The sequence below is a fragment of the Astatotilapia calliptera genome, chromosome 11 (genome assembly GCF_964374335.1).
Source record: "Astatotilapia calliptera chromosome 11, fAstCal68.1, whole genome shotgun sequence".
Taxonomy (NCBI): Eukaryota; Metazoa; Chordata; class Actinopteri; order Cichliformes; family Cichlidae; genus Astatotilapia; species Astatotilapia calliptera.
The window spans coordinates 29946379-30082789 of NC_137432.1; the positions used below are offsets into that span (position 1 = coordinate 29946379).

Sequence of the window (136411 nt, forward strand, 5' to 3'; positions counted from 1 at the left end):
GCTGATGAGGTTAAAATTATACTGAAAGAGAAATAAACTTTCGAGTGAGGACCAACAACATAAACTCAGTTACTGTGTTGTTTGTTGCGCCTAATTTTAAAGAGGAGGCTCATCTGTATGTTGAGAAATCTTCTCAGGAAAGACAAGAGGCAGTTTTTTTTTTTTGTTCTTTAAAAATTCAATAGTTTTATTAACAGAAGAATGCTCAATAAAAATGTACAGGAAGCAAACTGCACAGGAAACAGGTTTAACACAGATGCCACTACAGGATGTTGCAAATTCATATTTTCCATACTCATGTGACTACATTTTACTACCGCAGTCCCCCTGGGAATCAATTTTGGATCCCCCAAACCCAAAACATGTTTAACGGCAGGTCTGAAAAAACTTATGAGCATTTGCTTCCATTTATTCAAACAAACAAAACAAAACAAAACCTGCACAACTTCTCCTCACACTACAGTAATTCCTCAATCTCAGGCTATCACAGTAGTAGTAAAATAAATGTAACAAAGAGCACAAAAAGGTATTTTCATTGTAGCAATGACTATAAGTGACATAAATCATAAAAAAAAGGAAGTACACAACAGTTGCTAAAAACAGGAGAAACAATGTGTTGTCATGCTAACCAACCAACCAACAACAACCTTATCTTCACTTATCTTGCCTCATCACCACTTTAAACTGTGAAATAGCTGACACAGTGCATACTGTTTAAAGTATGATGGTGTGCGATTACTGATATATGAAAACCATATTAAAAAATATATGATTAAAACAATATTATTTAAAAGATGCTTTAGATACCCGCAGATTCAAACACAAAGATTGAGCATTCATCTACTTACAACTGTCATCTGTACACATGCACAGTATTCATGAACTAGTTATTGTTCTCACAAGAGTCACAGACGAATATATATATATATATATATATATACTTCCTTATTAGGCATCACTCTATTATCGGTGGATCTAATCTTCCTGTTCTCACATTTTGACACAGTAAGATACTATAACGGTCAATTTTAAGCTGTAAAAGAAACCTGAAATCTAAATATTATGACCCCCTTAGTCCAGTGTTTGTTGAGCTGGGAAGTAGCCTGAAAGGTGGAGCTGGACTTTTGCAGTTGCACTATTTACAGCAGTTCAGCAGAACACAGATAACCCTCGTCTGAGAGGCGTCAAACTAGAAAATGCCATGCGTGGTCTGAATTTGTACAAAAGCTTTACCAGGGTGTGCTTTCCTTTAGCTTTTTATGGTTTAAAACAAAGCAAAGGTGTTCTCTCCCCTCCTGCATAAACTCAATAATGTAACTGAATAAATTCTCACTCCGAGCTTGAATTTGATTTCAGTTGCATTCACCTTATTTATGACTGAATTTTATTAACATGATGAAATGTTTGACTGCTACATGAAGCTGCTAATTCTACCTGATGTATCATACAGAGATATGCAAAATGTAAAGAATATTGTTTGCATACAAAAACTTTTTCACAAAGATTTAACATTTATATTCATGTTTTAAACCACAGGTGTCAAACTCCAGTCCTCGAGGGTCGGCGTTCTGAAACTTTTCTATGTGTCCCTGCTGCTACACACCTGAATAACATTAGTAGGTCATTAGCATGCTGAGATGGGGAATTCAGCCATTTGACTCACAGCAGCTCATACGTGAATGAACACAGTGCAATAAAAGTACTTTTACACGTACATTTTCCACTTCATTTATTTAAATTTACTTGACTTGGGTTAGGGGTTGCCATCTCAGCAGACAGTCAAACTCTACAGAATTTTGTAAATGACATACTAAGGTTATCTAGGTGTGTTGCAGCAGGGACACATGGAAACGTTTCAGGACACCGGCCCTTGAGGACTGGAGTTTGACACCCCTAATTTAAACAGTTTCACCTTATGTTCTTGTGGAACAGTCTTTTGAAGGTGAAGTAAATAAGAAGATTTATTACAATATTTACATAGTATGGCTGACACCTGAATATTTCCTTGTATTAAATAAGTGGAGTCTCCACTAACGACTGCCACTTACATACCAAAGAAAGAAGTTATAACATGAGAGGATATTTCATGAAAACCTTTTTGTCACCACCTGGATCTGATTAGTCGACCCACCATTTTTCTGTTTAGACCACATTAAACACCACAGCCTGATATTTTTACCATTTTTGTAAGTCCTGTGGAAACGTGTTTATCCTTTTATATTACATACATGCTTATATTTTTCGTAATTGAAAAATCCCAGAAATTCCATCTCATCTAACAACGCACACACAATTCTCAACGCATACGTTGATTGCAGCATGCATGTATCTTCTGTTTGTAATGTTAATTTCTCCAAATGTGATAGATCTCACAGCTCTCATAATTAACCCATTAATTCCTCCACACTGGAATACAGCGCCACATCCTCACCTTCCTCATTGTCCTTTTTACTCATGAACTCATTCTCTTCATTGCCCTCCAACATTTCACTGTCCCCTTGGGCATCTTCTTGTCTCACTTCTTCTCTTTTAATTTCAGCATACTCTGTGTCTTTGGCATCCTGTGTGTTTGCTGCCTCTTCAGGGTTCTTGGGTCTTAGTGCAGAGAAGTTAATGTCGGAGTACTCCACCTCTGTTGTGCAGTTTCCATTGGATGGTAATTGTGCAACAGACTCAGCTTCTCCTTCAGCGTCCTCTGGCTCACGGATCCCATCATATGTTGCTGCTTGATCAGCATCCATCTGTCAAGCACAAGGCAGCAATTACAGGTAATTTGACAGCTTATAAAAAACAATAATGACGTAATAACATGACAGAAACCAAACTAGCTTAATATTTGACCAAAAATATAATTAAAATCAAACTAATATCATAAAATAAATATCATATTCAGATATGTTACCAAAGGCTAAGTACTTATTTAAGTTACCATTAGACCAGCTTCAGTAGTCACCATCTCCAGGTTTTCAGACAGATTTTCTGACCTCTTCCACTTTTTTCTGGGAAGAAATTAATTAATAGAAATGAAGCTTAGTGAAGGTCTCACAGCAGACCAGAAGTGTTGTGTCGTGGCAAAAAAAACCAAACCCTTATAGTTCACATAATCTGATTATTTTCTGTGCTCAATCTGTTTTTTCTCATGTTAAAAGCCGAAAAAATATCTTGGATCAAAAAACTGCACTTTATCTTTACATATAAATATGATGGCATGTGTCTCAGTTTTAATTTCCGGAAGCTGATGACGTAAGATAAGCCAAAACTGTATGAAAACTCACAAAAAGTAAATAATGATTGCAGCATGATAATGGTGACAATACAATATCTGACAATTTTGATATTTTACAATATGTGTTTCAGTTCTTTCCCATATATAATGGTATTTATATGTGGAAAGTTCTGGTATAAAAACTTAAGTCACCATTTAGGATCTCTAACAGTATATAATAAACTTTATATAAAAATGACCTAATAGAAATTTACATGTGTGCAAACAGAAATCATTCGAGTATACCAGGAAGATGGTGAGCATTAATATGAACAATTCAGAAAATATAATATTCCTTTTTATAAAATAAAATATACAAAAACACTGATGTCAAAAATAGAATAGTAATATTACCTGCGACATTTTGTTACCAAACAAGAAATGACTGTTGAAAGGATTATCCCAATCACAAACCCCGTCAACACTGCAATGTAGACTTTCTTCTCTAGAATAATCGTTAAAAACTGTGTGAATGTATCTGAAATCAAATGAGATAAACCGTGCTGATTACCTAAAGCTGAAAACAGGTATTGAAATGTTTTAAATTTGAGTATAGGGGAAATGTTTAACTCGTAAATACTTACAGTTATTTCCTGTATTGTTTGATGATGATGAATTAGCATTGAACTCATTTATTATAAGGCTGACACTTGATGAGGTATTTCCAATACTATTACTGCTGACACATTCAATAGTGGAGTTGTGATAGTGATCTTGGGACACAGTGATGGTGCTGGTGACTCTGGTGTTTGACACATTGGTTGTTACAGAGTACTCAGTGTGGCTCTCCAAGTGTGGCCATTTGATGGTGGGTGAAGGAAACCCCTCACTGATACACACACAGGTCAAAACCTTTGACTGAGCGACACAAGAGTTATTCAAGATTCTTGCTGCATCTGCAAAAACAGAATAAGAAGCTCAGCATCAAGATTACAGTAAACTCATAGGAACATAAATTGTCTTAACACATTGCTTCAATATAAGAATATCTGATACTGAAGAACACAACAATGTAATTAATATTACATTTACTTTCCAGATTTTAATGAAAACTGCTTTTTTAGGTAAAAAATGCAAAAAATAAGAGCAGACAAAATATAATGTCAGTCATGAAAGTTTTACACTTACAGTAATTACAACATTATTATAATTACTGCTACTACTACTAATACTGTAATAATGATAAAATATACTTTTGCCAAGAGTAATACTCACACTTGACATTAAGAGTTTTTGTCTCATTTGTTTTGACATTTTTGAAGGTGACCTTACAGGTGACGTTACAGGTGACCTTACAGGTGACCTGACCACCGTTGTGTTTTGTTGAAGCGTTAAAGGTCAGAGTTGACTTGAAGGCAGGCATATCCTCAGACTGGAATTCAATGTTGTTTTCTTTGATTTCATAGAGGTTTTGTCCTGATCCACTCCATATCCAGGTGATATTAGGAGTGGATCCAGAGCAGAGACCAGGAGCGCTGCAGGTCAGTGTAGTCTGCTCTCCCTCTGTTATTTCAGGAATTTCCAGTTTGGGCTTTTCACTCAGCTCTAATAGGAAAGTAAATGAAACAAGACATTATAATCAGCATAAAAACCACTACTAATTTAAAGTAGACGTATGATCACTCTGTTAAGTAACTTAAATTGTAAAAAGTACAAGATAAGGCTGAAAAGGTCCAAGACAGATGCAAGCTCTGTGAGGTATACCCAAACATCAGTTTATGTCTGACCAAAGGAATAGACTAAAGGACATTCAGCAGTTTCTGTTTTTCACTTTAGCTGACATATATGATGAATGGAGACACAGGACCTGCATTACAGGAAGTCGTTGTGCCTTTGTGTTAATCTGAGCATCATGTTTATTCACAAAAATCTTTGGAGTGGTAATGATTTAACAACTCTTAAACTCACGTTAAACAAACATGTGCTAGTGCCATAATGCAGCTGTAGTTAATACATGTCATTGTAATTTAGTCGAGCTAACTCATTTAAATCAAACATGATAACGTGGTCACTGTGCAGGGAGTATTTGTGGTAGGTTTTGATACCTGTAACTGTGACTGTGATGTTTGCAATCAGTGTGCAGTGAGTCTTTGTCTTAGCGACAGCGTGATATGATCCAGAGTCCGACTTGGTGAGGTTATTGATAATGATGCTGCAGTTCTTTTTCAGGTCAGCCTCCAACAGTGACACCCTCCCTTTAAACTCAGGTTCAGTTTTCATATTGTTACTGGAGCCAAATATTGTTTTAGTTATGTTTCCATCATGTTTATACCAAGTTATATTTTCAACATTACCATCTGTAGTAAAAGAACATGCTAGAACAACACACAGTCCAGCCTGTGCTGATACATTTTTACCACTTTGTGTGATTATGCTGTTGCTCTTTGGACACTCAGGAGTCCCAGAACCTGAACATGCAAAAACAAAAGAGACAAACCAGAAGAGAAGAAGCTGAGTTCATGAAAATCAAAAACGATGGTAACCAACACCATCAGTTTACATCATTTACAATGTTTATATTTAAAGATGCCTCTTTTACTTTACTTCTGCTGTTAACTGATATGACTTATATAAGCGATGCAGTTCACAGCTGTTGCTTCCCATTTTTAACTTAGTAAATGACATTTTCAAACACGGCTGTCTTTGAAACTGCAGTTTTCCTTCTTTTTGTAGTTTCCTTAAATTCATATATTGATGAAGATTTAAATAAAATTTCCTTCTGTACCTGTGTCAGCGAAGAGCAGAATCACCCAGATGAGAGTTAACATTCTGATTTGAATGACAGCACGGCTTCTCTCCACAGGATAGACGCTTTCTTTTCAAAGCACAAACACACAAAAGGTGCAGTAAAAATATAGAAAGTTCAGTGGCTGATAGAATCACATACAGGATATTACACTTACATATTTACTGTTTTAATATATTTTTTCATGTGACCAATAAACTTGGCTGAGATCTTGAAATATCAAAGTTTAAAGCATCATATTAAAGCATTTCTTGATATCTGTGCCATCGAGAAGCTAAAAATTATGAATGGAAATCTCACAGCCTCAGACTTCTTCAGTTAGGTATTCACCAATCATTTACAATCATTTTTTATGAAATTACTGAAGCAAGAATACTACAGAGAAAAATGGATGAAAGTGTTTTACCCTCACTCTGTGTGAGCCTCCAGCTTTTGTTTCCACACACTGATCTCTGCAGACTGTCTGCTTTCAACAGACTCTTCTTCCTCCTCCTCCTCCTTTGTTACTTCTCTTTGCACTTCAGCAAGTTTACAGGAAGTTTAGCTTTACTCTGCTGGCCATTATTTCCTCTTAGACTGCCACCACACTTACAGCTAAAACCTCCTATCACATTATGATGTTAATGTGAAACTTTAACAGCAGTGAAATCAGAGATAATCTTGAACATGAGGTGCTAAGCTTTCAAATATTTGGATGTTCAAAACGGTTCAATTGTTTTAAAAACAATCGTCTGACAATTATGCAAGAGGATTTGCAAGAGGAAGATTTGCTGCTTTGTAAAATGTTTGTACTAAAGAAGTCATTTAGATGAGTGATGAAATGTTTCTCCTACTGAAAACTGAAGGAGAAGCTGAACAGAATAAACTCTCTGGGATTTACACATTCTTATTAACATTATTAATAATGTTAATAATGATCACTTTGTTCTCTCTAAGTTCCTGTTTAGACTTTACTGCTTTAAGGTTACAATAATTTCTGTCTAAATACAATTTGTCCTTGTCAGTTACTGACTGCACAAACTAATGAAACCTTTAGACAGCACCACAGTGTGACAGAGGTAAGAAAGATGTTGTAACTAACATGCTTTCTGTTTCAAAGAGTGACATATTGCTCACTGCGATACTGTATGTCAAGAGTATTCATGCAGCACATTTCTAAAAGGGGAAGTAACCTCTGACATATAGAACAACATTAACAGAATCATAAAGGCAAACTCAACCTAAAACATTTATTATGCAAAAGAAATATCACTAAATACTATAAACTATTATATCTGAAGTGTTTTTTTTCATCATTACATTTGCATATCACCTCATCTTTCCACTGTAATAAAGAAAAAAAAAATAGGAAGATGGAAAGCCTAACTTTGAAAAATATAGTCCCTCAGCTTCTCCAGCTCATGTATTAGCTTTGGCAGGTTGTACAAGCCTGCACCTAAGAAATAACCCGACAGATAATTCGTGCAAGCAGCTACCTTTGACCTATGCAGTGGTGAAGTTTTGCAACCTCTAGTAAATGTGTGAATAGCTTAATGTACTATATGAGCTGGTGTCATCACGTTTAATTGGGTAGAATTTGTCAGCCTCTGATATTGAAAATTAAGCGAACATTTTGACAACGATAAATTGTCTATTTTAACACACAAGTATATTTTTCTCACTCATTGCCAATGTGGGTTCATTTATGCATAGTATTAACTCTTGTAATTGTATTACACGAGGTTGTATAATAGTATACAACCTGTCTGTGCAGACGCTCCAGGCTTGGACCACACCATATGACTACTGTGCTGTAGAGGGTTTACTCTGTCCCCTACAGGTGAGTGGAAGAATGTACATACGAAACAAAATAGCAGCTACCGGTAATAAGTAATACAGGGAGTGCAGAATTATTAGGCAAGTTGTATTTTTGAGGAATAATTTTATTATTGAACAACAACCATGTTCTCAATGAACCCAAAAAACTCATTAATATCAAAGCTGAATGTTTTTGGAAGTAGTTTTTAGTTTTAGCTATTTTAGGGGGATATCTGTGTGTGCAGGTGACTATTACTGTGCATAATTATTAGGCAACTTAACAAAAAACAAATATATACCCATTTCAATCATTTATTTTTACCAGTGAGACCAATATAACATCTCCCCATTCACAAATATACATTTCTGACATTCAAAAACAAAACAAAAACAAATCAGCGACCAATATAGCCACCTTTCTTTGCAAGGACACTCAAAAGCCTGCCATCCATGGATTCTGTCAGTGTTTTGATCTGTTCACCATCAACATTGCGTGCAGCAGCAACCACAGCCTCCCAGACACTGTTCAGAGAGGTGTACTGTTTTCCCTCCTTGTAAATCTCACATTTGATGATGGACCACAGGTTCTCAATGGGGTTCAGATCAGGTGAACAAGGAGGCCATGTCATTAGTTTTTCTTCTTTTATACCCTTTCTTGCCAGCCACGCTGTGGAGTACTTGGACGCGTGTGATGGAGCATTGTCCTGCATGAAAATCATGTTTTTCTTGAAGGATGCAGACTTCTTCCTGTACCACTGCTTGAAGAAGGTGTCTTCCAGAAACTGGCAGTAGGACTGGGAGTTGAGCTTGACTCCATCCTCAACCCGAAAAGGCCCCACAAGCTCATCTTTGATGATACCAGCCCAAACCAGTACTCCACCTCCACCTTGCTGGCGTCTGAGTCGGACTGGAGCTCTCTGCCCTTTACCAATCCAGCCACGGGCCCATCCATCTGGCCCATCAAGACTCACTCTCATGTCATAAGTCCATAAAACCTTAGAAAAACCAGTCCTGAGATATTTCTTGGCCCAGTCTTGACGTTTCAGCTTGTGTGTCTTGTTCAGTGATGGTCGTCTTTCAGCCTTTCTTACCTTGGCCATGTCTCTGAGTATTGCACACCTTGTGCTTTTGGGCACTCCAGTGATGTTGCAGCTCTGAAATATGGCCAAACTGGTGGCAAGTGGCATCTTGGCAGCTGCACGCTTGACTTTTCTCAGTTCATGGGCAGGTATTTTGCGCCTTGGTTTTTCCACACGCTTCTTGCGACGCTGTTGACTATTTTGAATGAAACGCTTGATTGTTCGATGATCACGCTTCAGAAGCTTTGCAATTTTGAGACTGCTGCATCCCTCTGCAAGATATCTCACTATTTTTGACTTTTCTGAGCCTGTCAAGTCCTTCTTTTGACCCATTTTGCCAAAGGAAAGGACGTTGCCTAATAATTATGCACACCTGATATAGGGTGTTGATGTCATTAGACCACACCCCTTCTCATTACAGAGATGCACATCACCTTATATGCTTAAGTGGTAGTAGGCTTTCGAGCCTATACAGCTTGGAGTAAGACAACATGCATGAAGAGGATGATGTGGACAAAATACTCATTTGCCTAATAATTCTGCACTCCCTGTATAAACAAAGAGTAATATACAGGAAAATAAAGAAGATACCATTTTAAAAACATATGTGCCATACCTGTGCGAATGTATTGAACAAAAAGCTTTTGCTGCTTTTTCACTTTGTAATTAACTAATATGGCTTCTGACCACTCTTAAATGCTATTTGACAAAAAAGTCAAATATTGTGCACAATTAATGAGTATATTGTAAGTAAATTGTGGAAAACATAAAGCTGTTTATAACAGGAACGGAAAGGAAACACATTTCACAGCAATAACGGAATAGAGCAATCATCAACCACCTCTTCTACATGGATGACATCAACCAATCGGATATGGTAGTGGTGGACAAGCAGAGGAAGATGGCATGGAAGAGCTCCAACAACTTGCTGGGCACATTAAAGCAGCTGGGCTTCGTTAGAAAGTAGAATCTGCTCATCCCCTTATACACAGCATCATTTTTGTTCCTCCAGTCCATCGTTCAGGTGAATGTCCAAGTATAGTGGTGTGAAAAAGTGTTTGCCACTTTCCTGGTTTCCAATTTTATCTGTATTTTTGTCACACTTAAATGATTCAGATCATCAAACAAATTTAATAAGAGTTGTATTGTTCAATGCATGCTCCCACCGTCTCCGTGGAACGCAAAGACTGCTGTTCGCAGCCCAGAAAAATCTAATACTGTTTATTGTGAACCCGTGCTGGACTATCAGAAGAAGGTTCATTATCAGCCTGCTTCCATAACAATTGTTCCGTACTCTGAGGTTCTCATCAAGGACTTTTATGTTCCTGAAAATGATTTCTTTTTCTCGCTTGTGATCATCCGAGAACCTGTCTCTCTTCCCGCACCTGCTCCTGCTCCCAGGGCGGTTCAGACCCAGCATTCCTCTGCATTTGTTCCAGTTTTGAAGGTGGCTAGGGCCCCCTGTGAATCCTGCTCTGTCTAAGCCCCAGCATCCAGAGCCTGCTGCAAGGTTTCGGCACTGCTCTGCTGTTTTTCTGTATGTCAGGGATTACTTCCTCTTTCAGAAATGTACTATATGCAGAGATGGGCAGTAACGCGTTACTGTAATCTGATTACTTTTTTCAAGTAACGAGTAAAGTAAGGGATTACTATTGCAAAATCGGTAATTAGATTACCGTTACTTTCCCGTAGGAACGCTGCGTTACTGCGTTACTAAAACCGTGATTTTTTTTGCGAGAATGTCTCATGACAGTGACGTAAGCAAGTGCGACGTTGGTGACAGCAGCTGTGTGCAGATCAACAATGGATAATATATCGAGTGCGGGAGAGAGTATGAGCGTGCAGCGTTTAAAGTGTGGAAGTACTGACCTTACTTTGAGTTTGATTCCATAAAAAGTGACAAAAACATTAGCGTCCATCGTGCGTGGGAAGAAAACTTCTTTTTACAGCGAAAAAAACCCCTAAACTTCCGAGCAAGCACCGAGTAGCTACGACGTGATGGGAAACTCACAGAGACACTCGCGCGGATTCTTCAACTGACCGCAGCACACCTACACCAGGGTAACCCTCCGCCTACCCTGCTCCTGCTTTACAGGTGAAAATAGAGCAAAAGGACCGCTGAGTCTTTGACTTTATTTATTTTCTGCTGTGTTTTACTTGCATCTGTTTGAAAGAGTGAGTGAAAACACAAAAAATATTTTATTTTATGTGCTGGAATGTGTAGAAAATAGGTTTAAATGTTAAACTAATTTATTCAAGTCAGAGAATGTTGCATATAATTAAATGTTTTGCTTGATGCATAAAGTTAAAAGATTAAAACTGATAAAACAAGTTAAAAAAAGAGACTTTTCCATTTGATTACATTTTGTATGATGGATTATGTAGAAAAAGTAGAATTGGGCTGAAAGATCTATCACTTTATCACCTCTTCAGGTTGTAAATCGTGTTTTTAAAAAGTAACTAAGTAACTAAGTAACTAAGTAATTAATTACTTTTGAAAATAAGTAATCAGTAAAGTAACGGGATTACTTTTTGGGGGGAGTAATCAGTAATTAGTTACTGATTACTTTTTTCAAGTAACTTGACCAACACTGACTATATGAATATTCTTGACTTACAGTGTTAGAATAAGCAATGTGTCACTCTTTGAAACAGAAAGCATGTTTGAGGGACATGTCAGTTACAACATCGTTCTTCTCTCTGTCACACTGTGGTGCTGTCTAAAGGTTACATTAGTTAGTGCTGTCAATGACTGATTAGGACAAATTGTATTTACACAGAAATAATTGTAATATTAAAATACTACAGTGTAAACAGGAACTTAGAGAGAACAAAGTGATCATTATTAACATTCTTAATAATGTTAATAAGAATGCGTAAATCCCAGAGAGTTTATTCTGTTCAGCTTCTCCTTCAGTTTTCAGTAGGAGAAACATTTCATCACTCATCTAAATGACTTCTTTAGTACAAACATTTTACAAAGCAGCAAATCTTCCTCTTGCAAATACAGAAGTTATTTCAAAGATCAAAGTGACACCATAAAGCAGAGCATTAACATGCATCTATATATAACAATGCATTACAATGCATAATTGTCAGACGATTGTTTTTAAAACAATTGAACCGTTTTGAACATCCAAATATTTGAAAGCTTAGCACCTCATGTTCAAGATTATCTCTGATTTCACTGCTGTTAAAGTTTCACATTAACATCATAATGTGATAGGAGGTTTTAGCTGTAAGTGTGGTGGCAGTCTAAGAGGAAATAATGGCCAGCAGAGTAAAGCTAAACTTAGCGAAACTTTCTGAAGTGCAAAGAGAAGTAACAAAGGAGGAGGAGGAGGAGGAAGAAGAGTCAGTTGAAAGCAGACAGTCTGCAGAGATCAGTGTGTGGAAACAAAAGCTGGAGGTTCACACAGAGTGAGGGTAAAACACTTTCATCCATTTTTCTCTGTAGTATTCTTCAAGAAATGCTTTAATATGATGCTTTAAACTTTGATATTTCAAGATCTCAGCCAAGTTTATTGGTCACATGAAAAAATATATTAAAACAGTAAATATGTAAGTGTAATATCCTGTATGTGATTCTATCAGCCACTGAACTTTCTATATTTTTACTGCACCTTTTGTGTGTTTGTGCTTTGAAAAGAAAGCGTCTATCCTGTGGAGAGAAGCCGTGCTGTCATTCAAATCAGAATGTTAACTCTCATCTGGGTGATTCTGCTCTTCGCTGACACAGGTACAGAAGGAAATTTTATTTAAATCTTCATCAATATATGAATTTAAGGAAACTACAAAAAGAAGGAAAACTGCAGTTTCAAAGACAGCCGTGTTTGAAAATGTCATTTACTAAGTTAAAAATGGGAAGCAACAGCTGTGAACTGCATCGCTTATATAAGTCATATCAGTTAACAGCAGAAGTAAAGTAAAAGAGGCATCTTTAAATATAAACATTGTAAATGATGTAAACTGATGGTGTTGGTTACCATTGTTTTTGATTTTCATGAACTCAGCTTCTTCTCTTCTGGTTTGTGCTCTTTTGTTTTTGCATGTTCAGGTTCTGGGACTCCTGAGTGTCCAAAGAGCAACAGCATAATCACACAAAGTGGTAAAAATGTATCAGCACAGGCTGGACTGTGTGTTGTTCTAGCATGTTCTTTTACGAAAGAGGATGGTGATGTTGAAAATATAACTTGGTATAAACATGATGGAAACATAACTAAAACAATATTTGGCTCCAGTAACAATACGAAAACTGAACCTGAGTTTGAAGGGAGGGTGTCACTGTTGGAGGCTGACCTGAAAAAGAACTGCAGCATCATTATCAATAACCTCACCAAGTCGGACTCTGGATCATATCACGCTGTCGCTAAGACAAAGACTCACTGCACACTGATTGCAAACATCACAGTCACAGTTACAGGTATCAAAACCTACCACAAATACTCCCTGCACAGTGACCACGTTATCATGTTTGATTTAAATGAGTTAGCTCGACTAAATTACAATGAGTTGTATTAACTACAGCTGCATTATGGCACTAGCACATGTTTGTTTAACGTGAGTTTAAGAGTTGTTAAATCATTACCACTCCAAAGATTTTTGTGAATAAACATGATGCTCAGATTAACACAAAGGCACAACGACTTCCTGTAATGCAGGTCCTGTGTCTCCATTCATCATATATGTCAGCTAAAGTGAAAAACAGAAACTGCTGAATGTCCTTTAGTCTATTCCTTTGGTCAGACATAAACTGATGTTTGGGTATACCTCACAGAGCTTGCATCTGTCTTGGAACTTTTCAGCCTTATCTTGTACTTTTTACAATTTAAGTTACTTAACAGAGTGATCATACGTCTACTTTAAATTAGTAGTGGTTTTTATGCTGATTATAATGTCTTGTTTCATTTACTTTCCTATTAGAGCTGAGTGAAAAGCCCACACTGGAGATTCCTGAAATAACAGAGGGAGAGCAGACTACACTGACCTGCAGCGCTCCTGGTCTCTGCTCTGGATCCACTCCTAATATCACCTGGATATGGAGTGGATCAGGACAAAACCTCTATGAAATCAAAGAAAACAACATTGAATTCCAGTCTGAGGATATGCCTGCCTTCAAGTCAACTCTGACCTTTAACGCTTCAACAAAACACAACGGTGGTCAGGTCACCTGTAAGGTCACCTGTAACGTCACCTGTAAGGTCACCTTCAAAAATGTCAAAACAAATGAGACAAAAACTCTTAATGTCAAGTGTGAGTATTACTCTTGGCAAAAGTATATTTTTTATCATTATTACAGTATTAGTAGTAGTAGCAGTAATTATAATAATGTTGTAATTACTGTAAGTGTAAAACTTTCATGACTGACATTATATTTTGTCTGCTCTTATTTTTTGCATTTTTTACCTAAAAAAGCAGTTTTCATTCAAATCTGGAAAGTAAATGTAATATTAATTACATTGTTGTGTTCTTCAGTATCAGATATTCTTATATTGAAGCAATGTGTTAAGACAATTTATGTTCCTATGAGTTTACTGTAATCTTGATGCTGAGCTTCTTATTCTGTTTTTGCAGATGCAGCAAGAATCTTGAATAACTCTTGTGTCGCTCAGTCAAAGGTTTTGACCTGTGTGTGTATCAGTGAGGGGTTTCCTTCACCCACCATCAAATGGCCACACTTGGGAGAGCCACACTGAGTACTCTGTAACAACCAATGTGTCAAACACCAGAGTCACCAGCACCATCACTGTGTCCCAAGATCACTATCACAACTCCACTATTGAATGTGTCAGCAGTAATAGTATTGGAAATACCTCAAGTGTCAGCCTTATAATAAACGAGTTCAATGCTAATTCATCATCATCTGAAGAAAGAAATAACTGTAAGTATCTATGAGTGAAATATCTCCCCTATACTCAAATTTAAGACAACTCCACTATTGAATGTGTCAGCAGTAATAGTATTGGACAACTAAATCACAGCATTACAGTAAAGACGTTAAATAGAGTTAGCAAGTATTTACAAGTAAAATATATCTCCTATACTAGAGCTATCAAAAAATGTAAGACATTCACTTCCTGTTTTTACATGTTTTATATAACATAAGCAAAAAACATTTTTCAACGTTGTGATTTCAGATCTTTACAAACAAGACCCGAAAGTTATTGCTGCAACATTGAGGGCCTTTCTGATTTGTCTTATTGGGATAATTCTTTCAGCAGTCGTTGCTTTTTTGGTAACAAAATCCAACAGGTACAGTTACATTTCAGAGTTTAATTTTGGAATGTGAAGATTATTTTTTTATTTAGATTATTTTAATCTAAGAATTTAATCTACTTCTAATATCAATCCTATTATATTACAAAAAAAACTGTTCCTATATATTTGATGCAAATGACCTCTTTCATTGTATCACAATGCAGCTTTTTTAGCGATAAACATCCACACATTGGTTTATTTTAATACAATATAATAACAAAACTGATGATACAAAACATTTTGACAGTTGCTGCTTTTTATTGCTTTATATGCTGTTCTTTGCTTGCAGCTACAAGAAACAGGTTTTAAAATATCACACAATGTTCCACCAGCTATGGATGACATCTGTCAGTCACACATTTCCTAATATATGCCGATTTTTGATTTCACCATTGTTAGCATAATGTTTATATGCTTCATTTGGTCATAATGTTTGGGCTAATCATGTATAGTTAGTTTGACAATCTGTCATTTCCAATACCCTGTAATTCCTAGCTAATGGGACCAGTATACATAAGTAATGCACATATCATATGTACATATAAGGATAAATTGGAATTTATGATTCAAGATATAATTTGTTCCCTCGAAAAATGAAAAACAAAACAAAACAAAAAAACAGAGTGACCATAGAAAAAATTCAGTTTATGTAAATGCCCTGCTGTTGTTGCGAGCTGCTGTGGGACCTTCTGCAAGAAGGATTCATATTAATTGATTTGTTCTCAGAAAAAAATGGAGGAGGTCTGAAAACCTGGAGACTGTGACTGAAGAAGTTCCAATGGTAATGTATATCATTAGCTAGCCTTCTGTCATGTAGCTTAATTATACAGATGTTTAACTTTTATTAGCTGACAAATTATCCTGCAATGTGTCTGATAGCTGGATGCTGATCAAGCAACAGTATATGATGGGATCCATGAGCGAGAGGCAGCTGAAGGAGAAACTTAGTCATGTGAGAACGCATCGCTGGTGACAATGATGACATTGCACCAAAGACGTGGACAACATTGACAATGACGTCAAAACCAGGAAGGAGAGGAGAAACAGAATATGTTGAAATAAAGACAGAAAAAAGGGACAATGATGATCATGTGTTGTTGCAGCACTTACAAAAAAGAAAAATCATTCAGATATTAGGCTATGGTGTTTAATGCAGTCTAAATAAAACAATAACAGGGTTTCTAATATAGATGTACATCCTGGCAAAGAGGTTTTCATAAAACACACTCTCATGTGATGGCTTCTTGTAAGTGGCAGTCCTTAGTGGGGATTAGCTAAAGATATCAAGACATGCAATCTTAATCTAATGCTATGCTACTCCACTTCATTTAATACAAGGAAACTTTGAGGTGCCAACTATACTGTGTAAATAATGTAATAAATCTACTTATAAACTCCAACTTCAACAAAAGCATAACCAAAGTGAAACTGTGTGAATCTTTGTGGAGACGTTCTTGTATGCAAAAAAGCATCTGTACATTTCACATATGTCTGTATCAGGTAAAATCAGTAGCTTCGTGTAAGTTTTTGTTTTATCACTTCAATAAAATTCAAATCTAAGTTCAAAGTAAATGTGATCATTATTATGCGTGTAATAGCTGTTGTTCAGTTTTCTTCTATGGCTTAAAATCTTGTGAATTCACAGATAACTGTTATAGTCTAATACTGTGGTAAACTGTGAGAACAGGACATTTAGAAAATCTACTGGAGCTCACATTAGAAATTATTGTGAGTTGGGAGTATTTTACCCACACTGAGCTGCTAAAACAGATTGTGTGTTCCCCCACTTGCCAAATTTCACTTTAACCACTGACTGTTTTTTTCTGTTTTTTGGTGTGGAGGCAAAGCCACCCAACATCATGCAGGCAACAGAAAATGTATATTTTAAATAACAGATTAAGTCTGAGTACATTCATTAGAATTGTAATTAAAATTTAGATTAATTTGTTTTCTCATTTACTAATATTATATTCTGTAATATTACTAATTACAGAATTTCTGTACTCTTGCCTCCTCTGCCTTTGCCCCCATGAGCGAGAACACCTTCACTGTTTTTGTTTTCAAGTTTCAGAAGCTGTCAAGGTCAAGGCTCAGGACTTGCTCCATATGTTGAGTGTTGTTCACCTCTTAAAACTGTTTCCTTTCTCCGTGTTCTGTCCACACTAGTAAACATGCTGTGTGCTTTGAGGCCACAGAAAATTTCAGCTATTTCTAGATTTGGTGCCTCTCAGTCGAGGGATGCCTGTGTTGTGCTGGACACCTGGAAATCCTGCTATTGCAAAAGTCCAGCTCAGGCTATTTCTCATCTCCACAAAAACAGAACCCTGGAGAGGTGCTTGCAGTAGTTTTAGTTTCTTTCAGTTTTCTTTTGCAACCTACAGAAAAATTGTGTGAATTTACAGATGACTGTTATAGTGTCTTACTGTGGTAAACTCTGAGAACATGTTTAGCCAGACTGAAATTATACCGATGTCTATTTAGGAAGTACATAAATATATACTTTAGTTCTCGCGAGAACAGTAACTGCAGATTATACTAATTCACACCACAATATACAGATCAAACATGAAACTGCATTTATGTAGAAGCTTTGTCTTTAAATCTACCGATATTTAAACAGTTTGAAACAATACCTCAACTGCTCACTGCTCTGGACATTCTCCAAATCATGTGGACGTGAAGAGAGCGAGTCAGAATGACACAGACATAAGAGAAAACATTTAGTGTCTCATTGCTAAATATGAGGTCAGTCTCTTGATCATTAATATGCAAATTGCCATGACCACCAGTCTGCAGTCAGCTGAGACTAAAGAAGTCACTTGGATGGGTGATGAAACGTTTCTCAGAATCAAATTTGTGGGAGTATTGCTGTAGGTTTTTGACACCTGTAACTGTGACGTTTGCATCAGAAATCAACATATAGACATTCTTCATCTTACTAACAATAACAACTCGATATGGTCTAGAGTCTGACTGGTCGAGGTCATTGAAGCTTTTTTTCAGATCTGACTTCAGCACTGACAACCTCCCTTGAAACTTAAATGCTGCTTTCTTAGAGCTTCCATGATGTTTGTGTCAAATGACATCAGAACCATCTTCTCTAATAACAGAACGTGACAAAACAACACAGTCCAGCCTTTGCTGTTATTTATTTAATTTACTTCTCTTTGCATCTTTAACATGTTTCCAGGAAGTTCTTCTATACTCTGTCCGCCACTATTTCCTCTTAGACTGCAGCCACACTTAGAGCTAAAACCACCATTAATGTGACATTTTAACAGCAATGAAATCAGGGATTATTTTTAGTATCAAGTGTGAAGCTTTGAAATATTTGGGAGATTCAGGGAGTTCTGCATCTATGTTAATGATGTTTTTGGTGCAACTAAATAAAATAATAGCCACATATTTAATTGTGATTTTTATTAATATGAAAAGAGAAACTCCCACAGATATTTGAAAGAACTTCTGTCTTTGCTAGAGATGGATTTCAAGTTTGCTGGGTTGCAAAATGTCATTTAGGTGAGTGATGAAATTTTTCTCCCACTGAAAACATCCAGCTAAAAAGAATCAGCTTTTTGGGATTTACACTGTGTTCTAAAAGGTTTCTGGACAATTATTATGATTAGTATGTTGCCCCATATAGTATAATTTTATTCACTCTAAGTTCCTGTTGACACTTTACTATTTTAAGGTCACAGTTGTTTCAATCTAAATACAGTTTGTCCTCATCAGTAGTAAAGACTTCATACCAATGTGCATGTATAGAATAAGGCTGCTTTTGCTCCTTTATAGCTTTATGAAGTTACCTGATATGACTTCTGCCCACTCTCCGATGCTATCTAAAAACTTGTCTGATAAAGAAAGTTTTGTTTATGAGTATATTGTGAGTGTATTTTTGAAAATGCAAAACAGAACATAGTGAAACATAAGAGGTGGTGTCAATCTGGTGGAACCAGCACCCAATACAGGAAGCCTGAATTGTCTCTCTGCTAAAAGAGTCCTACCCTCTGACATATGAGTGTTACCCAACAGTCTGTACAGAGCTTAGATAGAACAAATGTGGATGAGGCGATTCGCCCAGCTCTAACTGCCTCAAAACGATCAGAATTTCTACCCCGGTTGTCTCAGATAAAAACCAGGGACAGGATTGGCCTTGTAGGCCCGACCTCCATCAGCCATATCCATTAATGGCAGCTCCCTTCTAGACTGGTGTACTTAACTGGTAATTAACTGGTTTAAATTTAGGGGCCTGGACAGAAGGCCTCAGAGTCTGTTATTTCTAAAGGGCTAAAGTAACCTGTAAGAGCTATTCACACTAGAATGAATTGATACTTAGCATTTTACCTTTATTGTTTCACAAAGGGTTAAAAAGAGAATGTCCACAATTTAAACAGAATATTTTATTAAAGCAATTTAGCAGCAGCAAAGCAAAACCAAAATAAAATAATAAGAATAATCTGTGATACAAAGGATCCACATGTACAGGCTGTTCAAGGTTGGTTAAGGTTCATTTGCAAGGTTTTTTTTTAAATTGCTCTGTGCAGCTGTTCAGCTGACTTGTTCCTAGCGCAGCCTTCCTTTTTCTGGTCCTCGCTGGCAACTGAAATAGCAGGACTGATCACACCAATCAGTCCCAGCTCTTCTGCCAGCCTTCTGGCACTGTCCACCTGTTATGGCCCATCTAAGGGTTGCCAAACCACAACATTAGGGTGATCCATCTTCATCAGACCCCACTTACATCACACAATTGGTACAGTTTGATAATGATTTATTTATAATGTGTTAGTTTGTTGGGTAATTTGACACTAAAAAGGAGCTGGTGACTAAGAAAAACAGGAGAAAACTATAATCAAACAAAAAAGGCCACCCCTAAAAAACTTGTTTGCAAAGGTCTGCTGGTTGGGATGAGCTGAGGAGGAATGAATAGCAGTCCATGGTTGCATTAACATATAAGTCATTTCCAGCTAGTTAGCCAATCAGTATGGTCCATCCTCTGTATCCACCAATCACGGAAAGGTACCTGCACACTAAGATTTGCATATTAGACAACAGTATGACAGCAGTCGACCATCATTTTCCCTTCTTTGTCTTAATTTTAGCGTATTACGTTTTTCTTGGAATTTAATGTTCCCTATAGTTTACCGAGAAGTTAATTAATGCAATACTAGTGTAATATTCAGATATTGTCCAACTATGAATTTACATTACCAATGGAACAGCTTCAATGGTCACCATATCCAGGTCTTCAGTTTTCAGAGCTCGTCTGTTTTTTTCTGGAATGAAATTAATTAATAGAAATGAAAATTACTGAAGACCCCACCAAAGCCCAGAAGTTCACATAATTTGGGTGTTTTCTGTGATAACTTTGGTTCCTCAAAGACAAAAAATTTATTAATTCTTACATGTAATTTTAAAAAATGCTTTATTTATGTATATTGTCCTGATTAGTTAGGAATCACAATTTATTAACAATTACTAACTTGCCTTTATAAGTTTTTATATAAGATGAGTTAAAACTTTATGAAAAAATTGAGCAAATAAAGATAAGCTTGTAACAATGGTGCTAATAATAGTAAAGGCAAAACTGGATACTGGGATATATTACAAGATATGTACAAAAATTCAGGTTAATTGATTAATGTTAGAACTAGCATAAATCTAGCATTGACACGTTGGTTGTTACATACTCAGTGTGGCTTTTCAAATGTGGCCACCATAAAATGGCCAACTCCTCACTGTTGCACATACAGCACAGAACCTCTGATTGAACCTCACACCCAGAGCTATTCAAAATTCTTGGACCAGCTGCAAATACTGAAAATGAATCTCAACATTAGGTCAAATCCACAGTAAACTCACATGAACAGAAATTTCCTCCATATGTGTAAGAGTAAGGAAGACAGGATTTTATTCATTATTAATAAATATGAAAAAATGTACTCACATTTTACATGAATGGTTTTCATAATGATTTTGTTCTTGTTTGTTGCTATACACTTGTACTGTCCAGAAAGTTCTGGTGTCATATTAGAAATGGTAAGAGAGGCTGACCCATTGCCTTTTGTGGTTTTACTTTCAATTTTTCTGTTCAAGTCTTTGTTGGTGTCAGATTCAATCCAGTTGATAGAAGATGCAGTGAAACTGCCAGCACTGCAAGTTAAGATTAAGGGAAGCACTCTTCTTCACAAATGTACTTCCACTGATTTTTAGTTCTTGAAGATCTAAAAAAAGTGCTAGAAAAATGAACAAACAAATGAATGATGACTTAAACAAGTCAGAATCTGATTTAGGGTTCCCTAGATGGGATTCTAGCACAGCATGTAAGAGGCCCCTGAGATTTGGAATAAAAGTGGTCGTATTAAGTAGAAGATTTTCTGTGACAAATATAAGCTCTCTCCCCACCGAGGTATACTAAGACATCAGTTCATACCTGACAAAAAGCAGATTCAACAGTTACCATTTGTGTTTTACGTTAGTACATAGTTTTTTATTAGAACTGTCCAAAAAGAGAAAACAGGGTCTTTCCTTTGTGTTTAATCTGCATCTTTTTCACAAAAAACATTTTTTGTGTGGTAATGATTTAAACTCCTAAGACCCAAACTCTTCCATGGCATGCATTTTTTAATATCTCTTTGATATGTGGGCTGATTGGGACCTGATGAATATAAAAACAAAGAATTACCAGATTTTTTTTTTTTTTTTTATCAAATTTTTGTTTCTGAGAAAAATGAGAGCCACGTATGAGGATATTCATTTGAAATTTCGATAGAACAGTTGCAGTATAATGTCCTCATAAGTGGATATCAGGCCCTTGTTGAGCAAGATTTAGTATTTTGGTCTAAATAACCCAAAATGTGATGTCCACATATGTGGACGCCAGGTCCTAGGACAGGGGTGGGCAATTCCAGGCCTCGAGGGCCGGTGTCCTGCAGGTTTTACATTTCACCTTGGGTCAACACACCTGAATCACATGATTAGTTCATTACCAGGCCTTTGGAGAACTTCGGGACATGTTAAGGAGCTAATTTAGCCATTTAAATCAGCTGTGTTGGTTCAAGGACACATTTTATTTATTTTTTTTATTTTTATTTATTTATTTTTTTGCCTGTCCCATTAGGTTCTTTAGCCATCAGAATTGTTGTCTGAAGACCAACAAGGATACCCAATGGATTTATTTTGCCAAATGGATCATCGTGGCATTGCCGTATTGGTCCATTTGATCGACCTTTGTTTTTATTATTTATTTAATTTTATTTTCAGTTGTTACAGATGGGACAGACATGAGTGAGGGATAGGAAAGGGAGAAAGAAAAAGGAAGGAAAAGAAAAACAGAAGGGGAGAGGGACAGTGAGAAAGGGGGAAAAAAATCTCCTGGATCACCTGTTGAGAGAGAAAGAAGAGAAAACAAGCAAAAAAAAAACAAAGCAACATACTAAACACAACACCATCGCATTAATCTAGCTAAGTGTAAACAGCAGTAAATACTAAATATTGAATGTTGTTGTGCAGCACGCAGGACAGACATTGCACAATATGCTTTGAAGTAGCAGCCAAGAAAGGTGTAATTTAAGTCTACGAGCAGTGAACACCTGTGTGCACACCTGTGTGGATCAGCGCGCTTGTATTCAAATGGTTTCCACATGTAATGGTCTGCAAGAGGATGTAGAGAGCCATAGCCCTGTACCCCAGGGCATGAAGCAGGCATGGAGGAGATCCAGGCCCCAGACATCCAGAGGCCCCAGAGTGCGAGAGCCCAAGGAGGACCACCGGAGGGGCATCCGTGCCACCCTCCTGGGAAGGGCTCCTCCTCTTTTGTTACCTCTCTTTGCACTTCAACACATTCCCAGGAAGGTTTTTTTTGTACTCTGTTGGAGATTATTTTTTCTTGGTTTGGTACTAGATGCAGAGCTAAAACTTCTTCTCACATCACATTATGTCATTGTGTGAAACTTTAATTCGAGATGTTGGAGTATCAATAACTTTATTAACGTCGCCCTATTTCCTCTTAATACCAAGCAACTAATTTTTCTTCTCTGTCAGAGACATGAGTCTGAGAACACTACGTCAAACACCATTTCTTTTTCTATTGAGGTCACATTTGTACCACATGGGCTTTCTTTACAAAAAGAGTCTTAATTTTCATTTATTGGGATCTCATAAATGTACAATTATTTTACCTCTTCCAAAACAAAACATTCACTCATTTACCTCACATTTTCAGCCATCGTCCATACTTCACGTTGTTGTTTAATAGGCTCTGAAACCTTTGGGCATTACAATATTTAAATTCAAATTCAAATTCAAATTTTTATTTGTCACGTACACAGTCATACACAGTACGATATGTAGTGAAATGCTTGGACAACTGCTCGTGACCTAAAGAAAACAAAAAAGGAAAAGGCTATGAATAAGATAGGAAATAAATAGACATTTAGAATTTAGAAGACATAAACAATTTTTCAGTTGAATTTACACACATACACACACACACACAATATATATATGCTAAAGTACATTAAATTCTACTTCTCCTGTCTTTATTAATTCAATTTCAACATACTGAAATCGGGTTGTTTTTTTATTGATTTGTTTAGTTGAAAAATGAAAAGAGGACACCGCTGCCCACAACCACAACCACCAACATGTAGTTGTCTGATTACACCACACAGAAAACAGGCAACCAGGTTTTAGAAAAAAAATATATCAGAGCACACAAACCAGAGGGCGGTGCCCATTTCTGAAGTGAAAGTAGCATTAATGCCAGTCTTCAAATGACCTGAAATTTTATTTATTTATTCATTCATTTTATAAAACAGGAAAACAGGAAATGCGGCCCATGGCCATCAAATAAGTGGACCTCTGATCTCAAACATAAAACAAGCAACAATGGTTCCTGGTTATAACAGGTCAATAGGTTGAGACAGATTCTTCAGCATTTGGCAGCCTGTCAAAGTAACAAATGATCTTGACGTCTGTGATAAGGGGGGAAATAATAAAGCCCTCTGGAAAGTGAGAGCTCTCCTAAATAGATTTCAACAAAGCTGCCATGAAAAGATTCCCTTCACAGGCCGGTGTCCTGTATGGGCTTTACAAACCAAATCCCAGAACTTCAGAGAACTAGCTTACACAATTCCTTTTATCCATAATGGACTTCTCAGACTCATCAAAAGCTGCTTTTTCCTTTGCCTGAACTTTCATCTTCTTGCTCTAATATCTGGTGGTCATTTGCTGACATCTCTAAGTATGACTAAACTTCCACAAATATCTTCCTGCCTCACTCAGGCCTCATATCATTCCATAATCAAACAGGACTTAATTTCCACTAAAAAATAAATAAATTAAAAATTAAAAAATGAAGCAACATGATTTACCACAGGATTAAGACATAGATATAGACACAGACAAACAGGCACACACAGACACAAACATGCATTCCCACCCTCATGAACACATATACAAATACTCAACACTCACCCAACGTGGAGACAAACAGAAATCGACACCTTACACACACTCACACTCCCCAAACATACTCTACACCCCAGGTCCAGATACCCTCAACCCCGGAGAGACAATCGGCTCCTAGACCCAGGAGATGTTACCCTTTTCCCTGGGGTGGGGTCACGCAAGTAGTCCCTACCTGGGACCAGCTCCCCTGCTGACTCCAATGACTTCCACAAGCAGAGAAAGAGAGAGTAATGCATTGTGCTGAAAAATTATTAAATGATCTCAAGAGAAACTGCCTCTGCTTTCAAGGAGAAAACTTAAACAGGCACAAATTTTCAGCTCTAACTCCCATGTGCAGGAGTATTGCTACTGTGAATGAACGGAACGGAAAAAAACCCATCCACCCAAACATGTGGTAATAATGAGTATGCGCCGTTTTGTGTGTGTGTGTGTGTGTGTGTGTGCAGTGCTTGTCTGTGCCACAGATAGCTTTTATCAAAATGTGACGATTAGCAAAAGAGTGGGTGAAGGTGTGTCACTGTGGAGACGGGTGTCAGATTATTTTTAATCCGTGATACAAGTCCTGCATAAATGCGTCAAAGTTCCGCAAAGCCTCGCTTTGCCCATCACTACCACTAACCCACAGTCAGCAGGCAATATGATTGCAATACTTTGTAGTATTAGAATTTGCAATGGTATTTGTGTCTTTACTACTTTTGCTTAGACCAGTGGATCACAGTGACAGTTGGACAGTTGGTCCTTGGTGGAGTGTTGTGCAGACACTATCAGGAATTAGTCCAGCATAATTTAACATAAGGAATCAAAAAACAAATACAAAGTGTGATTTGTGCATGCTTACTAATTATTTACTAATTCAATTAGATATTAATTATTTAAATTAAAAAAGTTGAAGACATTTACACCACACAATGACACACAGAAAAAATACAAAGGATATGAAACAGGTGAGTAAAATATGGACCAGTTTTAACAGTTTACAATGTGCTTGTTTTACACAATTTAAATAGAGAAACAGACGTGTAGAAAATCTAACTTTTTTTTTTTTTTTTTTTTACCTCACCAAGCAGGACCAGGCAAAATATACAAGCTGTCAGTGCAGAAGCACCAGGTTCACAGTCTCATGACAGACCACAAGATACAGTCTGACTTAAGGGTTTACTCTGCCCTCTGCTGGTGAGTGTAACAAATGTGCAGAGGGCATTTAACCTACAGTAGACATGTTTTATACTCAAAATTATTAATCTCATTAAGCTATGACAGAATGTCCAGAGAGAAAAGCATCTCGGGAAGAATTTGTTGAGTAACATTTTCCCAGAATGAGAACAATATTGGCCATTAAAAAGTGCTCACCTGTTGGACGTTTCAAGCAAGTATTTATCCTTAAACAATCTAGGTACGTTAGTATTGCCACACCTGATAGGATTTGGCTCAGATTTTATGCCTGATGATCTTTGAGGCATAACACTCCTATTTAATGGGGACTGGGATGTAAACTAGGAGTACACTAGCTGTGATGCCCTGAGGCTTGGTTTGTGCCTGCTGTCTTCTCTTGGTCCTGACTGGGGACCTTTTACATGTTAGGCAAATGTGTTCAGTCCAAAGAAGCACACTTACCCTTGCATAATAAAACATTTAAAATGTTACCTGAAAAAGTTATTAAACCAAAAACATGACAGCAAAATAACAGAGGGATTAGGAAATTATGTCCAAGTTCCAGTTCTTATTTTGCAGAGACGCAACTTTAAGACGCAGAGGTGTGGAGATGACAGTGTGAGAAAAATGGTTCAAAGTGGAATTATTCATACACAAAACCACCAGATCAAAGAACATTCATCCGAGGGAAACCCACAATGAAACTCAAATTTTGTCGATTACATCATTCACAGTGGAGTACACTGGCTCGTCTTCCTCTTTCTCCTTTTCTAGTTCAGACTGTTTCAGGTCCATCTCTGTCATCATCTCCTCCTCCTCGCCCTTCACCATTTTATCTTCCTGTTTGTCTTTTATTGCTTTCTTAATTTCAGCATACTCCGTCTTTGTGCTTTCTTGCTTTCTCTCTGACTTGCTGTTTCTTTTCAATAGGGAAAAATCAATGTCTGCATACTCCACTTCTTGCGGAGCACCGCTGATTTCAGGCACGTCTTTCTCTGCTGCCACACTTTCATCTTCAACTTCTTCTTGTGGGTTGGACTGATTGTCTTGTGTTTCTTGACCATCATATATGTGCTAGGTACAACGTAAATGATACAAGTCAATTACCAGCCTCCAAAAACCCAGTATTGCACATTAGATTGTGTCTATCTGGGTAATCTGCAATACTGCAATACTAATGTCAAAATCATGTCATGCAGTTCTTTCTTCTGTGGGTTGAAAATCAGGTTGATTCAAACCTAAATTACTTTTTCACAATGCTTACACATTCCTTACATTTTTCCATTAAGTTTAAGTTGTGGTGTTTGAAATAGCAGCAAGAAAGACAGAAATCATGGTGCTGACTGTACTATAAGACATACTATCTAACAGAAACTTCAATTTATGCATTTTTTTTTTGGTAAAACTCCTAATTAAAGATGAAAGTCTATTACATTGATTGTTTGATTAAAAATCTGATGTGGCTGTGTACAGAGGCAAAACTACAGAAATTCTGTCTTTATCCAACAAATTATGGACCTATATGTGGTTCAGCTTTCCTATGTTATAGTCCACAGTGTTTTCATGAAATAATCTTAATGAGAATAACTGGGATTATGTTGATTTATCTGTTTTCAGTGATTTAGGAGGATTATGCAAAACTTACCCTTTTGGCTAACATGAAACTAGGTGGAGAAATAAAGGGTGGGCTTATGAAAAGAACCAATTAATTTTTGGTACTGATCTGTCCCTGTTTTTTTAAATTGCAAAACTTTGAAGCAAATATAATCAAATATAATTTGATTATATTTGCATGTTCGAAATAAATTATATCTATCTAAAAAAAAAGATGAGTTTTCTTTTTCTCTGTCCTCTTTTATTGCATATATTTTCCTTAAGCAAATGCTGATGAATTAGACTGATAGAGGTTGGACGTAGTTCAAAGGCATCATGAATACACAGTAACCTACCTCCAGTACTTGTTTATCCTTGCAGATCTTTTAGTACGTTAAAACTATATAGAAAACCAAAAGACTAAATATGTATATTTCAGTAATGAGGATATTTGTGCACAATTAAATACTTTATAATTATGTAAAAAAAAAAAAAAAAAAAGCTAAATGAACATAAATACCTGTGGATCGTCTTGACTTGTTACCATCTCCAAAGTCTCATCCAAATTTCCAGAATTCTTTGTTTTTTTTCTGAATAAAAGGGTTTTACATTATTAAAGTCAAGTGTAAATACATCTATTTAAAAAAAAAAAACGAAAATATAATAAAAACAAGTGTCGTACCTTGAACATTTTTTAATCAAACAGCAAACAACTGCAGAAAGAACTACTCCAATCAAAAAGGCAATGATGATTTCTAAATATCCCACGTTCAAAACCGATGAGTCAGCTTTACTCAAATGGAACAACATGAAAAAGGTAATTTCAAAGATGCTTTCAATTATATACAGTCCAATTAATTGATTTTCTAATGTTTTTATAAATGCAAAGGTCTCACTTATGAAAATTAGAATACATACCCACTGTATCGGAGACACTTCGGATCATTAGATTTTTTTTTGCTTCTCCCTTTTCATTGTTGCTCACACATTCAACAGTGCTGTTGCCATAGTTTTTTACCTTTAGACTGACAGTGCTGTTGACTGTGTGATTTGACACAGTCGTTTTGATAGCGTACTCTTTGTGGTTTCCAAGGAGCGGCCATTTGATGGTAGGTAAAGGAAACCCTTCACTGATACACACACAGGTCAAAACCTCTGCTTGAAGCACACATTCAGAGACATCCTGGATCTTTGAAAACCCTGAAAACACATGACCAGAAATATAAACAAGGTGAGGTATGATTTTAAGTGTAAATATGAACTTCACATCAAACAACCGTACTATCTACTTACAAGACACAATCACACTGACAGATGATGTTACAGTTGTGTCTGGATGTGTTGCTGTGCAGGTGTACTGTCCCGAATCTTCTGCTGTCACATTCTGGATGACAAGTGTAGCTGAGCCACTGTCATTTTGCAGGTCAGTGTAAGCTCCAGTATCTTTGCTGTTTGTTTTAGAGCTAAGGTCTCTCCACATGATAAGGGCTGGAGGAAAACTTTCAACACTGCAGGTCAGATTCAGAACTTCTCCCTCCTTTATGATTGTATTCCCAGTGATTTGAGGTGTCCTTATATCTGTGGAGAACATTGCAGTAGTTTTTTTCAGAATGAAGAAAATAATTGAAATAAAATGGGAAAAAATAATAATCAGCTTAGTTGTCCCCTGTGGTAACAACCATCATAAAACTCTTCAAAAAGGTAAAGTCAAATTTGTCTCCAGATATTTTGCTGTACAGATGTATAGATATACAGTTCAGTGTATTCTTATCACATTTGGGATGACAAGCTGATCCAGTGTCATTGTGCAAATCAGTTTCATTGTAAAGGTCTGTGCTGTCAGTTAAGTGTCAGGACTGACAAAGCCATCCACCACTAGCAAATGTCAGTGTTGCTGTCTTTGACAGGAAGTTGTAAGCAAGGAACATAGACATTAACATAGATGCCAGATACTGTTGACAGCAATGCTAAGCATTACACCCAGAGCACAATGTGCCACAACTTTCAGTTAAGTTATTTTAAATAATAAGAAATGGTTTCCAATGGCTCTTTAATACATACATGTTGAGGCAGCTTGACATATTTAAAAGTGTCTGAATACAATATTTTTATTTACCTGAGTGAAAAAAGCTCTGTCTGAAGGATAAAATTGCTTACTCACACATCACTGTTATGTTGATGTTGTCCTGCAGGGTATTGTTCATATGCTTTGCTGTACAGACGTACTGTCCAGAATGTCCAGTTGTACCATTAATTATGTAGAGTGTGGCTGATCCAGTGTCATTGTGAAGGGTTATATCAGAACCAAGTTTAGACCACATAATCAGAGATGGAGGAAAACTTTCAACACTGCAGGTCAGATTCAGAACATCTCCCTCCTTTATGATTGTATTCCCAATGATTTGAGGTGTCCTTATATCTGTGGGGCACATTACAGTAGTTTTTTTAGAAGGAAGAATCTAATTGAAATAAATAGGGAAAAAGTAAGACATAGATTAGTTGTTCCCCATGGTGATCCTAACCACCATCATAAAATCATTCAAACTGGTAAAGCCAAATTTGTCTTCAAATGTTTTGCTGTACAGATGTAAAAATGTACAGTCCACAATAGTCTTATCACATTCTAGATGACAAGTGTAGCTGATGCAGTGTTGTGCAGGTCAGTGTAATTTTCATTGTGAAGGTCTGTGCTTCCCTCATTAACAGTTATATTCCCAGTTATCTCGAGTTTCCTTTTATCTGTGGCACAGTTTTGGTTTATTAAGGAGGTAAAAAAGCACAAAGAATTATTGTAGTTTTTTTTTTTTAAAAAGAAAAGAAAACCAGTAATGGGAACAACGGCGTTACAAGTAACGGCGTTACTTTTTTCAGTAACGAGTAATCTGACTAATTACTATTCCTATCATTACAACGCCATTACAGTTACTAACAAGAAAATGCGGTCCGTTACTATTTTTCAACAAACAGACAGTTGAAGCTGTGTTCAGCTTACCGCACCTTATTTCAGTTGCACGGAAGTAGCTGACTATGTAAGTAATCTGTGCACTACAGCTTTAAACAGCTGCGTGCGCTCCCGCGGATGGCATTCATGATCACTTTCTAGCACAACACCTGGAGCTAAGGGGGCAAAACAATGGCATGAGTGCTGCTGTTTGACTGAGGAAGAATTAAGTAGTCGTGGTAAGCCAATCACACGACCACTTAAAGACAAAGCAACAAGGTGATATATACCAGTTTTTAAACTGTGTTGATAGGCCACGTAAAACCAGAGTCATGATAAACAATATATACGTGTGTTTTTTTCCTCAATAGTTTCGTCACGTTTACTGTCTAAGGACAGTGCTAGCAAGCACTATCTGCTCATGAGCAAAAAACAAAACAGGGGAAGTTTTAGGAGTGATAGAGAGAGAGAGAGATAGAGAGAGAGAGAGCAGAAAAAGAGAGAGAGGGAGTTTTGAGATGTGAGAGATTTGTGACGTTTAGCGTGTTTGGAGTGTGTAGTTAATGTGTTTTCTTGTGTAGTTAGTGTGTAGTGTTGTGGATAGTTTTGTATTGTGTGTCAGAACAATGAGGCGATTGCTGTCTCCAGGTAGAAACAGGAGTGATACACCTGCTGCTGTCAGACCTGCAGGTATCAGGCTGTGATGTTCTCCTTTATAGTGGACAGAAATTATTTTTGGAGTGGCACAAATAATTTGTGTGGCATCTTATTGAATGCAGAACAGATGATTGTTCTGTAAATAGTTTGAAATGGTTATTTAAAAAATCAAGGTAAAAGGTAAATGGATGCAAATAACTTTGTTGTTTGCAAAACTTGTGCATATGATTTTAAAACTGACAATTTATATTTGCATTTAAAGTTATGAAATATGATTCATTAAACATGTTTGTGGTTGTTACAGTAAAAATATAACTTTTTCTACTCTGATTTTATGTTATTTGTCTGATTTTAGATCAATTGTGTTAATACAGTATGTAAAAAATGAAAACATGATTGTAAATTCAGACACGTGAGGTTGTGCTGAAAAGGAAGATACCAAACAAGGCAAAGTAAATCGTTTTTAAAGGTAAAATGTGGAGGGAAAATCAAAAGTAGTTAAAAATGCCCAATTATACCCTGGCCCCTGAGGGTTAAATGTTTTTTTTTAAAGTAATGCAATAGTTACTTTTCAAGTAATTAATTACTTTTAGAATATTGTAACTCAGTTACTTTTTTGAAGAAGTAACTAGTAACTATAATTAATTACTTTTTCAAAGTAACTTGCCCAACATTGAACAAAACAGCCTGGTGGTAAATAAAAAGAAAACCTGAAACCCTGACACATACAACGAGTTGATTGGGATATTTGGCTCCATGTTAACAAAACATCTGGGAAGTAGGTACACAGATGGTGAGCTAGGTGACAAATCTCTGTTTGTCGACTATAATAAATGTTGTTGTCCTTGCTAGTTGGCTTCAGAAATAATGGCCAGTTTAACCTATTATTTGTACTCTATTAATGTGCAAGGTCAGTTAAGTGTTAGGACAGACAAAGCCATCCACCATTAGCAGATGTCAGTGTTGCTGTCTGTGACAGGAAGTTATAAGCAATGAAGAAAGACATTAAGATAGATGCTGGAAGCTCATGACAGCAATGCTAAGCATTATATCCAAAGCACAATGTGCCTATTATTTTAAAATATAAGAAATGGGTTCCAATGGCTCTTTAATACATAGATGTGGGACAGCTTCATATTTAAAAGTGTCTGACTACAGTTGTTTAATTTCTCTGAACTCATATTTTCAGATGACTAAGTGAAAAAAAAAAAGCTCTGTCTAAAAGCACAAAGTTATTTACTTACATATCACTGTTATATTGATGTTTTCCTGCAGGATATTGTTCATATGTTTTGCTGTACAGACGTACTGTCCAGAATGTTCAGTTGTAGCATTAATTATGTAGAGTGTGGCTGATCCAGTGTCATTGTGCAGGGTTATATCAGAACCAAGTTTAGACCACATAATCAGAGATGGAGGAAAACTTTCAACACTGCAGATCAGGTTCAGAGTTTCACCCTCCTTCACGTTTGTGCCCCCAGTGATGTTAACTTCCTTAACATCTGTTACACAAAAATACAAATTACACAATAATGAAACTTCTCTTTTTCTCTTTCCAGCAAGACCAGTTGACCAAGAGAGCACACTGCTTTCAAAAGAATTCAGCATACAAAGTTATATAGTAAAAATACTCACGGTTTACTTTTAAAGTTGAACCCGCCTCCGTAATTTTTTCCCCAGCGAAGCGGATTTTACAGGTGACATTGGTGTTGTGGTGTTCAGCAGAGGAGTTGAAAGTCAGAGTTGAAATGTGTCTTTGTGTGAAAGCAGTTAGAGTTTTAGTCCTGAAAGAAGTGCTGCTTCCTGTAATGTAAGATTCAGTCCCTCCTGCTCCTCTCCATGTCCAGGTGATTTCAGGAACAGATCCAGAGCAGAGACCAGGAGCAACACAGGTCAGTGTGGCCTGCTGTCCCTCTGTCAGTGTGGGAAGCTTAACTCTGGGTTTCTGACTAAGACCTAGTGGAAACATAGAACGTAAGAATAATCTGGTTAACTGCCTGAAGTTCATCAACTACTTATATTTTGGCTTAAATTATAGGAAATTATGTTAAGCAGGTAGATGTGGAACATAAAGTGTTGTATTTCGTTCTAACAGCACACAGGGGTAAATAAATGTGCAAAATCACTTCATACTTGAGACAAAAATTAATAAATAAAGTAGCACAAAAACCAATATTTATTCTCAACATCCTTTTTTTGATGCAGTGTTTGTACCTTCAACTGAGACAGTTGTCCTTTGAATAGATGCAAATCCATCTTCTCTCTGATTCAGTTCACCATTAACTCTGATCCGATACAATCCAGAATCCGACTCTTTGAGATCATTAATGATGATGCTGCAGTTGTTCTGTCTTATATCAGGCTCTAAGAGTGACACACGTCCTTCAAAGCCATACTGAACACGGATATTGTTTTTGTTGCTGTGAAATATTATTTCGTGATCATAGTCACATCTTGAATATGCTTCACATTTGTACCAAACTATATGTTTGGGTGTAAATCCAAAACCAGTAGCGAAAGAACATGGGATCACAACACAGAGTCCAGCCTCTGCTGTTAGTGTCTCACTAAGTGCGATGCAGTATTGTCCACTGCATTGTTGTGATGTGACTGTTAATACAAAGGAGGTAAAAAAAGAGGAAAAGAATATTTGGTTCATCTGAATAGTTGTATAATGCACAAGTCAGGTGACAGTGATCTTACTGATTTATGTGAACTTTAAATTCTGTTACATGAATTTATACTTATAATTTGATTGCATGTAAAAAAAACACTTTTACTCTACACACACATACACACACACACACACACATAACCGCATAAAACAAAACACTAATAAAGCAGAATTAGAAGAATATAAAGAAGAAGACTCAAACCTGTTTCAGCACACACACTCAAAAGGATAGTCGCCCAGATCAGAGCAAACATCCTGACTTGATTCTCGGCACGTTCAGTCTCTCCCTCCAGAGACAAACTTTATTGCAGCAAATGAAGTAAAGAGAGATTAGAACAAAGGAAATGCAACATTTTACGTCACACATCGCAATACAGGATGTTGCATGCTTGGTTATTCCATAGTTATGTACCAGTTTTACCGACTGTGCCAACACCACTACCCTAAAGTTTTTATGGTAAACACACACAAAGATCTGTTCTCAAAAGATTCAAAAGGTAAACAAAAGCACTATTACAAAACAAACTGTTAGAACTGCATGTTCTCTGTCGTATTCCATGTAACTTTAGGTCATCTGTATCATTTCATGAATTCAAGAAGTGGCTTCCGTCTAGCAAGTTTTTTGACCAGCACAGTTCACACTTTTATATAATCCTGCGGCTCATTTAGGGTTTTAAAATATATTTTCCACAAAAAACATTAAATGTTTGTTTTTTTACCTCTTTTCTCTGGTCTTTCACCACTCCTCTCTCCACCGTGATCTCAGCTGACCTTTATCCTTGAAGTTTCTCTTCCTCACTTCTCTTTTTTCTTTCTTCCTTCTTTTTACAACAGGATTTCAGGAAGTGTGAGTACATGTTCAAATTGAATTAGGGCAGACCCACTTTTATGAAGTTATTATTTTATATCGCACTATATATGCTCTAATAAAAAAACTCATCAAGTAATGAAAAAAACAAACCTTTTTAAAAACAACAAAAAGATGCTCCATGACTGAAACTTTATAAAGATAGGTTGTTGCTGAGCACTGGGACAAGTTAAGTAGGTTTATTTCTAGGTTTGTTAGATACAATGAATACAAAAACAGGTGCAAGAGAAAAAGAGAAAGAGGCAGGATATGTGAGAGTCTCGGACATCGACAGAAGTATTTTTTGAATGTTAAATTCATGAAATACTCTCTGTTTGGTTATGTTCCTTAGATTTTGGTTTCATTGGTTTGGTTTGGTTGCTAGTGTGATTGTTTATGTCTTCAATACTTACATAACAATAACTATTTTAATGGTTTTGGGTTTATGTTTTCTTTTGATTTGCCTTCTGTTTATTTTGTCTGTGAAGGTTCTCAGTCATCCAGGGCATTCTAGTCTAAGGAGCTTGGAAAGAAAGGCGTCTCGACTTCTTTAGCTTTTTGAAGACGTTTCACTTCTCATCCGAGAAGACTTTCCAGTTCTAAGAGCAAATGGTGGAGAGTCCCAGATTTTAAACCCTATGGGAGTGTCCCCCTGTTTTATGGGCGCCCTATTGATCCTCTACCTAATCAGACACGCTGTGGTCGCAGATTTTGAAGCTATCCTGATAACCTTATCCCACCAACGATGTGGAGATTCAACTTTTTTTTTTTTTTTAGATCCAATTAAAATCAAGCACTCAAAAAGATGCTCTGGAAAAAAGTAGAATTCTTGGAACTGAGTTTAATACATTGAATCACATGAACAGCAGGAAAAATACATACAGACATTTAGCAAGAGAATTACATAGCAGAAAGCAAGCAAAGCAGTACAGCCTCAAGCACAGACAGCAGAGCAACACAGAGATGGACAGAAAGAAGCAGCAGGAAGAAAGTGCTGGGGTGTCATCTGGTCCCCTAATATATAGTGACCAGTATCCCCGCCCCCTGCTGCTGGGTAACTTTCCCACTCGTCCTGAATCGTCCAGAGGCCAGTCAGGACCCTTTGGCTTTTTCTTATCACAATAGGTCATGACACGGTCAAACATCGCACATTAATCCTAATTATTATATCTTACACAGCAAGTGGCACAATCTTATCTTATACAATAGGTTACATGCATAAAATGGTGATTCTCATATATAAAAACACTTTATTGTAGGTTTACAGTTTGTGTGTGTGTGTGTGTGTGATTATATCATATGATATTTTATCATGACGTGTTCAAGATCTCTGCTACAGTGTTACTGTTTTGTCTGTGCTGCATGAAAAATGTTGAGTGTGTAGTTACCGGAGTTGGAGAGTGAGCTATTCAGGAGAACTCTCCCCTTACATTAACTGCCCTGTTACTGTACCACCTTAATACACCATGTGCTTAAGACTCTACGTGAAAGTTAAAATATATATGTTCAGTGCAGATAGATATACAGTGTATATAGTTATTTTGTTTTTTAGTATTGTGTATTTTCTAGTTGATTCTGTTGTTCTTTATATTCAAGCAGATTTGTATCTTCAACTTGTATCAGGTCTTTCTTAGTCGATTAGCTCCTGTTGCTTTTTTTTTTTTTTTTTTAATTTTGGCTTCTGTTTGATAGTGTGTGAGTTTGTTGTTCCCCAGTATCCTCTTATACTGTGTCTTCAATGTTGGGGTTGTTACTCAAAAAGTAATTTATTGCACATTGCTTGTTACATTTATTAAAAGTAATGCAGCACATTAGTTAACTACTTGTCAGAAAAAGTAATTTGTTATATTACTTGCTACATTACTTTTGCATTACTTAGCAATGATAAATATGCAGAGAAAGAAAAAGAACATATTATAATATGCAAATGCTGTTAAAGAACGTTCTGTGTAGAGTTCATGATGTGTGTGAATGATTTATAATGGGTTACATAATTTCACGAATATATATTTAGTGTTAAAAATGTCTTTATTTGAAATGTACATGTGTAAAGTGTAAGAGCTAGTTTTTCGTGACAACACCCTTAACGAGAGCACACAAGACTTTTCTATTCCCAAATAAAACATTAAAACTACACAACTTATACATGATCACACACTTGATTTGTCCATAACTAGTTTTTAACCTGTGCCTTAAACAAGTTGAATGTTGAGCATTTTCTAATAAATTGAGGAAGACAGAACGGACGTTCTGCCCAAATGCTGTCCGTCTGTGGGGTAAGCTAAAGAAAAGCAACACAAGGATTTAAAGACGTCTTTTCAGGACAAGCAGTCAACAAGGTATTTGTCATTTGAGAAATGTTTTTATTTGTGTTTGGACTTAATACTTGTACTGTAAAGTTGCTAATTGGTTTGTACTATTCACTCTTGACCAGTTCTCACTGCGTACTGGCGATGGTGAAGCTAAGGAGGAGAGAAAGCCCAAGTAATAAATGCCCGTTTCAAAGAACCAACCTGTGTCTGTGTTGTCGTGAAGAGAACTACACAATAAATATGTGTTAATATAAATTAAACTGGGCAGATATCATTAAAAAGTATTTTAAATGTGCTATACTTGTAGGGTAGTGTGGACCAATTGAGAAGGACAAGAACTGAACTTTGAATCACAATAATCCTTCAAAATGTTCTTCTTAAAGTCATGATGACTGAATGCGACATCCTCATCTGTAATCTTACCTTCACTACTTTATGAAATGTTTATACATAAAATGAATATTGCATGGATTTGCACTACCATGAGTTGACCAACATGGCTGCTTCTTTCATGTTTCAACATTAGGGATCTGTGTATCAACTTTTTGACAACAATTCAGCTTTACTAAGAAGCCTCTAGAATAAGTTTTCTCATCATTACTATTTTTTGATCAAACAAATACTAAATGTCTACTTAATGTATACTAGTGTCTGTGTTTTAGGAAGAAACTCTCCTCCTGGCAGGGTTGTTGCATCACAGACTCAATCATATTCCCTTCAAAGAACAGAATTTTTTTTGTGCCAATTAAAATTCGTTAGCATTTTGTAAAAATCTGCATTACTAAAATTCTATTCTAATATAAAAAGAAAGAAAGAAAGATGTGTTGTTGTTTATGTAAAGGGAATACTTAAAGCGATTTTAGGTGTCCGCATTTTGCTCATTTGCTGGTTCATTATTAGATTTCGGATAACTAAAATAAGTTAAAAAGCTGTAATGTATTTAAAAAAAACATGGATTTTTAAAAATGTACATTGCTGCAGCACTTCTTCTCTAACAGCTTATAGTTTAATCATACACATGTGAGCCACAGTTCATGTATTAAGCAGTCCACAGGTTAATATACAATGACCTTAATCTTTTAAACATTACTTGTTTATTCCTCTTCTAATTCATCTGTTTTCAGTAAGTTTGTCTTTTGTGAAGATTATGCAAAAATTCTTTTACTGAATTTCAATGAACTTGCTTTCAGCTATGTGCATATTAAAGGAGCAAATGAATTTTGACATACAAATGGTAAATGGCCTGTATTTATATAGCGCTTTACTAGTCCCTAAGGACCCCAAAGCGCTTTACATATCCAGTCATCCACCCACTGGTGATGGCAAGCTACATTGTAGCCACAGCCACCCTGCGGCGCACTGACAGATGCGAGGCTGCCGGACACTGGCGCCACCGGGCCCTCTGACCACCACCAGTAGGCAAGGGGTGAAGTGTCTTGCCCAAGGACACAACGACCGAGACTGTCCAAGCCGGGGCTCGAACCGGCAACCTTCCGATTGCAAGGCAAACTCCCAACTCTTGAGCCACGATCGCCGAACGATACAAGTGGCCCTCTTTCTTTAAAATTACAGAACCTTGAAGCAGGATGAGCCCTTAAGGACAACAAAATACTGCAACTGTAATCTAGTCCCTGTTACTGTTTCCATTTCTGATTTCCCATCAGCATTATTTTTTTTATCATGACCTTGCTCTGTGACCACATAAATCTGATGATTTTGATGTATTTGAATTACACAGATTTTTTTTATTTTTTATTTTTTATTTTTTACAAAAGAATAGCCTGTACTACAAGCAATTTGTTCAGGAGCAGTGTTTGCTTTGAAAGAGAAAACACACATCCCTTTAGGGTTATGTCAGCAAGGGTATCCGGTGTAAAGATCTGCCAAATCAAACATCACATACGCCCCCTGAAGAAACCCCTTCTAAATGTGAGACTCTGTGAGTCTGTTTTTGCACATATCTTAAGGAATAACTGCCTGACACTTGTCCAAAAAAGCTGTAAAGTTCAACAGGTTTCACAACATTGTAAAGAAATGCAATTTTTCTAGCTGCCCACAGAGGTTGACAAATGTGCAAAAACCCCCATTAAGATAATAAAAACAGCTTTAACGATATACTTTTTATGTGCTCATTTTTAATCTAGCTTTTCAATTTAAAGGGTGTTAAAGAGAAATTACACATCAGTTATATGTAATAAACATACAAACTTACCAGGCAAACACAACATAAATGAAAATAAGCACAATTATGAGGACAGAAAAGTAAAGAGAAGTGCTGACAAATGATGAGCTGTAGTAAGAATAGAAGACTATAAATGTTAGGGTTAATGTGTTGTAGGTTGTCATTTAAAAAGCTAGAATGCTTTTGTTTGCTCCCTATGTAACCCACGCATATGAGTATGTGCACGACCTTCATAATGAGAAAAATCTGCCTTGAGAAGAACAGACTCAACTCAATGAAGGAAGCCACCTGGCGGGACAAGGTAACAACAACATCCTGGTAGGGCTGCACTCACATCGTATAACCACGCTTGCACAACACACTTTGTAAACATATATAGTAATTTGTCTTAGTTAACACAGCAACAAGCTTTATGAATATTCATGTGTGTAAACAATAAAAGCAACCTGCAGGGGGAAGCAAGTTGAAGTGGGTTGGAGACAACTGCTTCCCTCGCGGTGAGTGTAAACCAGAGCTCTGTGTGACCTCGTTCCTGAGTGAGTTTCTGTTTATCCAGCAGTATCAGAGGTGAAACTCTGACATTGATTTGCAGGTGTTTGCTTGGCAATACACTGAATATGTTAGTTAGCAATGGTAAGGAAGGAACAAGAGAAAACTGAGTGTCTGGTGTTTTTTGACTTGGGCACTGTGCCCATCTATGAGGGTGTAGCCCTATTTTCTCACCTGCTTCTCCCAGCAATTCAGTTCAATTCAATTTTATTTATACAGCGCCAAATCACAACAACAGTCGCCTCAAGGCACTTTATATTGTATAGTAGACCCTACAATAATACATGCAGAGACAAAACCCCAAACAATCATATGACCCCCTATGAGCAAGCACTTTGGCGACAGTGGGAAGGAAAAACTCATTTTAACAGGAAGAAACCTCCGGCAGAACCAGGCTCAGGGAGGGGCGGCCATCTGCTGCAGCCTTTCTCAGTGGTCTTCTGCAGCCAGTGATCCATCAATGGCAATCAGCAGAATGACATTTAAGACAAGCTCAGCCCTTCACTCTGTTGTCAGCTACCTCACGGTGGTACCCAGGCTTTCATGCTAGTTGTTGTTCATGTTTTTTAAATAAAACTTTTTTTTTTTTTTTTAGAAAAGCAAACAAAACACCACATTTTCAAAAGGTTTGGCAGGTGTTTTCTCGTTTGTTTGTTTGGGTTTTTTGTATTACTTAAACATTAAGTGGTAATCCAATGAGTGCCAGCAGTGGCCCACAGCTCAAGTTTGAGACCCCTGATTTAAAAAGATTGTTGCCTCTAATTTGTACCTGTGGATGATTTCTTAGGAAAAGTTCAAGGTAGAGTTGTAAACTTTTTTTGTGTCATTTTCCAGGTGATATATTCATCTCTGTAATTATTCCTCTGCCTGACTTTCTGGATGTTTGGCTGCTAGTCTTTTCTTTTCATAATTTCTACCTTGTCATGCTGTCAAACTCAGTGCTGACATCATTGGATGATCATGCCGGCCTTCTCTGAGCCAATCAGCATCCGTTTTGTGTGCTATAAATCTTAGTGGTCTTCTGTTGTTCTGCCTTTCAGACTCCTTTGTTTACAATTTTAATGGACTCTATGTATAAGTTGAAATAAAAAGTGTAGTTTATTACATGTAAAACATTCCCTACAATGCAATGTAAAAAATAACAAAACAATAACAGACTGCCATTACAACAGCACAGCTTTCTGAAACTTGTGACTGGAAATCTGACGCCTGACTTTTCAGTTTATATGTTGTGCAAGAACATCATAATCTGGTGACACATCTGCTTTTTGCAGTGACATGTAGGTTCTCTCCTCCTGATGTAGGTTCACCTTTTTTCTTGAATTCCTTTGATGAGAAGAAACAGAACCTCATTATTGTCTAAAAGTCTTGACTGCATTCAAAGAGTCAAACAAAAACATAAACATACATGTGGAGAAACATACCAGAGGAACCATATGTAGGTTATGCAGAAGGCATTCAAAGTGAGAGATACACCAGCAACAATCCAGGGAAGAACTGTACTGTAAGAACCACAGTGTTTCACACGAGCTGCTCTAAGACAGAAGAGAACACATGCAAACACACATACACACCAAACACACACAGATAGATATAATAAATAAATAATTTCCCCCAGGGATCAATAAAGTATTCTGATTCTGTCAGGGCTCTGTGTGCGGGCAGGCGGAAATGTGGATCCAAATGCAGGACTCCGAGAAGAAATGTAACTAAAACCACAGCTTTTATTGCTGGCATGAAACAAAAACAAAAACAAAAACAAAAACAAAAACAAAAACAAAAACAAAAACAAAAACACAAACACAAACACAAACACAAACCAAACCAAAAAACCAAGCAGGAACACACAGGCAGGGTCTGAGGGTATGACACGACACTGAGCACAGGAAAACACAGGGCTAATATACACAGGGTGGTAATCAGCGAATGGGCAACAGGAGGGAGACACAGCTGGGAGAGATCAGGGTTAACGAGACGGGGGAACCAAGCTGCACACACTAACATAAGACAAAGACTTTCACAATAAAACAGGAAACATGAATTACTAAACAAGCATGCAGACTTTACATTGAGAGACAGACAGACAGAGAATGACACATGGAACCTGAACTAAACTAAACGTGAGATATAACTGAGAACAAATCCTTAAGCACGGATAAACAGAAACAAGAAATAATAATCATCATCACTACGAGAATAAGAAAACAATCCATGAAGCAGAATTAAACCGAAATATAATAAACTCAAAATACTGGACCGTGACAGATTCTGATTAAAAATGTATATGATTATATATTGATATATATAAATTATGTTTCCTGGAGCCACAGCTGAGAAGCTAAACATCTCCCTGCAGGTTGCCAACCTCTGCTCTAAATTCATACTGTTGTGTAGCTACTGTAGATATCGCTGCACCGCTGACTGATGCGTAGTGTGCACAATGTTGTTGTGATATTTTGTTTATTGCAAATGTTTCCTTTGATTTGCACAGTTTGGATCTTTGAAAACTCTGAAAAGACATGATCAGAAATATAAACAACGTAATAACCAAGGTAAAATATGATTTTTAGTGAAATATTAACTTCACATTCAACATTGGTACGATGTACTGTCACATTCTGCATGACAAGTGTAGCTGAGACAGTGTTTTGCCCTCATTAACACTTATATTCCCATTGAGCTAAAGTTTCCATTTATCTGTGACACACATTCGGTTTATTAAGGAGGAAAAATATCTCAAATACTTAGTATATATATACATATATATATATATATATATATATATATATATATATATATATATATATATATATATATATATATATATATATAAAGAAAAGAAAAGAAAAGAAAAGAAAAGAAAAGAAAAAAAAGAAAACAGCCTGCTGGTAAATTAAAAGAAAACCTGAAACCCTGACACATACAACGAGTTGATCAGGATGTTTGGCTCCATGTTAACAAAACATCTGAGAGGTAGGTACACGGACGCTTGGCTAGGTGAAAAATGTCTATTTGTCAACTCTATAAATGAATGTTGCCCTTGCTAGTTGGCAAGATAAATATTACTACTTATTTGTACTTTATTAATGTGTAAGATCAGTTAAGTGTCAGGACAGAAAAAGCCATCCACCATTTTCACCTGACTGAAAAAAGCAGTTTACTTACACATCACTGTTATATCGATGTTTTCCTGCAGGATATTGTTCATATGCTTTGCTGTACAGACGTACTGTCCAGAATGTTCAGTTGTAGCATTAATTATGGAGAGTGTGGCTGATCCAGTGTCATTGTGCAGGGTTATATCAGAACCAAGTTTAGACCACATAATCAGAGATGGAGGAAAACTTTCAACACTGCAGATCAGGTTCAGAGTTTCACCCTCCTTCACATTTGTGCCCCCAGTGATGTTAACTTCCTTAACATCTGTTACACAGAAATAAAAATGACATATTAATAAAACTTCTCTTTTTCTCTTTCCTGTAAGACCATCTGACTAAGAGAGCACACTGCTTTCAAAAGAATTCAGCATACAAAGTTATATAGTGAAAATACTCACAGTTTACTTTTAAAGTTGAACCCTCCTCCGTAGTTTTTTCTCCAGTGAAGCGGATTTTACAGGTGACATTGGTGTTGTGGTGTTCAGCAGAGGAGTTGAAAGTCAGAGTTGAAATGTGTCTTTGTGTGAAAGCAGTTAGAGTTTTAGTCCTGAAAGAAGTGCTGCTTCCTGTAATGTAAGATTCAGTCCCTCCTGCTCCTCTCCATGTCCAGGTGATTTCAGGAACAGATCCAGAGCAGAGACCAGGAGCAACACAGGTCAGTGTGGCCTGCTGTCCCTCTGTCAGTGTGGGAATCTTAACTCTGGGTTTCTGACTAAGACCTAGTGGAAACATAGAACGTAAGAATAATCTGGTTAACTGCCTGAAGTTCATCAACTACTTATATTTTGGCTTAAATTATAGGAAATTATGTTAAGCAGGTAGATGTGGAACATAAAGTGTTGTATTTCGTTCTAACAGCACACAGGGGTAAATAAATGTGCAAAATCACTTCATACTTGAGACAAAAATTAATAAATAAAGTAGCACAAAAACCAATATTTATTCTCAACATCCTTTTTTTGATGCAGTGTTTGTACCTTCAACTGAGACAGTTGTCCTTTGAATAGATGCAAATCCATCTTCTCTCCGATTCAGTTCACCATTAACTCTGATCCGATACAATCCAGAATCCGACTCTTTGAGATCATTAATGATGATGCTGCAGTTGTTCTGTCTTATATCAGGCTCTAAGAGTGACACACGTCCTTCAAAGCCATACTGAACACGGATATTGTTTTTGCTGTGAAATATTATTTCATCATCATAGATACAGCTTGAATATGCTTCACATTTGTACCAAACTATATGTTTGGGTGTAAATCCAACAGCAGTAGTGAAAGAACACGGGATCACAACACAGAGTCCAGCCTCTGCTGTTAGTGTCTCACTAAGTGTGATGCAGTATTCTCCAATGCATTGTTGTGATGTGCCTGTTATTACAAAGGAGGAGGTAAAAAAAAGAGGAAAAGAATATTTGGTTCATTTGAATCGTTGGATTAATTTATGATGAATTCTACTTCAATAATGAATACTTATAATCTGAATGCATTTCAAAAAAACACTTTTAATACTCACACACACACACACACACACACACACACACACACACACACACACACACACACACACCTGCACATATAACCGTATAAAACAAAAATGATAAAGCAGAATTACAAGATTAGAAACAAGAAGAATCAAACCTGTTTCAGCATTACTGACTCTTTTACACAAAAAGAAAGATGCCCAGATCAGAACAAACATCCTGACTTGATTCTCAGCACGTGCAGTCTCTCCCTCCAGTGAGAAACTTTATTGGAGCAAATGAAGTAAAGAGATATTAAGGGAATTCAACATCTTACATCACACATTTATAATAGAGGATGTGGCATGCTTGGTTATTCCGTAGTTATGTATGCCTACATCATTACCCTAAAGTTTTTCTGGTAAACAAAGATCTGTTCTCAAAAGATAAATGACCAAAGCAAAATATTTTTTACAGCTCAACAAAAGCACTAATACAATAAAAACTGTTACTACTGTACTGAACAGTGGATTCTCAAACTAACACATTTTTTGACCAGCACAGTCAACACCTTTATACAATATTGTTTAGTGTTTTAAAGATATTTTGAAAAAAACATTAAATGAATGGTTTTTTTTTTTTTTTTTACCTCTTTTGTCTATTTCTTCTTCAGTCTTCTATCCACAGTGAAAGTCTGCTGACTTTTAATCTTCAAGCTTCTCCTTTTCCTTTCTTCCGTATTTTTACAGCAAGATTTCAGGAAGGGTGTGATACATTCAAACTGGATTACGACACATTCACTTTTATGAAGTTATCTGATGTGCACATAAGTGGTCCGCAGGTGCGCACAATAAAAGACGCGAACCAGATAAGAACGCGCGTTTGCGTAAATAGGATTTTCTGGTTGAGGACAGACATTTGTTTAGAACTCTTAAAGATGTCGAAGAAGCAAGCTCCTTTAAGCAATTACTTTGGTGTTCCTCCACCTCCAAAGAAATGTCAGAAGGAGCCCGAACCGCAAAAGAAGCGCGTATTCTAGGAAAAGTGGTTGCAGGAGGTGAACTGGCTTCAAACGAATGATGAACGCACAGAGATGTGGTGCAGAATATGCCGTGAAAATCCCAGCAGACAAAAACAGTGACTTTTATATGTACGCAAACGCACGTTGCAACTTCTTATCTGGTGCGCGTCTTTTATTTTGACAGCGAATGCGCACCACTTATGTGCACCCCTGTAACACTATATATGCTCTATATTATATAATAAAATAGTCATCATCAACTCATAATTACAAAAAAAACCCAAACTGAAAAAGTTTTTCAACTTTGAATTCATGTTTATTATTAAATATTCTCTGTTCGGTTATGTCTCTTTGGGTTTGTGGTTTTGAATTCTTAGCAAGCGGTTCAGATTTTCATTATTTCTCTGGAAATTATTTGCCTTTTTTTTAAATATAGTTTTAGGTTTCAGTCAGAGTCAGTTTGCATGTCCCTGCTTTCTGCTAAATTATTTTATCCCCCCCCCGTGATTTTTAGACCTGCATGTTGAAACAGTCTGCAGTGCAAACAAGCATAAAATCAGAAACTGATTGCAATGACATGGTCCTGGGTCTGTTTTCCAGTTTAGTTTATTTAAGTATTATAAATTCCTGGCTTGCCTAATGTTTATGTTGACTCTTGTATTTGTCCCTCTTACTCAATGCAGTTACCCTCTTAGCAGCTGCCTTGGTTTTATTCCCCTCTTTGTCTCAAGCCCGGTGCACTTAGTCTTTTCATGTGACTGTTTTCCCCCTTCAGTTATCTCACTTCCTGTTTTATTTTGGTAAGTCTGCTATTTCTGTAAGTAGAGGTTTTCAGTTCCCTTTTGTATTTTGTGTTTCACCTTTTTTGTATTTTGGTCATCAGCCTAAATAAACGGATTGTTTGTTTCACTCAGTCTATCTGTGAGATTACATTTGGGCCCTCCTCTCCACTACATACCTATGACATATGATCCTGTATTTGCTTGTGTTACACAATTCAGACTGCTACAGCATGAATAGGTGTTCTGACTTTGACTAAACCATCAGACATGGTGCAGCAGCACCAGGATCACAACTCCACAGTATCTGACTTGTCATGTACCGCTGCTGGGTTACACTGCCCCCTATTGGTGAATGGTGTGAAGGGTAGAGGAGAAAAAAAACTCACTACAAACAAAAGTGTCAAATCTCACTGTTTTTTTTTGTTTTGTTTTGTTTTTGTTTTGTTTTTTTCAGTTTTATATGTTAGGATTTTTTACCCTACAATATTAAATGCCTTGAGGCAACAGTGATTTGGCTCTGTATAAATTAAATTTATGTCATTCAATTTTAAATGCCACTGGAACAATATGGTGGATACCCATGCCAACATAACATAAGGAAATTTCTTACAAGCTGGAGGTTTTCAGAGAAAAGAAAATACATGACCTTAGATATGAAGTTTGGTAACTGGGAAAAATACATTACTGAGAACAAAATACTGAGAACAAAATATTAAGTAGCTGTATGGTAAAAAAGGGCAACTGTAAATAAATGTACACACTTTTAATTATATCTTTTCAATGTTTCTGACAAGACAATCTCAGGGTGGGCATTTGCCATCTCAACAATAAAACAGGAAAAAATCATTCCACAACACATAGACTTAAGACTAAGATTAAACTGAAGATTTTAATATAATAAAGACATATCTAAAATTTGTATCAACTGTGACATTTTTCTAAAATATCATGCTATTTCGGATAATTTGAGAGACAAGCTGACACTGGAACATTTGATTATTTATTCTTTGAAACTGAAAAACCATATTGGCCACAAGCACTTTTTCCTGACCATGATGGAGATTTAAAACAAATTCTTATCCTTATGTCCGTCTTCCTTTTCTGGAAAACAGTCTTTTATCTCCAGTACCACCACCTCCCCCTCTTTCACCTTATTCTCCACCATCATCTCCACCTTCTTCTTGTACTACTTTCTTAATTTGAGCATCATTTATCACTTTCCTCCTTAATGCTTCCCTGGCACTATTTCTTTTCAAAGGGATAAATTAGTGTCAGCATACTCCACTTCTTTTGGTCCACTGTTTAAGATCAGAGTCTGATTTTCTTCTAATAGGGAACCATCATATACCTGTTAGATAGAAAGTAAATAATATTAGTTGTTCATTTCTATCTGGTATCTTTACATTCTTTTGTTATTAAATTGTTGTGACTTTTTTTGGCCTGATAATCAACTTGATGCAACGTTGAATCTTGAATTACTGTCATGCTTTGCAGTTTTTGTATTTGTTGTTTTTGATCATGGCTGTTAAAGATGCATTTTTGCTCATTTATAGGTTCATGATTAGATTTTGGTTCACCAGAATAAGTCTGCAGGTTTCAGTGTTATAAAGCATCTCTTTTCCTGCTTAGTGTGCAAGTCCAGTCTGCTATGATTAGTGAATTTGTTTGGTTGGCACACAACCTTAATTGTACTGTATCTGTAGTCATAACTCTATGAGCATGGGTAACAAAACGTTATAGTTTGACCATACACATTTCAAACTGAATCCCAACACAATTCATAAAAATGTTTTCAGGCTTTAACACTTGCAAAATAACTGGCATTATGAGCAGTTATTTCTCTTCTAACGCATATGTTTTCAGTTGATCTGTTAGTGAAATTATGCACAAATTAACTTTCTCAATTTGAACTAAACTTGGCGGACAGACAAATGGTGGGTATGTAAAAGAAATCAGTTCATTGTGGAATGAAAATGGCCCATTTCCTTTCAAATTGTAGAAACCTTTTTTACAGTTTAAATGAAACTTCTTTCAATGCTTAAAAAGTTAAAACTTCACTATAATCCACATGCAGTACTTTGGTTTATTTTAATTGGTTTTAATGTTTTTAATTTCAAAAGCTTTGGATCTTTGCAACTTTGCAGACTTTTAGTAGTGCAAAAACAATTATGAAATATTAATCAATAAAGTGTAAATATGGCCACTTCAGCATTCTAGACATGTGAGCAAAAACTCATATAATACCAGTTATATTAAAAAAAAATGCCACATGAACATCACTACCTGTGGATCATCTTGACGTCTGTCCATCTCCAAAGTCTCATGAAGGTTTCCAGAGCTCTTCTGTTTTTTTCTGAGAATTATATTTTTTAAGAAGCAAATTCATGTTCAGCCTTATTTACAGAGAAAACCTAATAATAATTAGAAAAGTAAATGCTGTACCTGTAATACTTTTTGGCCAAAAAGCAAACAACTGCTGTAAGAAGTGTCCCAATCAAAAAGGCAACGATGACTTTTAGGTATCCCTTGCTTAAATCTAACGGTTGCTCTGCACTCAAAGGAACAACATGGAAAAAAACCACATTTTTACTTCATTATATTTTGCACAAGTTAAATGTTTTCTTATGTGTTACTAAAAAAATAATTGTTGCGGTCAAAAATTGTTTATTTGAAAACATACCATATTTTTTAGAGTTGTTGTGGATTGTGAATTTTTCTTTAGCTTCTTCATTTCCATTGTTGCTGACACATTCAAGAGTGATGTTGCCATGCTTTTCTACATTTAGGCTGACAGTGCTGTTGACTGTGTCATTTGACACAGCAGTAATGACAGAGTACTCAGTGTTGTTCTTGAGGGGCAACCACTGGATGGTAGGTAAAGGAAACCCTTCAATGATACACACACAGGTCAAGACCTGTGACTGAAGCACACATCCTGAACCATTTTGAATATTTGATAGCCCTGTAAAAAGAAATGCCAGATCATAAAAAAAAGTAAATTGTGAGTTTGGTATGAATATGAATTTCAGATTCAAGATTAGTGCTGTCTACTTACAAGTCACAGTCACTCTGACATTTACGGTCACAATTGTGTCCAGATGTTTTGCAGCACAGATGTACTGTCCAGAATCTTTTGCTGTCACATTTGGGATGAAAAGTGTTGCTGATCCAGTGTCATTGTGCAAATTAGTGTGAATTCCACTCTGAAGATTTGTGTTGTCACTAACTTTTTTCCACCCAATAAGAGCTGAAGGGATACTTTCAACACTGCAGGTCAAATTCAGAACATCTCCCTCATTAAGAGTTGTATTCCCAGTTATCAGTGGTCTCCTTTTATCTGTGGAACAGAATTCAGCAATTTATAATATGGAGGGCAAAAAAAGAATTGTTCAAGATAACCTTTAAAGAATCATGAAAGACTAAGTTTCCTTGTTCCTCATACTGCTCTCCATGATTCACATCCCAACACTAAAAGAGGGAATATCCTTGGGAATAGAAGTAATATTGGTATCTCATCCATAATTAGATTTCAATTCACTTGTATTTCTCTTTTTCGAATTCAAACATTGAAGGCAAATCACACTCTGTGCTATGGAACGTTTTCTTGAGAGTCAGGTGTTTGGGAATGGAAAGAGAGTACCCAAATGCAGGACACACATACTGACTGACTATGGGCATGGTGTTTATTATAAAGATGGGATGAACAGAACATGGAAGGTTGAACTAAACTGATTAAGTGGACTGAACTGACAACACACATAAGGAATAGGCAATGACGAGACAAGAAACTGAGGGAAACTGAGGGCTTAAATACACTGCATATTGACAATGAATGGAAACAGGTGAGAACACAGCTGACCTAAATATAGTAGAAGATTGGTACTGTCTACTTACAAGTCACAGTCACATCAACATATAAGGTCAGAGTTGTGTCCAGATGTTTTGCTGTACAGATGTAATGTCCAGAATCTTCTGCTGTCACGTTCTGGATGACAAGTGTAGCTGATCCAGTGTTATTGTGCAGATCAGTGTAAGTTCCAATATGAAGGTTTGTGTTGGAGCTAGGTTTTTTCCACACAATAAGAGCTGGAGGGATACTTTCCACACTGCAGGTCAAATTCAGAACATCTCCCTCTTTAACAGTTGTATTCCCAATGATCAGAGGTTGCCTTAAATCTGTGGAGCAGATTTTAGTAGTTTATTTAAGATAAAGAAGGATGAAATGGCTAAAACAAAAATATTGGAATATTCTAATGGATGACAAAACCTTTGACACAGAGAGTGATTTTGTACAATACTTTTTCCATGTAGGGGGCATTTTGGCTAGCATGTTTCGGCTTTATTTTTGCCTTGATGATGCAGTGAGGGACACCAATGTCCTCGTTATTTACAGTATGGAGGGAAACAAAATAATTATTCAAGATACCTAAACACAGAAAGTGGGAATATCTTTCGATAAGATGATGTCTGACCATTCTCAAGTAAAATAGGCAGCATGTTTTTGTTGGCATGGTTTAAGTTTCCTTGTTCCTCATACTGCTCAGTATTATTCACATCAAAACACTAAAAGAGGGAATATCCTTGGGAATAATAGTTAGTAATGTCATTAATAACATTAATGCAATTAAAATCAATTTTTTAATACAGTGGCAAATCAATCGATAATAAGTTTCCTTGGGGTAGTGTTTAGTACTTACATATGCTGGTAAGGTAGTCATAATTTGGTCTAAACATTTTAGGAAGTGTTTTAATTAATGTGGACTTTTGATGATATGATATTTTGTATTGATGAAGGGTCATAATAAGATCATCTATGTTATCTCTCTTTCAATTTACCAATTCACCTCTATTTCTCTTTTAACAATTCAAAAGTTGAAGGGACATCACACTCTAAATTTTGGAACACTTTATTATACCTTTAAATAAAAGTACGGCTACTTTTCCAATATATTATAGTGAAATATTAGTGCTGTCTACTTACAAGTCACAGTCACATTGATGTAAGAAATCAGAGTTGTGTCCAGATGTTTTGCTGAACAGATGTACTGTCCAGAATGTTCTGCTGTCACATTCTGAATGACAAGTGTAGCTGATCCAGTGTCATTGCACAGATCAGTGTAAGTTCCAATATGAAGGTTTGTGTTGGAGATAGGATCTTTCCACACAATAAGAGCTGGAGGGATACTGTCCACACTGCAGGTCAAATTCAGAACATCTCCCTCTTTAACAGTTGTATTCCCATTGATCAGAGGTTGCCTTGAATCTGTGAAACACATTTTAGTAATTTATTTAATAAAGAAAGGATGAAATGGCTAAAACAAAAATATTTTAATATAAATTTAACACCAAAAGAGGGAATGTCTTTCAAAAAACTGTTCCATTGCTCCAGTAGTTTTCCAGAGAAACAATGCCAAATTGTACAGTAGCTGCTCTGGCAGTGCATTGTGGCCTGATAACTACTGTTTTATTTTTGAAAATGTATTTCTATTTTCTTACCCACCTTTATCTTTATGTCATGACATTTAAAACAGGCTTACTGTAACAATACAGATCAAGGTTTTTGGCTACCTATCATGTTTATACAATTATGTGAAATTCTAAACTTTACTAGAAGGTTAGTACTGTCTACTTACAAGTCACAGTTACACTAACATAAGAAGTCACGGTGGTATTCAGATGTTTTGCTGTACAGATGTACTGTCCAGAATGCTGTGCTGTCACATTTGGAATGGTAAGTGTAGCTGATCCAGTGTCATTATACAGGTAAGTTCCACTATGAAGGTTTGTGTTACTACTAATTTTTTTCCACACAATAAGAGCTGGAGGGAAACTTTCAATACTGCAGGTCATATTCAGAACATTTTCTTCTTCTACAGTTGTATCGCCAGTGATCTGAAGTTTCCTTTTATCTGTGGGACACACAAGTAAAGTGGGATGAAACAATGAATGTAATACTAAAAAAAACCATTAAAAAATAACCTTTGATCCATACAGTGATAGGATCCAATATTTTTCACACTGAGGGAAATTTTCTGTTTTGGCTTTATTTTTCTCTAATAGTGCTCTCCACTATAGTCACTGAAACACCAAAAAGAGGTAGAATGGTCTTTCATCTATCAGAAACAATACCGAAGCTGACTACCTGTCAGGTTTATAAACGTATGTGTATTAGTGAACTGCAGATTTGAGAAGATTATTACCGTCTACTTACAAGTCACAGTTACGCTGACATTTACAGTTAGAACTGTATCCAGATGTTTTGCTGCACAGACATATTGTCCAGAATGTTCTGCTGCCACATTCTGGATAACAAGTGTAGCTGATCCAGTGTCATTGTACAGATCATTGTTAGTTCCATTGTAAGGATTTATATTGGAAGTCAACGTTTTCCAAACAATAAGAGCTGGAGGAAAACTTTCAATGCCGCAGGTTAGATTCAGAACATCTCCCTCTTTAACGACCGTTCTCCCAGCGATCTGAGGTTTCCTGTAATCTGTGCAGCACATTTACTTGGTTTATTTAAGGAAGGAGACAATAACATATAACCATTTACCACAAAAATATGAGTGAGCTTCTGCACTAAATTGTAGATGCTAATGTTAACAACAAACTAAACTGATACAGTGTCTTTAACATGTGCACAGTTATTTTCTATCAATCAGCATTTAAAGGACAATTTGATTATTGTAGAATCTCACTGGAGGTTTTCTCTTGAATATACACACAATATTTACAATGTTTCCATTTCTATAACTACATTCATTTTCCAGGAATGTTCTTTATGAAAGTAATCCTGTCTCTTTTTCAGAAGACCGTTTAAAAAAATTGTTTTTTTCTTTGAAAGCACAAAATTGTGAACTTACACATCACCCTTACAGTGACTTTCTCCTTCAGAGTATTGTTCATATATTGAGCCGTACAAACATACTGTCCAGCATGTTTTGTTGTTGCATTTAGGATTATAAATGTTGCTGATCTCGAATCACTTTTCAGGTTTGTGTCAGAACTAAGTCTGGACCACCTAATCAGAGATAGAGGGAAACTTTCAACACTGCAGGTCAGATTCAGTGATTCATGCTCCTTCACCCTTGTAACACCACGTATTTTAACTTCTTTCAAGTCTATGAGTCAAAAAGACAAAAAAAATAACTTCCTTACATTTTTCTCCCCAAAAGTTGTACAATTCAACAAGGTTCACAACATTTTATGTTTGTAGCAAAGTACTCACAGTTCACATTCAAGGTTGAAGTCTCTTCTGTAATTGTTTCACCTGTAAAACTGATCTTACAGGTGACGTTCGTGTTGTGATGTTTAGCTGATGGGTTAAAGGTCAAAGTTGAGACAGGACTCTGTGTTGCATCAGTCAGATTCTCAGTCTTGTAATCAGTGCTGTTTCCTGTAATGTAAGATTCAGTCCCTCCTGCTCCTCTCCATGTCCAGGTGATTTCAGGAACAGATCCAGAGCAGAGATCAGGAGCAGTGCAGGTCAGTGTGGCCTGCTGTCCCTCAGTCAGTGTGGGAATCATTACTGTGGGCTTCAGCTTAAAACCTAATGGAAACAATTCATTTTTGATTTTTGGTTATACATTTAGGGTGTTTAAGACTTCAAGCATGTTTTTGTTTTAGTCTACATTTTTATACCTTTTACATAAACAGTCACTCTTGGAGAGAATGAAAATCCATCAGGTTTTCCATTCAGTTCACCAATAACTCTGAGGTGATATGATCCAGAATCAGACTGTTTTAGCTTATTAATGAAGATGCTGCAGTTGTTCTGGCTCAGATCAGGCTCCAAAAAGGACACTCGGGCTTTAAACCCAGATTGAACTTTAATGCTGTTGTTGGTGTGAAATATCATGATTGGATTACCACATCTTGGTTCAGATACTTCACATTTATACCAAGCTATATGTTTAGGTGTAAAGCCATCACCAGTCCTATAAGAACACGGGATCACAACACAGAGCCCAGCCTCTACTGTTACTTCTCCCTCATTGAGAGTGACACAGTATCCACTGACACAGTGTTGTCGTCCCCAGGCTGAGGCACCTATTAATGCAAGGGAAATATAAAAAAATAGACAGTTTTTAGTTTCAAACAGTAAAAGATCGTGTCTGATCCTTGATACATTACTACTTGAGACAGTAATAATACTAAATTATCATAAATTCTGGTTGATAATAGATCATTTATAATCTGGATACATGTTATGAAACAGTTTTATATGCAAATGTTAAAAGATTATTGAATATCAGCTGAATTAGGAGGTTACTTAGAAGAAGATACAAACTTATGTCAGCACTGCTACATGTCACAGAGGAAAGCAGAGCTGCCAAGATGAGGACAGACATGCTTGATATCCGATGCTCGACACGTTGAATCTCTTCCTCCACTGGACAAATTTGTATTAATGCTAAAAATAAACATTCGGAAATTACATTAAATGAAAGACTCCAGCTACAGTCACACATCTCATGAAAGTCACATCTTATGTCACATGCTTATTTATGTTGTAATTATGATGTGTACATCCTTTACCGAGGACTACGGCTGCTCCAAAGACTTAATCTTTATATAGTTAAGCACTTAACAGGACAGTTTTATGTTATCTGTATCAATGTATTATACACAGTTAACTCATAGTTATTACAGCAGTGAGATCAATAATAGTTTAGTATAAAATAAATAAGATAAAAATTGGTTAAATAATATAACAAAATATGGTTCATCTGCAGTTTAAAGTATAAACTTGAAAACCATCTTTACCTATTTTTGTCTTGTTCTTGTTCTCTCTTCTGTCCGAACTGATCTGTGCTGACGTTTTAATTCAAAGTTTCTGTTCCTCACTTTTTTCTATTTCTTCCTTCGTTTTGCAACAGGATTCCCAGATGTTTATCAGCATAACACTGAACTTTACAGACTGGCTTTGATAAAGTTATTATTACATCACACATACGTATCATACATATCACATATGTATGATATACATATGTTTCATTTCATTGATTGAATAATTAGTGTTTAGTAGGAAAAATGTTCTTTGAGGAATTTAAATACCAGTAAAATCATATCATTGTGATTATTGTGTTTTTTTTATTTTTTTTATTTTTTTTCTGTGACTTCAACAGAGTAACCCACAAATAGAACAACTATATTGCCATTAATGGGCTTTGTCAAAAACTAAAAACTGCATGTATTAAAATGGTAGATTAAATGGAGTAAAATGCCCAAAATAAAATAAAGAATGCCACTCAGCATTTCCCCATTTCAGCTGCATACAACATCTCTGCAAATACTTCAGCATTTTTTTTTTTTGTGTAACGTATTTGTATTGTGTGACAGCTGTACTGTGTATTTTAACACCATATAAGGCACTGATGTGCTCGCTGTATCTATGGAAACCTCTTGTTAAGCTTGAGGTGTAACATTGTGTGTGTGTGTGTGTGTGTGTGTGTGTGTGTGTGTGTGTGTGTGTGTGTGTGTGTGTGTGTGTGTGTGTGTGTCATTCCAGTCTGACAGCTTGGGGGGAAGAAACTTTTCCGTAGTCCTGTAGTGAGGGCCCGGATGCTCTGGTACTTTTTCCAGAAGGCAGCTTCTAAAATCTCAGATGAAATGCATGTGAATTGTTGGACAATTTCAGATGATCTAAAGTACCCCAGTGACTGACTCAGGGTTTAAATGAACTCTCCTTCTGGAACAGAAAGGCCAGAGTTTCCTTCTTTTCTTTTTTTGAGTTGAACTTTTTTCTTGAGTTCTTGTATAAGAAAATAGAAAAGTGAGGGGAGAATGTAAGATTGCTATAGGGTCAACACGTGTGGTGCTTTTAACTTGGAGCCGAGATACCACATGCTTTAAAAAGAATGAGTGACAATTCCAAGTCAATAGCCAGGATTGCAGTATGTTGGTCTATTTTCTAATACCAATGAGAAAATGTGCTGCTGAAAAGAGCTGAAGTAATCTACAGTAGCAGAGAAAACAAAAGCATGAACAACATTTTCATGACATTTAAATCTGGAGATGGCTGTTATTGAGAGTGTGGGCTTTTCTCATTTCTCTCACATTTTATGCTTCCATTTCTTTCTTCTCCACCCTTCTGCCTGTAATTTGGAAATTTATCTCAGTGTGTTGCCTTAAAGGAATTCCTAGTTCCTAAAATACATCTGGAGGAGATGGGAATGAGGACCTCTGCAGAAGGAGCTATAAGCAAAGATTAAGCAGCAACTTCAGGGGCTGAAAACTGAAACAAACATAAAAGAACCACCCTTAGTGAGGATGCAGAGGTGGTCCGCTTATCTGTAAAGTATAAAAGAACCATGACACACCAGGAATATAACGCTAAGGGTTAAAATCATGTGTACAGAGTGTGTTAAGGGTTAATAATATGTGTGGATAAATTAAAAACATAAGCTATAAAAAATATTTAAGGTTATGATCATGTAAAAATTACAGATAATTTTGAGTTAAAAGCAGGATGAGTTTTTTAAAATTTTGTTGTGTCTTTAAGTACAGATGCTGGGTTTGGTTGTACTTGACTTATGTTACTCAAAGATGCCACTAGATGGCGCATACTGCTCAGGATGAATGCAAAACCTTGTTAGAGGCAAGTAAATGAAAATAAATAGTATATGAATATATAAAGAGTGTTGATATTTTGTAGCCATAAAATCAAAAATTGTTTATATTCTTTGCACTTTAAGCACTTGTTGGCCATGTCTTAGAACTGATATGCCTTTCCTGAAGAAAATGTTGCACGCTTCGTTTTGTAGGGAAATACGTTACCATACTGAAAAAAGGGAATTTCATCATTACTGTCATAACCTGATTTTGACTGCTGGAATGAGAAAACTGTTGTTTGAGCAAGCAACTTAAAAACAGCCCCAAATAATATGTAAACTGTAGTGTGCTTGTTGAAAGTGAGCATGCAGACTGCTTGTAATTTTAAGCTATAAAGACTTTTGTATATTGTTTTTAGGAACCCTTACACGTGCATTGTTATTGTGTACTTAAGGAGTGTTCGGGGACTTTTGACATTAGCATTAGAACCACTGAAGCTAGTATAAAACAAATGATTTGGTCAAAATAAACATTCTGACTTGATGAACGTGTCGGATAAAAACTCAAAAAGAAAATAAATGATCTCATGCAAGACAGGGAAAAAATAAATTTACTAAGCAAAAAGACGTACATTTTTCAGCAAGAATACAAAGTACAAAAAACATGGTTTAAAATGGCATTTTGTGAAAGCACTAAAAGGAAACTCCAAAGATCATTTGTCACACTTTGGCTGTACACTTTCAAATATATGTGGCCAGACAATGTCAGTGTTGGCCATCTGCCAAATGGAAACTTAAACCGTTAAAAATCTGCAAAATACATCAAGAATACAGTAAAAAAAAGTTAAGCCACTATATTTACTACTACAGCTAAATGTCATTGGGCAAGATTTTATAGTAAAGAAGTATAGACATCTAAAAATTGCTTAACCATGACATTTTTCTAATATGTGTAATCATTAAACTATTGCAGAGCATTATATTCAGAGGTAACATTTTCATCCCTGTAAGATTTGATTTGTTAATATTTGTGAAGTTTACAACATAGAGGAAATTTTAATTCAAAAATTAATTCAAACACAAAATGGAAATCCATCCATCCATCAATTACATCTGAAGAGATCAATATTTATCCTTAGCAACTATACAAAAGAATTCCTCAATTATCATCTATTATGTCATTCACAGTGGAGTACACTGCCTCATCTTCCCCTTCCTTCTTTTCTGGTTCACAGTGTTTCATCTCCCCCTCCAACATTTTACCGTCGTCTCCATCATCATCTACTTGTTCTTTTTTTATTATCCTCTTGATTTCAGCGTACTCCGTCTTTGTGCTTTCTTGCGTCCTTGCTGGCTTTGTTTTTAACAGGGAAAAATCAATGGTGGCATATTCCACTTCTTTTGTCCCACTGTTTGAGTTCAGGGTCTGGTTGTTTTGTAATGCTTGACCATCATATATCTGATAGGTACAAAGTAAATTGTTTCAGTCATTTATCAGCTACAGGCAGCCCAACATTGTGCAAACTATCCATTTATCTAGTGTGTATTCTTTCATGCTTCAAAGGGTGTGAGTTCTGCGCCATATTCTAAGTCAAGCTATCCTATTTGTTTGGTTTCTCTCTCCATCTGTCCCTTCCTGCGTTGTGCTGGTGTAAGGGGTGCACCTGTAAATTGCTAGGCAGTGTTAAACGTCGCCTAGCAGAATAAAGGCAGCGTCACTTTATTCTGAAGCCTCTGCCTACCATTACAGCTATGCCTTGTTGTCAGCCCATGTTTTCAATGATGCACCTATCTAAAGTTGTATAATATGTAGTGTTCATTAAAGGATTGGCTTTTCATTTCTGGAAAACAATCAACTTTCCTGACACTGTCTTGCTTGACACTGTCTTGTGTGTTGTTGTTTAGTGTAGTCCTGATGGACTGAGCTGACTTATTATTGTTTCACCTGATAGCGCTGTGCAGTGAGTGGTTAGTTTGGTGGGGTGGTTTGTTTTAATATAAGAGGTGGTTCAGTGTGTGTGTGTGTGTGTGTGTGTGTGTGTGTGAGAGAGAGAGAGAGAGATTCCTATCTACATACTATGCATATACATCTGCCTTTATGTAACACAGAGATGTGAAAGATTTTTATTTTTATGCCTTGAAATGATGAGTTTTATCCAGTGGAATCCAGTGTGGATTACCAGCAGCAGTAAGACTTCTTCCAAATGTATGCAAGATATTTGTGCAGAAACCCATTTTATTATTTTAAGTTATATCAAAAAAGATGAATCAACATAAATACCAGTGGGTCATCTGGACGTGTCAGCATCACAAAAGTGTCATTCAAATGTCCAGAACTCGTCATTTCTTTCCTGTAGAAAAGGGCATATTTACAGAAACAATGTCGAAATGAATCTTAATTTGCATCTACACGGAAACATTAATAATAACTACAAAAATAAATTCTGTACCTGTAGCACTTTTTTGCCAAAAAGCAAACACCTGATGAAAGAACTGCACCAATCAAAAATGCAATGATAATTTCCAGAAATTGCCACCTAAGACCCGATGACGGCTCTGCACTCGAAGGAAACAACATGAAAAACCTGTTAACTCACATATTGAATTATATACAGCACACCTAATGGCTAGTCTAATGATTGTCTTAATTACATAGGTCATAGATTACATGGGTCCAAAAATGGTAGTAAAAATGTCAAGTGGTTAAAAGTGTTACAGAAAGGGTTTTAATTTAAAACAACAACAACAACCAAACAAAACTTACCATCTTTTTTGGACAAGTTGTTATTGATCAGCAGGTTCTCTCTTACTTCTCCATTTCCATTGTTGCTGACACATTCAACAGTGCTGTTGCCATGGTTTTTTACAGTGAGACTGACAGTGCTGTTGACTGTGTGGTTTGATACACTAGTAATGACAGAGTACTCTGTGTGGTGATTCAACAGAGGCCATGTGATGTTAGGTAAAGGAAAGCCTTCACTGATGCACACACAGGTCAAACCCTCAGACTGAAGCACACATCCTGAGCCATTCTGTATCTTTGTATGCCCTGTAAACATGTAGTCAGAATCATAAAACAGGACACGCTGCAAGCTATAATGTTAATGAACTTCAGGTTAAAAATACATGCCATCTACTTACAAGTCACAGTTACATCAACATATGAAGGCACAGCTGTGTCCAGATGTTTTACTGTACAGATGTACTGCCCTGAATGTTCTGATGTTACATTATGGATGACAAGTGTAGCTGATCCAGTGTCATTGTGCAGCTTTGTGTTAGAACTAAGTTTAGACCACACAATCACGGATGGAGGAAAACTTTCAGCACTGCAGGTCAGATTCAGAACATCTCCCTCCTTAACAGTTGTATTCCCCATGATCTGATGTGTCCTGTTATCTGCAAAATACATTTCAGTGATTTCAGTGGTATATTTAAGGAGAGGGCAAGTTACACTGACATGTAATCATTCAACCAGAAAAATGGATAAGAATGATAACAACGCGAGTTTAATTAATGCAAAGTGTAAAATGCCACAAATGTCATTAAAATGCAAATTACAATTTGGTCACTGTACAACATCATAATAGTTTTCAACAGGCTCTTAATACATTTCCTCTTACTTCCCCTGTATAGTGCAGTCTACAGTGTTCCTCTTTCTAAGCAAATTTTTACTCTACATCATCGTCTTCAACTTATCAAAATTATTTTAAATGACATTTTTGAAAAGTACAAGTCGTCAGTGGTATCACTGTCTGAACATTTCAAAGCCAATATACACAGATATTGAGATGATATCACATATTTAATGAGGTGTGGCTGTAAGAGTTATTCAAAAGAATTACACTAATCTAAATGCACCATTTCAGGTACCAGATGAAACGAATATGACCACTGCTAAAAATCTTCTGCTTAAAAGCACAAAGTTTTGTACTTACATATCACTGTGATATTGATATCCTTCTTCAGGGTATTGTTCATATATGTAACTGCACAGATGTACTGTCCAGAATGTTCTGGTTTCACATTCTCAATGACAAGCCTGGCTGATCCAGAATAACTGTGCAAGTTTGTGTCAGAACCAAGTTTAGACCACACAATCAGAGATGGAGGGAAACTGTCAACACTGCAGGTCAGATTCAGAACATCTCCCTCCCTAACAGTTGTATTCCCCATGATCTGATGTGTCCTGTTATCTGCAAAATACATTTCAGTGAGTTCAGTGGTATATTTAAGGAGAGGGCAAGTTGCACTGCCATTTTCTGTTCAATCAGAAAAATGCCCGAACGCCCCTCAAAAAACATAAAAAAAAATCACATCTTGCAAAGCTGTGTAGATGTTAACTTGCAGGATAAGAATGATAACAGCGTGTGTTTAAGTAATGCAAAGTGTAAAATGCCACAAACATCAATAAAATGCAAATTACAATTTGGTCATTGTACATTATCATAATAGTTTTCAAAAGGCTCCTAATACATTTCCTCTTACTTCCCCTGTATAGTGCAGTCTACAGTATTTCTCTTTCTAAGCAAATTTTTACTCTACATCTATAAATAATAAGATGTACATTTGTACATCGTCTTCAACTTTTCAAAATTATTTTAAATGACATTTTTGACATTTATGAAAAATACAAGTCGTCAGTGGTATCACTGTCTAAACATTTCAAAGCCAATATACACAGATGTTGAGATGATATCATATATTTAACGAGGTGTGGCTGTAAGAGTTATTCAAAAGAATTACACTAATCTAAATGCACCATTTCAGGTACCAGATGAAACGAATATGACCACTGCTAAAAATCTTCTGCTTAAAAGCACAAAGTTTTGTACTTACATATCACTGTGATATTGACATCCTTCTTCAGGGTATTGTTCATATATGTAACTGCACAGATGTACTGTCCAGAATGTTCTGGTTTCACATTCTCAATGACAAGCCTGGCTGATCCAGAATAACTGTGCAAGTTTGTGTCAGAACCAAGTTTAGACCACACAATCAGAGATGGAGGGAAACTGTCAACACTGCAGGTCAGATTCAGAACATCTCCCTCTCTAATAGTTGTAACACCACTGATTGTAATTTCTTTCATATCTGTGAGATAAAAATACACATTTTACAATCATGTTATTTCCTTTTCAGAATCTGCTGATGATTCAATAGATTTTAAAAAATGCAAACAATAAATAGGAGGTTGCAAAGTACTCACGGTTTACATGTACAGTCAAAGTCTCCTCTGTAGATTTTCTACCTGTGAAGTTGATCTTGCAAGTGACACTGGTGTTATGGTGTTCAGCTGAAGGATTAAAGGTCAAAGTTGAGATGTGTCTTTGTGTGAAAGTCGTCGGATTGTCAGTGTTGAAGTCAGTCCTGTTTCCTGTAATGTAAGATTCAGTCCCTCCTGCTCCTCTCCATGTCCAGGTGATTTCAGGAACAGATCCAGAGCAGAGACCAGGAGCAGTGCAGGTCAGTGTGGCCTGCTGTCCCTCAGACAGTGTGGGAGTCATTACTGTGGGCTTCTGACTAAGACCTTATGGAAATAAATTGCATTAATGAACCCAAATTAACTACCGGAAGTTCATCTAGCACATTAATCTGGGTTCAAATAATAAGCTATTTAGTGAAAAGGGTCGTTTTGCCAGGAACTGCTGCAGTTCCTACCAGCTACCATAGAGGTCAACAATTCCCCAGAAGAGTTAATACTTCATTAAGACCATAAAAATCCTAAATATGTTATTATACATGACTTTTTTCTACATGATTGGCCTTGGAATAGCTTTTCATACCTTTAACAGAGACAGTTACTCTTGGAATGAATGTGAATCCATCTTGTTGTCCATTCATTTCACCAGTAACTCTGAGCTGATATGATCCAGAATCAGACTCTTTCAGATCGTTAATGATTATGCTGCAGTTGTTCTGACTCACATCAGGCTCCAAACGTGAGACTCGTCCTTCAAACCCAGACTGAGCTTTTTTGTCTGTGTTTTTGTTGCTGTGAAATATTATTTCATCATCACTGCAACTGTGTTGAGATGTTTCACATTTGTACCAAACTGTATGTTTGGGTGTAAACTCATCAGCAGTAGTGAAAGAACACGGGATCACAACACAGAGTCCAGCCTCTGCTGTTAGTTCTCGCTCACTCAGAGTAACACAGTATCCTTTGTCACAGTGTTGCTGGCCCCAGGCTGAAGCACCTGTTAATGCAAAGGGAAAGATAAATATAATGATATATCACAGTAACTTGTATTTTTTACACAAGGTGTTTGTTTGTGCTATATACAGCAACTATAGTTTTCACATTTCATAGTGTATTATATCCAGGTTATGAAATCTGCCTGGATATTAGTTAACAGTATCTCGAGACATGTTTCACAAAAGATTAAATTAATTGTTAAAAAGCCAACAGATGATAGTAAAGGCACAAATTTATGATGAATTGTGAGTGTTAATAAAATCTTATCATCTGGATAAATTTCAGAAAAAGAGTGTTACATACAAATATAAAAAAAATCAAATACAAATATAGTAGAATTACATGAAAGGAGAAGATACAAACCTGTGCCAACAATGCTGCCTTTTACAGAGAAAAACAGATTTGCCCAGATGAGCACAAACATGTTCGATGCTCGAGACATTCAGTCTCTCCCTCCACAGAATAACTTGTCCAGCAGAGGAGCAGCCTCTGCTGTTAGTTTTTGTTCACAAAGGATAACACAGTATTCTTGAGACTGCTGTCTTCCACCAGTTTTGCAACCTAATTACAAGAATACAGAAGAGTCAAAATGTTTTTTAGCATTGCTGCTCTCAGAGAAAAGCAGAATACCCCAGATGAGAACAAATGTTCGATATGTGACACGTTCAGTTTATCCCTCCACAGAGAAACTTGAACGCAGATGATGTAAAGATGCAGAACTAAAACAAGGGATTGTCCACATTTTACACAAATTATCTTAAAGGATGTCACATAATTTGCTAGCAGTCATATGTATAAACTCGGTCTTAATACATAGCTGTATCATTTAATTAATACAACAACAGAAATAAATGTAGAAACAGTCCACCAGTTTTTTTGTCCAGCACAAGTAACTTTTGTCAGCAGTGCCATATAGAAGAAAAGGTGGAATTGTATTTATTTTTTACCTTTTTCCTGTGTTTCTCGTTCTCTCTTCTCTCCACAGTGATCTCAGCTGACTGCCCTAGTCGTCTCTATTTTCTGTTTCTTCCTTGTTTTTGCACCAAGATATAAGGAAGTTTCTCAGCACACGTTTAAATGTTACTGAGCAAGACTGGCTTCAGTAAAAGCACCATCTTATATCACACTATGTAAATGTATTTCTCACTACTTAAGCACTGAGAAATGCAGCTGTTTTATTTGCTTAAAAAAGACCCTCTACTGCTGAATCTCTGCATAGAGAGTATTCTTTTTTTTCTTGATAACTCGAAGCTGGTAAAAATTAAGGAATTGGAACTGGTGAAGAAACCTCATGTTACTGACAGTGTGTGGTACATGCACAGTCGTGGCTGCAAGTTTTGGCTGTGGCATAAAGTTTCTTTTTTGTGTACTTTGCTGATCTTTTGCTGTCCCTTGCATTTAATGTCTCACTGTATGTATACATTCAAAACAGAAGTAGCAACAAATCCAAAGGCAACTACCCGACTGTAGGCCACAAATGATCTGAAATCACATTACTGGCACACTGGTACAGCACATGTGAGTGAAAGCTTCACAAGCAACAGTGGTGTGTAAATTCAAGAAACATAAGAAACATGTTTCCCTCCTGTTTTTCTTTCCCTCCTTTGTGTATTTAATGTGTCGTCCTTTGCTCTTTGTTGCGTTGTCCCCTCACGGTGCTGTGTTTTTCTTCCATGCTCCTGGTAATGTTCTGGTTCTCTGTTTCCTGGTTTTCTAGTTTGCGCTACATGTTTTGAGTTTCTAGTTTAGTTTTCTTGTATTTTATTTTCAAGTTTTTCTACAGCAATAAAGCTGCCGTTTTGAGTTTATTCCTTTGTGTATGTGTCTTGCTTTTGGGTTCTTCATCCTGCCTGGCACACATCACATACTTTGACATTCTTGGGGCTTTAGCAGATTTCAAAGTTTCATACACGCCTTCATATTGCAGAGTTCACATAAGTAATATTTTTACGTGCATCAAAATAAGTTGTATTTAAAAGGAAATCTCACAATGTCTATGTTACCGTTTTATTTTAATATCAATATTCAATAAGCCAAAAATAACTAAAACTAGCAACATGTACAGTAAATTTAATGGTCAAGACAAAGGGTGTTTTCACATCCTCTTTTAAGCTGAAAGAGAAAAAGTGTTGAATAGACAGTTGTGTGTGTTTAGCTGTTTCTTTGAACCACCAAGTAGTTCAGAGAAACAGCTTGCCACCGGCTTTCATGTTGGCAAAATGATTGTAAGTCACATATTTTGTCCAACTGTGCTTCAATGCTGTGGCTGTGTTTGGCAAGGCACACACAGACGTTTCCCTTCCTATAAAATTTAAGTAACATTGTTACTTAAAAAAATACTCAGGGAAGTTCAGTTAAATATTGTGCTTTGTCTTTAGGGGCCACCGTATGTAAATATATATAAATAAAACCACGGTTTATTTTTTTACATTAATAATTCCTTTTGTGCATAATTTTACATTGTTGTTAATAATAAATTAATTAAAGCAACAAAACAACCTGAAGAGCCGGTTGGGAGCCGAAAGAGCCGACTCTTTTTAGTGAGCTGAGCCGAAAGAGCCAGTTCTCTAAAAAGAGCCGGAAATCCCATCACTACTCTGTTGCAGTGTCTGCTTGTGAGTCTGTCTGTAAGTTCAGTCTGTGTTTCCTGTTTTGTTTTGAAAGTCCGTGTCTCATGTTAGCATGTCTGGTTTTGCTTCCTTTGTCTCGTCAGCCCTGATGCGCCCCAGCTGTTTCCCTCCTGTCTCCCATTCCCTGATTGCTCCTCTGTGTATTTAAGCCCCGTGTTTTCGTTTGTTTGTGTTGCGATTTACCCTCATCTTGTAATGTGTGTTCTGTCTGCCTATGTGAGTTTATTTTGTAACTTTCAGTGTTGTTCCTTTTTAGTTCAGCATTAAAGCTGGTTTTAATTTCACATTTTGCCTCAATTAGTTTGCACTTTGCGTCCTCCTTACCACCATTCCTCCCTGCACACAGCCTTCACATGACATTTTCACCCACCTTAATAGGTCTTGCATTAGTATAGAGTGTGTGTCCACACCAGATCCTGGAATTTCATCTCTCAAACTCTTCCTCTCTAGGTCTTGAATAGTGTCATCTGGTTGGTTAACTCCGAATTACAGAGTAAGCTTTCCTCCTTAAACTTCCATAATACACACATCCAGCAAACTAACAAGTTCCTATTCTGTACTATCAAAACAAATCCACATAAATCCTAATTAAAATGAATACTCCTTCTGGCAAAATGTAATTATTACAAAAGCAAAGCCATTTAGACGATGTTAAATCTATTTTCCTTTAAAATATTCCTTTCTCTCACTGGAGTCTGCAGCTGCAACCAGATGCAACTGTGTTGTACCACCTAGTGATGGGTCCAGCAACACTGACGCACCGGCACATGTATCAAGCTCACAGAGCGAAACCTGTATCGGTGCGTGTGTCGCTTTAAGAAAAAGTCACGTGATCGATACAGCTGCTGTATCGCTCATTGCCAACACTCTAAACTGTGTTTAAAAGGTACCACATCTGCATCTGTCAACGGAATGTGTCGCCACCAAAACAACAAAAACAAAATTACTCTCGCAAAGAAACAGATAATACATATCTCTCCATAAAAAATGGAGCCCAAAAGAAAAAGAAAAGCTTCTGCTGCGTGGGATCATTTCAATCTTTTAACTGCAAATAAGGTAACTGTTTGTCTGTCTTTGTTTCAGTGTAATCTATCAGAATAGGAAAAACAGCAATGTGACCTGCAGTGTAAAGTATTCATTACATTTTATGCAGGTTAAATGTCGCATCTGTTCTGCGGCGCTTTCTTACACAAACAAAAGCACCTCCTCAATGTTTAGGCATTACAGAGCCAAACATGAAAATGAGGAGACAAACACACGGAGAATGAACACAGCTAGGCCTATATAGACATTGAGCAGCATTGTCATCATTTTTTTTCATTAATATATGTTTTATTATTTTGAAATCAAGCATCTAGGAAGACTGTTTTTGACCAGGCAGTCCTGAATTTTATTTTATTTTTTTATAAAAGACAATCCCTTAGTATTGTGGAGAGTGTTGGAGAGAAACATTCCAAGATCAGAGGATCCTTTAACGTACAGGGGGAATAGGAAGACATCTTATCCGAACCTTTTCTACCTGCCTTTACAGTTTTTGTGTACCCCAGCTTCATCTGTGCCCTGTGAGCGTGTGTTTTCCAAAGCTGAGGAAATGGTGTCAAAAACGCAATGGACTGAATGCAAAAACATTGGATAAACTTATTTTTCGGAATAGAAATTTATAATAAACTCTGAGTCAAATACTACGGTGGCCCCTAGAGACAAAGCACGTACAAACTCCAAAACACTTGCAAACTAAAAAACACGTACAAACTCCAAAACACTTGCAAACTCCAAAACACTTGCAAACTCCAAAACACTTGCAAACTCCAAAACACATGCAAATTCCAAAACACATGCAAATTCCAAAACACATGCAAACCCCAAAACACATGCAAATTCCAAAACACAACGGAAGTGCTCCAGGACGCTAGGGGCAGTGTTGAGCTCAATTTGCAAAATAAATGGCAAGTTTGTCTGTATGGGACGGTCTAGTCTCTGTCGCGCTTCCCAGGTTACCTAGCAACCGTGATACTAACTGCTGGAAACGTGTCATACAACTTGGTTTGACAGAAATGAAGGAGAACATATTTTGTTCATTTGTTTGTTTATTTCTACAAGAGCTTTGTGTGATTTGATAAGTATCTGAGGCTGAGACCACAGGACAGTAAAACATGATTTTTGGGCTTCATTTCTGTACTGAACAGTTATTTCAAGATTAGTTAGTAAATAAGAATTAGCTGATGTTGTTCATGAGACTAAAGTCATATCACTTTGGTAATGTAAATATAATATGGCCAATATTATAGTTATTATATTAATCATTATTAGCTATTACAGCACTGAACATGCACTCTGTGTCAAATACTGAGCTTCAGTACAGATTCAAGTTGCAGTTATTTATATGTCTTAACACCTTAAATCTTCACTCAAAGACAAGTATCTTTGACAGTGCATATATAGGTGTATCATATATAAGAGACAAATGTTGTTCCTTCAGTATGTTGGCATTACTAAATTTGGCTCATTGCTTACATATATTTATAAAAAGAAAACGTACAAGCTGTGAAAACTGTTTCTGATCAAATGAAGAGTAGACTGATATATGAAATATTCCCTTATTGGGTGAGAAAATCAGACCATGTCATAACTGCTTTAAGTCATACAGAATAGATATCAGAGCCTTAAACAGGCTGACTTCTGCTAAATGGGTCAAACTGGGCAGAAAGTATACAAACACATAACATCCTGATAGAATATGATGTAACACTATAGATCAACTTACCTCAGAATATATAAAGCATATAAACAATTACAGCAATATGATGCAACAAACACAGCAGTACTACTAATCCAAAATACTCAAAGCTTCATAGAACTGAAACAAACATTTATTTTTAGGTCCATTCTGCTGCTGATACATACTTTAGGTTTCTGAATATTAAACTTGTTGCTGCCTTTCATAGTGTGTAACTTGAAGGCCCTGAGTACTTTCTCCCACACTGAAAACACTGGGAGGATAAAATTATTTGAACATTACCTAATAAGACTGATTCAGGACAGACAGTTATGTTAAACTTTCCTAGCAGTCCTTCACAAACAGGGAACAGTCTGTCTATTCTCTCCATCTGTCAGCTGCTGCTGGCTCTTCCTCACACACTGCTGAGTTTGTCCTGGTGGATCATCAGGGGTGCAAAGCCTCACAGATGATGTGCAGCAGTGGGTCCCTCAGTCTGTCCTCACTCTGGACACTTGCAGTTGTCACACATGGAAATCAAATGTGTGATAAGCTGCAGGATTCAAACACAAGTGTGACTTATAAATGAATGTTCATACTTTTATTACACAATCAGAGAGAAAGAAACAGAGAGAGTGCAGGACAGACAGACAGGTGACAGTCTCAGGTGTATACACTACTACAAACAGGAGGATTTAGTGTTTGTGTTATTACGAAACAAGAAGAGTTCCCAGATGGTGCAGTGGACACATGTGTGGCTCCTGTGATTAAAGCATCTTTCTTTCAGCTTAACGAGTGAACCGTCAGCTCGTTCAAACACACGTTAAAGTCCGTTTGGCTCGACACCACCGAACAGAGGCAGCAATATAACATAGCTAACATTAACAGTGCAGTGAATCCTGCTTGTGCCGTGATATTCAGGACTGCAAACCGAGCAGCATCACTGACTTTCAGCTTGTTGTGTTTGTGGATATATGACTGACTTTAATTATCCACAAAATCATCACATTCTCTGTAAGATTAAGGTCGACTATATATATATTTTAAAGTAAAGGCTTTAAAACCAAGTTAACGCTGAAAGTACAGACATCGCTAATGTCACATAACTTTCCCGACATGTGGCCAACAGTAATGTTTTAATGTTCTTCATTATAAAAACATTTGCGCATAAATAAGTGACATAATATCCAGTACTTACTTCTGAAAGTTTACTCTTCGTCCGCTCCACTTCCGCCGTTTTTTTTCGGCAAAATTATCCACACCACCACAGCGCTATGAAGTCTGGGATATATTGGGCCATGAAGGCTACAATTAAGGACGCATTTGAGGGCCACATTTCGAGCAGCCTTTGAATTGGGACAGCCTTCATCGTGTTGCTGTGATGTAATTGGCCTTAAAATGCGGCCTTTAAGGCTGCAGACCCCAAATCCGGTCATTGGTACTTCCTGGCTTGTGTAGTTACTAGGTAACAAAAGCTCAACACTGCCCCTAGCGTCCTGGAGCACTTCCATTGTGTTTTGGAATTTGCAAGTGTTTTGGAGTTTGCATGTGTTTTGGAGTTTGTATGTGCTTTGTCTCTAGGGGCCACCGTAAAATACATTTAAATGGGTAATGTTACATTCACAATACCTTCATTTTAATTTTCACTTAACGTCATTCACAATATATTTCAAAGATGTCTATAATATTTGCAGTGTAAAAAATATAAAATGATTCCATGGAAAGTACAATACCTTACAGTGTATACAAGTATGACTAGGTCATTGAATCAGTGCCTGTTGTGAGTCTCAAGTAAGTTGCCTGCAATGATATTTAAGGTCCAGCAGGTGACAGTATGGAGCAAAACAGCAACACTGTGTCGACTCAGTATCGATACAGTTTGGGGAATGTGCTGAGACGCTTCACAAGGCCTCATCTACCCATCACTAGTACTACCTCTCTCCTTCCTGCTTTCTCTTCCACACTCCTCTTTTTTTCTCCCTTTTATAGAGAAGGGCCACAAGCTACACCAATCAACTATTCCCAGTAATCAACTCAAAATAGCTGGCAGCTGGACTACTGAAATCTCCACTGCCACTGTGGCTTATATCTTACACAAACGCAAACAAAAGTGTCCAATAATTGAACAGGAAAATATTCCTCACCTAATGTTTCATGGGAGATTCTGTCAGTTATTCCACCATGCCACATTTTACAACAATGGCAAAGAGGAACAGTAGAAAAACTGTGCTATAACTGACTGACCCCCAGAGAGCTAGTGAACTGATTTGATCCATAAAGAGGTAGAATAATTGTAGCCTTGTTAGCTACAACCTGCTGAACTTACAAAGATAAAAGAAAAGAACAAAAAAGCTCAATTTGCAGCTGTAGACAGGTGAACAATTTTATTAAACTCTATGTATAAATTGAAATAGAAAGTGTAATTTGTTACATATAAAACAATCTCATTTATTTACAATGGAATGTAAAAAATTAACAAATATTAAGCTTTAATTTAATAGCTAATTTAAATTAAAATTTGTAATACCAAAGTATCTGCTTTAATAAAGACAATGAAACTAAATTAAGTACATCACCAAAGTATTGACTACAGGCTGCCATTACAATCACACAGCTATCTGAAACCTGACTTTTTAGTTTATATGGTGTGCAATAACATCATAATCTGGTGACACATCTGCTTTTTGCAGTGACATGTCGGTTCTCTCCTCCTGATGTAGGTTCCCCTTTTTTCTTGAAGTCCTTTAATAAGAAGAAACAGAAGCCCATTATCATCTAAAAGTCTTGACTGCATTCAAAGAGTCAAAAAAACATAAAAATACATGTGGAGAAACATACCAAAGGAACCATATGTAGGTTATGCAGAAGACATTCAAAGTGAGAGATACACCAGCAACAATCCAGGGAAGAACTGTACTGTAAGAACCACAATGTTTCACACGAGCTGCTGTAAGACAGAAGAGAGCACATGCAAACACATATTTATATATGTAAACACACACACGTTTTTTTTTTTTATTTGTTTTTTTTATTTGAGTGTTTCCAGGAGCCACAGCTGAGTGGCTTAACAGCCACATGTGTCCGGTGACTGATACTTAGTGTGTAGAAGGGTGCCGAGAAATGTTTAATGCTTTACTCAAATTTTTGTTTTGGATGTTTGTTTGTTTTTGTTTTTGAAAGTACAAATGATTTTGCAGCACGTGATACAATCACTATTGTCCTGAATGTGAGACTTTTCTGCTGCTGAAGTTTAACAGAGATGCATATAATGTTAAAAAATTAGAAATGCACTATTTTGTTGTTTGATACAATATTTTCCTTTGCTGGAATGATGTTCTGTGGCATACTACTAGAAATAAATGAGCTCCAGTGGCAGAAATAAATGCTCTGGATAGTTTTTTTGTTATTAATTTCAATATAATTTGGTATTTTATTTCATTTATTGCAACTGTATTATCTACTGTACTTGTATTTACATAACGTATAAGTAAACCATTAAGTGATATCTCAACCATTTGGTAGAGATCAATATTAAAAAACTATAAGGTCTATAGAAAACAAAAAAAGATTGTGGTAATTAGTCATCCAAGTCTATTAGTATCCAAACAAACAAACAAAAATCCATATCCAAAGACTCATCAGAATTTCTGGAGGTCTTTTTTTCATGGAGAAATTTCAGGTTTTATAGAATATGTTTACAAATATATGTAAAAATCTATCTTCACACAAAACCTAATAATAATTATTAAAGTTACTGTTGTACCTGTAGCAATTTTTGACCAAACAGTGCACGATTACTGAAAAAAAAAAAAACCCAGTCAAAAAGGCAATGAAGACTTTCAGGAATCCTAAAATAAAACTAGATAATTGCTCTGCACTTGAGGGAAATGATATGGAAAGGACAAAGTGCTGTTGTTTATGTTGTTTTGAATTATGTGTAGCACATGCAAACCAGAGATCGTATTAAAAATCCAGTACTGAAATTAGATTCTCTCTTTCTTCTACATGCCCAATGTTGCTAAGAAATCCAACAGTGCTGTTGCCATGGTTTTTTACAGTGAGACTGACAGTGCTGTTGACTGTGTTGTTTGAAACAATAGTAATGATAGTATACTGAGTGTGGTTTTCTAGGAGCAGCCATTTGATGTTAGGTAAAGGAAACCCTTCACTGATACACACTAGTGATGGGATTTCCGGCTCTTTTTAGAGATCCGGCTCTTTCGGCTCCCAACCGGCTCTTCAGGTTGTTTTGTTGCTTTAATTAATTTATCATTAACAATAATATAAAATTATGCAGAAAAGGAATTACTAATGTAAAAAAAAGTGGTTTTATTTATATATGTTTATATATGGCCCCTAGAGACAAAGCACGTACAAACTCTAAAGCATATACAAACTCCAAAAAGCACGTACAAACTCAAAAACACATTTCAAGCATTAACTGAACTTCCAAAACAGAGCTACCCAGATCACTTAAATTACACAATTGAAAGCATGTGTGTATTGTTTGTGTATTTATAGACAAGCACTCATATTTATTCAAATACTTAAAAAAAAAAGTTCATTTACGTGTTACTACCACACACCAAATCCAGTTGTTAATACTTCCTGGCTTGTGTAGCCACTAGGTAACAAAAGCTCAACACTGCGCCTAGCATTCTGGAGCACTTCTGTTGCTACTGCGAGTGTAACTAACGCCCCTCCCCCCTCTGCCCAGCGCAAAGTACAGGCCGCGCATGCAGAGTTTAGCGGGGAAAAAAAGGGCGAGAGAGAGGGTGAGAGAAAGAAAAAAAAAACCTCGTTCACTTCAAAGAGTCGGCTCTAAGAGCCATTTCGTTCGCGAACGACCCATCACTAATACACACACAGGTCAAAACCTCTGACTGAAGCACACATACAGAGCCATCCTGTATCTTTGTATGCCCTATAAACATGTAACATGTCATTTTCATGCAAATATGAACTTCAGATTCAATATTCATATCATCCACTTACATGTCAGAGTCACATTGACATAGGAAGTCAGTGTTTTGTCCAGATGTTTTGCCATACAGATGTACTGCCCAGAATTTTCTGCTGTCACATTCGGGCTGACAAGTGTAGCAGATCCAGTATCATTGTGCAGGTCAGTGTTTTCAGTCTGAAGGTTTGTGTTGGGAGGAACTTTTTTCCACACAATACGAGCTGGCGGGAAACTTTCAACACTGCAGGTCAGATTCAGAACATTTCCCTCCCTCACACTTGTCACCCCAGTGACTTCAACTTCCTTCATATCTGTGAGACAAAAAATATAAAGTACATAATCATGTACTTTCCTTAACTTCTGACTTTCTTGCAAAAGCTTGCATGGAGCTGTAAACTTCAGTAGATTTAAAAAACAAAAACAATGAGACTGTAAAAGAACTCACAGTTTACTTTCAAAGTTGAAGCCTCCTCTGTAGTTGTTTCACATGTGAAGTGGATTTTACAGGTAACAGTGGTGTTGTGTTGTTCAGCTGAAGGATTAAAGGTTAAAGTTGAGATGTGTCTCTGTGTTGCATCAGTCAGATTCTCAGTCTTAAAATCCACGCTGTTTCCTGTAATGTAAGATTCAGTCCCTCCTGCTCCTCTCCATGTCCAGGTGATTTCAGGAACAGATCCAGAGCAGAGACCAGGAGCAGTGCAGGTCAGTGTGGCCTGCTGTCCCTCAGTCAGTGTGGGAATCATTACTGTGGGCTTCTGATTAAGAACTGGTGGAAATAAACTGAATTAATGAAACCAAATTAACTACCTGAGGTTAATCTATCACAGTGGTTTCCAAACTTTTTTCGCTGGGCCCCCCTTTGTTTTACAAGAAAAATGTTCGCACCCATATTTTGCTCAATTGCGGTTTATTTCACACCTCAAACATTTAGCAAACAATTAAGCAAATACAAGTAATCTGCAGGTAGTAAGGAAATAAACTACTAACTCTTTTATGCTATGTCCGCACCTACACGGGTATTTTTGAAAACACAGCTGTTTCGTCCACACGTAAACGGCGTTTCGAATCACCGAAAACGGAGATTTTTTAAAACTGAGTTTTTGCGTTTACGTGTGGACGAGGAATACATAGTTCGTCACTCAGCGTCAAAGGTATGTGCCTTTTTTCACGTCAGCTGTGCGCCACGTTATTGTTTACATGAGATGAATTGCAGAATGGCACATAGTCAGATTAACAGTATTTTGTCTCTATCTTCAGGTTTTACACGCTTACATTTACACACGCAGTTACTGTCCCTCCATTTAGAAAGGCAGAGGCTCATGGTGTGATTATTTTACATGTAGTTGTTTTTTTCCTGTGTAATAATATTCAACATTGCTGTCAATACATTTTTCAAAAAATGTCTCTTTGTGCAAAATGGGTTTAAAAACATAAACAGCTGTAGGATCCTGTTTGTCCGTGATTTAGACAGGGGGAACAAATCGTGGCAGGATCAGCCTGATGTTATTTGTATCCCACTGTAACTTTACTGTATAAAGAGCTAACATCTCCAAAATGTCAGGAGTAGTTAGTCATCACAAGATGTGTTTGTGAACTAAAAATCAAGAATGTGGGACGCTGTTTGTCCATGATTTGAAGAGCCCAGCGATGCTCCAGACGAAGGGAAAACCAATTTTGCAGGGGAGACCTACCTTGGCACTTGCTTCACCATATTTTCTAGTCTTTGGCTTAGAATGAAGTTGGTTTGGAAGCATATTCAGCTATGCTTCATCTCCTGCTTTGCATTTGTGCATGCGCCCTGTGCTAGCAGTGTCCAAGCGTTGTTTTGTTTTTTTTCCCCTTTTCATGCCAAGCCCCCCCCCCTGCAATGGCTCTGTGCCCCTCCTAGGGGGCGGGCCCCACACTTTGGGAAGGTCTGATCTATCACATTAATCTGGGCTCAAATATTAAAATATTAAATGAAAATGGTTAATAGGAAGCACAGGTTTTATCAGGAACTGCTACATTTCCTACCAGCTACCATAGAGGTCAAGAATTCCCCAAAAGAATGTATACTTCATTAAGACCATAAAATACAAAATATGCTATTGTAAATGACTGAATGTTTTTTTTCTACATGATTGTCCTTGGAATAGATTTTCATACCTTTAACAGAGACAGTTACTCTTGGAATGAATGTGAATCCACCTTGTTGTCCATTCAGTTCACCAGTAACTCTGAACTGATATGATCCAGAATCAGACTCTTCCAGATCATTAATGATGATGCTGCAGTTGTTCTGACTCACATCAGGCTCCAAACGTGAGACTCGTCCTTCAAACCCAGACTGAGCTTTTTTGTCTGTGTTTTTGTTGCTGTGAAATATTATGTCAGCATCACTGCAAAATTTTTGAGATGCTTCACATTTGTACCAAACTATATGTTTGGGTGTAAACTCATCAGCAGTAGTGAAAGAACACGGGATCACAACACAGAGTCCAGCTTCTGCTGTTAGTTCCCGCCCAGTGAGATTAATACAGTATCCTTTGTCGTAACAGTGTTGTTGTGCCCAGGCTGAGGCACCTGTTAATGCAAAGGGAAAGATAAATATAGTGATAAAGAATATTTACTTTACAATAAACATGTCTAATTAGAGACACTGAAATAACTTTTATCTTTTACACGGGCTGCTTGTTTGTGCTGTACTCCACAACTACTATAATGTTCAAAACATTAAATTAAAATGGCACACAAGCCAATAGATGATAGTAAAGGCACAAGTTTATGATGAACTGTGGGTAATAAAAAATTCTTATTATCATCACAAATATAGCAGAATTACAGTAAAGGACAAGATACAAACCCGTGTCAGCAATGCTTCCTTTTACAGAGACAAACAGAGCCGACCAGATGAGAAGAAACATTTTCAATGCTCGAGACGTTCAGTCTCTCCCTCCACAGGATAACTTATCCAGCAGATGAAGCAAACATGCAGAAATCAAAACAAAGAAAGAAAAAGTCAACAATTCAAATCACAGCTCAATAAAAGATGTTGCGTGCTTAGCTTTGAGACAAAGCAATGTGTCCTTTACAAACTGTGACACAAATATACCAATACTCCAGCATTCTTTATGAAAAAGACCTTTGTGACATCTGTTTCTAGATATTGTTTAAAAAATAAAAATTATAATCACAGTGCAGCAATAGCACCAATACAATAATATAATACAATAATAATTACTTGTAATAATAAATAAATTTATATTAACTGCCAAATAAGAGGACAGCATTGGGTCAGTCATACAATTTAATTAATAAATAATGGTCTTATTCACCAGCGCTTCTACATATGTGAAAAAGTCTTTACATTTCTTTTTTTAAAAAGATAGAAAGACTTTAAACCTTTTTTTTACCTGCTTTGCTTTGTTCTTCAAGCTTCTCTTCTCACTGATGTTTGCTGACTAAAGTTTTTCATCGTCGCCTCTCTTCTCTTTTTCTTCCTCATTCTTGCAACAAGGAAGTCTGTCAGTAAACCACTCAACTTTAAAGACTCACATTCTTGTTCCTCTGGTATAATTATAAAATGTTCATTGTTTATTACATAATTTACCTTTTTTTTAAACCCACTGTATTATCTTGAGATTTGATATTCCAGTAATGATGCTCAAACAAGTTTTATATATTCATATAGCATCAAGTCATCACCATTCACCTCAAGGCACTTTACAACCTCAATATGCGTAATAAGAATATGCTTCAGCCGATACCTTTTGATTAGCCTTGTCTTTGCTTTCGTGCTTTGTGGTAGATCTTTATTCTATATTCACGGAGATATTTGAATGCAAATCAATAAATCAATATTCAATTCAATATTAGAGTGGAAAAAAAAGACTCATATAGGACATAGCTTATTTTTATATTACCTGAGCTTTATACAACCCATACAGCGTGATTATATTGCTATCAAAGTACTTTCTTATTTACTCAGTGTAAAAGATTAAATGATTGAATTAAAACATTGAATGCATTAAAGAGCTTAAGAATATTCACTTCTGCATATTTCATGTCCACATATGCAGAAGTGTTGCAGCCTCTCTGCAAATGCCAAATATAATAAAAGGTGATAAACCACAATTAGCTTTGAGCTAAAGTTAAAATAAAAGGACGATGTGTGTTTAAAACACTGATCATTTTGTTGGAAGCAGAAAAATGTTTTCCTGTTAAGATTTAAGTTTATATTTTAAATGTAATATTTAATATAATCATTAAAATGTGTTTTTTTTTCTTTACAATGATACAGAATTTCTCTGCTTTCAACTGACACTTCCTCTTTCTTATGAACCTCTACTGTACTCTGTCTTTGTGATCAGTGTGAAGTAGTTTTCTCACAGTGCTCAACTGCAGGTCAGAAGCTTATACTTAAATGTAAACATTTTATACCAACTCTTTCAGGTACACTTATTAATACTTCTTAATACTGTATGAAAATGTTTCTCACGAACAGCCTTGTTCTGAGCTCAAATAAATGGAGGAGGCTGCACCAAATATGCTGATCAATCTGCTGTACTATCCCCTGAGATAAAAGGGAGCTGATAAATTAAGTACATCCTCTGCTGGGCTTTCTTAATGACGGAGGTGATGGTGGGCTCCCACTTCAGGTCCTGGGTGATGGTGGTACCCAGGAAGCGGAATGAGTCCACAGAGGTGATGTGAGATAGGAGAGAACCAGGCGCTCAAATGACTTCATGACCACAGATGTCAGAGCCACGGGTCTGTAGTCATTTAGTCCAGTGATCCTAGGTTTCTTGGGGACAGGGATTATGGTAGAGGACTTGAAGCAGGCAGGCACATGACATGCCTGCAGTGAGGAGTTGAAGATGCCAGAAAACACTGGGGCCAGCTCGTTTGCACAGTGTCTGAGGGTGGCAGGAGACACACCGTCTGGGCCGGGAGCTTTTCGAGCATTCAGACTCTTAAACTGCTTCCTCACATCTGCTTCATGAATATGAAGAGTTGTGGTGGGAGGAGGTGGTGTGAAATCCTCTTTTGTGTGGGGTGAGGAGGGGGGTGTTGTAGGTGAAGTGTTTGAAGGTGGTGATGGCTCTGTGGAGGGGGGAGAGGTGGGGGAATGAGTGTCCAAAGTGTCTCTATTGCTGGGGCCGTTGGAGGTGTGAAGGCTGCCTGATGGCTCGTCAAAACGGCAGTAAAAGTCGTTGAGGGTGTTGGCCAAGAGCAAGTCATCAGTGGAGTGGGGGGTTTTAGGCTTGTAGTTGGTGATATTCCTAAAACCTTTCCACACAGAGGCCGAGTCATTCTCTGAGATCTGCTGCTGCATCTTCTCAGAGTGCTGGTGTTTAGCAATGTCCACTTCTTTAGTGAACCTGTACTTGGCCTCTCTGTAGCAGTCCCTGTCTCCGCTTCTGAACGCCTTTCTCTTTTCCAGCCACAGCTTTTTGAGTTTAGGAGTAAACCAGGGTTTGTCATTGTTATAACTCACCCTGGTGCGTGATGGCACAATGCTGTCCTCACAGAAGTGGATATAGGAGGTGACAGTGTCCGTAAACTCGTCCAAGCTGTTAGAAGCAGCCTTCATTGTGTCCCAGTCTGTAGACTCCAAACACGTGCGAAGCTCCTCCACAGCCTCGTTGCTCCACAGTTTTTTGGTCCTCACGACAGGTTTGGAGAGCTTCAGCCTCTGTCTGTACGCGGGGATTAGATGGATCATGACGTGGTCAGAAAGTCCGAGTGAAGCGCAGGGCACCGCACGATAGGCCCCGCTGATTGTGCTGTAACAGTGGTCTAATGTCCTCTCCTCTCTGGTCGGGCATTTAATATACTGCTTGTATTTGGGAAGCTCATGGCTCAGCTGTTGGGTGATGGGCTCTGCCAGGGCTGCCCTTTGTCACCGATTCTGTTCATAATTTTTATGTATCGGATTTCTAGGCATAGCCAAGTGATGAAAGGATTTCACTTGCGTGATCTCAGAATCTCATGGCCTCCAACTTACTCTGGAATGGTTCACAGCCAAGTGTGAAGGGGTGGGAATGAGAATCAGCACCTTTAAATCGGAGGCCATGGTCATCAGCCGGAAAAGGATGGAGTCCCCACTCCAGATCAGGAACAAGCTCCTGTGGAATAGTGTCTGTCTGTGATTTGAACCGGGGGAGCAAATTGTGGCAGGATCAGTATTGTGGTAAGGTAGGTATAACCAAACAAAATTTGTTCCCCCTGCGTTGCGAGCATTCGCTGGGCACCGAGTGTGGATCCAGTTTACTCTGACTCCATTAAGCACAAATAGACGTGAAATGAGTGATGCTTTAGGTTTGTGAAAGGTATTATGTATGTAATGTGAGGGGTACAACAGAAAATTATATATTTCTTGTTCTCACGTGGTACTGGTATTTTAAGAAAAGAACAACATAAATTTATACCACAACCCCCTGCAATGGCTCTGCACCCCCCCCCCCCCCCCTTCCTTCAGGGGGTGCACCCCGCACATTGGGAACCACTGAATTTAAGTGTCTCGGGATCTTGTTCACGGGTGACGGGAGCGGGAGATTGACAGATGGATTGGTTGCCGCAGCTGCAGTGATGTGGACTCTGTACCACTCTTGATTTACCAGTCGATCTACGTCACTACCTTCACCTATGGTCAGGAGCTGTGAGTAGTGACCAAAAGAACGGATACAAGCGACAGAAATGGGCTTCGTCCAAAGGGTAGCTAGCCTCTCCCTTAAAGATAGGGTGAGAAGTACGGCCATCCGGGAGGGGCTCACAGTAGAGCCACTTCTCCTCCTCATCGAAAAGTAGCCAGTTGAGGTGGTTCAGGCATCTAACAAAGATGCTTCCTGGGTGAGGTGTTCCACTGGGAGGAGGCCCCGGGGCAGACCAAGGACATGCTGGATATCTAAAATATAACCGGAAGCTGGCGTAAATTCTTGACCATCTCACACTTCTGTTTAATCAGTTTTCTGTTTGACGTTTATTCAGCTGTGTGAAAACCCCGGAGGAACCCTCCTGAGGGATTAATAAAGTTACATTTAATCTAATCTAATAACTTTAATCTCAGCCAAACCGATTTACTTACGAACAAATAAAACACTGTAAAAGCGAAACAATAACATTTTTAGGTTATCAAAGTGACTTATATATCATGTCTAACCCGAGTAGCGAAAGACCGCGAGGGTTTGAAAACAATGTGCCCGGAGTTTGCTGTTCTCGTCACCTCATATATTTGAAGTTTACACAGCTACATTCTCACCTGAAAATATGTTAAAAGTTTATTTTGCGATCCAGAAAGAGTGATAAGAGTAATATTAAAACTAAGTACCTGCAGTAGTAGTAGCCATTGTTGGAAACTGGAATTGGCTGGGCCAATCTTGGATATGGTTTTTCAATTTTGTTGTCCAGGTGGAAAATCAGGAGAAATTGGGGAGAATCGTGGCTCTGGAAGATGTTTGGGAGGGGCACTGGATTATCCCGGAAAAATCAGGAGAGTTGGCACGGCCTAGCATAGCCTGTAATGTTATTATGACGGACACATTTTATGAGTGAACTTGACTTTAAGTGACTTATAGGTTTCTTCCAGGTTCTTCCTTTTTGCTGCCATCGTCCTCTCCTCCTTGCGGGTCCTCGCAGCGCAGGCTTGCCGCTACTAAAACTAAACAGAGCTCCCCGAAAGGCACAGCCAATCACATTGGCCATATTTGTTACATGAGGTAGGACTCCAGTAGAGAACGTAATTTAACTCTTTCTGCACCGCTAGGTGAATAAAATTTTGACAGATCGTTTTTTTTCCTTTCAATCGGTTTTGTTTTTTTTACTCGAAGAGATCAAATTATTGGTGGGGACAATTCAATAATCACAGGATATTGGTGGGGATATGTCCCTTCCGTGCATGCCAAATCTACGCCCTTGGTTATAACTAAGTTTAGACCACACAATCTGAGATGGAGGAAAACTTTTAACAGAGCAGGTCAGAGTCTCACCCTTCCTCAGACTTATAATGCCAGTGAGCTTTATGTCTATGAGCAGACCTATGAGAGAAAAAAGGGACAAACTGACAATCACATAACTTCCTCATTTTTTCATCAAGATTAGAGATGGACCGATCCGATATTACGTATTGGTATCGGTCCGATACTGACCTAAATTACTGGATCGGATATCGGAGAAAAATAAAAAATGTAATCCGATCCATTAAATATCACGAAAGCACCTCACAAAACTTGCAACACGCCGTAACTCACCTCAGAACGTATGCATCACGTGATAGAGCAGCTGTGGCATGCAGGACCTGTCGGTGGTCTGGATAGCATGTGGAGCTTCGCTAGCAACCTGGCATTTCATCTCCGACAAAGTTATCCCCGAGAGAAGTAAAGCAAGTGTGTAAGTCCATCTCTGAATGTTTGTAAAGCATTCCCACGTTAAGCTTAACAAGCAACTGCCTCTCGCTCTCCGGCTGCTACTTCAATCGTGAAACTGCTTAAATCAGCTGATCGGCTTTTCTGTCGCGAGTCTGTCTCTCGTTTGTTTTTGGTCCACTTTGCACCAGAAAGAGCAAACCAGCGGCTGAACAACAGCAGCACGTTTAAGCTTGATAAGCTGTTGTTAGAATTTATTTAATATTAATTTCTACACCAGGATCTTTTTCTACGTAGCTGACGGCTGGTAACTGTGCAGGGGCGGATCTAGCAAAGTTTAGCCAGGGGGGCCGATAGGGCATTAACTGGGAAAAGGGGGCACAAAGACATACTTTTCTTTCTTATTCTCATTTAAAATGTCTAGCTTTTAATAAATAATTATCTGACACCCGAAGTTTTAATTTGATGTAAAATGAATAGAAGTCAATTACTGTACATAGTGACTATTAAGTCTAATATATATACCCTAGTAAGCTATAGTACTTTTTACTTTGGGAAGGTACCATCTGTGCAGTCTGCAATTTTGTTGAAGAAAGATGTTGAATCTATTTAATATTTCTTGAAAAATAATTGATTTCTGTGCATTTTTTTTCACACTGCATCAAATTAAGGTTGATTACGTCGATTAAGCATCATGAGGTGGCGCGTGAGGGGTGGTTCCCTATTTTTTATTTATTTAATTTTGTTGTTGCTGGGAGTTGGAACCCTATTAGTTAGGTTGCTTAATATTTACGCTAAGTACTCTTTAAAATACCAGAATAGGGAGGATGGTGTAGGTCTAAGTTTATTAGATTGATCAGTATTGCTGAACTATGAAATATTTTTTTTGTATACAGGTATAACAGAATAGCTTTAGTGTAGTTGTTGTTTTAAACTTGAGTATGAACTTGCAGACTTGCAAAATGCAGCAAGATATTTTAAAAAACAGTTTTGTTGATTAAAAAACACTATATCGGATTCATATCGGTATCGGCAGATATCCAAATTTATGATATCGGTATCGGTATCGGACATAAAAAAGTGGTATCGTGCCATCTCTAATCAAGATAGAAAAAAATATTAAATAGTAAAAGCAGTCACAGTTCACATACATTTTTTCTTCATTTGTTTCACAAGTTAAGCTAATTTTACAGGTGGTACTGTCACGGCTGGCGGGTTGAGCCGTGTGGTGTGGAGGAAAAGGAGGACCCAAAATGCGGCAGTGACTGATGTTTCGAGTGATGTTTATTTACAAGGTGGCAGTGGCAGAAACAGGCAACGAAGCGTGAGTAATTACAAACGGAAACCTAAACTGGGAGAAACTAAAGAGCAAACCTGTAAATCTTAACGAAACGGAGAGCAGAGCAGAGAGACGCAGACTAAGGAACAGGAACACCATAGGACGCAGATGAACGCAGACGAGCCGACAATGAACACAGACCGACACCCACTAAATATACACACATTAAGGTAATCGGGTAATCACACACAGGAGGGAAGAACAGCTGAATCCAATACACATGAGGACCGGAGGAGACAAGCTGAACACAATGACAACAGACACAGACTTTCAGAACAAAACAGGAAATCTAGAACCCAACCGGACACAAGGGGGAGGGCACAGAATAACTAGAACAGAGGAAAATGATCACAAAACGCTGGGTCAACGACCCAGGACCATGACAGGTACTGGGTTATGGTAACTGTTAACTGAGCTGTGTATTTGTGTTTATCAGCCACATAAATTTGGGTACGTTGCACAAAAAATGAGGAAATTTGTGTTTGGTTGATGTTTTCTTTGTTGCAACAATCCTTGGCAGTAAATCTTATAAACAGGCTTTCTGACTATATTTCCCCAAACATTTGTAGGCTAAGCAGCAGAGTTGAGTGTATAGATTGTGTCTATGAATAACTTGCCAAACCTTCTCTACCAAGGCCAAACAACTTATTCTGACTCAAAAATCAGCACAGAAACCTCTGACCAGCTGTGAAGTTAGTTCATGGGTGATGATATGTGCCGTGGCTCTGGATCCTTTTGATCCAACTTTTTTTGAGTTTCATGTGTTTTACTGATATTTTGAATAATGGTTTAGGTTTTAGGTTATTAATTACTTTAAAGTTAGTCCGTTTTGAGTTTCTTCTATTCCTTGTTTAGTTTCTTGTTTATTATATGTCCTTGTGTCTCTGTCTTCTGCTTCACTCTCAGTGTGTCCGTGTTGATGCGTGTTTGTGTGGGCATCCTTGTGTCTTGATAGAGTGTCTCTGCTTTCAACTAACACTTCCTCCACAACAATGGCAAAGAGGAACAGTAGAAAAACTGTGCTATAACTGACTGACCCCAGAGAGCCAATGAATTGATCTGATCCATAAAGAGGTAGAATAATTGTAGCCTTGTTAGCTACAACCTGCTGAACTTACAAAGATAAAAGAAAAGAACAAAAAAAACCACTCAATTTGCAGCTGTAGACAGGTGAACAATTTCATTAAACTCTATGTATAAATTGAAATAGAAAGTGTAATTTGTTACATATAAAACAATCTCATTTATTTACAATGCAATGTAAAAAATTAACAAATATTAAGCTTTAATTTAATAGCTAATTTAAATTAAAATTAGCTATTAAAGTTTTATTGCTTTAATAAAGACAATGAAACTAAATTAAGTACATCACCAAAGTATTGACTACAGGCTGCCATTACAATCACAGAGCTATCTGAAACCTGACTTTTCAGTTTATATGGTGTGCAATAACATCATAATCTGATGATACATCTGCTTTTTGCAGTGACATGTAGGTTCTTTCCTCCTGATGTAGGTTCACCTTTTTTCTTGAATTCCTTTAATAAGAAGAAACAGAAGCCCATTATCATCTAAAAGTCTTGACTGCATTCAAAGAGTCAAAAAAACATAAAAATACATGTGGAGAAACATACCAAAGGAACCATATGTAGATTATGCAGAAGGCATTCAAAGTGAGAGATACACCAGCAACAATCCAGGGAAGAACTGTACTGTAAGAACCACAGTGTTTCACACAAGCTGCTGTAAGACAGAAGAGAGCACATGCACACACATATTTTATGTATCTTATATATGTACACGCACACACACACACACATGTGGGGGCTAAAATGCTGTGGGGGCACAGACAGATGACAGATGTAACTTTAGCTTTTTTTTGTAATTTTAGCGCTTCCAGGAGCCACAGCTGAGAGGCTAAACAGCCACATGTGTCCAGTGAGTTGCTGGTTGCCAACCTCTGCTCTACATGTATACAGTTGTGAACATACTGCACATATTTCGTCACGTTGACTGATACATAGTCTGTAGAATGTTGTTGAGAAATGCTGATTCAGAAATGTTTATTGCAAATATTTCCTTTGTTTGGGCTATTTTTTGTTTTTTGATTTTGAAAGTACAAATGATTTTGCAACGCGTGATACAATCACCATTGTCCTGAATGTGAGACTTTTCTGCTGCTGCAGTTAAAGTGCAGATGCAGTCAAGATAAAAAAAAAAATCTGAAATGCACTTTTTTTGTTGTTTGATACAATATTTTCCTTTGCTGGAATAAAAATCAGGTTGTTTTTTTTAAATTGCAGCTGTATTATCTACTGTAGTTCTATTTACATAACATACAAGTAAACCATTAAGTTATATTTAAACCATTTGGTAAAAATCGATATTAAAAACAATCAATTCTATTGAAAAAAAAAAAAGAGTCAACAAGAAATGCAAACAAACAAAAATCTATTTCCAAACTCTAATTCAAATTTCTGGAGCTCTTTTTTTTCTGGAGAAAAGGTAATTTTTACAGAACATGTTTACAAATATATATTAAAATTTATCTACGGAGAAAACCTGATAATAATTACTAAAGTTAATGCTGCACCTATAGCAATTTCTGACCAATGATGACTGTGATGATGACTTTTAATGACTTTCAGGAATTCCAGCCTGAAACTAGACAGTTGCTCTGCACTCGAGAGAAATAAAATAGAAAGGAAAAATAAAAAAGTTTCCGTGGTTTCTGAATTATAAGTAGTACATGCAAATACAGAGGTTGTGTTAAAAATACAGGACTAAAAAAATCTGAAAATGTTAAAGTGGAAAGTGTTTAGATGAAAAGCACAAACCATGTTTTTTAGACAGGTTTTTATGGACTAGCAGGTTTTCTCTTTCTTCTCCATTTGCATTGTTGCTAACACATTTAACAGCGCTCTTGCCATGGTTTTTTACAGTTACACTGATAGTACTGTTGTCTGTGTGATTTAATACGTTGGTAATGACAGAGTACTCAGTGTGGTGATTCAACAGAGGCCATTTGATGTTAGGTAAAGGAAAGCCTTCACTGATGCACACACAGGTCAAACCATCAGACTTAAGCACACATCCTCAGCCATTCTGTATCTTTGTATGCCCTGTAAACATGTAGTCAGAATCATAAAACAGGAGATGCTGCAAGCTATAATGTTAATATGAATTTCAGGTTAAAATGCCATCGACTTACGAGTCACAGTTACATCAACATATGAAGTTGGAGTTGTGTCCAGATGTTTTACTGTACAGATGTACTGCCCTGAATGTTCTGGTGTCACATTATGGAAGACAAGTGTAGCTGATCCAGTGTCTTTGTGCAGCTTTGTGTTAGAACCAAGATTGGACCACACAATCACAGATGGAGGGAAACTTTCAACACTGCAGGTCAAATTCAGAACATCTCCCTCCCTAAGAGTTGAATTCCCAATGATTATAATTTCTTTCATGTCTGTAAGATAAAAATATACATTTTACAATCATGTTGTTTCCTTTTCAGACTCTACTGATCATCCAATAGATTTAAAAAAAAAAATATATAAACAGTGTTGGGAAGGTTACTTTTAAAATGTATTCCATTACAGAATACAGAATACATGCCCCAAAATGTATTCTGTAACGTATTCCGTTACGTTACTCAATGACAGTAATGTATTCTGAATACTTTGGATTACCTAATATATTATCATGCTTTTTACAACAACGTGAATGTACTATTGCTGTGTGATTTATTACTATTACTGAAGGTCCGCGACTCCGAACTGTAGTAAAGGAACCTCTGACTAATACGGCGGGGTCCCTGTCGGCTCGTAGCCGAAAAATAGCTTTACTTTGTTGTGTGGGTCAACTTTTCTTGCGAGAGACAGAGAGACGCGTTGAAAGGCTGCTCCAACGGAACTTATTGTTTTCGGAGGAAAACACAAACACGGTGTACAGTCGAGTCTTAATAGCTTACTTACAACTGAGCTCGTCAGGCACTCTTCTTGGCTGAAGTGGTTATTATTATATTTACATGCTTCCAGCTCCCGTTTTTCCTCGATGACAACTCGTACCTTTCCACTCTCCTTTTTCTCCCGCCTCGCGCTCACAGACACATAACGTGTATGGCAGTCCATTCTCCCTGCAACACGGACTACACTGCCCATGATGCTACATTCTTTAGAGCTATGCTTGTAGCATTCTGCCTGTTAGCTTAGCACAACAACAACAACAACGGAAAGGCGCTCTCTCACCCAGGAAACACACAGTCGCAGAGAGAGAGTGAGAGAGCGTTGCCCTGTAACCATGGCAACCGTAACGCTGCCGCCTGGAACAACAGAACGTAGCTGTCAAACAAAACCCAAACAGTCCTGACCCGCGACAAAATGAAACAGGAAAGTACCGCAGTGTAATCCATTTATTTCAACAAAGTAACTGTATTCTGAATACCACCTTTTTAAACGGTAACTGTAACGGAATACAGTTACTCATATTTTGTATTTTAAATACGTAACGGCGGTACATGTATTCCGTTACTCCCCAACACTGTATATAAACAATAACAATAAGTTACGAAGTACTCACATTTCACATTTACTGTCAAAGTCTCCTCTGTAGTTTTTCCACATGTGAAGTTGATCTTGCAAGTGATACTGGTGTTGTGGTGTTCAGATGAAGCGTTAAAGGTCAAAGTTGAGATGTGTCTTTGTGTGAAAGCCGCCAGATTCTCAGTCTTGAAATTAGTGCTGTTTCCTGTAATGTAAGATTCAGTCCCTCCTGCTCCTCTCCATGTCCAGGTGATTTCAGGAACAGATCCAGAGCAGAGACCAGGAGCAGTGCAGGTCAGTGTGGCCTGCTGTCCCTCTGTCAGTGTGGGAATCATTACTCTGGGCTTCAGCTTAATACCTAATGGAAATAAATTGCATTTATAGAAACACATCAACTACCTGAAGTTCATCAAGTACGTCAATCTGTTTTTTCAAATAAGATATTTAATGAAAATGGTTAATGGCAATCACAAGTCTTAACAGAAACTGCTGCAGTTCCTACCAGCTACCATAGAGGTCAACAATTCCCCAAAATAATGAATACTTCATTAAGGCCTTAAAAATACTAAATATGTTATTGTACATGAACAAATATCTTCTTTTTCAACATGATTGTCCTTGAAATAGCTTTTTTCACCTTTAACAGAGACAGTTACTCTTGGAATGAATGTGAATCCATCTTGTTTTCCATTCAGTTCACCAGTAACTCTGAGCTGATATGATCCAGAATCAGACTCTTTCAGCTCATTAATGATGATGCTGCAGTTCTTTTGAGTCACATCAGGCTCCAAACGTGAGACTCGTCCTTCAAACTCAGCCTGAGCTTTTTTGTCTGTGATTTTGTTGCTGTGAAATATTCTGTCAGATCCACTGCACAATTTTTGAGATGCTTCACATTTGTACCAAACTGTATGTTTGGGTGTAAACTCATCAGCAGTAGTGAAAGAACACGGGATCCAGTGGCGTGCACAGACATTTTGGGGGGCAAGTGCTCCAGGGGGAAAAAAGGGCACTTTTTGCATATGTGGAAAACCTTTTCTTTGTATAATAAAAAAATCGCACAGGTTAAATGCAATTTGACTTTTATTTTCTCCTTTCTCAGCCTCTCTTTCCTAGGCATTATGCTTGCTGAAATTAGTAAATAAATAGACCAAAATGTATGAGAACGAATAAGACTGACTGTGGTCATTACAAGAACAGGGCAGAATGGTCGTTTTCACAGGCAATTGGGAACTGCCTATTTTTCCTTTAGCAAATTAATGTGTTAATGTTGCCAATATGTTACACCAAAAAAAATTAACATGTCTAACCAGTGCTTCTCAAAACTTTTAACATGCACCACCCCCAACACCGTACCCTTCAAACTACCAATAACAACGTCACTGTTCTGTCACAATCAGGTCACAACACAGTGCGTAAATGTCTGCGAGCATCGCTGAGTCAGTAACAACCAGTTAGGCTAAAGACTGCATCTTTAGACAGTTGGACGGTGTTCTAACTTTCTCACAGGAGACACCTACTAAAGACAGTCAAAGACATTAATTTCAATCTTACCAAAGTAGGACAGTAGTTGACGTTAGTTATGGAAAGGCTAATCCACAAAAACGGAGAAATGTCCATAATTCTATTATTCATAATCATGTCAAGGTTTTAGGTTTTTCTGCAGTTCCATCTCTAAAAAGTGTGATGTCTTCCCGTCACTGACTTCAATTTGAAAACTTTGTATTTATTCACAGATTTCCGTGAGATCATCCTATAATTTGTAACGAAAAATGGGCTCAAAAGAGCCCTCTGCCTAACGGCATGTAGCCTTAGCCTATAGCATAACGTGATATTTTCAATAGTGTATGCAAAAAGGTCGGAATTGATGGAGAGTGGGGTTGCCTAAATGGTTTAGGTTACATTTTAAATGTGTCGTTTTTTTGTTTATCCATATGGATGGATGGAGGGGTAAGCTGGCAAAGTTTGTCATGTGCAGTTTCTGACAGGCTACTTCACAACAAAACAATTGCAGGTTGGTCTTAGAGGGCAAACAGAATAATTTCACTCGATTCATGGGTTACCCGACTGGTTGGGAAGGGAAAGAGCTGCCGTGTTGTCCGCCGTGGCTCCCAGTCGCTATAGTTAGCCTACTATGCCTACTCCAAGTAGTCCTGTGTCATGCCGCTGCTACACGCCTCACAACAAATGAACTGCAAGCGTGTTCACGTGACACGGTGACAGTGAAAAAGCGACAGGGTTCGGGTGTCTTTGAAGAAGGGGCACAAATCAAGCCATTATTTTCACACCTTTTTAAATCGCGCAGCTTTAAAAAAAAAAAAAATCACGTCTTTCAAAAGGGCACTTTTTTGGACTGAGGGCAAAAGGGCAAGTGCTTCAGCACCACCTCGTCTCTATCTGTGCACGCCAGTGACGGGATCACAACACAGAGTCCAGCCTCTGCTGTTAGTTCTCGCTCACTCAGAGTAACACAGTATTTTCTATCACAGTGTTGTCGTCCCCAGGCTGAAGCACCTGTTAATGCAAAGGGAAAGATACATATAGTGATAAAGAATATTTAGTTTACAACAATAAACATGATGTCTAATTAAAGATACCACAGGAACTTTTATGTTTTCACAATCTTCTTGTTTGTGCTGTAGCCTACACAACTACTTTTTCACATTTAATAGGCTATTATATCCAGGCAATAATATATTCCTGGATGTTGATTAACAATATCTCAGGACACGTTTAACAAAACATTAAATTAAAATGGCACACAAGCCAACAGATGATAGCAAAGGCACAAATTTATGATAAATTCTTATTATCTGGACAAATTTCAGAAAAAGAGTGTTACATACAAATATATAAAAAAAATCAAATAGAAATATAGCAGAATTACTGTAAAGGAGAAGATACAAACCTGTGTCAGCAATGCTTCCTTTTACAGAGACAAACAGAGCCGACCAGATGAGAACAAACATGTTCGATGCTCGAGACGTTCAGTCTCTCCCTCCACAGAATAACTTATCCAGCAGATGAAGCAAAAAAGAAATCAAAACAAAAAATAAAATAAAGAAAAAGCCAACAGTTCACATCACACAGCTCAATAAAACATGTATAATATATATAATATTATATAAATGGATATTAACTGCCAAATAAGAGGACAGCATCACCAGTATGTGAATGGGTGGATGACTGGATGTGTAAAGCGCTTTGGGGTCCTTAGGAACTAGTAAAGCGCTATACAAATACAGGCCATTTACCATTTACAGCATTAGGTCACTCATAATATTTGATTAATAAATAATGGTCTTATTCACCATCACTGCTACAGGTGTGAAAAAGTCTTTACAATTCTTCTTTTAAAAAGACTTTTTTTTAACTCATTAAAATTTATTTTTACCTGTTTTGCTTTGTTCTTCAAACTTCTCTTCTCACTGATGACTGGTGACTCTCTAAACTGAAGTTTTTCATCCTCATCGCTCTTCTTTTTCTTCCTCCTTCTTGCAAAATGATTTCAGGAAGTTTCTCAGTAAACCACTCAACTTTACAGACTGACATTCAAGTTCCTCTGTATGCTATATATAATTATAACATTGTATATTAAATAATTTACCTTTTTAAAACATAATGCTATCTTGAGATTTTAAGATTGCAGTAATGGTGCTCCAACAAGTTCTATATATTCATATAGCATCAAATCATCATCATTCACCACATGGCCCTTATCTCTGTGAGCTAAAGTCCGCACAAGATTAGAGTGAAAACATAACTTGTATATGACATTGAGCTTATCATTACATTACTTCAACATCATACCACCAATACAACATCATTTTATTGCTATTTAAATGTTTTCTTATGTACTCATTAAAAAAAGTTCCTTGAGACAGATTGAGTGCATTAAAGAACTTAAGAATTTAAAATAAACTTCCCCTCTCTCATTCCCCCTATTTCTGCATATTTAGTCATATTTCATGTACAAATATGCAGAAGTGTTTGCTGCCTCTCTGCAAACACTTCTGCATATTTAAGCTTCTTATGTATCCATTTATATTTTCACACCATCTCAGCTGGTCTTAGTATTGCTATGTAACTCATTTTAATATTGTTATAGCAATGCACTGCTCTGCACATGTATTTGTGAAAATTATTTTTAACCATTTAAAATAAGATCAGTGCAGCAGTTTGTTGTATGTGTGAGTCTACATAGCTGTACCCAGAGGATTGTGATCACCAACATTATATATGTCATAAAAAAAATTTTTTCAGTCTTTTTCACATTAAGATTGGCTTACTGACTTTCTTCTGAATTTGATGCCTGCCTTCACAAAATTCTATGATTTGAGCTGAGACAGACTGTTTTGACCTTAAACACTGAGTCATATGTATTAGAAATGAATGATACTTCCCAGATATCAAATTTCAACAACTTAATTGATTTGTTGTTAAGGAAAATATTCTAAAACACTTCTTCAGTAAAGACTCAGAGAAAAGAAACACACAGAAGTTCTTGCTAGCAAGGGCAGTCTCAGAGACTCGCGCTGAGAAACTGCCCCGGTCTTTATTTTATACTTCATTGGGTGTGTGTGTGTGTGTGTGTGTGTGTGTGTGTGTGTGGTACTGCTGATCAAAGGGTCATATACATAAAAGCACAAAGGCAAACATCCTTGGTCAGGAAGAGGGTAGACCCCCCCCTCACCCTAGATGGTTCACCCTAGATAACACGGTGAGGAAGTCAAGCAGTTAAAGCACTTAGACTAGAACAGACGTACAGTAGCTACGTTAATCCTACCATAAAACAATAAGACACGGTACGACCTCTCTCGTGCTCCCAGGATGTGGGTGTGCATTCTAGTGTGGAATACACACCAAGCCTTTGCAGCCTGTTAAAGATCACACAACCTATCACTACACAATTGATTATACACCTCTAAGCATCTATGGTTAAATATTTCCTAATACAAATGACTACATGCAGTATTCTACCATATGCAAACTTATATCACTAAAAGATTATACTGACTACTAAATATGATTTTCCATTGACATTTGTTAAAAGCAGGTAGTTATTATTTTTCAAAATGTTCATAAATACCACACATTCATTCATCCATCAATCCATTCTCATACCCCTTACTTGGGCGGGAGCAATAAAACATTTAGTCTTGAGCGTTATTGTTCTTGTTATGGCCCTAGCAGGGCATCCAGATTGCCCTTGTGTGGGTGTGTCCTGCCATCTCTCCTGCCTTAGGTCCCATCTTTTTTGTACAGCTGACTCCCATCAGCAGTTAGAAGTACTTTTAAGGCCAGAGAAAGGTGAGCTCTAGTGCCAGAGAGCCTTGGTGGTTTGTAGCTAGTGAGCTGTGTGTATGGTGATTGATTGCTCCTGCTCTGTGGAGAGGAGTGTGTCTTTCATGACTAATCCTTTTGTACTTACTTTTCAGTTTACTGACCAACACCTGAGTTTTGTTGTTTTCTTCCTTAAAAGGTGATAGCAGCTTATCTGTCTCTGTGTTTAGTTATTAAGTTAGTTTAAACTAAGTATGTAATAGAAAAAAGCATCATCATCATCATCATCATCATCAATACTGGTTACTGTTAATATCTAGTAACAGTTATTAAGAGACTGAAGGCTTTCTGGATCAGACCCGCAGTGCTGTACAAAAACTAACAGCTGGCATATGTCTGAAGTGTGGATCAGTTCAAACACCAATTGATCTGTGTATCTGTGTCCATCAGGTACTTAAGTATCTATTTAGTAGAGCATTTCTTGTTTGTTTGTTTTTGTTTTTTTTTTGTTTTTTTGGAAGTGATTTCTTGTTTGTAACAATCCTGAAGAACTTGATGGTTCAAATTGATGTTTTACTCATCAGTACTATAAACTTGCATGCTGAAACTGCAAATATGGTGTTAAGAAGTGGGTCTCAGAATAAAACGGCCACAGTACAAGAAAGGAAGAAGTTCTAACAGTGACCAATAGAGAACCAATAGAAATTCATCACGTTTATTCCATCACAAGGTTTATTTTTCTTTCGAAGCAGACAAATGCCTAAAGGTGTAGTTCTTGCATCTTCCAGAGAAAGACTTTCCCCCCACGTTAATAGGTCTTGCATTAGTAGGGATTGTGTTTCTACATCAGATCCTTGGAATTTAACTCTCAAGCTCTTCCTCTCTAGGTCTTGAAGAATGTTATCTGGTTGGCCAACTCCTAATTACAGAGTAAGCTTTCCTCCTTAAACTTCCATAATATACAGGTCCAGCAAACTAACAGGTTCCTATCCTGTTGTATCAAAACAAATCCACAATAATCCTAATTAAACTGAATCCTTCTTTTGGTCAAATTGAATTATTATAAAAGCAAAACCATTCGGGCCATGTTATATCCATTTTCCTTTAAAATATCCCTATCTGTCACTGGAGTCGGCTGTTGCGACCAGCTGCAACCGTGTCATGCAGCCGCTCACTTTCCTGCTTTCTCTTCCAAATTCATCCTTTCTCTCCCTTTAACAGAGAAGGGCCAAAATCTACACCAGTCAACTACTCTCAACTCCAAATAGTTGGCAGCTGAACTAGACTGAATTCTCCTTCCCACATGTGTGTAGCTGATATCTTACACAAACATAAACGAAAACAAGAGCATGCAATAACTGAACAGGAACCCATTTTTATGGGATACTCTATATACATATATGCATACATATACATAGCAGTAATCTGAATATTAAATTATATCATTTGTGAAAAACTGAATATTGACAAGGTGAAACAGCTGTGGAGCTCAAGCAGTCTAAGATTTAAGCTGAGCCAGACTGTTTTGACTGAGTCATATTTATTAGAAATGAATGATACTTCCTAAATATAACATTTTATCAACTTAATGGATTTATTAAAAGCAGCTAGTCATTATTTTTCAAAATGTTCATAAAAAAGCTTAAAATACACATATTCATTCATCCATCCATTCTCTTACACTAATCCTTATCAGGGTCCCAGGCGCCCTGTGGGGGGTGGCAATAAAACATATTTAGTGTTGAACTCTATTGTTCTCAAGAGGTTTTAAGCCAAGTAAATAATAGAAAAAAATGTCATTTTTATTGATCAATATTCTGGGATTGTTTGGGGACTTTTGTCACTAGCATTAGAACTACTGAAGCTAGTTATATCAAAAGTTTAAATGGATTATTGGTATAGAACAAATGATTCGGTCAACCTGATGATGGTGCCGGATAAAAACTGAAAAAGAAAATAAATGATCTTATGCAAAAGAGGAAAGAAATGCATTTACTCTGGAGGAATACAAAACACAATACATCGTGTAAAAGAGCATTTTGTGAAAGCACAAAAAGAAAATTCCAAAGGTCATTTGGCACACTTTGGCTACACACTTTCAAATATATTTAACCAGACAATGGCAGTGTTGGCCATCTGCCAAATGGAAACTTAAACCGTTAAAAATCTGCAAAATACATCAAGAATAGAGTCAAGAAAAAGATAAGCCACTATATTTACTGCTACTACTAAATGTCACTGGCCAAGATTTTATAGTAAAGCAGTATAGGTATCTAAAATTTGCTAAACCATAACATTTTTCTAATATTTGTAATCCTTAAACTACTGCAGAGCACGATATTCAAAGCTAACATTCTGTAAGATTTGATTTGTTAATATTTGTGAAGTTTACAGTATAGAGAAAATTGTCCTACACTTAGTTATTCCAACACAAAATGGAAATCCATCCATCCATCCATCCATCCATCCATTACATCTGAAGAGATCAATATTTATCCTTAGCAACTATACAAAAGAATTCCTCAAATATCATCTGTTATGTCATTCACAGTGGAGTACACTGCCTCATCATCCTCGTCCTTCTTTTCTGGTTCACAATGTTTCATCTCCCCCTCCAACATTTTACCGTCGTCTCCACCATCATCTTCTTGTTCTTTTTTTATTACCTTCTTAATTTCAGCGTACTCCGTCTTTGTGCTTTCTCGCATCCTTGCAGCCTTTCTGCCGCTGTGTGTTTTTAACAGGGAAAGATCAATGGTGGCATATTTCACTTCGTTTGTCCCACTGTTTGAGTTCAGGGTCTGGTTGTTTTGTAATGCTTGAGCATCATATATCTGTTCGGCACAAAGTAAATAGTTTCAGTCATTTATCAGCTACAGGCAGCCAAACATTGTGAATACTATCGATTTATCTTGTATATAGTCTTTCATGCTTCAAAGGGTTTGAGTTCTCATTGGGTGGCCTGAAAATTAGCTTTACACAAGAAAGAAACTTTGCATTACTTTAATTCTGGTTTCCATTTGTGTATTTGTTTATTTATTTTATTATATGTTTGTTGTATCATGAATATTAAAGATCAAAGTTTTACTGTGACAGAAAGTTGAGATGTCTCATATTTTAAGTCAAACCATCCTATTTGCATGGTTTCTCTCTCCATCTGTCCCTTACTGCATTGCGCTGGAGTACACCTGAGAATCGCCAGGCTGTGTTAAACACCGCCTAGCAGAATAAAGGTGGCGACACTGGATTACCAGCAGCAATGAGACTTCCACCATATGTATGTGAGATATTTGTGCTGAAACTCATTTAAACTATTTGAATAGTTATATCAAAAAAGACGAATTAACATAAATACCAGTGGATCATCTGGACGTGTCAGCATCACAAAAGTGTCATTCAAATGTCCAGAACTCGTCATTTCTTTCCTGTAGAAAAGGGCATATTTACAGAAACAATGTTGAAATGAATGTTAAATTGAATCTACAGAGAAACCTTAGTAATAACTACAAAAATAATTCTGTACCTGTAACACTTTTTGGCCAAAAAGCAAACACCTGATGAAAGAACTGCACCAATCAAAAATGCAATGATAATTTCCAGAAATCGCCACCTAAGACCCGATGACGGCTCTGCAATCAAAGAAAACAACATGATAAAACCTGTTAACTCACATATTGAATTATATACAGTACACCTAATGGCTAGTCTAATGATTGTCTTAATTACATAGGTCATAGATTTGTTACGACTGTGATTGGAATCATATGTAAATTTGAGTGTGCAGGTGCTCCTCCGTGGTTGGTGCATCCAGGGTGGATGGCTCGCACCGATTGGCTGAGGACCGGGAGGCAGCGGATAAGAAGAGACCGCCAGGGACTGCCATGTTATTCATTCTCGGCCCAACCCAACCGGCAGACCTTTCACTGTGTCACTATGTTACCATGTTGGTTAATGTAAGAGCATGTAGGGGTGGACCGCCTTTTTGTTTGATCAGTTTTCTCCTGTTTTTGTTAGGCAGGGAGGAAAGTGATTGTCGTTTGGTTTAATTCTTTTGAGTAGGTAAATTGTGTTTATTCCTGAGATAGGTTACCTTTTGTTTGTTGTTTTGGCCTTGGGTTCACCCTGAAGTTATGATATGCTCCCTTCCTTTGTTTAACTGCACTTATTGTAAATAAATCACTGTCAGAAAATATTAAGTGTGTGACGTGCTGCTTGGGGTTGGACGGGGATGGATCACCCTTTATGTTGTGGTCTTTATGTAGACGCGCCATAACAGATTACATGGGTCCAGAAATGGTAGTAAAAATGTCAAGTGGTTAAAAGTGTTACAGAAAGGGTTTTAATTTAAAACAACAACAACAACCAAACAAAACTTACCATCTTTTTTGGACAAGTTGTTATTGATCAGCAGGTTCTCTCTTACTTCTCCATTTCCATTGTTGCTGACACATTCAACAGTGCTGTTGCCATGGTTTTTTACAGTGAGACTGACAGTGCTGTTGACTGTGTGGTTTGATACACTAGTAATGACAGAGTACTCAGTGTGGTGATTCAACAGAGGCCATGTGATGTTAGGTAAAGGAAAGCCTTCACTGATGCACACACAGGTCAAACCCTCAGACTGAAGCACACATCCTGAGCCATTCTGTATCTTTGTATGCCCTGTAAACATGTAGTCAGAATCATAAAACAGGACACGCTGCAAGCTATAATGTTAATGAACTTCAGGTTAAAAATACATGCCATCTACTTACAAGTCACAGTTACATCAACATATGAATTCAGAGTTGTGTCCAGATGTTTTACTGTACAGATGTACTGCCCTGAATGTTCTGATGTTACATTATGGACGACAAGTGTAGCTGATCCAGTGTCATTGTGCAGCTTTGTGTTAGAACTAAGTTTAGACCACACAATCACAGATGGAGGAACGCTTTCAGCACTGCAGGTCAGATTCAGAACATCTCCCTCCTTAACAGTTGTATTCCCAATGATCTGAGCAGCCCTGTTATCTGTGGAGAATATTTAGGTGATTTATTTAAGGAGTTTGGAAACAACACTGGCACATAATCATTCTTCACGGCTTCAACTGCAAAATTAACCTGGAAGATGATAAGGCTGCTGATGACATCACTGGTGATGTTATCCAGTAATGTGACAATGTGTGGTACTTACATATTACTGTTATGGTGACGTTTTCCTTTAGGGTATTGTTCATATATGTAACTGTACAGATGTACTGTCCAGAATGATCCGGTTTCACATTTTGAATGAAAATTGTAGCTGAACCAGTGCCATTGTGCAGGTTTGTGTCAGAACCAAGTTTAGACCACACAATCAGAGATGGAGGGAAACTGTCAACACTGCAGGTCAGATTCAGAACATCTCCCTCCTTAACAGTTGTATTCCCAATGTTCTGAGCAGCCCTGTTATCTGTAAAATACATTTCAGTGATTTCAGTGGTATATTTATGGAGAGGGCAAGTTACACTGACATGTAATCATTCAACCAGAAAAATGAAGGATAAGAATGATAACAACGCGAGTTTAATTAATGCAAAGTGTAAAATGCCACAAATGTCATTAAAATGCAAATTACAATTTGGTCACTGTACAACATCATAATAGGTTTCAAAAGGCTCTTAATACATTTCCTCTTACTTCCCCTGTATAGTGCAGTCTACAGTGTTCCTCTTTCTAAACAAAGTTTTACTCTACATCTATAAATAAAAGATATACATTTGTACATCGTCTTCAACTTATCAAAATTATTTTAAATGACATTTTTGAAAAGTACAAGTCGTCAGTGGTATCACTGTCTAAACATTTCAAAGCCAATATACACAGATGTTGAGATGATATCACATATTTAATGAGGTGTGGCTGTAAGAGTTATTCAAAAGAATTACACTAATTTAAATGCACCATTTCAGAAACCAGATGAAACGAATATGACCACTGCTAAAAATCTTCTGCTTAAAAGCACAGTTTTGTACTTACATATCACTGTGATATTGACATCCTTTTTCAGGGTATTGTTCATATATGTAACTGCACAGATGTACTGTCCAGAATGTTCTGGTTTTACATTCTCAATGACAAGCCTGGCTGATCCAGAATAACTGTGCAGGTTTGTGTCAGAACCAAGTTTAGACCACACAATCAGAGATGGAGGGAAACTTTCAACACTGCAGGTCAGATTCAGAACATCTCCCTCTCTAATAGTTGTAACACCACTGATTGTAATTTCTTTCATATCTGTGAGATAAAAATACACATTTTACAATCATGTTATTTCCTTTTCAGAATCTGCTGATGATTCAATAGATTTTAAAAAATGCAAACAATAAATAGGAGGTTGCAAAGTACTCACAGTTTACATGTACAGTCAAAGTCTCCTCTGTAGATTTTCCACCTGTGAAGTTGATCTTGCAAGTGACACTGGTGTTGTGGTGTTCAGCTGAAGGATTAAAGGTCAAAGTTGAGATGTGTCTTTGTGTGAAATCCACCAGATTCTCAGTCTTGAAATTAGTGCTGTTTCCTTTAATGTAAGATTCAGTCCCTCCTGCTCCTCTCCATGTCCAGGTGATTTGAGGAACAGATCCAGAGCAGAGACCAGGAGCAGTGCAGGTCAGTGTGGCCTGCTGTCCCTCAGTCAGTGTGGGACTCATTACTGTGGGCTTCTGATTAAGACCTAATGGAAGTAAATTGCATTAATGAACCCAAATTAACTACCGGAAGTTCATCTAGCACATTAATCTGGGTTCAAATAATAAGCTATTTAGTGAAAATGGTCGTTTTCCCAGGAACTGCTGCAGTTCCTACCAGCTACCATAGAGGTCAACAATTCCCCAGAAGAGTTAATACTTCATTAAGACCATAAAAATCCTAAATATGTTATTGTACATGACTTTTTTCTACATGATTGGCCTTGGAATAGATTTTCATACCTTTAACAGAGACAGTTACTCTTGGAATGAATGTGAATCCATCTTGTTTTCCATTCAGTACACCAGTAACTCTGAGCTGATATGATCCAGAATCAGACTCTTTCAGATCATTAATGATGATGCTGCAGTTTTTTTGAGTCACATCAGGCTCCAAACGTGAGACTCGTCCTTCAAACTCAGCCTGAGCTTTTTTCTCAGTGTTGTTGTTGCTGTGAAATATTATGACAGCTTCACTGCACCTGTGTTGAGATGCTTCACATTTGTACCAAACTATATGTTTGGGTGTAAAGCCAACACCAGTAGTAAAAGAACACAGGATCACAACACAGAGTCCAGCCTCTGCTGTTAGTTCTTGCTCAGTGAGATTAATACAGTATCCTTTGGCACATTGTTCTTGCACCAAGGCAGAGGCACCTGTTAATGCAAAGGGAAAGATAAATATAGTGATAAAGAATATTTACTTTACAACAATAAACATGATGTCTAATTAAAGATATTGAAGTAACTTTTATCTTTTACACGGGCTGCTTGTTTGTGCTGTACTCCACAACTACTATAATGTTCTCATTTCACAGCTTATTATATCCAGGCTATGGAATCTCCCTGGATGTACATCAACAATATCTCAGGACATGTTTAACAAAACATTAAATTAAAATGGCACACGAGCCAATAGATCATAGTAAAGGCACAAATTTATGATGAACTGTTGATAATAAAAAATTCTTATCATCTGGATACATTTCAGAAAAAGAGTGTTACATGCAAATATCAAATACAAATATAGCAGAATTACAGTAAAGGAGAAGATACAAACCTGTGTCAGCAATGCTTCCTTTTACAGAGACAAACAGAGCCGACCAGATGAGAACAAACATGTTCGTTGCTCGAGACGTTCAGTCTCTCCCTCCACAGAATAACTTATCCAGCAGATGAAGCAAAAAAGAAATCAAAACAAAAAATGCAATAAAGAAAAAGCCAACAGTTCACATCACACATCAAAAGAAAGATGTATAATATATATAATATTATATAAATGTATATTAACTGCCAAATAAGAGGACAGCCTTATAATATTTGATTAATAAATAATGGTCTTACTCACCATCACTGCTACAGATGTGAAAAAGTCTTTACATTTCTTCTTTTAAAAAGATTTTTTGAGCCACATTCAATTTTATTTTTACCTGTTTTACTTTGTTCTTCAAAACTTCTCTTCTCACTGATGACTGGTGACTCTCTAAACTGAAGTTTTTCATCCTCATCGCTCTTTTCTTTTTCTTCCTCCTTCTTGCAAAATGATTTCAGGAAGTTTCTCAGTAAACCACTCAACTTTACAGACTGACGTTCAAGTTCCTCTGTATGCTATATATAATTATAACATTGTTTATTAAAACATAATGTTATCTTATTTTAACATTCCAATAATGATGCTCCAACAAGTTTTATATTTTCATATCAGAATCAGAATCGGGATCAGAAGACTTTATTTATCTCCAAGGGGCAATTAACAAACAGCCGAGCAGCATACGTGGAAGATAAGGACAATAAGAACAAGCAATAGAAGTGAAATAATAAATACACAGAATATACAGAATATACAGTTTTAAAATTACACAGTTTTAAAATTAAAGTGACTGAAGGTGAATAAATAACCGCAAGTGACTAAAAGTGAATAAAGTGTCAGTAGTGTAAGAAGAATGTAGTTTATGTTTCTGGTGTGGGAAATGTTTTTATCGGCTGGAGTTAAAAAGCAGAGTGGCTTTGAGGACAAAGGTGGCTCTGCCTCTCTCAGTCCTGCAGGAAATGCAGCCGCATTTCCTGCATAGGGGAGCCATTGAGATCCTGGGTGAAGAATGTGAGAGGGGTCGTTGATGATTTTGGCTGCCTGTCTAAGGGCCTGTTGGCTGAAAACCTGTGCCAGAGTTCTGACAGGCAGTCCAATGATTTTAGAGCACACTGATGGAGTGTGCTGCAGTCTGTTCCTGTTCTGAAGGCTGAGGGAGTGGAACCAGCAGGTGATGGAGAAGGTCATGATGCTTTCCAGGAAGGCATAGTAAAAAGTCATCATGATGGGTGTGCTGACTCCAAAGGAGTTGAGTTTCCTAAGGAGGTATAGCCTGTTGGCAGAGAATTTCAGGAGGTTGTTGAAGATGGTTCCCAGGTATTTGTACTCCTCAATACCTCCACTGGCTTCCCGTGGATGGTGGCGGTGACTGAAGCAGCCAGATCCCTCGGCCTACTGGAGAAGGTCACCACCATCTCTTTGGTTTTGCCTATGTTCAATTCAAGTCTGGAGCTGTCACACCACTCTACAAACTCCTGAAGAGTGGGCCTGTGGTGTTGTGAGGGGCCTGATAGCAGTGACAGGAGAAATGTTTTGTCAGCATATTCAACCAGGTGGCAGTTGGGCTGTGTGGATCTGCAGTCATCGGTGTAGAGGATGAAGAGCAGGGGGGGAGAGCACACAGCCCTGGGGGGAGCCAGTGGAGGTGGAAAAGAGACCGGAAAGAGACTTGTTGACCCCAACTTTCTGAGTCCTGTTGGTCAAAAAGTCCAGTATCCACAGGATTAGCTGATCATCCAGGTGAAATTGGGTGGAAAGTTTAGTGGCCAGGATATGAGGCTGCAGAGTGTTGAACGCTGATGAGAAATCAGCAAACAGAAGTCTGGCGGAGGAGTCAGGGAGCTCCAGATGTTTGTGGATGGAGTCCAAGATGAAGATTTTGGCAGCATTTACATTACTTCAACATCATACCACCGATACAACATCATTTTATTGCTATATAAGTGCTTTCTTATGTACTCAGTTAAAAAAAAGTTCCTTGAGACAGATTGAGTGCATTAAAGAACTTAAGAATTTAAAATAAATTTCCCCTCTCTCATTCTCAGTGTTTGCTGCCTCTCTGCAAACACTTCTGCATATTTAGGCTTCTTATGTATTTATTTATATTCTGCACCATCTCTGCTGCTCTTAGTATTGCCATGTAACTCATTTTAATATTGTTATAGCAATGCACTGCTCTGCACTTGTATTTGTGAAAATTATTTTTAACCATTTAAAATAAGATCAGTGCAGCAGTTTGTTGTATGTGTGAGTCTACATAGCTGTACCCAGAGGATTGTGATCACCAACATTATATATGTCATAAAAAATTTAGTCTTTTTCTTCAAGCACACCATTATTTTTTTGTGACATTACCAATAAGTTTGATGTGTCACATGGCCTTCTTCCTATTGAAAAAACAAAAGTTGTATCCAAGATGACCGACTTCTAGGAGTCAACAATCCCCTTATAGAATGAATACTCCATTAAGACCATAAAAATACTAAACATGTTATTGTACATGACATGAATATCTTTTTTTCTACATGATTGTCCTTGGAATAGCTTTTCATACCTTTAACAGAGACATATACACAGAGTCCAGCCTCTGCTGTTAGTTCTCGCTCACTGAGAGTAACACAGTACCTCTGTCTCTACAGAGTTGTTGTCCCCAGGCTGGGGCACCTGAATGCAAAGGGAAAGATCAATATAGTGAGAAAAACTATTTAGTTTTCAACAATAAACATGATGTCTAATTAAAGATGTTAGAGTAACTTTTGTGTTTTACACAAGCTGCTTGTTTGTGCTGTAGTCTACACAACTACTATGGTTATATCCAGGCTATGAAATATTCCTGGATAATGATTAACAATATAACAAAAGATTAATTTAAAATGGCACACAAGCCAACTGATGATAGTGAAGACACACATTTATGATGAATTCATCTATCTCACATGCAAATATTAAAATAAATACAAATAAAAATATAGCAGAATTACAGGAAAGGAGAAGATTCAAACCTGTGTCAGCAATGCTGCCTTTTACACAGACAAACAGAGCCGACCAGATGAGGTCTTATTCACCATCACTGTTACAGATGTGAAGTCTTTATATTTATTCTTTTAAAAAGATATTTTTAAGCACATTTAACACATTTTCTGTGTTTTACTTTATTCTTCAAACTTGTCTTCTCATTGATGTCTCTCACTCTCTAAACTGAAGTTTTTCATTCTCGCCTCGTCTCTCTTTTCTTTGTCTTCTTCCTCCTTCTTGCAACAACATTTCAGGAAGTTTCTCAGGAAACCACTCAACTTTACAGACTGACATTCAAGTTCCTCTGTATGCTATATGTTCATTATTTATTAAATAATTTACCCTTTTAAAACATACTGTTATCTTGAGATTTTGATATTCAAGTAATGGTGCTCCAATAAGTTTTATATACACATATATTCACATGTGTGAATGGGTGAATGACTGAATGTAGTGTAAAGCGCTTTGGGGTCCTTAGGGACTGAGTAAAGCGCTATACAAATGCAGGCTATTTACCATTCATATAGCATCAAATCATCATCATTCACCTCATGGCCCTTTCCACTGTCAAGTAAAGACCCCACAATATTAGAGTGAAAACTTGATCTGTATATTTGCATTTTGTCTTTACATCACATTCAACATCACACAACCGATCTAAAATCATTATATCTTTATAAGTGTTTCTTATGTAGTCAGTGTAAAAAAATGTTCCTTGAGACAGATTGAATGCTTTAAAGGGCAAGAGCTCTTTAAAGCTTCATTCGTATCCATTTACATTGTGCAGCATTTCTGCTTTTCTTAGTAATTGCTGTGCAATCATATTTTAACATTGCTATATTAATACATTGGTAGGTACTTTGTATTTGTGAAAATTATTCTTAACCATTTAAACAAATATCAGTGTAGCAGTTTTATGTGTGTGTGTGTGTGTGTGTGTGTGTGTGTGTGTGTGTGTGTGTGTGTGTGTGTCAGATGTAATAATTTCACCTCCTCACTACGTACGACTCTGGATACTGTAGCTCCTGTGAAAACTAAGGCCTCAAATCAGAAGTATCTGACTCCGTGGTATAATTCTGAAACACGTACCCTAAAGCAGATGACTCGTAATCTGGAGAGGAAATGGCGTGTCACAAATCTAGAGGATCATCATTTAGCCTGGAGAAATAGTTTGCTGCTTTATAAGAAAGCCCTCCGCAAAGCCAGAACATCTTACTATTCATCACTGATTGAAGAAAATAAGAACAACCCTAGGTTTCTCTTCAGCACTGTAGCCAGGCTGACAAAAAGTCAGAGCTCTTTTGAGCCAACCATCCCTTTAACGTTAACTAGTAATGACTTCATGAACTTCTTCACAAATAAAACTTTTATCATTAGAGAAAAAATTACCAATAATCATCCCACCGATGTAATATTATCTACAGCTACTCTTAGTACCACTGATGTTAAGTTAGACTCTTTTTCTCCAATTGATCTTTCTGAGTTAACTTCAATAATTACTTCCTCCAAACCATCAACGTGTCTTTTAGACCCCATTCCTACAAAACTGCTCAAAGAAGTCCTGCCATTAATTAATTCTTCGATCTTAAATATGATCAACCTATCTCTAATAATCGGCTATGTACCACAGGCCTTCAAGCTGGCTGTAGTTAAACCTTTACTCAAAAAGCCATCTCTAGACCCAGCAGTCTTAGCTAATTATAGGCCAATCTCCAACCTTCCTTTCATATCAAAAATCCTTGAAAGAGTAGTTGTCAAACAGCTAACAGATCATCTGCAGAGGAATGGTTTATTTGAAGAGTTTCAGTCAGGTTTCAGAGCTCAGCACAGCACAGAAACAGCTTTAGTGAAGGTTACAAATGATCTTCTTATGGCCTCTGACAGTGGACTCATTTCTGTGCTTGTCCTGCTAGACCTCAGTGCAGCGTTCGATACTGTTGATCATAATATCCTATTAGAGCGATTAGAACATGCTGTAGGTATTACAAGTACTGCGCTGCAGTGGTTTGTATCATATCTATCTAATAGACTCCAATTCGTGCATGTAAATGGAGAGTCCTCTTCACACACTGAGGTTAATTATGGAGTTCCACAGGGTTCAGTGCTAGGACCAATTCTGTTTACATTATACATGCTTCCCTTAGGCAGTATCATTAGAAGACATAGCATACATTTTCACTGCTATGCAGATGACACCCAGCTCTATCTGTCCATGAAGCCAGATAACACACACCAATTAGTTAAACTGCAGGAATGTCTTAAAGACATAAAGACCTGGATGGCCGCTAACTTTCTGCTTCTTAATTCAGATAAAACTGAGGTTATTGTACTCGGCCCTGAAAATCTTAGAAATATGGTATCTAATCAGATTCTTACTCTGGATGGCATTACCTTGGCCTCCAGTAACGCGGTGAGGAACCTTGGAGTCATTTTTGACCAGGACATGTCCTTCAACGCACATATTAAACAAATATGTAAGACTGCTTTCTTCCATTTGCGCAACATCTCTAAAATTAGAAATATCCTGTCTCAGAGTGACGCTGAAAAACTAGTTCATGCATTTATTACTTCCAGGCTGGACTACTGTAATTCATTATTATCAGGATGTCCAAAAAACTCACTGAAAAGCCTTCAGCTAATCCAAAATGCTGCAGCAAGAGTCCTGACAGGGACTAGAAAGAGAGAGCATATTTCTCCTGTTTTGGCTTCCCTTCATTGGCTTCCTGTTAAATCCAGAATTGAATTCAAAATCCTGCTCCTCACATACAAGGTCTTAAATAATCAGGCCCCATCTTATCTTAATGACCTTGTAGTACCATATCACCCTATTAGAGCGCTCCGCTCTCGCTCTGCAGGCCTACTTGTTGTTCCTAGAGTATTTAAAAGTAGAATGGGAGGGAGAGCCTTCAGTTTTCAGGCCCCTCTTCTGTGGAACCAGCTTCCAGTTTGGATTCGGGAGACAGACACTATCTCTACTTTTAAGATTAGGCTTAAAACTTTCCTTTTTTCTAAAGCATATAGTTAGGGCTGGACCAGGTGACCCTGAATCCTCCCTTAGTTATGCTGCAATAGATGTAGGCTGCCGGGAGATTCCCATGATGCATTGAGTTTTTCCTTTCCAGTCACCTTTCTCACTCACTATGTATTAATAGACCTCTCTGCACTGAATCATATCTGTTATTAACCTCTGTCTCTCTTCCACAGCATGTCTTTATCCTGTCTTCCTTCTCTCACCCCAACCGGTCGCAGCAGATGGCCGCCCCTCCCTGAGCCTGGTTCTGCCGGAGGTTTCTTCCTGTTAAAAGGGAGTTTTTCCTTCCCACTGTCGCCAAAGTGCTTGCTCATAGGGGGTCATATGATTGTTGGGTTTTTCTCTGTATCTATGAAGCGCCTTGAGGCGACTTTTGTTGTGATTTGGCGCTATATAAATAAAATTGAATTGAATTGAATAGATGTCTCTATGGTTAGGTTTTGTTTACTCTTTGTTTTGAATCTTTGTTATGGTTTTGGCTTTTGTATTTCATGTTTCATAGGTATTATTTAGCACCTTTTACAAGTTGTACTAGGTTATGGTATTATGATTATGATAACCATCAAGTGAGCTGTGTATTTGTGTTCATCAGCCACTTAAATTTGGGTACAAAAAAATGAGAATATTTGTGTTTGGTCGGTTATTTCTTTCTTGTAACAATCCTTTTTGGCAGGAAATTTTATATAGTCAGAAAGCCTGTTTTGTTTTGTTCCCCACACATTTGTATGCTGAGTAGCAGAGTTGAGTGTATAGATTGTATCTATGAAAAACTTGCCAAATCTTCTCTACCAAGGCCAAACAACTTACTCTGACTCAAAAAGCATATCAGCACAGAAACCTCTGACCAGCTGTGAAGTTAGTTCATGGGTGATGATATATGTGTCATGGTTCTGGATCCTTTTGACCCAGCTTTTTGAGTTTTAGTGATATTTTGTATAATGGTTTAAGTTTTAGGTTCATTAGTAGTTCAAAGTTAGTCAGTTTTGAGTTTCTTCTATTCCCTGTTTAGATTCTTGTTTATTAGTCCCTTGTGTCTCTGTCCTCTGCTTCTCTCTCAGTGTTTCCGTGTTGAGGGATGTTTGTGTGGGCATCCTTGTGTCTTGTTATAGAGTGTCTCTGCTTTCAACTAACACTTCCTCTTTCTTAAGTACCTCTAATGTACTTCCTCTGTCTTTGTGGTCAGCTTCAAGTAGTTTTATCACATTGCTCAACTGCTGTTCAGAAGCATATACTTCAAAAATGTAAATGTAAACATTTTATACCAAGCCTTTTCAGGAAAACTTATTAATACATCTTTGTATGCAAAAGTTTCCCAGATCACCTGCACAGCCTGTTCTGAGCTCATATATATGGAGGAGGCTGCACCAAATATACTGATCAATCTGCTTTAGTGTGCCCTGAGATAAAAGGGAGCTGATAAAGCTGATAAAATACCATTGATTCATTTACTTAGGCATGGTTCACAAACACGCTGTACCCAGACTCAACAGAAGAGACTCCACAGTGGTCAACACAGCGTAGAAGATCGACTGCCCCCTCCCCTGTTTCACATCTATACATCCCACTGCCTCAGAGCTGAGGAGATCACAAGAGACTCCACCCATCCTGCAGCCCACCTGTTGTACTTGCTGCTCTCAGGTGGACACGACAGGTGCATCCAAATCAGGACTAGCAGACTAGCGAACTGTTTCGCGACCACACTACAGAACACACACACACACTCACCCTACCCCAACATGTCAGCACCTCACACACACATACAATGCATAGACACAACACACACACACACACACACACACACACACACACACACACACACACACACACACACACACACACACACACACACACACACACACAAATATTTAATTGTTTATTGCTATTTATTCTGCTACCAGTAAGTTGCTTCTAATTTAGCTGAACATCTGATGCCTTCTTGGTTCTGAATCATCTTCTGCTTCTCTGACATGTGTTGTCCCACAGGGCTCAATTTTAGGGCCACTGCTGTTTTTATTATATTTATTTTCCATCCTTAGAAGGCATGGGATCACATTTCATTGTCATGCCAATGAATGCCAAATTTATTTGTCACTAAAGCAGAAGGATGTCATCACCATAAAACCTCTAGATGACATTAAAGCATGGCTGGCTTTAAACTTTTTCAATTTTAATGAAAAGAAAACAGAGGTGTTGGTGTTTGGACTCAGTGGTCCCTGTGAGTCCTCCTTTATTTATATTGGACCCTTGGAAGTTTATTTTATTTAATTTAACCTGTTATTACTGTTTTAAATTGGACAGCCAAATTAGAGCTGGTGAAGTCCAGTTTTTATCATTTAAGGCGACTGGCAAGAGTGAAATCTTTTCTTTCTGGGCAGTACCTCGAAATAGTGATCCATGCTTTTATTTCTTCCCATCTGGACTACTGTAACTTTATGTGGGGGTCATTCAGTTGCTGGTTCAAAATACCGCTGCACAACTGCTAACAGGAACTTGAAAAAGAGACCATATAACCTCTATGCTGGCCTGTTTGGTTGTTTTAAAGTGTTTTATAAATAAAGGTGATAATGATGATGATGATGAGATTCTGAGAATTTCTTGGTTTTAAACGGGATTTTTTTTCCGTCCCACTGTCACCAAGTACTTCCTCACAGGGGGTCATCTGATCATTGGGGCTTTTTATGTAATAGTGTAGGGTTTTACCTTACAATATAAAGTGCCTTGAGAAAACCGTTATTGTGATTTGGCACTGTATATGTATAAATAAATGTTTTTATGGTAATTCAATAGGAGAAAACATACCACAGAGAGAAAGCATGTCACCTTTTATAAATATGAACCTGCTTTAAATACTTGTTCCCTCTATCACTGTGATCACTTAAACATAACCTTATATGGCATCACTGTACTCACTAAGTACTTCCTCTTCTAACATAAAGGTCAGACTATCACTGCCAACCAGTATGTTTACTAATGACGCAACAGAGAGCAAAACCATGTTGTAACTGGTCACTAACTTAAATATTTGCATGTCAACAATTCCCACTGTTGTACACTGTAATGTACACAGTACACTGTTCACCTTAATTTGTGATTTAGAGGCAATATTTGGGTTCAAACTGAAAGAAACAATTCACTCCAAACATCGGGTTAAGGTTTGCATTGGCTTTCACCATTTGCAATATTACCAGGTGAAGTGAAATTTCTACACTCTACACTCTACACTCGTGCTATACTCTATTAGAGTTATACATTCATTTCATTTCAGAAATGCAGGATGTGTTTTAAAAGACACAGAAAGAGCCACTGAAAATCCAACACCACTGAAACTAAACTAAACTTAAACTTTAAGGCAAAGTAGAATAAATTAATTTGTTAAGCTGTGAATCAGTTTCAGCACAGCAGAATGGTTGAGAAATCACTTCACAACCTTAAAAAGTCAAGAAACATGCATATCTGACTGATGTGCATGTTGTATTATAAGTGAGGAAAACCTCAAATATAAGTGTTAGTGAATTATGCTGTTGCCCAGATTGTCTTAAAAGTGGTGTGGTGCTGCCTGAATAAAATACTGTCCAGCTAGAAGTAAGAGACACTGTAGTACAGTTTCTCTCTGTTACTGCACACTTTAGAAAATCACAAAAATACTACAATTAGAATTATAAAAACAAACAAAAAATGTGGATACCAGCACATAATACAATCTGACTTGAAAATAAATAGCTAAATATTTATGTCATTAGTTAAACACTGCCCTCTGCTGGACACACATTGCTCTGAAAAACGCTTCAGTATCCATGAAATGTGCAATAACATCATCCAACAATGTGAGGTCACCAGAAGACATTGCTCTAGGGACCGATGGATGTGGGTCGTCATTGGCAGCTACACAGAAGTGCTGGAGAAGCATAACCCAGGCTAGCCTTGGGCCGATCCTGCCAGGTCCCAGCTAAGCGCTGCTAATTCTGCCTCCATATTAGCTGTGCTAGGTCGCACATGAAAATGGAAATTAATAAGGTTACCTGGATGTGCCCTTGCTGTTGCTGTATAAGTCATGGCTCAACAGGGTGGGTGAGGAAGCCCTAACAAAAATTTTACTGCTTTATTAGTTGGCTGACCAGATCCATTGTTCAGTCATTGGAAAGCTCAGATTTTTATGTATCTACGCCTAATATTTAGTTTTTAATTCTAGTCTCTGACTCAGCAGTCAGATTGATCTCTGGAGATTTGCAGAGTTAATTATTATGGTTGCAACATTTGGCAATAAGTGCCTGTCTGGTTCTTAGTTTTGAAAATGGCTAATAGATGAGGGATAAGTCCAGAAAAAAGGAAGAAACCAAACAGAGAAGATTTGTTAATTTTTTTTTCAGCTTTATTACAAAATGATTTAACTGAAAAAGATATGTTCCTATATCAATCAAACAAAAGACAACCACAAAAATATCCTGGAAAGAAATGAGTTTAACAAATGAATCAAAGAAAAACACATGTGCTATCAACAGACACTTGTTTCATTTTTTCTAATTTCATATCAGACACTTTAAAGATCTTAGTGAAACTATGTATTGTAAATATTACCTTTCATTGTTTCAGTAAGGTAAAGTGTTCTCTAGATACAATAATTCTATATAAATGTATATAATTTGCATATTTCTGTATGATACACCTAATTATCAAAGAAAAAAAAATCAGACCATGATGAAAAGTTAACTGGGGCCTAACAAATATTATGCCCAGGATGTTTGATGTTTACTTGGTGGCCATGTGGCTTACTCTGCCTGCAACTAGTGTGTGTAAAAAATGGCCAGAGGGGAAAAAATAATTTCCCCTCAAAGAGTAAAAACAATGAAGTTAAGCATATATCATTAAAAATGCAATAGGTAGCTTATATTTTTCTAGTAAGTTTTGATTGTTTCAAGAAAGACATTTAAACTTAGCTTTAATATATATTAGCTTTAACATATTGTCTTTGTCTTCCCACTCATTATTCTAAATGCCTTTTAATCTATACGGTCTCTTTTTTGCTCAATTCAAATAGTTAATATTATTAGAATGTGATAAACAGTTGAGAGAGCGAGAGGCTGACCTGTCCTTTTCCTTAAAAATTCAGTTGATTAATATTTGCTCAAAATGGGAACTACAATTGGCTTTAAGAACTATATTTTTGGATGACCGATATGCCAATATATTTATCCTTCTCAATCAAAGCATCAAAAACCAATCTGAGAGCATTAATCACTGAGGTGGTTCCATCTTGGGCTCCTAAATGGACACTCTGATAGCTTAATAATGGTTTTAATTAACTCCATAACAAAACATTACTCAAATTCCATTGGTTATATCCTTCACATTTCATTCACTGCCTCATCTCGCCCTTCTACCCTTTCTGGTTCACATTGTTTCAGCTCCATTATCACATTCTTCTCTTGTCCCTCCAATATGTCTCCTTCCTCCCCAGCATCATCTCCCCATTGTTCTTCAACCACTTTCTTAATTTCAGCATAGTCTGTCTTTGTGCTCTCTTGCTTCCTTGCTGCCTCCCAGCCACTGTTTCTTTTCAGCAGGGAAAAATTAATATTGGCATATTCCCCTTCCTTTGGCCCACTGTTTGAGCTCAGGGTCTGATTGTCTTGTAATGCTTGACCATTATATACCTGTTAAAGACAAAGGAAAAGAGACTCATTTTTCTTGTACATTTACATTCTCTCATGCTGGGTTATTTTTCTTTTTATGCCCTGACAATCAGCTTGATGAAAGAACTGAAGTTTAATTTATTGCAATCGCTTACAATGTACTTAAAAAAACTGTTAAAGAAGACATGACAAAGATTTGAAACACTACATGCTCTCAGCTAAACTCATGGTGTCCCTTTATGCATGAAATTAATATTGCATAGATTTACACTTCAATTCCAATTACTGCTAAAGAGAGACAGGGAAAGTGGACATTGGATCCTTGGTTTCTTATGATAAAATTCATTGTTGCAGCCAGGGACAGTATAAAGACGACCCCCTTAAACAACTTTTTAGTTTTAGAGTCCTTACTTTCCACAATGTTGTTTTTTTTGTTATTAGTTAGTTAACATAAACTAATGTAAGGCTACTGACCAAAACACAAGACTGTGCTAAACAAGTTCTATTATCTTTAACTTTTAAAAAAGTCCAGCTTCGAAGACAGTGTCACATCTATGTCAGTTTTTGAGAGCAGGATTCCATGATTTAAATTAACCTTTATACATTTGGTGTTTCATATCCACTTTAAAGTGCACACAGTGGTGTGAAAAAGTGTTTGTTACAATTAAATGTTTCAGATAATCAAACTAATTTAAATATTAGACAAAGATAACACAACTGAACACAAAATGTATTTTCTAAATGACAGTATACATTATTAAGAGGGAAAAAATCCAAAGCTACATGGCCATTTATGAAAAAGTTATGGTGGTGTATCTCATCTTTTGAAAGCTGAGTTCAATTTCTGGCCTGATTACTGCCACACCCATTTTCAATCAAGAAATTACTTACTGTAAATAGGACCTGCATGACAGAGTTGAGTAGGCCTCATACCTCATACAGGGAAATTCAGCAACAGTTAAGAAACAATGTAATTGAGATGTGTCAGTCTGGAAAAGGTTTCTAAAGACATTTCTAAATCTGTGAGAATCCATGCAAACCTCAGTGAGAGGCATTATCCACAAATGGCAAAAACATAGAATAGTGGTGATCTGGAGTGGCCGGCTGACCAAAATTGCCCTAAAAACTAAATTGTGAAAACTCATCCAAGAGGTCATTAAAGACCCCAGAACAATATCCAAAGAACTGCAGGCCTCACTTGCCTCAGTTAAGTTCAGTGATGCAACCATAAACAAGAGACTGGGCAAAAATGGCATCCATGAGAGAGTTACAAGGTGAAAACCAGTGTTGAGTAAATGAGCATAAAGGGGAAAAAAACTATTTTGCCAGTGATCCAAAACACACCAGCAAGTCCACCTCTGAATGGCTTAGGAAAAACAAACTGAAGACTTAGGAGTGGCCTAACTAAACTGCCTTTTGTGTTGACTTTTTTTCTTTGTCTAATATCTAAAGTTATTTTATGATCTGAAATATTTAACTGTGACAAACATACAAATAAAATAGGAAACTGGGGCAACCACTTTTTCACACCACTGTATACAAAATCAAAATAATCTTGTTATTAAGGCTAATCTTAATCTGAACCACTTTCTTGCAGAACCTTTATGTGGGAACTTTCAGTAAAATGTAAACAAGTAAACTATGGATGCTTCAAAGACATCATAATTTGTGCAGAAACTCCTATTTTGACAAGTAAATCAAAAAATGTCTGATGAATTAATACCAGTTTATTTTGATGTGTCTCCATCTCCAAAATCTCATCTGAAGTTCTCAATTTTTGAATGTTCTGTTTTTTTCTGAAGAAAAAGACAGAGAGACAAATTCATGTTCAAATTCCTCTACAGAGAAAACCTAATAATAATTAGACACCTGTAGCCTTACCTGTAGCAATTTTTAGCTAAAAAGCAAATGATTGTTGCAAGAACTGTCCCAGTGAACAAGACAATGATGACGTTCAGGTATTCCAGCCTAAAAACTGTGAATTGAAGTGAATTTAAAAAGGAATAAAGTTGGTTCCATGTTGCTTAAAATGCATACTGCAAATGTGTGTTTGAAGATTGTCTTTTTACAAAGATTGCATTAACAAATGTGGTCCTAAGAGGTTAAATTGGTGTTCAAAAATGTTTGGTTGGAAATACTTACTATTATTGTCTGGCAAGTTTTTTTGGATTGTGAGACTTTCTTCTGCTTCCCCCATTCCATTGTTGCTGACACATTCTAAAGTAGTGCTGCCATTGTTTTTCACAGTTAAACTGACTGTGCTGTTTACTGTGTGGTTTGACACAGTGGTAAAAACAGAGTAATCAGTGCTGTTCTTCAGAAATGGCCATTTGACAGTAGGTAAAGGAAACCCTTCACTGATACACACACAGGTCAAAACCTCTGACTGAAGCACACATCCAGAGCCATTCACTATTTTTGAAAACCCTGTAAACGCATGTTTAGGATCATTAAACAAGTGAAGCATTGATTTTAGCGTAAGGATGACATTCAGATTTAAGATCAGTGCCGTCTACTTACATGTCACAGTCACGTTGACATATGAAGTCACAGTTGTGTGCAGATGTTTGGTTGCACAGATGTACTGTCCAGAATGTTCTGCTGTCACATTCTGAATGACAAGTGTAGCTGATCCAGTGTCATTGTGCAGATCAGTTTTAGTCAGAAGGTTTGTGTTGGTACTTCTCCAGACTATAAGAGCTGGAGGGAAGCTTTCGACACTGCAGGTCAGATTCAGAACATCTCCCAGTTTAACGGTTGTATTTCCAATGATCTGAGGCTTCCTTTTATCTGTAAAACACATTTTAGTAATTTATTTACTAAAGTAATTTACTGTGTTGTGCATGGTGAACCAATACAGGAATTGAACCATATATTGGGTGTGGGGGAGATTACTCTCCTTATGACCAAGGATGTTGTGATCAGGAAGTCACACACACACGCACACACACACACACACACACACACACACACACACACACACACACACATAGTGCCTTGTCTTAGAACCATTGGGGGGGGGGGGGGGTTATGGTGGGAGGTGCTTGTGCTGTGATGTGTATTGTAACTGTCATGTCAATAAATAGCTGCGAGGAGAGCTGCTCTTTGAAGGATTTGGGCTAGAGACAGGTGATGAGACCAAGGCTTCCCTTGTTAGCAAGTTAAAGACCGGTTGAAGATGTTCTGTTTTGTCTTGTGTTCTTCATGATGAATAAGTCTCTAAACTAGCAGGGCCTGTGGAAACACAGACCCAACAAAAAAAAGGACCCTTCTTGGGGCTCTAATGCTAAACTCATCTTTCAGTTGTCATTAATATTAATAATAACATTTATAATAATAATAATAATAACAATAATAATAATAATGAATACATTAAAAACAAGGTTTGTACTTACATATGACTGTTACATTGACTTTGGTGTCTGTATTGTTGACTATATTGTTCATATATTTAGCTGTACAGATGTACTGGCCAGAATCTTTCGTTGTCATATTCAGCATGGAGAGAGTTGCTGATCCAGTGTCATTGTGAAGGCTCGTGTTGGAACTATGTTTAGACCAGATGATCAGAGATGGGGGAAAACTTTCTACACTGCAGGTCAGATTCAGAGCTTCACCCTCCTTCACACTTGTATCCTTAGTGATTTTAATTTTCTTCACGTCTATGTGACAAAGGACACATTCCATATAACTTCCTGACTTTTCTTCAAAAGCACTATAACATTCAATAGCATTCTGAATATTTTAGATAGAAATATTTAGATTTAGAAATACTCACAGTTCACAGTCAAAGTTGAACTCCCTTCTGTAGTTGTTTTATCTGTAAAGCTGATCTTGCAGGTGATATTAGAGTTGTGGTGTTTAGCCAAAGCATTAAAGGTCAAAGTTGAGACATGACTCTGTGTGAAAGCTGTCAGATTCTCTGTCTTGTAATCAGTACTGTTCCTTGCAATGTAAGATTCAGTCCCTCCTGCTCCTCTCCATGTCCAGGTGATTTCAGGAACAGATCCAGAGCAGAGACCAGGAGCAGTGCAGGTCAGAGTGGCCTGCTGTCCCTCTGTCAGTGTGGGAATCATTACTGTGGGTTTTTGTTTAAGACCTGGTGGGAACACAGTACATTAGTGGAATCAAATGAACTTGAATTAAAAGAGGAAAAAAACTCCAGAAATTTAAGTAGATGTTTATCGGGAATTGTTGCACTTCTTATAAGCTGCATACAAGGGTCAGCAAATGTGCAAAATGTTTCACAGATACAATAAAACACAAGCATGTTGAACTACATTTCAATTTCCTACATGATTGTTTTTGATCTAGCTTTTCATACCTTTAACAGAGACATTAACTTTAGGAATAAATGTAAATGCATCTGTCTTCCTATTCACTTCACCAATAACTCTGAGGTGATATGATCCAGAATCAGACTCTTTGAGATTATTGATGATGATGCTGCAGTTGTTCTGAATGACATGCTCGATAAGTGACACTCGTCCTTCAAACTCAGGTTGAACATCAGTGCTTTTGTTGGTGTGAAATATCATGACAGGACGATCACATCCTGCTTCTGATGCTTCACATTTATACCACACTATATGTTGGGTTTCAAAGCCTTCAGCAGTCTTGAAAGAATACGGGATCACAACATAGAGTCCAGCCTCTGCTGTCAGCTTTCTCACATTAAGAGTGATGCAGTATTCTCTGTCACACTGTGGATTTCTCATTTCTGAATCACCTGCAAATGTAAAGGAGGAGATAAAATAAACAGACTTTAGTTTTAGGCAAGCAAAGATGAATTTGTTTCTTGAGACTGCATTGGCCTTTGCTGTTTCTTTATGTTTTGTTTGCAATCTCTTTGCAAGTTTGTTTGTTTTTTACATTACATCACATCACATCACTTTTATTGTCACATCACATGTGCAGGTACACTGGTACAGTACATGCGAGTGAAATTCTTGTGTGCGACCTTCACAAGCAGCAGAGTTGTGCAAAAATACAATGACGTAAAACAAGCAAAATATAAGAATGGCTAAATCTGAGACTAATAAACATATGTACAATATATAATAGTATATGCATTAGCATTTGCTGTGTGTGCACAACTTTTTTTTAAATGACACCACGAGTCAACAGATAAGAAGAAATATTTATAACCTGGACGTATGTCCAAAAAAACAGTGTTACATTCAAATGTTGGAAGATTATTTATTATATGCAGAATTATAAAATTGTAAAGAGGATACATTTCATTTCATTTCCCAGCACTGAGTCAGCTCCTACTTTTATCAACAGTGAAAGACAATTGGAAACAGTGTTCATTAAGAGTTTTAAATATATTTTGAATATATTTTACACATTTTTTACCTCAGTGTATTTGCTGTTTATCAGTCTTCTCTGCACAATGATCTCTGCTGACTTTTTAATCTCAGGTTTCACTTCCTCATCTCTATTTCTTCCTCATTTTGCAACTAAATTCTTCGCAGACACTATTGATTTTTACAAACTGGCTTTCATAAATATAGCATGTTCTGTTGCACTAAATATCTTATATATGTTCATTATTATTATTTATTTTTGGTAAAAACCTGTATCTTAACTTAAGAATTTGACACACCAGCAGAAGTACTTAATTCAGTTTTTCATGAGACATTTTGCTCAGTTTTACGTCACTTCAACATAGTACAACACATACAGCAATAAACAAGCTTTGTTAATGGCTGCATGTATTAAAATTAAAAAGTCACATTAGAAAGGATTCTTGAGGCACATTGAAGACATTAAACAGCTTAAAGGATTTAAAATAAACTCTCACAGCATTTCCATTTTTCAGCCACATACAGCCTCTCTGCAACACTTCTGCATATTTATGTCTGTGAAGGTTCTCAGTCATCCAGGTCATCGTAGTCAAAGGAGCTTGCAAAGAAAAGCGTCTGGACTTCTTTAAGTTGCTTGAAGACGTTTCACCTCTCATCCGAGAAGCTTCTTCAGTTCTAAGGTCAAATGGTGGAGAGTCCTAGATATAAACCTAGTGGGAGTATCCCCCCACAGAGGGACAAAAGGACCCCCTGATGATCCTCTAATCGCCTGAGCCAAGGTGTGAAACTGGGTGTGGGTCCCAATCAGCCAGAGTTTCGGGTGTGTTCATTGTGAAACCTGGCCCCACCTTATCATGCGAATTCCTGAGGTCAGATGGCCCAGGATGTGAGTGGGCGTTAAGGCGCCTGGGAAGGGATCTCAAAACTGGATTATAGATGGCAGAGAGTTGGTGTCGTAAACCCCCGCCTCTGTTCAAAGATGGTCGCTCACAGTGGACATAGATGGCTTCTTTCACTCCTCTTTCAAACCATCTGTCCTCTCTGTCCAAAATGTGAACATTGGTATCCTCGAAAGAGTGTCCTTTATCCTTAAGATGCAGATGGACTGCTGAGTCTTGTCCTGTGGAGGTGGCTCTTCTGTGTTGTGCCATGTGCTTGTGAAGTGGCTGTTTGGTCTCTCCAATGTAGAGGTCTGAGCATTCCTCGCTGCACTGTACACCATACACCACATTGTTAAGTTTGTGTTTTGGCGTTTTGTCTTTCGGGTGAACCAGTTTCTGTCTGAGCGTGTTGCTGGGTCTGAAATACACTGGGATGTCATGCTTGGAGAAAACTCTCCTGAGTTTCTCTGATACACCGGCTACATAGGGGATGACAGTGTTGTTGCGTCTGTCCTTCTTATCCTCCCTCGCTGGTGTCTGGTCTTCTTTTCTGTGCCTCTTTGCTGACTTTAAGAACGCCCATTTAGGATAGCCGCACGTTTTGAGTGCTTCCTTTACATGTGTGTGTTCCCTCTTTTCCCCTTCAGGCTTAGAGGGAACATGTTCTGCCCGGTGGTGTAGGGTCCTAATTACTCCAAGTTTGTGTTCCAAAGGGTGATGGGAGTCAAAGAGGAGGTACTGGTCCGTGTGTGTGGGCTTCCGGTAAATTTCGATGTTGAGTTTGCCGTTCTCTTCAATATGCACTGCGCAGTCCAGGAAAGGCAAACAGTTGTCCTTTGTGTCTTCCCTGGTGAACTTGATGTTTTTATCCACAGCGTTAATGTGCGCAGTGAAGGATTCCATTTCTTGTGTCTTGATTTTGACCCAGGTGTCGTCCACATATCTGTACCAGTGGCTGGGTACTCTTCCTTTGAAAGAGCCAAGAGCCTTCCTTTCCACTTCCTCCATGTAAAGGTTGGCTACAATAGGTGACACGGGGGAGCCCATGGCACAGCCATGTTTTTGTCTGTAAAAGCCTTCGTTGTACTTGAAATATGTAGTGGTGAGGCAGAGGTCTAACAGTGTGCAAATCTGATCGGGTGTGAAGTTGGTCCTGTCCTCCAAGGAGCTGTCTTCTTGTAGAAGACATCGACATCGAAATTTACCGGAAGCCCACACACACGGACCAGTACCTCCTCTTTGACTCCCATCACCCTTTGGAACACAAACTTGGAGTAATTAGGACCCTACACCACCGGGCAGAACATGTTCCCTCTAAGCCTGAAGGGAAAAAGAAGGAACACACACATGTAAAGGAAGCACTCAAAACGTGCGGCTATCATAGATGGGCGTTCTTAAAGTCAGCAAAGAGGCACAGAAAAGAAGACCAGACACCAGCGAGGGAGGATAAGAAGGACAGACGCAACAACATTGTCATCCCCTATGTAGCTGGTGTATCAGAGAAACTCAGGAGAGTTTTCTCCAAACATGACATCCCAGTGTATTTCAGATCCAGCAACATGCTCAGACAGAAACTGGTTCACCCGAAAGACAAAACGCCAAAACACAAACTTAACAATGTGGTGTATGCTGTACAGTGCAGCGAGGAATGCTCAGACCTCTACATTGGAGAGACCAAACAGCCACTTCACAAGCGCATGGCACAACACAGAAGAGCCACCTCCACAGGACAAGACTCAGCAGTCCATCTGCATCTTAAGGATAAAGGACACTCTTTCGAGGATACCAATGTTCACATTTTGGACAGAGAGGACAGATGGTTTGAAAGAGGAGTGAAAGAAGCCATCTATGTCCACTGTGAGCGACCATCTTTGAACAGAGGCGGGGGTTTACGACACCAACTCTCTGCCATCTATAATCCAGTTTTGAGATCCCTTCCCAGGCGCCTTAACGCCCACTCACATCCTGGGCCATCTGACCTCAGGAATTCGCATGATAAGGTGGGGCCAGGTTTCACAATGAACACACCCGAAACTCTGGCTGATTGGGACCCACACCCAGTTTCACACCTTGGCTCAGGCGATTAGAGGATCATCAGGGGGTCCTTTTGTCCCTCTGTGGGGGGATACTCCCACTAGGTTTATATCTAGGACTCTCCACCATTTGACCTTAGAACTGAAGAAGCTTCTCGGATGAGAGGTGAAACGTCTTCAAGCAACTTAAAGAAGTCCAGACGCTTTTCTTTGCAAGCTCCTTTGACTTCTGCATATTTAGATTTTTTTCTTTATCTATTAATATTCTGTGGTATCTTTACTATTCTTACTAAGGCGCTGTTGTGCCTTCTGTCTCTATGGAAACCTCTCGTTTGCAGTCTATTTGAGTTGCAACATTGTGTGGTGTGTGGTGCTTTAACTCTTACTTCAGTGAACAAATACTTAAATTTTCAAGTCTTCTATGAACCTCCATATTCTGCATCAGTCTTTCTCTTTTTCTTCCTCTTTTTTAGTGTCTTTTATTTTTCAGGTCTAGCAAACTCAAATGTCTCATAAACCGTATGAATCAAAAAACAGCAAGCAGGCAGGTGAGTTTCCCATAAGTTTTTTTTTTTTCCAAAGAGAATCCCAAAACCTGACTGCTGTTGATGTGCTACTACACCACTTACACTCCAGAAGGAATCATGGGTTTCTAAGGCAGTGTGGGAGGAATGGCAGGACGCTAACTAGGAAGTAAACCAGACACAATAATAACTGAATGGAACTATCAAAAACCAAATTTATACAAGGTTGACTAATTTACCACAGATCAGACAGAGATGTTCATGTCTGAAGGCGACATTAACACCCAAAACATTCGGGCACGGAAACATTCTTCAGCACATCTGTGTTATAAGCATGGTTCAAATAACTTCAGACCTGGATTTACTGATTCCTGGTTATGGCCAATTCAGTAAGTTGAGACAGATTCTTTAAGACTAGGCAGTCTGTCAGATTAACAAATGATCTGATGTCTTTGATAGGGGGGGGGAGAATGACACCTTCTAGAAAGTGAGAACTGTCTTAACAGAATGCAACAAGGCTCCCTCAATCTGCAGAGACCATAGAAAGAAAATTATTTTTACAGGCTAGTATCCTGTATGAGCTTCTGTAGTAATCCTAGGGTAATGTGTTAGGAATGAAAGGATGCCACATCAGTTGATGGAAATGAAATTTTTTAACTTACAGAGGGTTGAATTCACAGACACCTAAAAATCAAAGTGAAAAAATTATGCAACAGGCTAATCTGACAAAATTTCATTAGAGCAACTTCAAATGGTACTTAGTAGTTTGTATGGACTTCACATGTTTGTATGCTTGCCTGACCATGTCAGGGCATGCTCCTAATGAGATGACGCTGGGGGGTGTCCTCCCAAATCTGGAGCAGGGCATCTCTGATTTCCTGGACGGTGTGAGGTGTAATTTGGTGGCATTGGATGGACCAAAACGTAATGTCCCAACGGTTTTCTGTTGGATTTAAGTTAGGAGAGCTTGGTGGGCACGTCAGTAGTGTCAATTCCTTCATCCTCCTGCATAATCTAACTGCATGAAACCACTGCCAAACCGGACACGCTGAAAAATGTTACAGGTACAATATAACATTCTTCACGGCTTTTCAAGACCCTTTCATGTCTGTCAGATGTGCTCGGGGTGAACTGGTACTCATCTCTGAAGCACATCTGACAGCCAAAAACGTGTTTTTCTTGTCATCGAAAATCAAATGATTCAAAATCCAAAAAGAAATCTGATTTAATTTGAATTTGATTAAACTCAGTTTCAGTTTTCCAAACTGGTATAAAACTCTGTTTCAGCTACAACAGATGCTTGTGTTCCCTCTTTGGCCTTGGGTTTCTTGAGCAGGAAAAAGAAAGCCTGGGTCTTCAAAGGAGCCACTATAGAACCTTTAAAACACAAAATATTGATGGAATACATAAAGATGACATGCACACACATAAATACATTAGCAGTGGTCAAGAGAAGCACTCCATTTGCCATAAGATTCCAATTCAAATTGACAGTGTATCTTTGTATGTTCAGCTACTGCTGTGTTGTCTAATGAAAAGTATGAATAAAGGAAAGGAAAGTGCAAAGTTTCATAATAACATATAAGTTACACTATTATCTTATTTCAAAGGGTCAGCTCAACAAATTATCAACATTGTGCTATGTCAGAATACAAATTAAGAAAAATGAACAACAGTCAAGAACTGGAGTGTTTATTCTTGCAAGGGAGCAAATTCATCCAATACAAGGTTTCATGTAAGTGCTCGCAGTGGGAAGTCCGAAGTGAGCTTTTTATTGCATTTTACCATTCCCACCCTCCTCTGCCTTAAAACTGTAACACAACATCACTTTTCCTTCTTGGGGCTTTTCCCCCTGCTTTACTGTAGTTTCATGACTCTGGGTCATGTTGTCTGATATGGTTGATATTTCCATCACTAAGTGAAACTGTTCACAGATATTGCTGCTCTGATAACTTCACTGTGGTTACTTTGGTTGCTAACAGAGTGTCAGAGATTTACAGTTAACAAACAGTCAGGTGAATAAACAACACTGAGACACTTAAGATTGACAACGTGCGGCACGGGTGAAAAGCTCAGAGCAAATCACACCGAACTGCAGTATTCGTTTATTTTTATAGGTTACATTGTCAATATGCAAATATAATCACATTTCCTGTTACGCAGGTCCTGATGCTGTCTGTCTGTGTGTGTGTGTGTGTGTGTGTGTGTGTGTGTGTGTGTGTGTGTGTGTGTGTGTCACAAAGTATGTGTGTTGCAAGTCAATTTCTAAGAATAATATACTGCGAGTCAACTTCTGCAGATGTGTATTTCTGTACTGATCTCTTGTCAGTGTCACAGGGTCAGCTTGCTGTTTCAACAGAAAACTGTGTCTGGTGAAATATGTATAACATAACATTTGAAGCATAATCAAATAAAACAATAAAAATTCCTTAACACAGAGGTTGACAATTTCAGCCATAGCTTGTATGGAAGACACCAAATTATAGGTGAACACTTTCTACTTGCTGAGAGGTGTTGAAACTGTGAAGAAGGTGAAATGGTGACCATTCATTACATCTTGGTTTTTGCTGTAAGCCACAACTTTTGCTTTGAATGTGATTGTTTCTCTGCTTCCTTTTTGCATCACATTTTTTCAATTTTAACAACTGCTCATTGTCATGTTGTGTGACCAAGTAAGTAGAGCGCCAGTATCGCCAAAAATGTAAGGTACTCTAATGCCCTAATTTTTGGTGTGTGAGTGTACTGCTATTGATTATGATTCAATTTCTATAACTTAATTACAAATCTGAAACACTGTATCTGATCAGATCATGCTAAGATTTGCTTTACAGTGTGATAATTTTTTTGTTGTGTTAATATTTCACAATTGTAGATACCATGAGTGGGAATTTTATTTTAACCCAGTGTCTAAACAATGATGAAAATATACTGAAATTTTCAAGGTTGAAATTAAAGCTCTATTTCATGTTATGATATAGAAACCTGCTTGTGATACACCATTCAGAGCATTGGGCAGAATTAGAGATGTATAAAATACTCACTTTTATTAATGCATCATACAAGACCAGGCAAAATACAAAATCTGCAGCCAGGCAGCACCAGTGATAACAGACCACACATCTACTTGACTTATAATTTCACATGGGTAATGGGTTTACTCTGCCACTTTCTGGTGAGCACAATGAATGGCCAAAGAAAGCAAAAAGGTCTTATTTTGTTAGCAAAACAACAAAGAATAATAAATGAAAATGAGCAGAGACCATTAAAAATCAACTCAAACCACAAAAAGTATAGGTCACACTTTTCTAGAATGTTTAATTGATTTTTCTTTTTTTCTTTTCTTTTTTTTTTTGGATAAAGACACAATCTTAAGTATATTGTCTTTGTCTGGACACTGTATTGTCACCAACATATATGTCAAGATTTTGTAATATTAAAAAAAAATCTCGATGTTTACTGTGGGCTAAGTCTTAAATAACATTTCTAAAAAGGAATCATATTAGCCCTACAAAGTTATTTTTTCTGACTAGATGGAAAATTTAAAGTATAGATTTATTCTTGTCAAATAAAACATGTAAAAGAAAACCGCATTATATCTTAGGGCACAGATCATTGAGGTGGTCCTTGGGATCTTACATATACACTTAATGAAGTGTCTAACTACCTGCAGAGAACTTTATTTGGGTTATTTAAAGAAAAAAGACACAGTGACAGTAGAATAAGTGGGATCATTCACAGTGGAGTACACAGCTTCATCTTCTCCTTCCTCTTTTTCTGGTTGACAATGTTTCATCTCCAACTCCATCTCCTTCTCTTCTTTGGCCTCCAACATTTCCCTTTCCTTCTCAAGCATCTTCTACCTGTTCTGCTTTTACTGCTTTTTTGATTTCAGCATACTCCGTCTTTGTCCTCTCTTGCCTCTTTGCTGCTTTCCTGGCACTGCTGCTTTTCAACAGGGAAAAATTAACTGTCAGCATGTTGCAAGTATTTTTGAGTTAACCAACTTAGAAGTTACATTCATGCTTAAACATCAGTGACCTGTTCATCAACTGTTTATGGCAAAACTAATAACCTATGTTGTTTATTCATATTATTGTGTTTATTGTGTATAGTGTTGTGTCACTTTTGTCACTCTTATTCCAACATACTTCTTTTTGTGTCTTTTTGTGCAACTAAATGTCTGTGTATTCTGTCTGTTTGGTGTTTAGAGGGCATTGATGCCTAAACAGAGTCATTGCTTCTCAGACTTACTTCAAAATTGCATCATGATACCGTACTCCTTTTCTAACACGTCATTGTGCAGTTTGTGTTTCAGGACAATTCTACAAAACCTACTTCTCTGAATTGCGTTAGACTCAGTAGAAAGATAAAGGGATCCAACTAATTGTGTTTTGACTCAGACCGAATTTCTTTTTCTTTTGTAGAAACTTGGAGCAGGATGGGCCACTTTATATGTGAATGTATAGTAAGAGTATGGACACTTAAGTTTTCTGAGCATTTGTGTAGAAAATCATACCAAAAAAAAGTCAAATGAACATAAATACCAGTTTATCATCTTGATGTTTCTCCATCTCCAAAGTCTCATCTGAATTTTTTGAGGTCTTCTGATTTTTTCTATAGAAAGGGGTGTTTTTAGAGAAGTACATTTATGTTCAAATTTATCTACAGAAAAAAACAACAGCTAACTAATATTAATAATAATTATAAAAGCAAGTGCTTTACCTGTACCAATTTTTGGTAAAACAGCAAACGATTGCTGAAAGAACTACTGCAGCCAAAATGCCAATGATGACTTTCATGTATCCCTGCCTTAAATTAGACGATTGCTCTGCACTCCAAAAAATAACAACATAAAAAATTATGGTCCAGGTTGTTTTGAATTAGATAAAGCAAATACAAACTATAAATGACAGCCTAATTAGCAAGGCTGCATTAAGAAAATGTGGTACGTAAAAAGTGAACGTGGCAGTGAAAGGTGTTTAGATGGAAAACACATACCATGTTTTTCAGGCAAGTTTTGGTGGATCAGTAGGTTTTCTCTATTCTCTCCATTTCCATTGTTACTCACACATTCCACAGTGCTGTTGCTATGTTTGTTTACAGTTACACTGACAGTGCTGTTGACTGTGTGTTTAGAGACCATAGTAATGACAGAATACTCAGTGTGGTTCTTTAGGAGCGGCCATTTGATGGTAGGTAAAGGAAACCCTTCACTGATACACACACAGGTCAAAACCTCTGACTGAAGCACACATCCAGAGCCATCCTGGGTCTCTGAAAACCCTGTAAGCACATGATTAGACTCATAAAACAAAGGAAGGTGTACATAAACTTCAGATTCAAGATCACTGTGTTCCACTTACAAGTCACAGTCACACTGGCATGTATAGTAATGGCTTTGTCCAGATATTTCGCTGTGCAGACATATTGTCCAGAATACTCAGCTGTCACATTATGAATGACAAGTGTAGATGATCCAGTGCCATTGTGCAGGTCAGTGTAATTTCCACTCAGAAGGTTTGTGTTGGAGCTACGTTTTTTCCACATGATAAGAGCTGGAGGGAAACTCTCAGCACTGCAGGTCAAATTCAGAACATCTCCCTTCTTAACAGTTGTAGTCCCGATAATCTGAGGTTTTCTTTTATCTGTGGGATAACAGATTTTTTTTTTGTGATCACCAACAAGAGAATCTGCCTAAATAGTCAATATGCAAAGATGTTTAGATGGCATCACACATTTAACCATATAGTAAAAGCAAAAAGTTGTATACATACATATCACTGTTACATGGACTTCCTCTTTTAGAGTGTTACTCATATATTTAGCTGTACAGATGTACTGTCCAGAATCTTCTGCGGTTCCATTAGGGATGACAAGCGTAGCTGATCCAGTGTCGTTGTGCAGGTTTGTGACAGAAGTCAATTTAGACCACATAATGAGAGATGGAGGGAAACTTTCAACACTGCAGGTCAGATTTAGATCGTCTCCCTCCTTTATACTTGTGTTCCCAGTGATCTGAGGTTTTCTTGTATCTGTGGAGCACAACTCAGTTATTTATTTAAGACATGGAGGGTGACAACAGTATTCCAGGGTTTTACCCATTACTGCTGTACTGCTCCCCACTACAGTCACCAAATCATCATAACACGAAAAATTATATTTGATCCCTCAAGCAGATTTTAAGAGACTTGCAGAATCAATGCCTGTTACCACAACATGTGTTGGACCACTGTGAGAACACAACACTTTTTGGTTTTTAATGTTTCCTTTGCTTTAACCAGCAGTTTTTGTCTTCATGTAATGAAATTTGATAACCATTTATACTGCATCCTTAAAAAAATATTTCCTCACGTCATTATGGCTAGTAAAATGTAAAGACCAAAATATCTGACTACCAATGACGTAAAAACAATTGTGTACATACATTATAGACACCTGGAGACTGGTAAAGTTTACTTACAAGTTACAGCCACATTGACGTAAGAAGTCATAGTTGTGTCCAGATGTGTTGCTGTACAGATGTACTGTCCAGAATGTTCTGTTGTCACATTCTGGATGAAAACTGTAGCTGATCCAGTGTCACTGGTTAGGACAGTGTAAGTTCTATTCTGAAGAATTGTGGTGGAATTAAGTTTTTTCCACATAATAAGTGATGGAGGGAAACTTTGAACACTGCAGGTCAAATTCAGAACATCTCCCTCCTTGACTGTTGTATTCCCGATGATCTGAGGTTTCCTTTTATCTGCAGAGCACATTTCAGTAACTTAAATAAGCACCATGAAAGGAACACTGGCAGATAACCCTTCTGTGAAAATTTGTAATGAGATTTTGAAAAGAAAAGAAATAAGATTTTTGATACTGGCACTAATAATATTATTCACAAACTGATCTGACACTGCGTGTATAATATTACATGGACAGTGCAAAGTGAAACAGATTTCAGCAGCATTGAAGATACATCTTGATTTTTGCAGATGTCACTTGCGGTTTCAACTGGCTCTCAAATACATGTGCAACATTTGCTGTGGTTTTCTGCAAAGTTGTTTTCCCCACAATATACCTTGTGTTCTGCATGTTATTTCATAGCATTGTGTTTTCATTTGTTTGTTTTTTGTTACTCTGTACCTACAAAGAACACATGTACACATCATCTGCATGTTATTCTTTATGTATTTTTTATGCTAGCAGTCACAATTTCAGTTACCAGATCGGGGGAAATATAACTGTGCTGTATTATAAATGTTCTGTCTTATAGCAAAAAGTTGTGTACTTACAAATCACTTTTACATTGACTTTGTCCTTCAGGGCATAGTCCATATAGTTAGTTGTACAGATGTACTGTCCAGAATGTTCTGCTGTTGCATTTGAGATGATAAATGTAGCTGATCCAGTGTCATTGTGCAGGTTTGTGTTGGAACCAAGTTTAGACCACACAACCAGGGATGGAGGGACACTTTCAACACTGCAGGTCAGATTCAGGACATCTCCCTCCTTCACAGTTGTGTTTCCAATGATCTGAGGTCTTCTTGTATCTGTGGAGCACACCAGCATTTTATTCAGGATAAGGAGAGAGAAAACAACTAAAAGAATTATTAAGGATGAACCAAACAAACAAACAAACAAACAAAAACAGAAGAAAATAAAGTTCTTATGTTCTTTGATCACACAGAATAATAATAATAATTCTGTGATGCTGTGCAGGCATTTAACTGGCTGCCATGTTTGTATTGTTTTTTTTTTAAGAATCAATATTAAAATGGACTGTAGCTGTAGTGATCCAGCCTCATAATAAGACATTTTATTTTATTTTTTTTCAACAATTATCTTTTTATATCACATACATACATCTTGAGATTAATGAAACTGGCAATGTCTACTTACAAGTCACAGTCACATTGACATAAGAAGTCATAGTTGTGTCCAGATGTGTTGCTGTACAGATGTACTGTCCAGACTGTTTTGTTGTTACATTTGCGATAACAAGTGTAGCTGATCCAGTGTCATTGTGCGCGTCAGTGTAGGTTCCATTGTGTCGGCTTGGGTTAGAAGTAGGTTTAGACCACATGACCAGAGATGGAGGGAAACTTTCAACACTGCAGGTCAAATTCAGAACATCTCCCTCCCTGATTGTTGTATTCCCGATGATCTGAGGTTTCCTTTTATCTGTGGAGTGTATTTAAATCTTTTAAAGAGGGAGACATTAACACTGCCACAGATCATGGTAATGAGAAACTGCTACTGCAGTTTTGCAGTGAAAGCTTCTAAAATAGGTTAATGTTTGACATGTGTAACATTATGTATATTCACTGAGCAAAGTGCCAAACTTTAGCTGCACTTGAAATACAATTAGTTACTGTAGAATGTCAAAGGAAATTTAGAATGGCTCTCAAATACACATGCAACAATTGTTGTGCTTCATTAAACTGAAAGAAACAAGATGCACATTTGCATAGTGACTGCATTGTTTGCTTTGTTGTTCTCCTTGTGATTCACAATTTCAGTTACGTGATAGGAAGAAAAAAAATGAACAGTACTATAAATATTCTGTCCAAAAACATAAGGTTTTGTACTTACATATCACTGTTATGTTGAATTTATCCTTAAGGGTAGTGTTCATATATTTAGCTGTACAGATGTACTGTCCAGAATCTTCTGTTGTCACATTCAGGACGGCAAGTTTGGCTGATCCAGTGTCACTGTGCAGGTTTGTGTTGGAACCAAGTTTAGACCACACAACCAGGGATGGAGGGACACTTTCAACACTGCAGGTCAGATTCAGAACATCTCCCTCCTTCACAGTTGTGTTTCCAATGATCCAAGGTCTTCTTGTGTCTGTGGAGCACACCAGCATTTCATTCAGGATAAGGTGAGAGAAAACAACTCAAAAAAAATATTAACAATGAACCAAAAAAAGAAAGACACCCCCCCCCCCCCCCCCCCAAAAAAAAAAAAAAGAAAAAAGAAAAAATGGAAACCTGGTCCACACAGAACAGTCAGGGATTCTAATATTTATATAATGTTGTCCAGGTATTTAACTAGCTGGCATGTTTTGCTTTTATTTCCCCCACCAGTGCGAACCACTCTAATCATCAAATCACCAGAGAAGGAAGAATGATGTTTCAACTCCATGATGTTTAATTCATTTTAAGAATTAATGTTAAAATGGAATGTAGCTGTTATGGTAGCCTGTAGTGATCCAGCCTCATAATAAGGCATTTTATATCATATTCATATATCTTGAGATTAATGAGACTGGTAATGTCTACTTACAAGTCACAGTCACATTGACATAAGAAGTCATAGTTGTGTCCAGATGTGTTGCTGTACAGATGTACTGTCCAGACTGTTCTGCTGTCACATTTGGGATGACAAGTGTAGCTGATCCAGTGTCATTGTGCGCGTCAGTGTAGGTTTCATTGTGTCGGCTTGGGTTAGAAGTAGGTTTAGACCACATGACCAGAGATGGAGGGAAACTTTCAACACTGCAGGTCAAATTCAGAACATCTCCCTCCCTGATTGTTGTATTCCCGATGATCTGAGGTTTCCTTTTATCTGTGGAGTGTATTTAAATCTTTTAAAGAGGGAGAAATTAACACTGCATAGATCATGGTGATGAGACACAATATGCAGTTCTGCAGTAAAAGCTGCTAAGGTAGGTTGATGTGTTACATGTGTGACATTATATATATTCCCTGAGCAAAGTGCCAAAATTCAGCAAATTGGTTTCTGTAGAACGTCAAAAGAAGTTTAGAATGGCTGTCAAATACAAGATTAATAAAGACTCCCCAAAGTTGATTTTGTTCATTTGGATGTAGCGTTTTCAGTGGGAGAAACGTTTCATCACTCACCCAAGTGACTTCTTCAGTCTCAGCTGACTTCAGGTTACCCCAATTTTATAAACAGTACATTTGCATAATGACTGAAACCAGCACCACTGAAGGAACAATGGGCTGGGAGGTCAGTTCCTTGATAATTAATGAGAATTTGCATTTTTGATCAAGGAACTGACCTCCCAGCCCATTGTTCCTTCAGTGACCAATGCATGATTGAGCATGCATCAAGACATTAATAAAAAACGATAATGCCTACTTACAAGTCACAGTCACATTGACATAAGAAGTCATAGTTGTGTCCAGATGTGTTGCTGTACAGATGTACTGTCCAGAATCTTCTGTTGTCACATTCTGGATGGCAAGTTTGGCTGATCCAGTGTCATTGTGCAGGTTTGTGACAGAACCAAGTTTAGACCATAAAATCAGAGATGGAGGGAAACTTTCAACACTGCAGGTCAGATTCAGGACGTCTCCCTCTTTAACAGTTGTGATGCCAGTAATTTGAAATTTTTTCATATCTATGAGACAAAACATATAAATTACACAATCATGTAGTTTCCCTAACTTTCTGACTTTCTTGCTAGAAGAATGCAGCTGACACTGCACAACTCAACAGATTTCAGGAAAAAATAAAAAAAGCTAGTTTAATACTATAAAAGTACTTACAGTTCACATTCAAACCCAAAGTCTCTTCTTTCATTATTTTGCCAATGAAGTGTACTTTACAGGTCACATTGGTGTTGTGGTTTTCAGATGAAGGGTTAAAGGTCAAAGTTGACACATGTCTTTGTGTGAAAGGAGTCAGACCCTCAGTCTTAAACGCAGTGCTATTTCCTGTAATGTAAGATTCAGTCCCTCCTGCTCCTCTCCATGTCCAGGTGATTTGAGGAACAGATCCAGAGCAGAGACCAGGAGCAGTGCAGGTCAGTGTGGCCTGCTGTCCCTCAGTCAGTGTGGGAATCATTACTGTGGGCTTCTGATTAAGACCTAATAGAAGTATTGGGCATTAGTGGAATCAAATTTAGCCTTGATGAAAGAAATATTTTGCTGGCCACTAGTTGGATCTACTGCAGCTCCTATTAGATTTCCACAGAGGATCAACCAATTCCCGAAATTAAATAATACTTCATTTAAGATTGTAAAAATACTAAATATGAGGTTTCACAAGACTGAGTATTTAAGATCAGCATTATTCTTCTTGGAATAGCTTTCATACCTTTAACAGAGACAGTTACTCTAGGAATGAATGTGAATCCATCTTGTTTTCCATTCAGTTCACCAGTAACTCTGAGCTGATATGATCCTGAATCAGACTCTTTCAGATCATTAATGATGATGCTGCAGTTCTTTTGAGTCACATCAGGCTCCAAACGTGAGACTCGTCCTTCAAACGCAGCCTGAGCTTTTTTCTCAGTGTTTTTGTTGCTGTGAAATATTATGTCAGCATCGCTGCAGCTGTGTTGAGATGCTTCACATTCGTACCAAACTGTATGTTTGGGTGTAAACTCATCAGCAGTAGTGAAAGAACATGGGATCACAACACAGAGTCCAGCCTCTGCTGTAAGTTCTTGCTCACTGAGAGTCACACAGTATCTTCCAACACAGTGTTGTCGTCCCCAGGCTGAGGCACAAACAGGGAGATACACATAGTGACAGAGAATATTTAGTTTATAACAATAAATATGATTTTTAATAAATATACTTCAATAGCTTTCCTGTTTTACATATGTTGCTTGTTTGAGTGTAGTATATGCAACAATCAGAATTTTACATATTTCTTAGCCTGTAGTAAGTTTTGTTACAAAGATTTATATAAAATGGCATAAAGGTCAACAGATAACAGTAACACTACTAACTTATGATAAAGTCTTGGTAGAATAAATAATGATTTGTATGTTAGAAAAACAGTTTCACTTGCAAATTTATGAAAGAAATATATATGTTGGCTGAATTACAGGTTGATAACAAAGTAGACACAAACCTGTTTCAGCACTGCTGAAAAGCAGAGTTGCCCAGATGAGAACAAACATCCTTGATGCCCGATGCTCAACAGATTCAGTCTCTCTCTCCTTAGAATAACTAATATAGATGATGCCGTAAACATGCAGGAATAAAAACAAAAATCAAATTCAACAATTCAGATCGATTAAACGTGATCAGTTATTTGCTCCTGTTTGTCTATATGTTACCCACACCTGTGATTACACCACTACCTTAAAAAGTAATCTTTGTGTCATCCATCCTGAAACATTACTTGATGAATAAAAATGTTCTTACAGTGCTTCAGCGACACTTATACAATAAATGTAAAACACCTGCCATATAACAGAGCAGCATCATCCATGTAATCTATGCATAATGGTATTTTTATTTTACCAGACCTGCTATTGATGTAAAAAAAAAATAGATTTTCTTTTTTGTATTTAAAAAGATATTTTAAAACACATTAAATTTTTTCTTACCTGTTTTGCCTTGTTCTCTCTCCTCACTGATGTCCGCTGACTACTTAAATGTAAGTTTCTGTTTCTCGCCTCTCTCTTTTCTGTTTTTTTCCCTCTTTTTGTAGCACAATTTCAGGAAGTTTCTCGTCACACCAATGAACTTGACCGACTGGCTTTCCAACCTTTTACAGGGCAATCATTGCAAAACACAGACATTCATAATTTCAACCCTAGAGTGTAACTAGAGTGTGCGAAAGGACTTTTTTTTTTTACTTGTGTGATATTTCAAAATGTTTTATTTTTAGGATGTCAATCAATGTCACTGAAGTATACATTTTTACATATAGTATGTACAGTATATAAAAACTATGGGAAAAGCAAACAAAAACTTAAAGGAACATTTTTATGAACATTTTTCTTGATACACACCTCACAAATACTACACAAATACAGTACTTGCTCCCGTAAGTTGGTAATGACGGTAAGTAAGATAATGTGAGAAAGCATTTAAAGTTTTTTCACAGAATAAATTCACTTAAGTTAATTCACCATATTTAGCATGTGTATACAATCTACTGTGTGTTGTGCTATCCTGTGGTAGGATAATTGATGGGCTGTCTTCCATTAAGCAACCAAATGTCAGGGGCGGGGTCTGTGACCCAGTGTTTTCAGATTATTTTGTATTTTTGATTTTCTCATGTTAAGTTGGTGATAATAAGTTCTTGTCTTATTATTAGTTAGGATTTAGCTGAGCTTTATTCTGGATTTTGTTTTTTAATCCATGTTTCCTTGGTTATGTGTCATGTTTCCTGTCCAGTCTGTCATGTGTTTCATGTCTGTGTTGTGTCCACGTTGTCAAGCTCGTGTGTCATGTCTACGTCTCTCCATATTTTCTGTTTTATTTTGAAGATTGTAGTGTTTCCATGTTCACTGTGTTTTGTTTTACTTCCCCCTGTGGCAACATGTTCATTTGTGTCACCTGTGTTTCCCCAGGTGTTTCCACTTCCCTCATTACCCGTCTGTTTCTTTAAGTCGCCTGTTACCTGTTACCAGGTTCATGTTCATGTTTAGACTTTTTCTCGCTATGTTTGCATGTTCCTGTTCAGTTCCGTCTTCCTGTCCCATGTCTTAGGTGTCATAGATAGTCATAGTTTTTCCCAGTTTAGGTTTCAGTTTTCTTTCTCCCTTGTTTTCCGTTTTTTGTATCACCCGCAGTAAAGGTTCATTTTTTGTTTAAACACCAGTTCATTTCTCCTGTGTCTGCGTTTTGGGTCCGTTTCATAAACACACCGGCGTTTTTCACCAGGACACCAAATAGATTGATTCAGAGAAAAAAAAATTAGTACACTTATTAGTCAGCATGTAGCCCAATTTGAAGGAAAAGTTTAAATCTACTGAAAACAGAAACAGCGTTATAACAACTTTTTACCCCCTTATATTTTATATATGTCATTTGATCACATTAAGTAATGACCAACATTGTATTACTAAATTCATTTTACCAGAAAAAGACAGTAAAAATCTAAACAAATATGCAATTTAGTTATATAAAAATCTGCAATTAGGACAAAAGAAAAAAATAATTAAATCATATATTTCAGTATTTCTACTTTGAAAATGTCTATAAAAGTTTTATTTTCTTGCTGGATCATTGAATAGTGATATGAAAAGCTGTGACAGCATCCAACATTGTATTAATTGCTGTTCTAGATTCATACTAGTGTATAATTTCAGAAAATTTTAAACAGTTATTAAACTACACAATCTGTGGGTTTCATCATCTTATCACTGTTAGTTTTGATGTTATGACCACAAGTGTGGGGGTAGCTTGGGGTGAAAAGCCAGATTTCTTGAATTCAGGAAGAATACTGAATTTTGACATCCTGTGGGTCATTACCGGGCAGACGCAATAATGTCACTTTACCTTTCATATAATCTGATCTTTGCTGATTAGGTTGGAGAAATTCATGTGGATCAACAACCTCACAGCGAGTCACAGGGAGGCCAGTTTTGATGTCAATTTAAGTGACCAAATACTATTCTTCCCCCAATAAAGTTATCTCTCATCTCATATCACACAGTGTATGCTGTATATTTTAACACAAAATGCTAATCACTGACTAATTTTTATTCCCTGAAAATCTTATTATTATCTTGGGAAATTGACATTCCAGACATTCCATTCATTTTTTTAATTTTGTTGTCTTTACACTGTAAAGACTGTACAATATTAGAGAGAAAATATGACCTGTGCATGTCATTAAGCATCATTACATCATTCCAACACCCCCAAAACATGTACAGCATAATTGGAATGCCATTCAAGGGCTTTCCTACTGCCTCATATCTGCATATATTAAAAGAGTTAACAATGATATTTTTTTTAAAGTTCCTTGAGAAAGGTTAAGTGCATTAAAGAACTTAAATAATTTTAAAGAAATTAACTTTCTCTCTTAGCATTTCTCCATTTTATTCCCATTCTCTGCAAAAACTTCTGCATAGGAAGTATTAGGGGGTTTTTTGTTTCTATTTATATTGTGCAATATCTGTACTGTTATTGGAAAGTGTTGCAATATTACTTTAATATTGTGTAAGGCACTGGTGTGCTCTCTGTATCATGCAAAGCTCTTCACTTGAGGTGCATAATTTTAATCTATCCTTAATTTAACCATTGGTTAATTTTTACTGTGTAACAATTTTTTGCAAGAAAGAAAGAGAGCGAGAAAGACAGAGATAGAGGAAGTGACTCATAATACATAATGAGTCATAATACAGCAATATCATTTTCGCGTGATCAGCAACATTATTTGCATCAACAGCAACCTCAGTTGTTTGCACATTTACAATAAAGTTGTTTGTGTCATACAAATAATAATTTTTTAAAAATACCTTTTTTCGGTCCTTCAGACAGATTGAGATGAAGAAAACTGAATCATTAGATACAGGTTTTAATCTTGCAGTTTGTGAAACATCTAACATGTTAATAGCCAGCTACAGATTACAGAAAGATCTCAAGTGAGAAAACAAGTGCTCTTCTACAAAATTCTACCAAATAATGATGGAGATGATAGAATACTGGCCGCCATTAAAAAAAAACCTCAAACAGGGGATTATACTCTTCTTTTTCTTTCTTTGACTGGATGGATCCAAAATAGATCAGGATCACAGATTTAGTCCATAGATGCCCAGGTCCAGGTTGGAGTTCATCCTGTCCAGATTCATTCATAACGCCTTACTTTTTCCCAAGCACAACCTGTATTCTTTATTTAAAGTAACTCATTCTCCAAAAAATAGACTCAAATCTTTAAAATCTATAAAAGTGACATTTCCTATAAAATGTTTACCGTTACCAATAAAACTTCAGAGTCATTATAGATTTGGAAAGCTGGCTTGTGAAACACAG

At 37.3% G+C, this 136411-nt stretch overlaps 10 protein-coding genes across 14 annotated transcripts; 1 reads left to right on the top strand and 9 right to left on the bottom strand.

Moving 5' to 3' along the window:
* Window positions 1-263: 263 nt before the first annotated feature.
* Window positions 264-6513, bottom strand: LOC113032789 (sialic acid-binding Ig-like lectin 8). The gene is made up of 8 exons (XM_026185895.2): window positions 6418-6513; window positions 5991-6080; window positions 5311-5673; window positions 4481-4810; window positions 3850-4161; window positions 3620-3743; window positions 2930-2999; window positions 264-2741 (listed from the first exon to the last, which is right to left on the bottom strand). Exons 2-8 carry the CDS (start codon window positions 6031-6033, stop codon window positions 2385-2387), a joined length of 1599 nt encoding a protein of 532 aa, XP_026041680.2. The 5' UTR covers window positions 6034-6080; window positions 6418-6513; the 3' UTR covers window positions 264-2384.
* Window positions 6514-12178: 5665 nt separating this feature from the next.
* Window positions 12179-15139, top strand: LOC113032347 (sialic acid-binding Ig-like lectin 12). The gene is made up of 5 exons (XM_080308638.1): window positions 12179-12626; window positions 12945-13310; window positions 13811-14140; window positions 14462-14768; window positions 15025-15139. The coding sequence occupies exons 1-4, from the start codon at window positions 12584-12586 to the stop codon at window positions 14581-14583; spliced, it is 861 nt and encodes a 286-aa protein (XP_080164764.1). The 5' UTR covers window positions 12179-12583; the 3' UTR covers window positions 14584-14768; window positions 15025-15139.
* Window positions 15140-25433: 10294 nt separating this feature from the next.
* Window positions 25434-34423, bottom strand: LOC113032545 (sialic acid-binding Ig-like lectin 10). The gene is made up of 11 exons (XM_026185524.2): window positions 34350-34423; window positions 33833-33930; window positions 33171-33566; window positions 32592-32912; window positions 32201-32458; window positions 29520-29777; window positions 28652-28936; window positions 28277-28558; window positions 28041-28146; window positions 27879-27948; window positions 25434-26839 (listed from the first exon to the last, which is right to left on the bottom strand). Exons 2-11 carry the CDS (start codon window positions 33882-33884, stop codon window positions 26471-26473), a joined length of 2397 nt encoding a protein of 798 aa, XP_026041309.2. The 5' UTR covers window positions 33885-33930; window positions 34350-34423; the 3' UTR covers window positions 25434-26470.
* Window positions 34424-38904: 4481 nt separating this feature from the next.
* LOC145431844 (sialic acid-binding Ig-like lectin 14) lies at window positions 38905-46206 on the bottom strand. Of its 3 annotated transcripts, none has more exons than XM_080308080.1 (7): window positions 44790-46206; window positions 44319-44425; window positions 43656-44048; window positions 43077-43397; window positions 42686-42943; window positions 40945-41050; window positions 38905-40846 (listed from the first exon to the last, which is right to left on the bottom strand). In XM_080308080.1, exons 2-7 carry the CDS (start codon window positions 44377-44379, stop codon window positions 40738-40740), a joined length of 1248 nt encoding a protein of 415 aa, XP_080164206.1. In that variant the 5' UTR covers window positions 44380-44425; window positions 44790-46206; the 3' UTR covers window positions 38905-40737. The 3 variants fall into 3 exon arrangements, with proteins under 3 accessions (XP_080164206.1, XP_080164205.1, XP_080164207.1); XM_080308079.1 differs by having other exon boundaries at window positions 40945-41053; XM_080308081.1 differs by lacking the exon at window positions 38905-40846 and having other exon boundaries at window positions 40945-41055.
* A 485-nt stretch (window positions 46207-46691) lies between these two features.
* On the bottom strand, window positions 46692-54833 carry LOC113032544 (hemicentin-1-like). Its single transcript, XM_026185521.2, has 14 exons — window positions 54710-54833; window positions 54234-54356; window positions 53585-53992; window positions 53172-53492; window positions 52807-53064; window positions 52155-52436; window positions 51577-51852; window positions 50925-51206; window positions 49838-50119; window positions 48999-49280; window positions 48624-48905; window positions 48386-48491; window positions 48227-48296; window positions 46692-47291 (listed from the first exon to the last, which is right to left on the bottom strand). Exons 2-14 carry the CDS (start codon window positions 54292-54294, stop codon window positions 47196-47198), a joined length of 3006 nt encoding a protein of 1001 aa, XP_026041306.2. The 5' UTR covers window positions 54295-54356; window positions 54710-54833; the 3' UTR covers window positions 46692-47195.
* A 2258-nt stretch (window positions 54834-57091) lies between these two features.
* LOC113032099 (sialic acid-binding Ig-like lectin 10) lies at window positions 57092-63249 on the bottom strand. Its single transcript, XM_026184763.2, has 10 exons — window positions 63062-63249; window positions 62286-62699; window positions 61709-62029; window positions 61336-61593; window positions 60435-60692; window positions 59638-59895; window positions 59261-59545; window positions 58947-59052; window positions 58778-58847; window positions 57092-57955 (listed from the first exon to the last, which is right to left on the bottom strand). Exons 1-10 carry the CDS (start codon window positions 63138-63140, stop codon window positions 57656-57658), a joined length of 2349 nt encoding a protein of 782 aa, XP_026040548.1. The 5' UTR covers window positions 63141-63249; the 3' UTR covers window positions 57092-57655.
* A 7152-nt stretch (window positions 63250-70401) lies between these two features.
* Window positions 70402-76443, bottom strand: LOC113032100 (sialic acid-binding Ig-like lectin 14). Its single transcript, XM_080308078.1, has 7 exons — window positions 76400-76443; window positions 75850-75952; window positions 75153-75569; window positions 73453-73773; window positions 73040-73318; window positions 70883-70991; window positions 70402-70786 (listed from the first exon to the last, which is right to left on the bottom strand). The coding sequence occupies exons 2-7, from the start codon at window positions 75908-75910 to the stop codon at window positions 70678-70680; spliced, it is 1296 nt and encodes a 431-aa protein (XP_080164204.1). The 5' UTR covers window positions 75911-75952; window positions 76400-76443; the 3' UTR covers window positions 70402-70677.
* A 7583-nt stretch (window positions 76444-84026) lies between these two features.
* On the bottom strand, window positions 84027-88822 carry LOC113032101 (B-cell receptor CD22-like). 2 transcript variants are annotated; one of them, XM_080308082.1, is made up of 5 exons: window positions 87870-88822; window positions 87270-87590; window positions 85900-86157; window positions 84323-84431; window positions 84027-84226 (listed from the first exon to the last, which is right to left on the bottom strand). In XM_080308082.1, the coding sequence occupies exons 1-5, from the start codon at window positions 88252-88254 to the stop codon at window positions 84118-84120; spliced, it is 1182 nt and encodes a 393-aa protein (XP_080164208.1). In that variant the 5' UTR covers window positions 88255-88822; the 3' UTR covers window positions 84027-84117. The 2 variants fall into 2 exon arrangements, 1 of the variants encoding a protein (XP_080164208.1); XR_013912151.1 differs by having other exon boundaries at window positions 84188-84226; window positions 84323-85810.
* Window positions 88823-94491: 5669 nt separating this feature from the next.
* LOC113032135 (cell adhesion molecule CEACAM5-like) lies at window positions 94492-116705 on the bottom strand. The gene is made up of 10 exons (XM_080308650.1): window positions 116312-116705; window positions 115766-116086; window positions 115383-115649; window positions 98511-98772; window positions 97691-98004; window positions 97270-97527; window positions 96893-97177; window positions 96039-96144; window positions 95871-95940; window positions 94492-95349 (listed from the first exon to the last, which is right to left on the bottom strand). The coding sequence occupies exons 1-10, from the start codon at window positions 116703-116705 to the stop codon at window positions 95038-95040; spliced, it is 2589 nt and encodes an 862-aa protein (XP_080164776.1). The 3' UTR covers window positions 94492-95037.
* Window positions 116706-123752: 7047 nt separating this feature from the next.
* Window positions 123753-133097, bottom strand: LOC113032164 (basement membrane-specific heparan sulfate proteoglycan core protein-like). Of its 2 annotated transcripts, none has more exons than XM_026184863.2 (16): window positions 133030-133097; window positions 132549-132646; window positions 131784-132188; window positions 131234-131554; window positions 130828-131085; window positions 130005-130286; window positions 129309-129566; window positions 128616-128897; window positions 128009-128266; window positions 127195-127476; window positions 126509-126766; window positions 126098-126379; window positions 125733-126017; window positions 125457-125562; window positions 125279-125348; window positions 123753-124676 (listed from the first exon to the last, which is right to left on the bottom strand). In XM_026184863.2, the coding sequence occupies exons 2-16, from the start codon at window positions 132595-132597 to the stop codon at window positions 124623-124625; spliced, it is 3450 nt and encodes a 1149-aa protein (XP_026040648.2). In that variant the 5' UTR covers window positions 132598-132646; window positions 133030-133097; the 3' UTR covers window positions 123753-124622. The 2 variants fall into 2 exon arrangements, with proteins under 2 accessions (XP_026040648.2, XP_026040647.2); XM_026184862.2 differs by having other exon boundaries at window positions 123753-124679.
* Window positions 133098-136411: the final 3314 nt, after the last annotated feature.

What these genes read in the sequence shown, in the direction of transcription:
- LOC113032347 (XM_080308638.1), top strand. Translation starts at nt 12,584, where the DNA reads ATGTTAACTCTCATCTGGGTGATTCTGCTCTTCGCTGACACAG. An exon ending in CATCACAGTCACAGTTACAG is followed by an intron (nt 13,311 to 13,810) that starts GTATCAAAACCT and finishes CTTTCCTATTAG; the next exon opens with AGCTGAGTGAAAAGCCCACA. An exon ending in AAAAACTCTTAATGTCAAGT is followed by an intron (nt 14,141 to 14,461) that starts GTGAGTATTACT and finishes CTGTTTTTGCAG; the next exon opens with ATGCAGCAAGAATCTTGAAT.
- LOC113032101 (XM_080308082.1), bottom strand. Translation starts at nt 88,254, where the DNA reads ATGCAAAAAGTGCCCTTTTTTCCCCCTGGAGCACTTGCCCCCCAAAAT. An exon ending in AGTAACTGTCTCTGTTAAAG is followed by an intron (nt 87,591 to 87,869) that starts GTGAAAAAAGCT and finishes TATTTCCATTAG; the next exon opens with GTATTAAGCTGAAGCCCAGA. An exon ending in ATCTACATATGGTTCCTTTG is followed by an intron (nt 84,227 to 84,322) that starts GTATGTTTCTCC and finishes TTCTTATTAAAG; the next exon opens with GAATTCAAGAAAAAAGGTGA.
- LOC113032100 (XM_080308078.1), bottom strand. Translation starts at nt 75,910, where the DNA reads ATGTTTCTTCTCATCTGGTCGGCTCTGTTTGTCTCTGTAAAAGGAAGC. An exon ending in TGTCAATGTGACTCTGACAT is followed by an intron (nt 70,992 to 73,039) that starts GTAAGTGGATGA and finishes TCTGTCTTACAG; the next exon opens with CAGCTCGTGTGAAACATTGT. An exon ending in ACCTACATATGGTTCCTTTG is followed by an intron (nt 70,787 to 70,882) that starts GTATGTTTCTCC and finishes TTCTTATTAAAG; the next exon opens with GACTTCAAGAAAAAAGGGGA.
- LOC113032544 (XM_026185521.2), bottom strand. Translation starts at nt 54,294, where the DNA reads ATGTCTGTCCTCATCTTGGCAGCTCTGCTTTCCTCTGTGACATGTAGC. An exon ending in TGTTAGTGTAACTGTGACTT is followed by an intron (nt 51,207 to 51,576) that starts GTAAGTAGACAG and finishes TGTGTTTCACAG; the next exon opens with ATTCAAGGCAACCTCTGATC. An exon ending in TGTTGATGTGACTGTGACTT is followed by an intron (nt 49,281 to 49,837) that starts GTAAGTAGACAG and finishes TCTGTTCCACAG; the next exon opens with ATAAAAGGAGACCACTGATA.
- LOC113032545 (XM_026185524.2), bottom strand. Translation starts at nt 33,884, where the DNA reads ATGTTTGCTCTGATCTGGGCGACTATCCTTTTGAGTGTGTGTGCTGAA. An exon ending in GAGTGTGTGTGCTGAAACAG is followed by an intron (nt 33,567 to 33,832) that starts GTTTGAGTCTTC and finishes TTGTATTAACAG; the next exon opens with TCACATCACAACAATGCAGT. An exon ending in TGTCAGTGTGATTGTGTCTT is followed by an intron (nt 28,559 to 28,651) that starts GTAAGTAGATAG and finishes ATGTGTTTTCAG; the next exon opens with GGTTTTCAAAGATCCAGGAT.
- LOC113032099 (XM_026184763.2), bottom strand. Translation starts at nt 63,140, where the DNA reads ATGTCTCGAGCATCGAACATGTTTGTGCTCATCTGGGCAAATCTGTTT. An exon ending in AGGCAGCATTGTTGGCACAG is followed by an intron (nt 62,700 to 63,061) that starts GTTTGTATCTTC and finishes TTGCATTAACAG; the next exon opens with GTGCTTCAGCCTGGGGCCAG. An exon ending in TTTGACTGTACATGTAAACC is followed by an intron (nt 61,594 to 61,708) that starts GTGAGTACTTTG and finishes TTTATCTCACAG; the next exon opens with ATATGAAAGAAATTACAATC.
- LOC113032789 (XM_026185895.2), bottom strand. Translation starts at nt 6,033, where the DNA reads ATGTTAACTCTCATCTGGGTGATTCTGCTCTTCGCTGACACAG. An exon ending in TCTGCTCTTCGCTGACACAG is followed by an intron (nt 5,674 to 5,990) that starts GTACAGAAGGAA and finishes TTGCATGTTCAG; the next exon opens with GTTCTGGGACTCCTGAGTGT. An exon ending in AAAAACTCTTAATGTCAAGT is followed by an intron (nt 4,162 to 4,480) that starts GTGAGTATTACT and finishes CTGTTTTTGCAG; the next exon opens with ATGCAGCAAGAATCTTGAAT.
- LOC145431844 (XM_080308079.1), bottom strand. Translation starts at nt 44,379, where the DNA reads ATGTTTGTTCTGATCTGGGCATCTTTCTTTTTGTGTAAAAGAGTCAGT. An exon ending in AGTCAGTAATGCTGAAACAG is followed by an intron (nt 44,049 to 44,318) that starts GTTTGATTCTTC and finishes TTGTAATAACAG; the next exon opens with GCACATCACAACAATGCATT. An exon ending in GACAACTGTCTCAGTTGAAG is followed by an intron (nt 43,398 to 43,655) that starts GTACAAACACTG and finishes TGTTTCCACTAG; the next exon opens with GTCTTAGTCAGAAACCCAGA.
- LOC113032164 (XM_026184862.2), bottom strand. Translation starts at nt 132,597, where the DNA reads ATGTTTGTTCTCATCTGGGCAACTCTGCTTTTCAGCAGTGCTGAAACA. An exon ending in TGTCAATGTGACTGTGACTT is followed by an intron (nt 130,287 to 130,827) that starts GTAAGTAGGCAT and finishes TACACTCCACAG; the next exon opens with ATAAAAGGAAACCTCAGATC. An exon ending in AAACTTGCCTGAAAAACATG is followed by an intron (nt 125,563 to 125,732) that starts GTATGTGTTTTC and finishes TTTGGAGTGCAG; the next exon opens with AGCAATCGTCTAATTTAAGG.
- LOC113032135 (XM_080308650.1), bottom strand. Translation starts at nt 116,705, where the DNA reads ATGAGAAATCCACAGTGTGACAGAGAATACTGCATCACTCTTAATGTG. An exon ending in TGTTGATGTAACTGTGACTT is followed by an intron (nt 97,178 to 97,269) that starts GTAAGTAGATGG and finishes ACATGTTTACAG; the next exon opens with GGCATACAAAGATACAGAAT. An exon ending in TTGGCCAAAAAGTGTTACAG is followed by an intron (nt 95,941 to 96,038) that starts GTACAGAATTAT and finishes CCTTTTCTACAG; the next exon opens with GAAAGAAATGACGAGTTCTG.